The following is a 144,179-nucleotide window of genomic DNA, read 5'->3' as shown; positions in this document are numbered from 1 at the left end:
AGGGCAAGCGAGTACGTGTAGTTGAAAAGACCACTGAGACAACCACTCAAGACTCGGACTTGGCGTACCCAAATTCCGATCTTCATGTCTCGTACATCTTCGGAGGTTCCACAGCGTACTCTTCAAAGCGAGAATACAAAAAAGTGGAGCGTGAGGTTTGTTCGACATGGCAGGGGGCTGCACCCAAGATGAAGTGGTCTGAACAGAAAATCGAGTTCTCAGATGAGGACCACCCCAAGGCTGCTGTTATCCCAGGATGATATCCGATCGTGGTTGAACCCACTATTCGGAATATCAAGGTAGCCGAGTCCTCGTCGATGGCGGCAGCTCCATCAACCTTTTCTTCGCTAGCACCTTAGACGCAATGGGAATTCCACGAAGCGAGTTGACGCCTATCGATCAACCCTTCCATGGAATCACTTCTCAATCTTCGTCCAAGCCATTGGGCAAGATCATGCTTCCTGTGACTTTCGGCCAAGCGAGCAACTTCCGAACAGAGCAGATAACATTTGATGTTGTTGAGTTTGACATAGCATACAACGCCATCATCGAAAGAACTGCACTCGCGAAATTTATGGCCGCATCTCACCACGCGTATCAGGTACTCAAGATGCATGGGCCGAAGGGAACAATCACTATTCAAGGGAACGCAAAGCTGGCGGTCCAATGCGACAAGCAGAGCCTCGACATGGTCGAGCACACAACCAGCCCACCCGCCACAGCCGAGCCACCCAAGAAAGTGATCAAAACGACTAAGACGCCGAAACTAGACGGCGCAATCAAAATCGTTCCACTCTCCAGTGCCAACCCCGACAAGACAGTCAAGATCGGGGCATCACTGAACGAGAAATAGGAACTCGCGCTCATCACCTTACTCCGCGACAATGCGGATGTATTCGCTTGGCAGCCGTCCGACATGCCGGTGGTCCCCAGGGAGGTGATTGAGCACAAACTCATGGTGCGACCCGATGCCAAGCCAGTAAAGCAAAAACTGCGGAGATTTGCACCAGATCGGAAACAGGCCATACGAGAAGAGCTCGATAAACTTCTCAAAGCTGGTTTTTTCAGAGAGGTACTCCATCCAGAGTGGCTAGCCAACCCAGTCATGGTGCAGAAGGCCAACAGGAAGTGGATGATGTGCGTCGACTTCACCGACCTCAACAAGGCGTGCCCCATGGATCACTTCCCTCTCCCTCGAATAGACCAATTAGTGGACTCAATAGCTGGTTACGAGCTGTTAAGCTTCCTTGACGCTTACTCCGGCTACCACCAAATCAGCATGGCAAAAGTGGACGAGGAGAAGACAACATTCATCACGCTGTTCGGTGTATTCTGCTACGTTAAAATGCCGTTTGGACTGATAACCGCGGGAAATACCTTCTAGCGTACGGTTCAAGGGGCACTTAGTGATCAGCTGGGTAACAATGTTGAGGCCTACGTCGATGACATTGTTGTCAAGACCAAGACAAGCGACTCATTGATTGACGATCTACGGGAAACCTTCGACAACCTCAGACGATATCGCCTCATGCTCAATCCTGAGAAGTGCACGTTTGGGGTACCGTCGGGCAAATTGCTCGGGTTCCTCGTCTCTGGCAGAGGAATAGAAGCAAACCCCGAGAATATCAAGGCAATTGAGAACATGAAGTCGCCCACAAGACTCAAGGAGGTACAGAAGCTAACCGGATGCATGGCGGCACTAAGTAGGTTCGTCGCTAGGATAGGAGAACGAGGACAGCCTTTCTTCACACTGCTAAGAAAGCAAGACAAATTTGTATGGACACAGGAAGCCGAAGAGGCGTTCATCGCACTCAAGTGCTACCTGTCAAATCCCCCTGTACTTGTTGCTCCCCAACCTAATGAAGAGTTATTCCTTTATATTGCCGCAACGCCCTACTCTGTGAGTACTGTCATTATTGTCGAAAGAGAAAAGGTGCAGAGACCAGTCTATTACGTCAGTGAAGCTCTCCACGACGCGAAGACAATGTACCCACAGATCCAAAAACTGCTCTACGCAGTAATCATGACGTCAAGAAAGCTATGCCACTACTTCCAAGCCCACAGGGTCACAGTTGTCTCCGCCTTCCCTCTTGGCGAAGTCATGAGAAACAAAGACGTTGTCGGCCGCATTGCGAAATGGGTAGTCAAGCTAAGCCAGTTTGACGTCCACTTTGTACCACGAATAGCCATCAAATCCTAGGTTCTCGCCGATTTCGTGGCCGATTGGACTATGCCTGAAAACAGGTTAGACAGTCAGACCGACAACGAAACATGGACAATGGCGTTCGATGGCGCGCTCAACAGCCAAGGAGTGGGTGCGGGGTTCATCTTGACATCACCTTCGGGAGATCAGTTCAAGCGTGCAATCCACCTTAACTTCAGGGCGACCAACAACACAGCCGAGTACGAAGGGCTACTCGCTGGGATAAGAGCTGCAACTGCACTTGGAGTCAAGCGACTTATCGTAAAAGGGGATTCCGAACTAGTCGCAAACCAGGTGCACAAAGATTACAAATGCTCTAGCCCTGAGTTGTCCAAGTATCTCACAGAAGTCAGGAAGCTGGAAAAAAGATTTAATGGGATCGAGGTCCGACACGTATATCGCAAGGATAACATCGAGCCGGATGATCTAGCACGGCGTGCGTCTAGACGAGAGCCACTCGAACCTGGCACCTTTCTGGACATCCTGACAAAGCCATCAGTGAAAGAGGCAAACGACGAAGATAGCCCAGTCACCCCCGACACCAGCTCGGGGGCTACAGAGGCAAAGCGCGCCGTTGCCGACATCGAGACCACGGACGACTGGCGGACCCCACTCATTAAATTCATAAGCAGCGACGAGTTGCCCGAGGACGATGCAGAAGCCGAGAGAATAACCCGTCAAGCAAAAATCTACTGTATGATTGGCAACGATCTATACAAGAAGGCGCCAAACGGGGTACTTCTAAAATGCATCTTGTCCGACGACGGCAAATACCTCCTCCTCGACATACACGAAGGGGACTGTGGGTCACATGCCGCCGGTCGTACATTGGTCGAAAAAGCCTTTCGACAAGGATTTTTCTAGCCAACCGCCCTCAAAGACGCTTGCTGTCATGCCCGGAAATTCACTAATAATTTCCGAACTAATTTGTGCATAAAATCCTCATCCAGGAATCAGCCGAGGTACACAAACTGACAATTTAATATACAAATCCATCATAATAATAACGTTACATACTTACAAAAGAAAAGAAAAACAGCAGCGGAATTAACGGTCTAGCGATGGCTTCAGCTCCACTCCCACAGGCAACTCAACTGGGGTATAAGCCAAACGTCTTCTCCTTCCGGATCCTTTTTCTTCAACTGAGGTTGATTGATTATTGCAAGAATGAGCATATGACATACTCAACAAGCCACACAGCAAATATGCAAGTGCACAAGGATACCAAAGGATGGCATAATATAGTCTCATTTGCGAAAACAGCATTTAGCAAAGAGTTAAGAGTAGTAAAACAGTAGAGTAATTAATCAGAAATTTTAATCAACACTGAACAGCACACCCATGCTACACAGGCCCAACCATCCTGAACAACTATACCCGGCTGTACAGATCTAACTCCAAACCAGGAGCTAAACAAATTATTACCAGTTATAGCATCAATAATTATTGTGAGAGGCGTGAGACTAATCACGAAAAACATTGCTCAACTCGCCCATAACCGCGGGCACGGCTATTCGAATAGTTTTACTCTGGCCAGAGGTATACCACTGTACCCACAAGACACAGCCTCAACATCATGTCTACGATGCGTCGCGATACTGGAAAGTACCCGAATAGAGGCTGTGACAATACCCTCTGCACAACACAACTCACCACAGTGCACCATTCCTGGATCATAATCACCCCCTTATAAAACAAGGCATGGACTCCCCAGCGACCCCCGTGGGCTTATCTCCGCCACTTCTCAGTCTGGTGCTCCGCAATGAACCATGCTATACAAAAGGTAAAGCCGTTGCCCACGCTGGCTTGTGGTTGGCACGGTTAATTTTTCACAACAGTAGCTCGCGAACCGGTCCTTAATTGCCATGAGCACTACCTTCAAAACCATGTGCTCACAACCCACCATTAATCATATTTTAATTACCAATTAATTATCATAACACGATTAACCATCGTGAGCTACCATTAAATATAACCATAAATAATAATGTAGTATATATGATTCATCCCATTAGTAAGCTAATGTTTCTAAGCGTGGCTAAGCAATTATATATATAACATTTAGCTGAACGAAACCAATACATAAGGTTCAAGCTAATCAATTTATTACCCAAGGTATCAAGGAATAGGGCATTCAATGCAAATTGGCCATAACAAATGAATAGGTTCACACCACCCGGTGACATTCGAAAATAAATGCACAGTTGAAATAAAAAGAGAATTTAAATATAGGATCAACATGCTCAAAGGATTGTGTTTAGGATCTGTGTGACTTGCCTTGCAATAATCGGTCTTCAATTAATCTTCTGAACACTCCCGACGCACTCACGAACCTTCGCAACGACGGAAACGACAAGCTAACACGCAAAACGAAGAAAAAGACTAATAAAAACTAAATAAACAGTACAAAAACAAGCATAAACAGTACATATAATGTAAACAAACATGTAGATCATGATTTTAGATGAATTTAGCAACTTGAACCACTCAAAACCGAGTTACCATGATTTAGTTATGAATTTCTGAAGATTTAATCTATTAAAAAAACTGAAAAAGAGGAGATGATGACGTCATCGACGGCAGCCACGGCACGGGTGGCGACCTCACCGGAGCTAGGGTGGTCGGTCGGACTTTTGGAGGACACCTACGCGTAGAGGACAACATTGCGAACTCAATGGTGCTCACCGATACGACAAACGACGACGAACGACGGCCGGCGGCGAGGTGGACGGCGGCGGCGGCTTCGGTCGGCGGTGGCGCCGGAGCTGCGATGGTCGGCGGCTTCGGGGGTCAGGCGGCCGGGCTTCTCCACCCTCCCGCGCACCTAACGGTGGTGACGGCGACCGGCGGCGACGACGGAGGCGGCGGCGCGATGCGGATGGAGCTCGGCCGGCGACGATGGCGGGGTGGAGCACGTGGCGGCGGCGCTACGAGGCACGGGAGATCACAGGAGAGGGGGCAAACGAAAGAGGAGGACTAGGGGGTCCTATTTATAGCCTTGGATTGAATAGATCGGACTCCTCCCGCAAGAAATCGCTCCGGGAAATCAAAAACTCGGTTTTGGAGATAAACTCAAAACGAGTTCGATTCGGATAAAATACTCAATGATTTGCTCCGATTTTTGGGGGTAAGGATAGAGGAAGATGAGAGGATAAAAACCCCTCAAAAAAAGGGAAGAAAAGGGGAGAGATTGGGGTGGATTCGGCGTGGCAAGGCGGCTCGGCATGGCAGCCGACTCGGCTCGGCTGGCGGCTGGAGCTTGAAGACGCACTGTAGCGACAGGGAGGTAAAGTAGACTTCTTGCCGGGCTTTTCTTTTCTCAGCCTGATTAGAAGAGGGAGCAAAACCGGAGTTTGGCTGAGAGAAGAAGAGAGGATGCAGGCTCGGGTTGGGCCGGCGGAAGAGAGAGGAAGGAAAGGAATGGGCCGATTCAGCCTAAGACAAGGGAGGAGAATTTTATTACTTTTCCAATTAAAATAATCACTTAAATGATCTTTGAATTGTTAAAAATACTTCTAATGCTCAAATAATTTCAAGAAAAATCCTGAAAATACTTGGACACTCAAAGTACTTAAAAAATTATAATTAGACCATTTAATGATTAATTTAATATGTGGGTAATTACTGAAATGTTCTTTGTATGATTAAAATTAGGAATTGAGCTCCGAAAAATCCGAGAAAATTTCAGAGAGTATAATTAACCATGAAGAATTTAATAAAAATTATATCCATCCATGCTTTATATTTAGGAAATTTTATTTCCCACATTTAACTTCACTTGTAAATTAATGAACATTTAATATAAATTCTAATAATAATTTATTAAATACTTTATAAATCCTGAAACGAAATTCAGGATGTGACACTTGCGACATGGTACAACGGTGTGAAGCTTGTCAATTTCATAGCAAACACACAAAGCTACCAGCGCAAGCACTGCAAACCATCCCTCTCACTTGGCCGTTCTCGTGCTGGGGGCTCGACATACTCGGTCCATTCCCACGAGGACAGGGTGGTTACAAATTCCTGTTCGTGGCGATCGACAAATTCACCAAATGGATTGAGGCAACACCCACAGGGGAAATCAAGGCTGACAACACCATCAAATTCATTAAGGGGATATTTTGCTGATATGGATTGCCTCACCGCATCATAACGGATAACAGCTCCCAATTTATCAGCGCCGATTTCTAGGATTACTGCATCGGACTGGGAGTCAAGATATGCTTCGCCTCGGTTTCTCACCCTCAGAGTAACGGACAGGTCGAGAGGGCAAACGGTATAGTACTAAAAGGGATCAAGACCCGTGTCTACGACAGGCTCATGTCACATGACAAGAAGTGGGTCGAAGAACTCCTGTCGGAACTATGGGCCGTGTGCACCATACCGACAACGTCCAACAAGGAGACACCCTTCTTCCTCGTGTACGGTTCAGAAGCCATGCTCCCTACTGAGTTACGACATCAGAGTACACGAGTACAGAGGTACTCCATCGAGGTTCAGGAGGAACAGCGAAACGACGACGTGAACCTTCTCGAGGAACATCGAGAACAGGTTGCCGTCAGGGCAACAAGCTACCAACAGGCCCTCCGTCGGTATCACGAGAAGCGCATCCGAGCACGCATACTTTCGATCAGCGACTACGTCCTCCGGCGAGTTCAAAGCCAAGCAGGGTGAAACAAACTCTCACCCAAATGGGAAGGACCTTACACGATCACACAAGTCTTACGGCCAAGCGCATTCAAGATTGCAGACGGCGATGGTCGCGAGTTAGCAAATTCTTGGAACATTGACCAATTACTTAAATTCTATGTATAAGTCAATAGTTTCCATACCTGTAAGACATCTTACAACTTCAATAAAGCATGTTTTAAGATGCAGATTTCAATCAAAGTGTCCCTTCCCGTTGATCCCTTACCTAGACGACACCTAGCGTTGAAACCGATCCTCATGTCCCTTTACGTCGTCTTGACAAGGCCTCCGAGGAACCTAAGGGAACTTCGGCTGGGGACGCCCAGAGTTGATAAGGCCTTGTCGGATCCTTCAGAGATGAAAGACCATGTAAGATCTGGTCGTGTAAGAGTTCTCGCCGTGCGTATTAACCAAGCCGTGTAATCGGAAATGGATTTTTCCAACTTCACGGCTAGGGGCTTGGATCAGTGCTTATTCAACTAAGGCAAGTCTAAGGTCTAAGAGCCTTATCTTCCGAGAAGAATTCTCCGACGACAAGGCTGGGGGCTAGGGAGAGTGTATAACTCAAGTGACTGATCGAAGTCGCGAAGTGAGAAGACACTCGTACACACCGCATCCAGAGTAAGGAAGCTTAGTTAGATAGATTTCCTTTCTATTTCACAAGTATTTCTTATAGACTGCAAATAATTCCAAAATATATTACACGTTTCTTAAGATGTTTGTCACAGATATACGAGGACTACCAGGAAGGTCGACGCCAATCCATCGACTGGAAGATTTTCTCCGCTAGCGGCGCCATCAACTTCGCTAGGTTGTCTATCTCCGTGGGAGTCCTCCGAGAACGAGAAAACCCTTCGTGGAGGAACTCGACGTGCAACTGTGGACGATGATCTCGTATACACGCCAGCACGTGCCCTCCGGCGTACCGGCTCGATCGACGACACTCCTGCTTCAGGGCCGCGTCGATACGCTTGCCGATGCCTTCGAGCTGAGCACAAGCCCCATTCAGCCACGAGATATAGCCGGCCGCTGACTCCTCGGGATCCCCGTGAGGTACTCGGAGTTCCCTGCAGACAACGGCCATGGTTGTGCAACAACTCCTAAGGTACGAGTTGAACCACACCTCGCGACCTCGGAGTGCCTCCACGGCCCGGTCCCTCTTCACTTCCAACATAGTCCTCTCAAGTTCGGCGACCTCAAAATTCGTCCTCCAGTATTGGATGTGACGGTCGCAATCAGCAAGCGCACTTTCGAGGACTGCTCAGCAAGCAAATACCTAAGTTAAGCTAGTCAAGATAGAAGAGCAAAGGAAATGGAAACGACAAGATCCAACCTAAAGGAGTCGTCACCATGCCTATCTCCACGGGCAGATCCTGGTCTACGTCGTCTTGCGGCACATACGGCTCAAGCGCAAGTGCCGGAACAACCACAGGCAATTCAGGCTGCCCGCGCTGCTGGACATCCTCGATGTCGACATCTCTACAAACAACAACAAAGTACTCGGAATCAAAATGCTAAAGAAAACTAAGGTGATAACTGCATACACAAAGGCAGTTGGAACCAACGAAAGTTTTACAAAGCGCGATTGGTTAAGGGGTACAGGCAAATGGCGGCCCTACTCTTCAAAAAGTGGGAGAACGGATTCCCCCAGATCGCCGACTTCTTCCATCACATCCTTGCGTGCGTCGCTAGCCGCCCCCTGATCCAAGATCTTCTGGAGATCAAGTTCAAGGTGTGCCAACCTCACACACGCGAGGACGTGGCACGCCCTGGTGTAGATCCCATTGGACGTCTCTTCCCCGATCCTGGTCGCGTGCTTGGAGGGGATCGCCTCCATCACCGTCGCTAGTTCCGTGAGCGAAGACGTCAATGAGAACTCGTCAGGGTTCGTTGGGATGGTAGTCCTGACGCCACATTCCTCGGCGAGCTGGTGTAGGCCGGTGTAGGTGACTCGCAACGAACCTCGGATCTCCGACAGGTTGTTCTCGAGTTCCGACATGCGGTTCTCGAGCCCCTACCGTTGCCACTCGTTGCCGGCCACCAGTTCCCTTATTTTCTAAAGGTCCTCGCGGACCTCCGCCAGGTCACGCGCCAGTTTATCGGCGCGCTCATTTGCCGACACCACCGTCGCCGCCCTCGCCTCTGCGATCTCGCGACTTATGCTGCGAGCACCAGCCTCGAGGAGGCGCCCCATCCCGACTTGAAGCTCCTCCCAGGTGAGGACGGCAGCGGGCGGGCCTCGACCGGGTGCAAGATCGCTGGCAGGGCTGCTGGGCGTCACCTCGCGGCTCCTGGGCGTGACCACGACATCAGTCAATGCCACTGCAGGAGATGTGCTGGAGTTCCCTCCAGACCCATCTCGCGCCGCCTTCGCCCGCGCCGCCCTATGTAAGACGGCCATGTCAGTCATCATAACAAAACGCTAGAACCCGATCAAGTCAAGGGCCCCAAATCTCGTCCGCTTACTTATTGCCGAGTGTCACCAGCCTCTGCCGTCGTGGAGGCGGGGGAGACGCGTCCGAGGCTTAAGAAAACCGAGAACGATATGAGAGCGACATTTTCCGACTATGTAATCGATAACCCAGAAGATGTACCGATGGGGTAGGCGCCTTCCGGCGGTTGCCGAGCACGGAGGAAAACTTCCTCCCTTTCTTTGGGACTTGGCCGCCACTGCTCGTGGCAGCAGCAGCGGCAATGGCCGCGTCGGACGCCTCCCGGGCAACGCCCTCCTTCAACGAAGCCGCCGCCTGGTGGTCCGCGAGCGTCCCGATGATGTCAGTCAAGGGGAGAGCCTGCACAACATGATGTCACGATGCGATCTAAAAGTTAAAATGTAAAGGGTCATCGATTACACTTACGTTGATTGCGGCTTCGCGTTCAGCCGCCTCTTTCTCGCAAAGAGGGGTGGGGGCGTTGCTCGCCGTCGTGGGACCATTGATCATCACCTGGGCAACACGATGCTCCACGGTTGCGCTGTTCAAATCTATAGATCGAGAACCAAATTTCGATAAGTTAGGAGGAATGCGCATCAAGGGAGAGAAACCCAGAATACAAGAAAAATACCCCGAGGAGAAACCTGGGTCGCGTCCTCCGGCCCAGAGTAGTCAAAGGCTGGATGGGCTCGAGCCTGGAGCGGCTGGATCCGTCTACCAATGAAGTCGGCAACGACTTCATACCTCGACAACCCTCGTACTCGGAGTTCATCGATGATGTCGATAGAAGACTGGAGGGATGGGGTCAAGGCGGGTTTGGCGGTCCAAGACGGAATCTTGTCTGGTTGCTCCTCAGGAACAATGAAGACTAGATCCGAATCTTCTATCTGAAGATAGAACCACCTCACCCACCATTTGCTACGAGAAGAGGGGCACTGGAAAGGGATGTATTGCGACTTCAGGCCATCCCGAAGTCGAAAACCAACACACCCGGATACCTTTTTAGGTTCCATCCAGTGCAACTCGTAGTAAAAATGGAAGAGGTCAAGAAACAGCTCTACCCCAATGTAGGCCTCACAGAGATGAGAAAAAATACTAAGGAAGGCTATAGAGTTGGGGTTCAGATGGAGCAGAGAAAGACCGTAGAAGTTCAAGACGAGAAGAAAAAACTCAGAAGGCGGAGGGAGAAAACCACAGAGAATGTAGTCCTCAACCGCAACCATGCGGGCCAGGACGGGTTCAGGTTCAGTACTTCCCGGTTCCCTCTCCATGGTCCCGCGACCGGGGGGAGCGCCCTCCTCCTGCAGTTTCTTCAAGGACGCACTGTTGGAGGTAGACTTGTCGAGGTCCATTGTCGTTGGAGATCGCCGGAGAAGAAGCCGAGGCGAGCGAATTAGGGTTTGCGTGGAAGCGGAGAAGACGAAGAGCGTTTGGAGGCTAGAAAGTTTTCGCAACAGCCGGACTCCAAAATGGATTCCCAAAACTCCCTTAAATAGGTGCACTACCGACGGTACGAATTCCAAGGAAAGGAGAGAGATGGCCGCCGGAAATTTCTAGGTCCGTTGCGCGAGGCGGTTTCTTGGACTTCAATTTAAATTCACTCAAAACCGTTGAACTTCGCATGGTGTTGTCGATCACTCCTTGTCTCTACGGTCCCCACACCGAGATCGACCAGTCGAGAACGACAACAACTCCGACATCAGAAGTCGCGATCGGTTACATGAGTTTATTTAAGCAGAAGTCGGGGGCTAATGTCAGGGTTACGGATAAGGTATACCCTCTACCCTTGGATGTACGCTATACGGCAATACGGTATATCGGCGCGTGTACGGACGTTCTCTGTATACGCTAAGGAAATTCATCTCGAAGTCCACCAATGGAAAGGTTCCTACACGTATAGGACTGGGTCGTCACTATGTCGTGTAGGGTCCGATGTCTCCGAGTCCTGCTTGGAGACCACCTAACCTGCGATATAAAAGGGACCCCCCGGGAAGACCTAAGGCATCGAATCTCATAGCCAACACAACGACCACTGCCTACGAAGCCGGAAACTACAGGAGCCAAGTCGCCGGGTGATCTAGTTGAATCAACTCGACTACGATCTCGTCGGTACCATTGAGTTCTATTATTCCCTTTGTAATCTGTGGTTCTCTCCATATAATCCCATAACAACTGGATTAGGGCTATTAACTATCAAGGGGCCTGAACCAGTATAATCTTTGTCTATCTTCATAAATGTCAATAGCATCATTGTCGTCTTTGTCCAACTATTTCTTCTATATGTCCATAAGCATGTTGTAGGCCTAGCTATTAGTTTGATCTAAAGAGTTGGAGAAATCATTTGCTGCTGGATATTACTCGCCTATTGTTTTTCTCTCTCTTGGGATGGCCATAAATCCACCACTGAAATTAGACACGGGGCAATATTTTGGTCTTTGCTCTTCACAAGAAGATAAGGACGAAAATATTTTTCTTTTATCTTCTTCGCAATTCTAAAGAGTTATATTGAGAAATAGTGGGTGACTGTTAATTTGCTCACATAAGAAAGAACACGTGGTTTCTTGGCGTATGCACATATTTATGTGCTACCCATTTTCTAGAAACACATTAATGCATGCTTGAATTGCAATATATTAAAAATAATGAAAAGCAATAGTGAGTGAACAAAATGAATATCATTTTGAGTATCTTGTTTGTGCAAAATAAAAAAAATTGAACAAATCTGATGAATAAACTACATAGCTTTTTCCACTAATCATGGAATATTTGAATTAGCTGCTCTCAAGTCCAAGCCACATAAATGACATACATGACCCAAGTCTTCATAAACATGAATATCATCCTTGTGGTCATTGTCCAACTCTTTTTTCTCTATGCCTGTAACCATGTTGTAGGTTGGGCTATTAGTTTGATCCAAAGCATTGGAGAAACCACATGTTGCTGCATCTTACTCGCTTATTCTTATTCTCTCTATTGGGATGGCCATAAATCCACCCGCTCAAATTGGTCAAGAGGCAAGATTTCCAATTTTTGCTCACCATAAGAAGAGAAGGATGAATATGTTTGGTAGCTATCTTTTTCGCAGTTCTAAAAATTAAATTGAGGAATTGTGAGTGACTATTTTGTTTGTCCACATAAGTAAGAACATGGGATTTTTGGCGTACGCACATATTTACGTGTTTCCCATTTTTTTTCAAAACACATTAATGAATGCTAGAATGACAATACATTAAAAAGGAAAAAAAAAGGAAAAAATAGTAAACAAAATGAATATGTTTTTGAGCATCTTGTTTCCACGCAATTAAATTTTATTTATCACAACTCTTAAATAATCTACGAGTCTCTTTCCATAAATCGTGTAAGATTGTATTAGCCGTACACACGACCATACCACATAAAAGGCATATATGGCCCCAAGTCTTCATAAACATGAATATCATCTTTGTGGTCATTGTCTAACTATTTCTTCTCTATGTCCGTAAGTATGTTGTAGGCCCAAGTCTTCTTGATCCAAAGCATTGGAGTAATCACTTGCTACCGGATCTTACTCACCTATTCTTTTTTTCTCCCTAGGGTTGGCCATAAATCAACCCACTCAAATTAGTCATGGGGCAAGATTTTCATTTTTTCGTCTCCATAAGAAGAGAATGACGAATATGTTTTTTTCTATCTTCTTCACAATTCTAAAAACTTCCATTGAGGAGTAGTTAGTGACTATTTTATTTGCCCACATAACCAAGAACATACAATTTTTGTTCTATGCACATATGTATGTGTTTCCCATTTTCTTCAAACACATTAATGCATGTTCGAATTGAATTACATTAAAATGATGAAAAAAATTAGTGAACAAAATGAACAAGTTTTTCAGCATCTTGTTTCTACACAATGCAATATTTTTGATAATATCTCTTAAATATGGTACTTTTTTCACTGATCGTGTAAGATTGAATTAACTGTGCTCATGAACATGCCACATAAACGGCATACATGGCCCAGGTCTTTATAAACATGAATATCATCCTGGCGGCCATTGTCCAACTGTTTCTTCTCTATGTCTGCAACCATATTGTAGTCAGGGCTATTAGTTTGATCCAAAGCGGTGGAGAAATCACTTGCTGTTGGATCTTACTCGCCTATCCTTTTTCTGTCTCTTAGGATGGCCATAAATCAGGCCGTTCAAATTAGTCCTGCAGCAAGATTTGTACTTTTTGCTCTCCTAAAGAAGAGAATGATGAATATGTTTTTCTGCTATCTACTTTACAATCCTAAAGAATTACATTGATAAATATCGAGTGATTGTTTTATTTGCCCACATAAGTAAGAATATGTGATTTTTGGCGTACGCACATATTTACGTGTTTCCCATTTTCTCGAAACACGTTAATGCATGCTCGGATGGAATTACATTAAAATGAAGAAACAGAAAAGTTAGTGAACAAAATAAACATGTTTTTGAGCATCTTGTTTCTGCACAATGAATTTTTTATTAGCTCTCTTAAATAAGATAAGAACCTTTTTCCGCTGATCATGTAAGATTGAATCAGGTATACTCTTGAACATGTCACATAAACGGCATACATGGCCCAAGTCTTCATAAACATGAGTATCATCATGGTGGTAATTTTTCAACTGTTTCATCTCTATGTCTGCAACCATGTTGTAGGCCGAGCGATTAGTTTGAAGCAAAGCGTTGGAGAAATTACTTGCTGCTGATGGATAAACTACAAAGCTTTTTCCACTAATCATGGAATATTTGAATTTGCTGCTCTCAAGGGCAATCCACATAAACGACATACATGACCCAAGTCTTCATAAACATGAATATCATCATTGTAGTCATTGCCCAACTAAATATTTATGTGTTTCCCATTTTCTCAAAAAACATTAATGCATGCTTGGATGGAATTACATTAAAATGAAGAAAAGGAAAAATAGTGAAGAAAATAAACATGTTTTTTAGCATCTTGTTTCTGCACAATGAATTTTTGATCACCTCTCTTAAGTAAGATACGAAGCTTTTTCCACTGATGATGTAAGATTGAATCAGGTATACTCACGAACATGCCTCATAAACGGCATACATGGCCCAAGTCTACATAAACCTGAATATCATCATGGTGGTCCTTATCGAACTGTTTTTTCTCTATTTCTAGAACCATGTTGTAGGACGAGATATTAGTTTGATCCAAAGCGTTGGAGAGCTGCTAGATTTTACTCGTCTATTTCTTTTTCTCTCCCTTGGGATGGTTATAAATCCACCTACTCAAATTAGTCATGGCCAATATTTTCACTTTTTGCTCTCCATAAGAAGAGAAGGACGAATATATCTTCTTCACAATTCTAAAATCTCCCGTTGAGGAGTTAGTGACTATTTTATTTGTCCACATAAGTAAGAACTTAATTTTTGGCGTATGCATATATTTACGTGTTTCCCATTTTCTTGAAACACATTAATGCATGCTCGAATGGAATTACATTAAAATGAAGAAACAAAATTAGTGAACAAAACAAACATGTTTTTTAGCTTCTTGTTTCTCCACAATGAATTTTTTTATAATATCTCTTAAGTAAGTTGCATAGCTTTTTCCACTGATCATGTAAGATTAAATGAACTATACTCACGAACATGCCACATAAACGACATATATGGCCCAAGTCTTCATAAACATGAATATCATCATGGTGGTCATTGTCCAACTGTTTCTTATCTATATCTGTAACCATGTTGTAGGCTGGGCAATTAGTGTTATTCAAAGCGGTGGAGAAATCACTTGCTACTGGATCTTACTCACCTATTCTTTTTCTCTCGCTTGGGATGGCCATAATCCACCTGCTCAAATTAGTTATGGAGAAATATTTCTATTTTTTTACTCTCCATGAGAAGATAATGATGAATATGTTTTTATGCTATCTTCTTTACAATTCTAAAGACTTACATTGATAAATAGCGAGTGATTGTTTTTGTATGCCCACATAAGTAAGAACACGGGATTTTTAGCGTATGCATATATTTACGTGTTTCCCATTGTCTCGAAACACATTAATGCATGCTTAGATGGAATTACATTAAAGTGAAGAAAAAGAAAGACTATTGAACAAAACAAATGTGGTTTTGAGCAACTGTTTCTGCACAATGAATTTTTTGATCACATCTCTTAAATAACGTACAAAGCTTTTTCCACTGATCATGTAAGATTGAATCAGGTATACTCACGAGCATGCCACATAAACGGCATAGACGACCCAAGTCTTCATAAACATGAATATCATCATGGTGGTCATTGTCCAACTGTTTCTTATCTATGCCCGCAACCATATTCTAGGCCGGGCTATTAGTACGATTCAAAGTAGTGGAGAAATCACTTACTGCTGGATCTTACTCGCCTGTTTTTTTTCTCTCTTGTGATGGCCATAAATCCATTTGTTCAAATTAGTCATGTAGCAAGATTTTCACTTTTTACTCTTCATAAGAAGTGAAGGACGGACATATTTTTTCTGCTATCTTCTTTACAATTCGAAAGACTTACATTGATAAACAGAGAGTGATTGTTTTATTTGACCGCATAAGTAGGAATATGGGATTTTTGGCGTACGCATATATTTACGTGTTTCCCATTTTCTCGAAACACATTACTGCATTCTCGTATGGAATTACATTAAAATGATGAAAAGGAAAAATTAGTGAACAAAATAAACATGTTTTTTAGCATCTTGTTTCTACACAATGGATTTTTTTATAATCTCTCTTAAATAAGTTACAAAGCTTTTTCCACTGATCATGAAAGATTAAATAAAGTATACTCTCGAACATGCCACATAAACGGCATAGACGGCCCAAGTCTTCGTAAACATGAATATCATCATGGTGGTCACTGTCCAACTGTTTCTTATCTATGTCCGTAACTATGTTCTAGGCCGGGCTATTAGTTTAATTCAAAGTTGTGGAGAAATCACTTGCTGCTGAATCTTACCCGCCTTTTTTTCCCTCTTGTGATTGCTATAAATCCATTCATTCAAATTAGTCATGGAGCAAAATTTTCAACTTTTACTCCCCATAAGAAGTGAAGGATGAATATATTTTTTTTCTATGTTCTTTACAATTTGAAAGACTTATATTGATAAACGGTGAGTGATTTTTGGCGTACGCACACATTAATGCATGCTCAGATAAAATTACATTAAAATGAAGAAAAGGAAAAAACTAGTGAACAAAATAAACATGTTTTTGAGCATCTTGTGTCTGCAGAATGAATTTTATATCACCACTCTTAAATAAGATACAATGATTTTTCCACTGATCTTGTAGGATTGAATAAGGTATACTCACGAACATGCCACATAAAACATACATGGCCCAAGTCTTCATAAACATGAATGTCATCATGGTTGTCATTGTCTAACTGTTTCTTCTCACTATCTGTAACAATATTGTAGGACGAGCTATTACTTTGATCAAAGAGTTGGAGAAATCACTTGTTGCTGGATTTTACTCGCCTATTCTTTTTCTCGTCCTTGAGATAGTCATAAAACCACCCGCTCACATTAGTCATGGGGCAAGATTTTCACTTTTTGCTCTCCATAAGAAGAGAAGGACGAATATGTTTTTTCCCATCTTCTTCACAATGCTAAAAACTATACTCACGAACATAACACATAAACGGCATAGACGGCACAAGTCTTCATAAACATGAATATCATCATGGTGGTCATTATCCAACTGTTTCTTATCCATGTCCGTAACCATATTCTAGGGCGGGTATTAGTTTGATTCAAAGTGGTGGCGAAATCACTTGTTGCTGGATCTAACTCGCCTGTTTTTTTCTCTCTTGTGATGGCCATAAATCCATTCGTTCAAATTAGTAATGGAGCAAGATTTTCACTTTTTACTCTCCATAAGAAGTGAAGGACGGATATATTTTTTCTGCTATCTTCTTTACAATTCAAAAGACTTACATTGATAAATAGTGAGTGATTGTTTTATTTGACCACATAATTAAGTAGGAATATGTGATTTTTGTCGTACACACATATTTACGTGTTTCCCATTTTCTCGAAACACATTAATGCATTCTCGTATGGAATTACATTAAAATGATGAAAAGGAAAAATTAGTGAACAAAATAAACATGTTTTTTTAATGGAACACAGCAAGGGAGGCCCCCGCTGTTATAAAACTTTATTAAAAAGGAAGAAAAGCAAAATACAATTACAAGGAATTAATCCAAGATATAACTACTGATTTGTCTCTCTCGTTAAGTCTAAACAGCAAAAGAAGGAGATCACCCTTTAAGAGTTGCCTCCAGGAAGTCAAAGAAGGAACTTTTCCATCAAAAATGAGACCATTCCTTTACTTCCAAATATTCCAAGAAACAAGAAGGAACTTTTCCATAAAGCAAAGATCATGATGTCTTCTTTTAGCATCTATCAACATTGGTCCCAGACTGAAAGATGTATTCCAGTTAATGCCAACTGTATGCCAACAACTCTGAGCAAAAGGGCAAACAAAGAACATGCCACGTAAACGACATCTATCAAATAAACATGTTTTTTAGCATCTTGTTTCTGCACAATGAATTTTAGATCACCTCTCTTAAATAAGATACGAAGCAAGGTATACTCACGAACATGCCACGTAAACGGCATACGTGGCCCAAATCTTCATAAACATGAATATCATCATGGTTATCATTGTCTAACTGTTTCTTCTCACTATCTATAGCAATATTGTAGGACGAGCTATTAGTTTGATCAAAGAGTTGGAGAAATCACTTGCTGCTAGATTTTACTCGCCTATTCTTTTTCTCTGCCTTGAGATGGTCATAAATCCACCCGCTCAAATTAGTCATGGGGCAAGATTTTCACTTTTTGCTCTCCATAAGAAGAGAAGGACGAATATGTTTTTTTTGCCATCTTCTTCACAATTCTAAAAACTTCCATTGTGGAATAGTTGGTGACTATGTTATTTGCCCACATATGTAAGAACATACGATTTTTGGCATTTGCACATATTTACGTGTTTCCTATTTTTTTGAAACACATTAATACATGCTCTAATGAAATTACATTAAAATGAAGAAAAGAAAAAATAGTGAACAAAATGCACATGGTTTTTAGCATATTGTTTCTGCAAAATGAAAATTTCTTGATAATCTCTCTAAAATAAGTTACAAAGCCTTTTGCATTGATCATGTAAGTTTGAATCAACTATGCTCACGACAATTCCACTTAAACGGCATACATGACCCAAGTCTTCATCAACATGAATATCATCAATGTGGCCATTCTCCAATTGTTTCTTATCTTTGTCCGTAACCATGTTGTAGGCCGACGACTATTAGTTTGATCCAAAGCATTGGAGAAATCACTTGCTGCTAGATGTTACCCGCCTATTCTTTTTCTCTCTCTTGGGTTGGCCATAAATTCACCCACTCAAATTAGTCATGGAGCAAGATTTTCACCTTTTGCTCTCCATAAGAAGAGTATGATGAATATATTTTTCTACTATCTTCTTTACAATTCTAATGCCTTGCATTGAAAAATAGTGAGTAATTGTTTTATTTGCCCACATAAGTATGAACTTGGGATTTTTGGCATACACACATGTTTACATGTTTCCCATTTTTTCGAAACACATTAATGCATGCTCGCATGGAATTACATAAAAATGAAGAAAAGAAAAAAATTAGTGAACAAAATAAACATGTATTGCATCTTGTTTCTGCACAATGAATTTTTTATCACCTCTCTTAAATAAGATACGAAGCTTTTTCCACTGATCATGTAAGATTGAATCAGCTATACTCACGAACATGGCTACATAAATGACATCTTGTAGGTTGGACTATCAGTATGATCCAAAGCGTTAGAGATATGGCTTGCTGGTAGATCTTACTCGCCTATTATTTTTCGATCTCTTTGGGTTGGCTGTAAATCCTCCTCTCAAATTAGACATGGGGCAAGATTTACATTATTTGCTCTTCATAAGAAGATAAGATCGAACATGTGTTTCTATTATCTTCCTAGCAATTCTAAAGAGTTGCTTTGAGGAATAGTGAGTGAATGTTTTGTTTGCCCACATAACTAGGAACATGAGATTTCTTGGCATATGCATGAATTTATGTGGCTTTTATATTCTCGAAACACATTAGCGCATGCTCAAATGGCAATAGATTTAAAATGAAGAAAGCGAACTATGAGTAAACAAAATGAACATGTTTTTGATCATCTTGGTTTTGAAAAGTGAAATAAAAACATCTATCAAATAAAATACAAAGCTTTTTCCACTTATTGTTGAATATTGAATTAGCCACTCTCACGACCATAACACATAAATGGTATACGTGGCCCAAGTCTTCATAAATATGAATATCATCGTTGAAGTCATTGTCCAACTCTTCAATGTGTTTTTGTTATCATCTTGTTTTTGCAAAATAAAAAGAGAATAACCTTTTATCATAAATAAACTACAAACCTTTCTCCATTGACCGTGCAATATTGAATTACTGTTCTCACGATCATACCACATGCATGGATAAATGGCCCAAATCTCTGTAAACAAGAATGACATGATTGTGTCATTGGCCAAATGTTTTTCTCTTTTCTCGTAGATATGTTTTTGGCGTGTCTATTGGTTTGATTTAAATCGTTGGAGGTCATAGCTCACCTTTTCTTTTTCTTTCTCTAAGGATAGCCATAGTGCCATCATTGAAATGGTAGTTTTTTTTTTGCCGGGGGGGGGGGGGGGGTTGTCAGATTTCCACTATTCTCCGTAAAAAGAGAAGAGAAGGGAGAAGATATTTTTATACTATCTTCTACATATTGCTATTGACCAAAGTTAAGCAATAGTGTGTGACTATTTTACTTTTCCACCAAAGTAACAACATGGGTTGATTAATGCCCATACACTCATCTTTAAGTGCCTCCCATTTTCTCGAAATACGTTAATTCACATTTGACTTGCAACATCGATAAATAGGAAATACTAACAGTGTAGTAGCTCAAAATTTGTAACACATGCAGCTAATAGAAATGAGAAAGTATTTCGAGACAAGTAATTATTTTTAGTCAAATATGTATTGCAAAAGTTTGGGCTGCACATACACGGTTACTAATTTTTACTAATCAGTAAAATCTAATAATATTGATATGAATTCCATATTTAATATCCATCCTAATGCAGCAAATCATTTAAAGTATAATTTTCAAGGCAATCAGACAAATATCCTAGTCTAGGTTTGAATTGTTTGATCACGTCAAGGTTTTTCTACTATCATACTATATACATGGGATACATGGCCCAAAACTTCATAAACATGAATACTATGATTGCGGTCATTATCCAACTGTTTTTTATTGACTATCCTTTCTGATGTGTCAAGCTGCCCAAAATATATAATTAGAATACTAAATAGAATACAAATTTAACCATAACTGAATTCAAAAGCACATATTTAACCCATGATGTTTGTGCTACAAATAAACCTTCTTCGTACCTCCCACGGACAACAGGTGTTTCCAACCAATTATTCACATCTTATAATCATGGCCATATCACACTTATCTCAATACACAAGAACCCACAACCAGTTTACTGGAGTAAATAGCCACAACCCTGCAAGTTACTCGGTCTAGTACGATCCATAATAGGGAGGCATGGTTGTACGGTATTACTTGAGCGAACATCCCAACCAACCGTTCTTAATCAACTCAGATGGGGCTACGTGCATCCGAAATAAATTCCATAATTAGCCAGATCATGTATGATAATTTATGTTTATTACCATTCCCAATCCAAGCATGATTCATTCCCATTCACCTATCTCAATCAACCAGCTATTTCCGTTAACTGCATACCATTGTCTTCTCTATGCATGGCTAAGCATTTATTCAAGTAGTAGTCCCATAGATATTACCCATCTATTGTTTGACAAGGTATACAAGATCAATAATTGAAGGCAAGATGCAAATAGCAACAGGATAATAAACTCTACCCGACATATTTGCAAATGGCGATGCATATATAGTTTTAAATCAAAACATGCTTTTGCAAATTGGGTTCAACATAACCAAAATTTAGCCTTGTTCCTGTGCTATTTATTGAGGCTCTTCTGGTTACTCCTTGAGCTCATCCTGCACATCAGAATTTAGCAAGAAACCAAGAGACAAATAAGAACCAATAGATAAATAGGTTACAAAACTAGGAAAACTTCTACCATGGTAAAGAAAATGTTGTGAGATGAAGTGGTACACTGCACATTGACAACGTTCCTGACTATAGGTTACATTTATGCTTAACTTCAAATTTTACTTGTTTGCTCACTGAAACTGTCCTCATTTTTCATTCAATAGTAGAGAAAGAATATTGGACTAATTGCATTAATCATCTAGGACAGTGTATATATAGATAGAGTACAAAGATAGAAGATAAGGAAGGACTCTAAACAAATCAATCCTATCTATGATATCATAGTTTTTTTAATATATACCAATCGATTGTTTATCTTTACAAGATTTTGGTCTTAACCTCATGAAACTAAACCATCAGAAACTAACAATAGAGTTTTGTTGATTTCACAAATGCGCTTCTTCAAAAATACCATTTATGCCCAAAAGAAATATTCCGCAAGCATACAAAAAACCATTGTACCTTTCACTTGGGAGTATTGTATCGAATCCACAAGGATCCTTTGGTCTAGGCTTCATGTTACTACTTCTAATTAAACAAGCTAACTAAAGTCATAATACTATGTTTCTTGCTTCAAGTACAGTAGCACCACCAAAGAAAGGGAAGAGAAAGGGGTGCTAATATGCCAATACACACCAACGTAAGTAGAGCTAACGTTGCCGACTTTTTTTTTTTTGAGAAACACAGTATAAACGCAGGCGCTCACAACGTGCGCACACTCACCCCTATGAATGCACACACGCACACCCTACCCCTATGAGCACCTTCGGAAGACTGGGCCGGTATATCTTGAAATTGATGAAGTCACCATAGGCGCCTCGCTATCGACAGGTACGTTGCCTACCACTGAAAGAATAATTAGCCGTAAATACGAGCACCCGTATCAAATCTAGGATTTGAATCCGGGTGGGCTGGTTCCACCACAAAGAACCTAACCAGTTGAGCTATACTCACTTCACTAACGCTGCCGACTTTAAACAATGGCCGGTCCAGTCACCACCCAACTGACTACTTCGTCCAATTCTCTAACATGTCTTCCTACATAAAAACGATGCCCAAGCACACATACTTGTAGAAATACCACTAGAATTAGTTGCAACGGTGAACAGAGGAAGCAAGATAAATAAAGTATAAAGATTTTATCTAAAATAGATTAGGAGCCAACAGGCTCTTATAGTGGTAAATAAAATAATGAAATAAATAAAAAAGTAGAGTTGACATATTAACCGAACAAGAAGATTGAAATGACTCTTCCGGGTCACTTCATTTTATTTTACGATAAGAGTGGTCACTTCTTATATAGTGGAAATTGGAACACACTTAAATTCTTCCTCTCATGTTTTCTTCGATTGTCGCATTTCCTACTTGCCATCCAAAAGACTCTTCACAAAATTCATGCGACTCTAACACCTATAGAAATTTACAATATGTAAAAAAAATTGCATTCTTCTTATTCATGTTTTCAAAATCCCGCATTTCCAAGGAGGTCTAATGTGACTGATATTGATCCCTAGCTACATTGCACTCACTTTGTCCAAAATAAATCAACTCATAGGTTCACATGTTTTCATTGCATAGAGAAAAGATCAAAGTATCCTTCATTAAAACAAAAAAGCACTATTGATGGTTGGTGGTAAGTGGTTTTCAAAAGATTTAACTTCTTTAGTCCTAACGCTTATAAGAAAAGAGAAATCAACTTATTTTAGGACAAAATTTAAATTCTACAAATCAACTTAGTCACTGTTTGGCATATTCCACGTTAGATTTAAAACTTGTTAGTTAAACTGTAGTAGTGAATTTTAGATTTCAATTAAAATATGAACAAAACAATTCATCTAAATTTTATAACATAATCATAGATCCAATCCAAATCCATGGGTTCATGGAGATAGAAATACCCCACTAAAGAAATCTTATATCTAAAGCTGCTTACAAATATTACGCACATACATGTGAGCTTTCAACAGAATATTAGTGAAATCAAATATATGCCCTAGTTTTCGTCTATTAAAGTATGTGTTAGATGATACATTTACAGGGTATGACTGTGCTGGGTATGACTGCGCTGTTACATGTGCAGGAATATGTTCGCGTCTATCATGCAATGTAAAAAAAAAAACATAGCCATATTTGGGGATAGTGAAAAGTGTGCCTACAACTATCTTCAAAACAACGATGGTTACATTCACTCGATTCGCATGTGTGCTCATCTCTGATGTACGTCCAGCTGTCCTGCTCCAAATTTCGTTGTTACTCCTCTCGTTGCGCTGCGTGTCGATGAGGAGCGCTTCGTCCTCCTCCCTCCCGCGTCAAAAAGAGAAAAAAAAAAAAAAACCTTACAAAACTCCTCCACCACCACCACCACCTCCTCCTCCTCCCCTCCTCCCTCCTCCGCCCCACCCGGCGATCCCCCCCACCTCCCAAGACGTCTTCCCCGGCGTCCTACCTCCGATCGCGATCGCGGGCGCGGTCGCGGTCGTGCTCGGACGCGGCGTCCATGTCGTCGTCGGCGTCGGAGCAGCCGCGCGGGGACCAGGTGTGGTCGTCGTCGTCGCCGCCGCGGTCGTCGACGCCTCCCCCGCAGCCGCTCGTGGGGGGCCTGATCGAGTCGCTCTCGTTCCGGAGCTGCGGGTTCGGCCGCGCCGCCGTCTCCGCGTTCGAGAAGGAGGACCTCCGCGCCCGCGCCGCGCTGCCGCAGCGGCTCCGGGCCGCGGTCCACGCGGCGCTGCGTGCCAAGGACCCCTCCGCGGGGGCGTTCGCCTACTTTGCCGGCAACGCGGCTGCCCGGGGTGGGCGAGGAGGCGGCGGCAGCGGCGGCGGCCGCGAGGTGTCGGCGGCCAACCCGTGGTTCGAGGTCGCCCACGACGACGCCCCCGAGTCCCCCCTCGTCGCGTTCGTCAACCCCCGCAGCGGCGGCCGCCTCGGCCCCGTCCTCAAAACCCGCCTCCAGGAGCTCATCGGCGAAGACCAGGTCAACACCTCCTCTCTCTCTCTCTCTCTCTCTCTCTCTCTCTCTCTCTCATATATTTTGTTGCGTGGCATGATGTGCGGGTGAGGCATTTTGTCGAGCGGTTGGAGAGCACGACGTGAGGTGATGAGATGGTCGGCGTCGGGCGTTACGTCGATCTGCTGTCGCGGTGCGGCGGCGACGCGCGCGCGGTCGCGCGGATCCAGGCGGCGCTGGTCACGTCGGGGTGGCTGCGGCGGAGTGCCGACCTCCACAACGCGCTCATCCGGGCGCTCGCGGGGTCCGCGCGCCCGCACCTCGCGCTCCCGCTCTACGCGCACCTCCTCCGCGCGGGCCACCACCCCACCCCGCACACCCTCCCCTCCCTCCTCAAGTCGCTCGCCCTCTCCCCCGCCGTCCCCGGCGCGCGGGGCCTCGCGCTCGCCGTCCACGCCCACGCCGTCAAGCTCGGCCTCGCGGGGTTCCTCCTCGTGAGCAACGCGCTCATCCGCGTCCACGCGGGCATCCTCGGCCGGCTCTCCGACGCCCTCGTGCTGCTTCGCACCGCGGCTTCCGTCGACGCCTCCACGTTCAACACGCTGATCACGGCCTACGCGAGGGCCGGCCGGGTCACCAACGCCCGCGCGCTGTTCGACGAAATGCCTGCGAGGAATGCTGTGTCGTGGAGCGCCATGGTGAATGGCTACGTGCAGGCTGGGGACGGGAGGGAGGCGCTGGGGTTGTTCGCACGGATGCAGGCCGATGGTGTCCGCCCGGATGACACGGTCCTTGTCGGTGTGCTCGCGGCATGCGCGCAGCTTGGGGTGCTGGAGCAGGGCAAATGGGTACATGGTTACCTCAAGGCAAATAACATTAGGATCACCGTGTTTTTGGGCACTGCATTAGTTGACATGTATGCCAAATGTGGTGAGATGCAGCTCGCCATGGAGGTGTTCAAGGTGATGAAGGAAAAGAATGTGCTGGCTTGGACCACTATGATAAAAGGCCTGGCAATGCATGGTCGAGGATCGGAGGCATTGGAGTTATTCTCCCAGATGGAGAGATTAGGTGTGAAGCCAGATGACATTGCCTTCATTGGTGCATTGTGCGCATGCACACACACTGGGTTGGTTGACAAGGGGCGGGAGCTTTTTGATTCTATGGTGAGGAAGTATGGTATCAAACCGAAGATCGAGCATTATGGATGCATGGTGGACCTTCTGGCACGAAATGGCTTGCTCAACGAAGCCAGAGAGATGGTTGAGAAAATGCCCATGAAACCTGATGCCTTGATCTGGGGTGCTTTGATGGCTGGCTGTAGGTTTCATAAGGATGTTGAGTTGGCTGAGTATGTTGTCAAGCATTGGATTGAACTGGAGCCTGATAAAAGTGGCGCTTATGTGCTTCTGGGTAACATATATGCTGCCTCTGGTAGGCATGCTTCTGCAAGGGAAATTAGGCACCTAATGCGTGAGAAGGGAGTTGATAAGACACCAGGATGCAGCACTGTGGAGATTAAAGGAGTTATTCACCAATTCATTGTTGGAGATCTGTCCCATCCTTTTATAGAAGAGATTTTGTCTAAATGGGATGAGATTGATAGTAGGATAAGGTTGGAGGAAGGTTATGTGCCTGATAAGAAGGAAGTTCTGCTTGATATTGAAGAAGAAGAGAAGGAAAATGCACTCAGCCGTCATAGTGAGAAGATGGCAATTGCATTTGCTTTGATTAACACAAGTGATGATATGCCCATTCGGATAGTCAAGAACCTCAGAGTTTGCCATGATTGCCATCATGTCACCAAACTTATATCTAAAGTATATGGTAGAGAAATTATTGTTAGAGATCGAACACGATTCCATTTGTTCAAAGATGGCAGTTGTTCGTGCAAGGACTATTGGTAGTAATTAACAGATCTGTAGAATAACATCAGTACTTGATTCATGAAGTAGTTCAGTCACCAAATGAAAAAAAAAAAATCTCTTTCATCTTGAAGTATACATCAGGGGTCATGAATGAAGAATGTCAAGGTGATTAAGGAATAAAACTCCCTGCTAGTTCTAATCTGCATATGTAGTCAGGCTGCCACTAAGCTAATTTCCATGGATATTATTGTTCATCTTTGGTATTGAGGTGATTGTTCCAGAACAATAATATAATTCTGCACTGGTAGCATGCCAAATCCAATTGTGAACCAAGCATACTGCATTTTTTAAATCTATCATGATGTATGAATCTGGTACATTAGTCTAGATATGCTATTGTTCCATTGTTATCACGCTTATACAAAATAGCACTACAAACAAAATATGGGTTGATATCGAATACAAAATGCTAGGGAAACACATGGTTGAACCCTATGGAATAGAGTAGAACAGTTAATTTACTTGTGTTGGCATGAGAAATTTGGATACGATGCAGGGCACATAAGCATAATGAGTGCATGGAATACTTTCATGTCCAACAGTTTTCCAACCAAGGAAAAGTGTAATAGTTAGTCGTAGTCCTCAACTTACGCAAATACTGGAAAGATTCTGATGATCCATAGTCCCATGCAAAACAAATGCATTGCTTTAGCCTTTTCTGATATGCTCTGAACTTTCACTAAATTGGTTTATCTCATACTAGTCTGAATTGGCTTTACTTCATACACTTTTATTAACTGTCATTTAACATCCATTCTTGTAAGCAAATATAATTATTTTTAGTTAACTACACTAAAAACATATATGAAAATGCAGAATGGTAGGATATCGCTTAAACTACAAATTCATCACTGGCCATAAATAAATATTGAAGTAGGTAACTGTACCGGCTAATTGACCAAATCCCACTTTATTGATGGTTCAGTTCCAACTAAATTGTTGCTCTGCTTCGGTTAAATGCCCTTGAATTATTTCTGCAAAAGAACTAAAATGGGTCAATTGGACACCTCGACCCAAATCACTTGATTTCCTATAGATACTTGCTCTGTTAAAGAAAGTTTGAGCACGCCAAATCACTTGCTTTCCTATTCTTGTTCTGTTAAATAAAGTTTGAGCATCATACAATATCTTCAATTATTGGGACTGCTGTTCTTGAAAAATTAAAATGATTAAGGAATAACTGCTTTGTTATTAACAACCTTTTGTCAGCAGGTTTTTGATCTTACTGTTGTGAAGCCTTCTGACTTTGTGCAATATGTTTTGGGTTGCTTGGAACAACTTGCTGACGCTGGTGATCACAGTGCAAAGTCCATTCGCCATAATCTAAGAGTCATGGTATGTATGCATTTTCGTAGCTTCCATAGCTGTAAAGAACACATCATTATTATTCTGTGTTTTTCCTGAGTTGCTGAATACTAATCACATCATCTCTTATTTTTGTCATTGTTGTAGTTTCACAAAGGTACTAAATTGTAAAAATGTTTTTATTTTTGTTCTTTCGTATGATGGAAAACCTGTACTAGTCAGCAGAACCGTTCTCATATTCCAAAAGTTTCAGAATTCTAAATACTTACAGTTTGTAACCTACCTAGGTTGCAGGAGGTGATGGTACAGTAGGTTGGGTGTTGGGATGTTTAGGAGACCTTTATGTTCAGAACAGGGAACCAATTCCTCCAGTTGCTGTTATACCACTTGGGACAGGAAATGATCTTTCCAGGAGTTTTGGCTGGGTAAAACGATCTCTTTCTTGCACTCTTTCCGTCTTCCTATGAAGCTACTTACTGCAAGTTTTCATGACCTCACAGTTATTTTCAGGGTGCTTCATTTCCTTTCGGATGGAAAGCAGCTGCTAAACGATCTCTGTACAAAGCTATTTTTGGTTCAGTTTCTTGTTTAGACAGGTGACTTCTTTACTTTGTTGGCCAGTTATTTTAATCTTCTGTGCATTCTGGTTGCAGTTTGATGATGATACATCAGTATTTTTGTTATGTTAAGAAACCTTATTTGAGCTGGTTAAGTCCGCATAGGTATCACTTTTTCGCAATACCATGGTCCCAGCAATGTACTCCTCTATTTCCAAATATATGTAATTTTAGACACTAACATGATCCCAAACATACATCGGACCATTACCTTTTTTTCTAATTACGCGTTAGTACTTGTTTATTCAGCGTATTGTCCCAATATTTCTGCATTTATGACCAGGTTCCTCCTTCAACATGTAATACTCACGTCCCCAGTATAACCACTTCCAGTTGCTGATTAATTAGTTATTTCTGCAGTTGGCATATTGTTGTTTCTATGCCAGAACGAGGAGATGAAGAGGAAGAACTGGATTTTCCTCACTCCCTTAGGAATCTTGGAGAGTGTACCTTTTATGATGTAATTATTTTCTACTATCTTATATATTGAAATGTTGTACAAATGCATTGGAAGTCTACCCCGTGTACATTTTATATCGTACTCCCTCTGGTCATAAATATGACATGCACGATAAGATTTGGTAAAACTTGTGAAACTTTGACCATTAATTTTATGAGAATAAGTTTATGATATTATGATAGTATTTTTCAAGGCAAATCTATGATATCATATTTTGGTTTTAAACTAAGCATTATATATATTATAGATGGTCAAATTTTAAAACTTTTAACCATATATTTTCCTAAATGCCAAATATTTATGACTAGAGGAGCAATTATTTTTATACTATCTTCTTCAAGTGTTGTACAAATGCATTCTGCTTGATTAATAGAAGTCTACCCTGCAGGACGGCACTGCTGAAGGGGAGTTGCCTGAAACAGTTTCTTGCTTTGATGGCGTATTCTATAATTACTTCAGCATAGGTACAATTTTTACATGATAACTTATAGTTGTGTTCATTATTCAATAGTGTGTTTATAGTGTATTCCAAAGTCCTAGATATACTCTTGGCCACACATAAATAATTTGTATTGTCATATTCTACATTTCTAAGCATCTATTATGGTTTCATATGATGCATCTCATCAAGGGAAAGTATCTTCAAGGCCATTGTGCTTTGTCACTTATGCTAATAACCTTGTAACTAGGTGTTCGAAAAATTCTCCATTGGTTATTACATTCTCATAAAGTTTTTAATCTACGATGTATGTTTGTATTGTTTGTTGTGATGTTCTTTATGCTTATTTTGGTTCTATAATAAACAAAATTAATGCACATTGTAGCACTACAATTGGAATAATGAGATGAATTATATCTCAGTTATTTGTCACCCCTTACATTCATTATCAGTGTCAGAGAAAGCTACCATAGAAGTTATCTACGGTGTGGCTTTCTTTGTTGTTACTATATGTTGTCATTTTCAATATGCATATTACATATGTTCTGAAGGGACCTTGAGGATGCAAATTCTGTTGTAATGCAGGTATGGATGCTCAAGTGGCGTATGGATTTCACCATCTACGGGATGAAAAGCCATTCCTTGCTAGTGGTCCTTTATCTAATAAGGTATGCACTCAGGGATGAGATTTCCATCATTTATGGCAATTCAAAAGCTTCTCAGCCCAAACTCCTGATATTGAATTAGCATGTGCTCATTATCTGTCTCCTGTTCTTTGTATAATCATAAAGTTGACCCTTGAATGGGATCAAGATTGCCGTCTATAGACGCAATGTTAAATGGTACAAATTATTTAAAAGAAAAGATAAGGGGAGGACAGCTGAAGAACAGTGGGCCCATTATATTAATGAATTGTTTTCTTTTGGGTATCCAGTGTATTTTCTGCTAGCTAAAAGCAATTCCTGACAAGACCAGCTTGTACTGTGAGTCTGTGACTGATTAACAAGAAGAATGTCCGTGCAGGAGGGGCGTATAGGAGACTGGCAAGGGACACAGGGGAATAGGAGATTGGATAACTTTTTCCTTTTCTTTAAACTATTGAATAGGAGCATCGCCCTAAATGAGAGGCCCTAATAAATAAAATTTTAAGTACAAAGACAATGAACCATAATAAATATAAATATATCATGGATGATACATTAAATGGCTTCAATCCTAAGCAAAGGGTTTCAATTGGGATGTAATTGGAACGTGGTGTGCTGCTTCTGACTTCCACATGCCGGCCGTAGGTCTGGCCGCACATGACATTACCTTTTTCAACACTTATCGCAACTCGCAAGCTATTAATTTTGAACTGATGTAAGTAACATAGGCTTCCACATATTCTCACTGTAAACATATATACATCAAATAGGGTTTGATACATGGGTTGAAGCACGTTATTTATTGAATGATGGTTCTTATAAGTTCTAATTGTCAGTTGATCGGGTACATAATTGACGTTTGAACTTTGTCATGATAAGCCTTCTGTTCTGTTGATGAATATGATAAATAATATTTCAACAGTGAATTTTTTGCTAACTAAATTACTGATTGGCTGATTTTATGACAGTTAATTTACGCAGGGTATACCTGCAAGCAGGGATGGTTTTTTACACAATGTATCAGCGACCCTGAACTGAGGTGCTGTATCCCCCCTCGATTTAGTTTAAGGCATACTGATGTTTGACTGATATCTAGAAATCTGGAAAGTCCATCCATCATTTGATTATTTTAGTGTTTTCTGCTCTATACCTTTTTTGGGGAAGAAATGATCCGATGACAATGTGTTTTCCTTACAAAGAGCAAATATACTCAAGTTTTTCTTTTGACCAAGTGCCAATCATGGTTAATTGATTATGTTGTATCAATTTGTAATGTTCTAATGATATTTATAATGATATTTATGAAAACTTATAACTTTCTCTAATTGTATTTACTTTTTTTTCATTCTGTCCAAACTCATCAAGGTTGTATTTATACATAGATATGAAATGTTTCTTTTCTGTTATCGTCTTCCAGATACTGATTTACAAAACTGAGATTAGAATGGCAGAGACAGGAAAAAGGCTCTTATTTTGATTCTCATTTCATATATCAGGGGATTGACGAACATTATCCGTTTATCAATAAAGAAGTTGGACAGCTCTGAGTGGGAGAACATCCCTGTACCATCAAGGCAAGTTGAAGTTTTTCTTTCCTATTTGTTATTGTTATATGATTTTAGTTCCAGATCTGAAATTCAGAAACAATAATGATCCTTGCATAAGTCACTGTTCTCCAGTTTGAACTCTGCAGAATACTATTATAAACAGATTACTTTAGTAGTTCTGATACTATTATATATGGGCACACTAAGTAATGAAGTCTCACGGCTGAACTAGAAATTATTCTTGGCACAAGTATAGAGGATACAGTTTATATTGAGCAGCCATGTTGTACTTCAGTGTCAGGGCTATTGTTGCATTAAACCTTCACAATTATGCAAGTGGAAGGAATCCATGGGGAAACTTGAAGCCTGAATACTTGGAAAAGGTGTGCTGAGTAAATTGCTTGTCATTTTTATGATTGCTTTATTGGAAAAGCACAATAGCCTGAACTTCCTCGCAAATACTAAAAAGCATGCTATTTTTCTTAACTGGAATATCATCAAGAGAACTTCTATCTTTTTTATGTAAACAGAGAGGATTTGTCGAAGCTCAATCAGACGATGGTCTTCTTGAAATATTTGGATTGAAGCAAGGGTGGCATGCATCCCTTGTGATGGTTGAACTAATATCTGCAAAGCACATAGCTCAGGTACTTTTGCTCCCTGCACAAGATCTGAATAGCAGAAGGTATTTTAATGCATTACTGTTCAATTTGGAGCTCAAAGGTTAAAAATGTAGTAGTAAATTTTTCGCTATATCACCTGTGAACAAACATCACATTACGTAAAAAATAAAAAAAGTATTACAACTTAGTTCAACAGGAAAAGGCATCATCAGTTTAGATAAACAGCTACTTTGCAAATTACAACTCCAGATGGCATTCGACACTGATATCCTCAAAATTATTTAAGCGACGCTACCTACTGTTTTCAGGCAGCAGCAATACGATTGGAGATCAAAGGTGGGCAATGGAGGGATGCATACATGCAAATGGATGGGGAGCCATGGAAGCAACCATTGGACCACGAGTACTCGACGTTCGTCGATATCAAGAAGGTCCCTTACCCATCTCTAATCATCAATGGTGGGGATCGTTAGTAACAACAGGAGAGCCAGCCCCAGATTTCTTTGCCCTGACCTTTGCTAGAGCTGCCAAGGAAAAATTTTCCAAGCTGGATTCCAACTTGGAAGCCAGACTTAACCCTGACTATTCTTAACTATCTCACTGTATATGAAGTTTTGAGGATATGATATTTTTGCAGGGGACGCAGCCATATACCCCTGTGCTTTGATCCAAGTTCTCAATTAACACTGCATGAAGTAATTGCTACATGCATTTTTTTTTACTAAATGTACAGGGAAAAAAAAAGAACATCCGGACTTTATGCCACGTTTTTGTTTTCCAAGAAAATGAGCACTGTTTTGGGGTCACATTGTGTAGATATAGCTCAAGGATTGCATCACATCAACTATAGGCGTTGTTCGAGCTTTCAACCATCCCTTCTATATCGCGAGAAGGATAGGGGCACAGGGAAGTTGTCAGTTCAAGTATAAGTGACTCAATCCATCAAACTTAAATTCTAATTTAGTGCAAATTTAATGCAAATTTTGTGAAGTCCACAGATTTATCCATAGCCAAAGCTATGTTTAATTCCACGCCAAAATTAGAAGTTTGACTAAAATTGAAAGTTTGTTGAAAGAAGTTGAAAATTTATGTGTAGGAAAGTTTTGATGTGATGAAAAAGTTTGAAGTTTGAAGAAAAAGTTAGAAACTAAACTTGGCCCAAGTAGGATTTGGCAGTTCTTAAGTCTTACGAGAATAATGGAAAGCAAATAAGACATGTTCGAAACTCCATGTTTCCAACCATGCTTTCTCATTTTCCGCGCGCACGCTTTTCAAACTGCTAAATGGTACGTTTTTTTGAAAAAAAAATTTTATACAAAAGTTGCTTAAAAAATTCAAATTAATCCATTTTTTTTAAAAAAAAGTTAATATTTAATTAATCACACGCTAATGGACAGCTCCATTTTCCGTGCGGGAAGATGGATTCCCAACTCCCGTATCCGAACACACCATAAAGGTTAGACCGTCCTCTTTATATACCGAGAAATTTGGCACTCGAGCACCAACCCATACAACAATGCCATACAGTAATGCTTCCCCGCACTATGTGGTTCCTACAAAATTTGTCCAAACCCAATGAAATTTCTGAAGATTTTAATCAGGCCTGCGTATTAAACTCAATCCAATTTATCAACCAAGCAACCGTATTCATATCCCCAGAAACAAAGAATTGATCATCACTTTCCCATTCCATTGGGAACACGTTCTCAGCACTAACATTGTTTTCATTGGTTTGTCTGAGCTTTGAATGAACTGTTACAAGTTGAAGTTGAAGTGACGTAGTACCTCCAGCAGCCGCCTCATGGCAATGTAAACCTGACTATCTTTTACTTCATACCTCTGAAGAGCAGCTTACCTTTCCTCTGCATCCACGAGCTTCTCTTATACCAAACGAATGCCACTCAAGATCATTCATCATCTGCTACAGAAAAACAAAAGGGCTTTGCAGCTATTTCTATTTTATTGTCAATATGTTAGCTACTCTCTGCTTGGATACTGAGTACTGAAAGAATTAAGTTAAAACAGCAATTGATAGTTGCATGCTTCGTGCTGTGAACACAATGCTCCAGGTTTCCTTAAATGAGTATGCCATGCCATGATGTCTATCAACTGTCCTTCCCTGATGAACATGCCATGACATGATTGTATGAATCACCCCCATTATGCCACAGTATCAAACTTCTAGTCCCATTATGCCACAGTATCAAACTTCTAGTAAGAAAACTCAGTTATACTATTACAGAATGTCCTGTTTGCAAAGTGACAATGACATGGACACATGAGATGTAGCAACTAAACACAAGAAAACTACAGAATACTGCAGAATATCCATGACAAGCGGCAAATGCACATCTACAAGATGCTGAAATGTGCTTCTCAAACTACATATAGAAAATAAAGGATTCCACACCACCAGCGATGATAATGGTGACAATGCAAAGTCTATCAGATGATGATCATGTCCCAGAAACTCCACCTAATAAAGATGATGATCATGTCCAAGAAACTCCATGTAAAGAAGATGATCATGGCCAGAAATTCAACCTAATGGAGATGGTGATGCCACATGACAGAAACAAGCATTTAGAAGAAAATATGCAGATGATAATTTAGTAGGATGGGCTAGCATGAAATCCATGATGGCATGCTAAAGTTCAAGTTACATCCCCTCTCAGTTTGAAGGAGCTCCATTTAGAGAGCCCCCAATTCCACCAACAGAATCCTTCCTTCGGCCATAGGGATTTTTCGAAAATGTTCAAGACGTTAAGGACTTACAAACCATATAAAATCAGCAAAGGAAACATAAATATCTAATGTTAATGTAAGTGATTATTTTATTTCATTGAGCAAATAAAGGATATTGAATTCGCATTCCACCACGACCAGAGCTAGGAATAACAGCACCCTGTAGATTATGGTGTACAGCTGATGCAGCATTCACATCCTAAAATTTAACAAACAGTGAGATGCATAAGAATGTAGGATAAGGTTAAGATAAAATTACAATATTGTAAGTACCTACCTCAAACTCAATGAAACAAACAGTGTTCCTGTCTTGGCGCAACACCTTCATTTGTTTATAACCAGGTTGCCTGAAAGGAAAATGAATAATAATCAGTTAGAACTGTTGTATCTACTTTCTAGAACCATACAATGCAACACCACTGCACACAATGGACAACGATATTGGCGTCGATTCTTACACGCTGAAGAGGCTCCGCAATTCCTCTTCAATAACAGTTTCTCCAAGATTACCAATGAAAAGGGTATTACAGGGAGGGTTATCCTTTGTATTCTGAAAAAGAGAAATCAAAATATACCATTAATACTAGATTTCAGAAAACTGAACAGTATAAAGCAGTCAAAATATTGACCCCAAACAATGTATTCTGCATCAGCAATGCAGCAACCACCTCTTATTTTTAATAGCATTACAATTTATTAACCAAAATCATGACGAGCATTATGTTCAATGAAAAACACCACAAGCATCTTTGCAAACAAGACTTTATGTACTCACACATTTGTGCACATATTACCTGGTTATTTTTTAGGGAGGAACTTGAGAAGTTATAGAGGATAGGTAAAGGCAACAGAGTCTAGTTTATTTTTATCAATGTTCATAGTTCAATTATATTCAAGTGGATGAAAAAAAGGAAGAGGTTGTCTTTGAATGATGTTATTCGAGTGGTTTCGTCACAGGTTGTAAAGTGCAGGGGCCATAGATTTAGACTTCTCTATATAAGCAAATATGAATTCATCATATTATATCTTACATAACAGTTAATACAAAGAAATAGAGATGATGTGCACACAACGGAGCTATCCAATGACCTGTGTCAAATTTAATCAGGAAATAATATTTAACTTTCCTAAGATTAAGCTCGAAACCAAGGTGAGATATATAACATAACTCCGAAGTACCTGAACAGGAGCATAGGCAGTTGGACCTGGTACGGGAGAAGGTGAAGTCATTGCCACAGGAGGCACTGAATAGGCAGCATAATGATTGTAAGGTGGAGGTGCCGCGATATAACTGAATGATACACAAAAGAAAAAAAAGGATTATAGAGCTCCATAGCTGTGCATAATTAGTTGAAAGAAAGAGCAACAAATTAAGAAATTTACCCTGGAGTTCCCCACATGGAAACAGCTGGTGGGGGTGGATGATATGGGGGAGCAGCATAAGGAGAATGAGTATAATCTCCACCAGTCCGCAAGCGTTTACTTTGGTCCATAGCATTTGCATCGTTTCCCACACCTAACATAAGCCTTAATTAATTCAGCGCATAATGGATATGCATAACAGTGTAGTAACCATTTCATGGAGTAAATGGAAATAAACAACAGCCCAATATAAGGAGTACGTGGAACATTATTGTCACCAGGTTTCTTCATCAAGTTATAGTAATTTTATCACAATCACTAATTCTATAATCATTAGTTCATCTTTATTTCATTTGCATATTTCCTAAAGCTTATATGAAATGCTACAATAACATTTTCAAAGATTAAAATTTGGCAACAGAAAGCTTTGGTAAAACAATAATAGCCTTGAATGTGCTTATCTCACAACACAGAACTAAATCCTGTAAAAGTTTTATGAAGCCATATGAAAACCACCAATTCACCTACACATTGGTTAAATGTCCTGACCTGCATAGGTTTACCAAACAGTTTAAAGGAAGACATCAAAGCTCCAATAGCAGGCCACCTTTCCCATATCGAATTATTCTAATATTACACATAAGCTTCAGAAAATATGCAACAAGAAATGAACTGCATATTCATTGCCATTCTCTGCCAAGCTTCATAATAAATGATAAAAGGTGAAAGCTTCCATGATACAAAGCAGTATGCGCAAACATGGCTACATTTATATGGACCAATTCCATCCAACCAAAAATTTATCAGGTTGATCTGCACAACATGACAGCGAAAGCGAGCGCACATCGACAAAGGGGAACGCACCTCTCTTGACGAAGAGGTTCTTCTTGGCCATCTCGGTGTGCAGCGCCGTCTTGGTCTCCGCATCGAAGACGAGATCCTGCAGAGAGAAACTCGTGTCACACCACCATCCACCCAAACCCTATAACCAACCCCGCCATGGAGACCCCAAAGAGAGAGAGAAAAAACCCTAGCACCTGCAGCGCGGCCTTGGCGGCGATGGCGTGGTGCGCGGAGGAGAAGAGCGCGAACCCCATGGGCTGGTCGCCCTTGAAGTTGATCTGGGAGGCCTCGAACCCGGGGAGCCAGCGGAGCAGGTTGTGGAGCTCCCGCTCCTTGACGTCGGTGGGGAGCCCCGTGATGAAGATGGTGCGGACCTCGTCGGGGCGGGCGGCAGCCGCCGCCGCCGCGGCCGCGGCGGCGGCGGCTGCGGCGGCGGCGTCGGGCGCGCCTGGGACGCCCGGCACGGGGGGTGGCGGCGGGACGGCGGCGGCCGGCGCGGGCGCGCCCGCCGCCGGCGGCCACTGCTGGTGGAACGGGTGGATCGTTCCGGCCATCGGGGCGGCGGCGGCGGAGGGGAGGGGAGGAGGTGGCGCGCGGGCACAAACCCTAACCCTAGAGAGAGATTGGGTTTTGGGGGTTTCGGGGGGAGAGAGAGAGAGAGAGAGAGAGAGAGAGAGAGAGGCAGCAGCGCACGCAGATGAGATGACGAGGTGAGGTGAGGTGAGGTGCGTCCTCCGGCCCCAGCCTAGCAAAGCAGCTTGCAGCTGATTTCAGGCCCTTTTGGATCGAATAAAGAACATGCAAAATTTTCTAACTTGTGAAGTAACCATCATAATATTTTTTTCACTTTGTTTGTATTTTTTAGACATTCAGTGCGAGTATGTGGAGTGTTGTCCCAAAATGACACGTTAAGAAAATTCGAGTCCATGCCGAGAGTCGGGCTCAAAGTCACGTGATCCTTCATGCAAGTAGGGCAGCAAGCCGTGGGACACCACTCAGCGCCCGTGTTGCCGGGGTCGTTCTCTCGTCACGTTGTGTGAGCCGTATGGTCGCACAGTGTTTTCTTAGTAAAGTTGGGTCCATTTGAGTTTGCTTTATTGAGTTATATGTGATGCTTGGGCCTATATAGCAGCTAGAAAAAGTCGTTGGTGTGTCAAGCAGTCTCCAAACATCACCTAAGATAAAACCATCTCTAAAGATACTATGTGTCCACAATGCAAGCTACACTTGTTAGGATCCATAAATAATTTGCATATCGGCCCCTAGAATTCGAATATGTTCAATTTTAATTTGCAAACGTATTTAAAGTTATCTATTCCAATCCATAAAAAAAAAATTACATATTACCCCTCACCCTCATCCCTTTGTACCCACACATCATTTTCCCCATTTGTCTCTCCCTCCATGCTAGTGCGCCATTGACAGAATCGTCGTTCCTTCCTCCGCTCTCCACACCGCCGACTGGATCGGCACTTCTTCGTCCAGTCCTTGAGATCGAGTGACAACTTTGTAGCTCTTATTCCCACCATCGCTCCTATCCCCCTACCCGGGTCCTCTCCCTCCTATCCTCTTTCCCTGCCTAGCGCCCCTCCTCTCCTTCATGGCTGCACTTCAAGCCAGGGGGCAGCGATGGTCTCGAGCATGGCTGAGGACCGCCCGGCGATGGAGATGGTGTGGGCGCAGGGGAGAGTAAGGACAATGGGGACACACCGGCATCGTTGTCCATGGTTACATATCTGGCCGGTGGGCATGGTAGTGACACGTTGAGGGACAAGGGGCTCCTCACCAGTGGTCTTGAGCTCCCCTAGTCGCCATCGGTCTCAAGCTCTCCTCCTCGCTAGTGGTCTTGAACACCCTCGTTCTAAGCATTGGCAATTGACCTGCTTGGAATGACAGCATCAGCGCTGGATCTTCTTAGGCGGGTGGACTCGGCAACCTATCTTCTCATGGCGCTAGCATGGTTGGTCCTCAGCGACGGCTACCCCGATGGCCCACGAAGCCGACAACCTCGACGATGAATGGTTTGGGAGGGGGCCGGCAGCAATGCAGGGTGGAGCGACAGCTTCTCCCAACTCGTCTCCTTACTCAAGTGGTCCCTACGCCAGACGTTTTGCAAGGCAACGCGGTTGTGCTTCCTGCATGACACAAGGAACCTCATGAAGCCATGGCCCTCACCTACTGTCTCCTCCATGCCTGCTAGTGTGCTAAATGGCTAGGTGAGACCACATGTCATGTAGGAACATTGTGAATGGTCTTGGCTTTAAGATTTTTTACTTTGGACTTCTTTTTCTCTCTTTGACCCTTTTTCCTCAACATTGGTTTCAATCCACATGGTGATGAGCTAAGAGGAGCGAGGTCATGGAGTAAATCATGTCGGACTACTAAGCCGGACATTGAGGAAAAGGGTAAAATGGTTGCAACATGAAACTCTAGTATACAAGAGAGAGTACACTGTAAGAAAAATAGGTCCAAAGTGAAAGTGCGTCTACCCCCTCCCCACCAAATTTGTTGATTAACGATAACACAATTAGAAATTCCTAATGCAACTATCTAAATGCTTGCAAGGTCAAAGGTGTCCCCATTATTTGATTGAGAAAAGATGGCAATAAACTATGGTAATTCTTGAATCATCTCATTTTCTTGACTCTAGGAGACCATACTAATAAGAGGGATGCTACACAACAATAATTCAGATGTACTGTTGTGTTGAGAATCAAGTTTTTGACGCATAGAAAACTTCCAAAATCTCACTGAACGCGAGTCTCTAATTGTACTTCATTGAAAACAATCGCAATATCCAATCGATTGGATTGTCTGAAATGTCAAAGAACTTTGTTCTATATTTGATTGTATGTTTTTGATCGAAAACTTGTAATGTTTAATCAAAATGCTCGACATTCTGGAAACTCCAATGTTGCAAGGAACTCAACTCTCTGGTTGGTTCAACTTTTACCATCAGAATATCCGATGTACCAGAATGCCCAATATTTCATTGAACTCAAGTCTCTCTCTTAATTAAAATCTTGCATTGGAAAGTCCAATAGTGACATCGGAATATTCGATCCGATATTCTTTATAGACATCTAGGATTTGGACTTAGCTTGCAGACCTATAATACATATCAGAATATTAGACCTTGAAGTCGGGATATCCAAGATGGGAAGAAAATACATCCCCCCTCCCCTCCCCTCCCCAACAACCAGATTTTGGGATCACCTATTTAAACACTGGCCCTATCCTTTTCTTGGATTAGTTATTCAATTCACTCAAACCTGCTTTTGGTTAGAGCTTGGTTCTAATGTTCTTTGGATCTTGAGCATGGGCGTGCTCTCACTCACTCTCTCAAATCCCTCTTGGCTTTCGTGCTTCGATTATTTGTGTGTGGATTTGGGATTGAAGACCTAGTTTTGTGCTATTCTCTTAGATCTTCAGCACTAGGTTTGATTCCAAGGATTTGTTACTCTTGAAGGTTGAGGACTCTTAAATGGTTAGGCATCACTCCCTAGCCACCGATTCATGTCTGGCTACAAGGAGAAGTCTGTGAAGGCAAAATCTCACCCTCGCAAGAAAACAGATACCCCGAGTAGAGATGGAGTGCATTTGTGCAACCTTGCAATGGAAGGGTTGGAAAAGACCCGGCTCATTGTGAGCTCCTCAATGGAGAGTAGAATCCCCTCAAGGATTTGAACTTTGGGAAATAATCATTGTGGAGAAATATTATATGTCTCCCATAAAACTTTGTTAAATGGAATATTGTCTTGAATTTAATGGGCAACAAAAATCATCTCTTGAAATGCTATTGTTAGAAATAGTTTTGGATGGATGTTGAGATGGATTAGGCATGGTAATCATGTTTGATCTACTCCCAAACCATCTCAACTAGCTCCGCCACGATGAGTTTATTTGAAATAATGCAATATCAAAAAACCACCTATTAACAAACAACCATTATTCCCTCTTTTATTCTCTCCTTGGTTTCACACCTTAAATCATGCATATCTAGATTACTAGTTTATTCCATCCATTTGCTTAGTGAGTACCACACATTCGATGTATGTGTTAAGTTCAATTTCTACTATTATTAATATGACATCTAAAGTTTTAATGTTTTGACTTCAAATTCTATTTGTTATGTTGTTAGTGCTATGCAACCATCTCGTTAGTTATCATCCTATTAGAACTGAAATTATCCAAGAAGTGGGCCTTTTGAGTCTTTTTTTTGCACTTTTTTCGATTCAATTGTGCATGTCATAATTTGGAAACAAATCCCTAAAGTTAATTGCATATAATAATTTTGGTACAATATTAATGATAATCAATATGTTCCCTGATTGTTACTGCCACACTTCTTGCATGAATGTTCCTTTGTTATTCTATCCCTCTGCTTCGCATGCACCACACATAGGGAGAGCATCATCTACATCCAACACCATCATCTCTTGGTGTCTTATACAAAGAGATGAAAATCAGGTCTTTTGGCAGTACGTATTTGCTGACGACAACTTCACTGTCTTCATTTCAAACTTAAACTCTACTTCAAATATCGTTAGAGCACTCATAGGTATGCGATTATAGTGGTTCTATTTCTAGAATTATTAAAATGACATTTATGGTTTTAGTGAGACTCTGTTTGTTGTGTTGATTATGTCATTAATGCTATGCAACCATCTCGTTAGTTATCACCTCATTATAATTGAATTAATCCAAGAAGTATGCGTTTTTAAGGTGTATTTTACACTTTTTTGGTTCAATTGTGTATGTGATAATTTGGAAACAAATCTCTAGGGCTAATTGCATATGGTAATTTTGGTATTGTATTAATGATAATCAACATGTTCCTCAAATGTTACTAGCGACTTTCTCCCCTCACTATATTACCCCACTTCTTGAGTCTAGGTTTCTAGATTATTCCATCCCTCTGCTTCATGCGCACCACACATAGAAAGATCATCATCTCCATCCAATGCCATCATCTTTGTGCGTCCGACACAAAAAGAGGCAAATCAAGTCTTTTAGCCATACATGTTTGCTCATCACATCTTCATTGTCTTTGTCTGCGACGTACAAGCTAAGACCGTGTATCCTCGTCGACGTAAAGCTCTACTTCAAACATCGTTAGAGCACTCCTTGGTATGTGATTTTAGTGGTTCGATTTCTAGCATTATTACTATGGCATTTACAGTTTCAGCGATTTAACTTCAAATTATGTTTGTTGTGTTGATCAACTTGATGCTTCTATGCAACAATCTTATTCATTATCACCTTACTAGAATTGAAATTATCCAACAAGTAGGCCTTTTATGTTTTTTACACTTTTCCCAGTTCTACTGAGTATTTGGTAATTTGGAAACAAATGTCTAGAGCTAAGTGCATATTGAAATTTTAGTACTATATTAGTTATAATCAATATGTTTCCTAAATGTAACTATCGTCTTTCTCCTCTCGCTATATTATCCACTTCTTGAGTTTAGGTTTTTTTGGTTATTCCATCCATTTCCTTAGTGTGCACCACACATAGGAAGAACATCATTTGCATCCAACACCATCATCTCTTTGCGTCCCATACAAAGAGAGGCAAATCAGGGTTTTTAGAAGTAGATGTTTGCTCGCAACATATTCATTGTTCTTCTTCGCGACCTACGCGTTGTGATCGTTTTCTCCTCGAACTCGACTCTACTTCACGTATCGTCAGAGCACTCCTAGGTAAGTGATTTTAGTGGTTCGACTTCTAGCATTATTACTATGCCATTTGTGGTTTCAGCGATTTGACTTCAAACTTTGTTTGTTGTGTTGATCATGTTGTTAGTACTATGCATCTGTCTTGGTTAGTTATCACCTTACTAGAATAGAAATTATTCAAGGAGCAGGCCTTTTTAGTTTTGTTTTCAATTTTTGGTTCAATTTTATGTATGTGATGATTTGAAAACAAATCTCTAAAGCTAACTGCATATGATAATTTTGATATTGTATTAATTGTAATCAATCTGTTCCCCGAACATTACTAGTGTATTTCTCCCCTCGCTATATTAACCCACTTCTTAAGTCTGTGTTTCTAGGTTATTCCTCCTTAGTGCGTGCCACACATAGGGAGATTATTATCTCCATCCAATGCTATCATCTTTGTGCGTTATACACAGAAAGAAGTAAATCGGGTCTTTTAGCCATACATATTTGCTCATGACATCTTCATTGTCTTCATCCGCAACCTACGAGCCAAAACCATGTACCCTCGTTGATTTAAGCTCTACTTCAAACATCGTTAGAGCACTCCTTGGTATGTGATTTTAGTTATTCGACTTCTAGCATTATTAATATGCCATTTACAGTTTTAGGATTTGATTTCAAACTCTATTGGTTGTGTTGATCATGTTGTTAGTACTATGCAGCCATATCATTATTTATCACTTTATTAGAATCGAAATTATCCTAGAAGAAGGCTTTTTTTACACATTTTTTCGATTCAATTGTGTATGTGATAATTTGGAAACAAATCTCTAGAGTTTATTTTATATGGTAATTTTGGTACTATATTAAAGATAGTCAATGTGTTCCCCAAATATTACGAATAAAATTCGAATATATACTTTTATTTTTAACGTTTTGCTTTTATATACATGCATGGAAAAGAATTGCGAAAATATACCTCTACCGCAGAATGGAGATGCGGGACCGAGGCAGTGCCGCTCGCTCCCGCGTAGCGTCTGCGCGGCACCGTCGCTCCCGCGGAACGTCTGCGTGGCACCGTCGCTCCCGCGGAATGTCCGCGCGGAACCGTCGCTCCCGCACGCAATGCCTAGCTCCCGCGCGCCACATACGCGTGACCGGCGCGGTCCGGCGCAGCGGGGACGCGTGACAAGCGCGGTCCCACACGCTAACGACGCACGACCGGCGCGGCAAAGCAAGCAGCCCATGCAGCGCATGCATTCACGTTGCATGCATTCAACGGCGCGGCGGTTCCGCGTTTCCAGGCTTCGGGATCGATCGGTCCCGCACTGCTGTTTTGCGCGACTGCCGGTTCCGCGGAATGGTGGTGCAGGACCGAGACAGTTCTGCATGACCCCTATGCGGTAGAGCTATATTTTTGCAAAATTTCATCGCATTGGTATATAAACGCAAAATAACGAAGAAAAAATATATTTTCAAAATTTTTTTTTCGTTTGTCCTCTCTAGATTAGACCACTTCTTATTACATCCTTCTTCTTAGCGTGCACCTCACGTAGGGAGAGCATCATCTCCATCCAATGTCATCGTCTCTTTGCATGTTTTATAAAGAGAGGTAAATCGGGTATTTTAGCAATACATGTTTGCAAGCGACATCTCCATCAATTGTCTTCGTCCACGACCTATGCGCTATGGTTGTTTTCTCGTCGAACTCAAACTCTTGTTTAAACATCGTCAGGGCACTCCTAGTTAAGTGCTTTTAGTGATTCGACTTCTAGCCTTATTAAAATGCCATTTGTGATTTTAGTGATTTGACTTCAAACTCGGTTTGTTGTGTTGATTATGTTGTTAATGCTACGCAACCATGTCATTAGTTATAATCTTTTGAATTCAAATTATCTAAGAAGTAGGCCCTTTTAGTCTTTTAACACTTTTTGGGTTCAATTGGGTATCTGATAATCTAGAAACGAATCTCTAGAGCTTTTGGCATATGGTAATTTTGGTATTGTATTTATTATAATCAATATGTTCTCAAATGCTACTAGTGTCTTTCTCTCCTCGTTAGATTAACTCACTTCTTGTGTCTAGGTTTTTTTGGTACTCTGTCCCTCTGCTTAGCGTGCACCACACTTAGGATGAGCAGCATATCCATCCAACACCATTGCCTCTTTGCGTCTTTTACAAATAGAGGCAAATAGAGTCTTTTAAAAACATGTGTTTGCTCATGACATCTTCATTGTTTTTGTCCACGACCTATGCACTATGACAATTTTCTCCTCGAACTCAAATTCTACTTCAAACATCGTCAGAGCACTCCTTGGTAAGTGATTTTAGTGGTTCGACTTCTATTATTATTACCGTGGCATTTACGGTTTTAGCGATTTGGCTTCAAACTATGTTTACTACGTTGATCACCTTGATACTTCTATGTAATAGTCTCATCCTTTATCACCTTACCGGAATTGATATTATCCAAGAAGTAGGCCTTTAAAGGTTTTTTTTTACACCTTTTCTAGTTCTTAGTGAGTATTTGGTAATTTGGAAACAAATCTCTAGAGCTAAGTGCATATGGAAATTTTAGTGCTATTAGTTATAATTAATATGTTTCCTAAAATGTAACTATTGTCTTTCCATCTCTTTTCTTAGCGTGCACCACACATAGAGAGAACATCATATGCATCCAACATCATCTTCTCCTTACGTCCCATAGAGAGGCAAATCGAGGTTTTTTAGAAGTACATGTTTACTCGCAACATCTTCATTGTTCTTGTTCGTGACCTGCGCGCTACATCCATTTTTTCCTCGAACTCAAACTCTACTTCAAATATCGGCAAACCACTCCTAAGTGAGTGATTTTAGTGGTTCAACTTCTAGCACTATTACTATGCCATTTGCAATTTTAGCGATTTGACTTCAATTTAGTGAATTGACTTCAAACTTTGTTTGTAGTTTTGATCATGTTGTTAGTATTATGTAACCATCTTGTTAGTTATCACCTTATCAGAATTGAAATTATCCAAGAAATAGGCAATTTTAGTGTTTTTTACACTTTTTTCGGTTCAATTGTGTATGTGCTACTTTGGGACAAATATCCGGAGCTAATTGCATATGGTAATTTTGGTAATATATTCATTATGATCAATATGTTCCCCAAATGTTAATGCATTTTTCTCTCCTCGCTAACCTACTACTTCTTGAGTCTACGTTTCTATGTTATTCCATCCCTCCAATTAGCGTGCACCAAACATAGAGAGATGATCATCTCATCCAATGCTAGTGTCTTTGCATCCCATAAAAAGAGAGGCAAATTGTTTTTTTTAGAAATACATGTTTACTTGTGACATTTTCATTGGTTTCATCTGTGACCTACGCGCTAAGATTGTTAACTCGTCGAACTCAAACTTTACTTCAAACATCGTTAGGGCACTCCTAGGTAAGTGATTTTAGTGGTTCGGCTTCTAGCATTTTTAATATGCCATATGCAGTTTTAGTGATTTGACTTCAAATTTTGTTTGTTATGTGTATCATGTTGTTAGTGCTAGGCAACTATCTTGTTAGTTATCACCTTATTAGAGTTGAAATTATTCGGAAAGTAATAATTTTTCTAGCAATAGCAGTTAAGTGGCGATGGGATGAGAAATGGAGAGATGAGAGAGATATGATAAGGAAGAAGGAAGGATGGGTTGATGACATGTGTGCCTGTTGCTTTTCTTTTTGCTAGGTTTGTTTGGTCGCCATATGGTCCGCACACTTTGTCATCAAGATGAAAATGGGCCTGTGCGGCTGCCCGGGCTGCACCCGGCACGAATAGTGCCGCACTCACTGTGCGCAGCCGCAGCTGTCGGCCTACCAAACGTGCCCAATATAAGTCTGCCCCTACTTTAATTGGGTAAAGCTAATGATTTTGAAGTTGAAGGGTAAGTCTGGTAGGGGTCAAGCTCGAGCACGACCAAGCCTGACTAGTATGCTTTTTCCTAGGCCTAAGCCTGGCCCAAGTAAAACATCGACACTGCCTAATTTCAAATAGGAAAAAAAATCTTTGATGTGAAAAGAGATGAATGTGAAATAAGGGTTAGGTAGAACTCACCCACCGGTGACAACATGGTTGGACTCCTAGTCAGAGACTTCGTGATGGGCGACGGTGAGAGGTGATTGGCATTGAAGGAATATGCTGCGCGTGTCGCCGTCGCATGCAGACTACACTAAGCCAAAGCGGAGTCGAGGGCGAGGCATCTAATTTCTGATCAGCTAATGTACGTGCAAGAAGTTGAGGCATCAATCAACGGCCTTGTATGATTCCATTGTCTCTGATGGGTTGAGTAGGCTTCTATCATTATGGGGGTTTCCCTAGGATTGAAGGAATGACAATTTTTTTTAAATTCCCCTTCCCAATCATTTCTAAAACTCCTATGTCTACCAACCAAACAAAATACGTCATCATCATTCCTCAAACTCTCATTCCTTCTTAATAATTCTCTCCAATCAAACGCGCCGTGAGAGTCAAAGGCAGGGCAGATCACGGACTATTTGACCCTCGTTCATTTTTTTCTTAAAACAAACTCCTTCCGTGATTACATGTAGTTGTTTCAACTGGATTTTTTTGGGGGCCGGGTTTTGACGTCTTCTGAAATTGAAAGGAGCTGTGTTCGTGATTGCAATCACGGGAGATCGAGTTGGACATTTAATTACATATCGTTGTTGTTTGCAGCTAACCATCAACCTCTTCGATCTGCCTGTGCTGCAAGCCACATCACCGTCGAGTTGACTAAAAACCAAAGATATTTTTGCCATCTGGTATTCCCACAAGTACATACACAAAGCCTCTGATTATTTTCATTGTAACACAAGTTCTCTTGCATTAATGAAATGTATCTGCTACATTTTGCTCTCTTTTTAATTTTTTTATGGTTTTCTACTTAAAGATGCATATTATGGACAAAATATGCACACTGCATTTATAGAAACACACTCAAACTCCCCCCCCCCAACTCCCAAATAAAAAAAAAAACCTTATATCCACCTAATAATAAAACTAGGAACTAGACACATACTGATGAATATTGCAAATCTTGAAGCCAAACATCTCAACCATTTTCCTTCACAAAATAAGTAAATGTGTGCACCACGCAAATTAAAATATCATGTATATATCCTTCCTCTAACTTCAAATACAAGTCATGTTATGTAAAACAGTACAATTAAGGAAACGACTCAAATAATTTTATCGCCCTAATACATTAAAAAGTGACTTATTTATTTATTTATTTATTTGTAAGAGTGATACCATTTATTTGGTAAGAACAAACCAAAGCAAAATGATGAAAGATTGAAGGTTCTATTTTTTTATGAGAGGTTGTAAAACTAATTAACTTAAATTTTGGAAAATAAGACGTAAAGTAGGATTAAAAATTACATTTATAAGCAAAGAAAATACTACACAATTACACATTACCACAAAACAGAGGACAGTACTAAATCCTCTATTTCTATTTAAAGAGAAAATGATAAATAACTGGTCGATCCGCTCTAAAGAATTTCTCTCTACAATACAAAAATCATGGCTCTTATTACAACTAATAGTAATGCTACACATACTTAAAATTTCCTTAAAACTTATAACAAAAATCTCATAATAGAAGATTCAACCATAATGTGACAAATCCGTATTTGTAAAAAGTTTATAAAAAAAATAGTACACGTATATCGTTTCCCTACTGCTAATTAACCCTCTATAAATGCATGCCTCTCACCACTCTCCCTCCATTGCCATTTCCCCTACTCTCTCTCTCTCTCTCAACTCTCAAGCCAAGAATTGTCAGGGACACGTAGCCATGAGGACGATGGTTGCGGCGCCGCCGCCGTCGCCGGCGATGGCCGTCTCGCCGTGGCACTCGCCGGTGCCGTACCTGTTCGGCGGGCTGGCCGCCATGCTGGGGCTCATCACGCTCGCGCTCCTCATCCTCGCCTGCTCCTACTGGAAGCTCAACAACTACCTCGGCACCGGCCACTCTTCCTCCGCCGCCGCCGCCGCCGGAGATGGAGGCGACGGCGATGGCGGCTCGAAGTTGCCGGCGACCGCGGTGGCCGCGTTTCCGGTGGTGTACGGGGACCTCGTCGCCGTCGTCATGGCAGGGGAGAGGATGCCCACGTTCTTGGCCGCGCCGATCGTCCGTCGACCGCCGTCCACTGACACCTCCTCCTCCGCCGTTGCCGAGGTGGCCTCGCCGGAGAACGGATGCGACGCGGCGGAGGGAGGCGCGGCCAGCCGGCCACCTCCGCAGCCGGTGGCGGCGAGGCAAGCCGTACAGCTAGCTCAGCTCTGAACTTCCAACTGTAAAAAGGAGAATTTGTGGGGGCCTTTTCTGATAATTTTTTTGTCTCCTTTTTTCCAAATCGTACTCTTTTTTTCCTATTTTCATCTCTACTAGGATTGTAAATAATATATTGGTGAGAATTCAGATGAAGAATAATTTAGTTGGAGATGAAAATATGATAGGAATGTTGTAGATTCTCGTCGAGCAAATATAATTAATCTTCAAACAACCAGCATACAAAAGAGCACGACAGCATGACACTCCCACACAAACCATACATATTCTACTATTCTAGGATATGTTATGCCAAGTGCTAATTGAGCATTCTAATTATGCAACCTCTAATTCTATCTATAAAACCTTCACGTACCTTTGAAATTATTTTCCTCACTATCGAAATATGAGTCGCGTCTAGGTTTTTTAAAAGGACGGTTTTACATGACTTCTATATAAAAAATTAAACGTATTCAAAAGTTGCAGGCAAAATAAATCATGCAACTCTCATATATATACACTTATATGTTTGCTTAATTACCTTTTTCCCCCTTTTATGTGAACTTTAGACTGGATTTCATGGAAAAGATGTCCTAGCTTCATGTCCAAAGGAAAAACCGGGCGGGAAAGCTGGAGTCGGTTGCTTCCGGTGATAAAGTTGCTTATTTGGTTGGCAAAAGGACACCCTTTTGCTTTGTCACGTAGACAACTTTGTCTCATCAAATTGAAGAGGAAGCCCTCATACTATAGATGTTGGGGATGTTCATATAAATGTTGGATTTTGATCAAATTTTGTTAGAAAGTTGTTTTTCTTTTTTTTTTCTTTTGGCAAATGGACACCTTTTGCTTTGTCACGAAGCTAACTCTTTCTCATCAAATTAAATAAGATGGCTCTAACTCATATCAATTCTGAAGCTTGGAGATGTTCATCTAAATATCGGATTTTGATCAAATTTTGTTAGTAATTTGTATTTCCTTTTCTTTTCAGATCTGATTAAGTTTGCAGTAACTAGCACAGGTTCGGTTGCTGACAATTGAGCTGTTTGTGGCTGATTAACATTGGGCCCTGTAGGCCCAGTACTAGTTCTTCTCTTGAATCACCAGAACCACAGAATTCAGATCGAATCCTGCCAAAGTGATGGTCGTTGTAAGCTGTGATGCATGAATAATAAATTAATAATCAAGTCATTTTTTTTAGGTATACATTGACCACAAGTAGCTCTCTACAGGTTATTAATGAAAACTATGTATATATGTTTGACTACACATTGAGAGAAAATGACTGCTACATGGCAAATGCAGAAGAAAGTTTTAGAGAAGATAAAAAGAAAATTAAAGGGAATATGTGTGTGTGAGAGAGAATTCAAGGAGGAAATTAAAGGGGACCGACCTAGCTACACGAGTGGACAAATCCGATGGTACATGGGACTAACTGTACCTACACGTCGTCACATACATATGCGACACTGAGACGACATTGCAAAATGAGCTGTCTGTTTAACACCTGGTTTAAGTTCACAACCTACTCTTCTATTGGATTACATTACTCTCCATGGAGTGATTTTGGGACTGCTCGCTTGTGGCTGCCGCAGCCGCGTGCTACCGATCAACGTCTTTAATTACCTTCTCTTTCAACGTATGGGGAAATATATAGATACCCTATTTTCATTGTAAGCTAGCTAGTGTATTAAGTAGCTCATTCGTGCGACTATAGTCATCAATCATGTTATAAATGGTGTGTAAGAAAATATATTAATGATAATATGAAATTAAATGATTAGTTATTCAAAACGTATAAAACATCTGAATTTGTTCGAAACTTAATTAGTTGATATAAATTAAATTAATTACATGTATATACACTTGTATAGATACACAACTTTGAGTATTCTTAAGATTAGGAATACTCATGTTTAATTGTAGAGTTTAGAGTACCATGTTTACACAGTTTTTACTTTGTAATTAATTATCTGAATTTAAAGATGTATTTGTAATATAAATATAGGCAAATGAATGATTTGTACATTATACAATTTACTATATTACTAAGTGCGAAAATAGAATCACATATCCTCTCTACATCAAGCTCCATGCGTTCACCTGTAATCACTTTGTCTCCTTATATACATTATGTTTTGATTAAGTAAGCGGTTATATCTCTATTTGTAAATAATAATACCTTTTTACCATCTCAAGCAAGTAGCTCTTCTATTGCCAGAGAAGGGTCACACCCTATGTTTGTTACTACTACTTTGAGTTTCATCCTATGGTCAAAATTGATTCTTGCTTTTAATCTGATGGCTAATATTCATTCGATGATGTGGCACACTCTAGTTGTATGTTCGGTTTTACTTTCATTAGATAACATTTGACGTACACCTTCTATTGTCGTAAGTATCACCAAATTTTACATTACCCTTTGATACTTTTAAGAACCACAATTCTTTTTTTTCCCGCCTAACCCAATAGCGCACCGCCACTATTGAAGAAACATCGATAGTTGTGAAGATAAATTATTGGCTCTTTCAACATCAAAGATGGCTCTCGAGTACGGTTTTGGGAAGATAAATGGTTGGGGAATGCCTGTTTAAGAGAATAATATCCTTCTCTCTATAATGTTGTTAGGCATAAACATGTAACTATTTCAGAAATTTTACAGACCAGACCTCTAAGCTTTTCTTGGCGCAAGGACCTTACTAGCTCTAAGTTAGTGGCGTGGAATCACCTTGTCTCACGCATCGCTATATTATATTATCTCACGACCAAGATGAGTTTAAATGGAATCTAACCACTGATGGCAGATTCTCAGTTAAATCTCTTTATCTTGCGTTGGTGCAGACCGATGTTCCCAATATAAACAAAAGAATCTAGAAGATCAAAGCTCCCCCTAAAGATTAATATCTTCTTATGGTACTTACGCCGTGGAGTAGTCTTAACAAAAGATAATCTGATTAAAAGGAATTGGAGAGGAAACAAGTCTTGTTCTTTCTACCTCAAAGATGAAACTATTAATCATTTGTTCTTTGATTGTCGTTTTGCCAGCGTGGTTTGGTCTTTAATCCAGATTGCTTCGAATATTAGTTTACCTAATAGTACAACTCATATGTTTGGGCAATGGATAAGAAGACAACCACGCATTTTGAGAACTTTGGTCTTATTAGGGGCAACTACCACTATTTGATCAATTTGGCTTTGCAGAAATAATGTGGTTTTTGAAAGGAAAAGCATATCTTCTCCTTTGCAGGTTATCTTTTTGACTACACATTGGCTCCGCTCATGGGCTATCCTTCAGAAGATCAATTTGCGGGGTACTATCATTGCGGCTTGTCAACAATTGGAGCTAGTGACCATGGAGTTTTCTACCCCGGCACATGGGTGGCGCTCTAGGCTACGGTTAGAGAGCTCCTGAAGTTCTTTTTGTTCATGCTATTTTGGATGATGAGTTTATCTTTTGTTTCTTTCTTGTTGGCTATGTGCACTCTTTGGGTGTAGAAGCCAGAGGTGCTCTCAGAATAATTATATCACTTGATGAAATTTACTGAGATTAATAAAGCTTCCATTATCTAAAAACTATTGAAGAAACAATTGGCCTCCTCTCAAACACTATATTTGACCATTTAAATATGTGATGTTGTTAACTTTTTAATATGATATTTGATCTTTCATGTTATTTTAAAATTTTGTGCAAGTACAGAAAAATATAAGTATGCTTAAACAAAAGTACTTATTGTGAACCTTATTGAGAAGGTTAAAATATTTATGACCGGGAAGAATACATTATACTGATCTTATCCACATTGCATATGAGTACGTGATCCCTTCCCTAATCAAGGCGTCACACACTCCCAACAAACACCCCAACAGTAAGTGTGTGGAACATATATAGGCCCCCCACAAGATCGTTGTGCAAGTGCAGCTAATGATCATCTCCTTCTAAGTGAGAGAGAAGCTAAGAAACCTCTCTAAAAAGAGATGGATGATGGATCACACACAATCACCCCCAATAATCACCTGATCTGCTGATCCTACTATGTGGGAGCCAAGTGTCCCACTGCAACAGCAGAGTGTGATTAGATCAAACCAGATGCACTAGCTACATGGATGCATATGTGTTTGTGTGTTTGTGGATCTTGGCCATGATGGTAGGCTAAGCTAGACCTGTACCCTGCACTCATGTTTCCCCTGACTTCACTGCCAAGAGAGACTAGCAACACACAGGGGATCCCTACACTGCCTTTCTTTCTTTGCTTCCACCCTAAACAAGCCTCTGCTATGTATGCTACCTTCTCTAGCTTGGTCTCTACCAACCAGCATTACTATCTCCACCAATGGCAGTTCCTTCAGTCACTAACTAATTGTCATCCTGGTTACAAGATTAGTGTGAATCTGAAACCTAATAATTGAACTTGTATGTTTTGTTGTAAATGGATATTGGATGGCATGCCTTGGGTTTAGTGGCAGCATGTGTGTACTTGCATGAAATGAGTTGGTTTTGGTCCTTAGAAAAAATCATCGATGATAGAAGATAAATGTCTTATTGGAGTAATTATTATTAGTTCACCAAGCTACAAATGGGAATTGATTCTTAATGTTGAACTGAAAATTGAAGAGACCAATAAACCCCAATGGAGGGAAGTGGACACTGAAAAATATGCTATGGTGATTTATAGTCAGTGAAAATCTTATTCAATATAATTGATTCTTACGAATGATTGAGGAATTCAACAGGAAACTCCGGATGAGTTCAGTAGGAAACAATTTTATTACCATGGGAATCATCCAATTCCTGCATTGGCATTTGGCAATGCATGACCTGTGTGGAGATTATGGATACCCCATACCCACACGGCATGTATATCCGACTGGGTATGGGGGTACTGTATGTAGATAGAATATCTTTAAGGGACTCGGGTTAAATTACAAACTTGTGTATTAAGGAAATGTCCGGAGTCTTAGTCGGTTACGATTGTATTTATCTTTACTCTCCTATTCCATTAGGAATATGGGCTATACCTTGTAGTACGGACTCCTCCCCCTATATAAGAAGGGGTCCGGGTGTCTCTTGGGGCATAACTTTTCTCCCAGATCACACGATTAATAATACACTCGGCGGATCAATCCCTGGATAGGAGTAGGGCATTACTTCTCATTAAGAATGCCTGAACCTGTATAAAATTCTGTGTCTCTAAACACATCCACTTTTCCAGCTTGATAGCCACCCCTTTTTTATTGCCGAAATCTTGTTTCGACAGTGATTCACTGTAAGGTTAATTAAAAGCTGTTGATGTAACTCGTCTAACAACTGCATTTAACGGTTCATAACCGAAAAACGGTTGCTTTTCTAGAACATGTTGATTGCATCAAACCAGTCAAGATTCTTTTCAGTGGACAGCATCATGCTTTACTACCAAACTACCAACTCAAAATTGGCATAATAGAATGTACATGTTTCTGTACTAATCACTCGAGATAAAATTAAGGACCATGAATTAAAAGCAACTCTAATTTTGTGTGTACTACATCACAGGTTGCACTACTTCTAATGGTCCATGATTTGGCTAAAGCATCAATTCTACGTACCTGTTTTTTCCCATTGTCATGTAGGTAGGTGCAGCACTGGAAACACGAACATGTATTGAAAACTAAGACCAGAGGGCAGCAAAATTCAGCATTTAGGCCAAATTTCTTTGTAACATTCCAGATTTAGAAGTTGAAAAGATATTGTGAAAATCCATATGATCAATCTTTTGCCACAACACTAACAATTTTACGGTGCCAAAATCGAAGAAATTTCACTGAATTTGCCAACATTGTAAGATCCCTCAAAAGGAAAAAAAATAAAAAATAACTCTGCAAGATCAAACCGGGTACCAATCAAGTACACCTGAAGGGTAACAATACTCTGCAAGATCCAATCAGAAGCAGCCACATTTCCTAGGTTGGCACTACTCTACAACTCCCATGCAAGCTCTACCTATCTCTGTACCTTCACGCATCTTCAGTCCCAAGCAACCCCAATTTTTCCTCTCTTTTTTTTTCTTCTTTTTGGTAATGCATGCCATGGCCATTGCCATTCTGCTGCTACTGCTGCTGTTCCTTCCATGGTGGTCGCCCACATGGCATAGAGCTCGGTCACAAGCTCGATCAGCTAATGGCCATCACTACCTCCAACTAACTAACCACCTTTTCTCTCCACTGCACAGCAACTTCATCAGTCCCATATATATCAAGGCTATCACCATGAGTGTGCAAATATTCATCCGCCCAGGCCTCCCCTACAAATACAATCTCTGTCCTTGTCGTGGCCGTCGACATCGCCGGAGTCGGAGTCGGAGCGAAAGAAAGAACAGTGCTGGCACTAGGCCACTAGCTAAGTAGCTAGCTAGCTAGTAGCAGTAGTAGCTGAAGAGGAGGAGCTAGCTAGCTGATCAGCTGAGCTGAGCTAGAGGTAGAAGAAGAAGATGGACACCATTGAGGAGAGCAGTGTGGACGATGGACGGCGGCTGATGTTGCTGGGGTCGAGGATACTGGTCGGCGTGCCCAACAACTCCCGGGGATGCTCCGAGCTGCTCTCGTGGGCGATCCGCGTCGTCGCGAGGCCCAACGATTCGGTTGTCGCCGTCCATGTTCTTGGTACGCACTTGAATTAATCTTTTTTCCTGTGTTTGACTGTGTGTTTGTGATTTGAGTTGTTCTTCTCCTTGCTTTTTGTTTGCATTGATTGATTGTTTGATTGTTAATTGCTTGATTGGTTTGTTGTTTATGGTTGTGGTGATTGATGTTGTGGGTTGTGGCAGGAGGGAGGGGGAGGAAGAACAGGCTGCAGAAGGCGAACGCGTTTGTGATCTACATGCTCGGGGAGTTTGTGGAGACTTGTGAGGCTAAACAGGTGAGATTTGATCGAAATCAAAGCGAATGCAGTTTGGTTTGGATTTATTGAGTTGTATGCACTGACCAGTTCAACCCAAAAGCCTACGCTGATAAGGAAAGGCAGACAATTCACTTTATATTCTAACAGGATTGTGTTCTCTTTTTTATTTGTTCATGCATAGGCGGTCAGTTTCTGGTGAATTATTTTTTGGTGCATTGGCTATGCAAAGATGGTACTAGTGTTCTGTTCTTTCTTTTCTCGGTTTATATTAATCTTGAATACTTTTCTTTCTGTTGGCATTTCAAAAAGAAAATCTTTTCTTCTTCTTTTATGTTGATCTTGGATTCCTTTTCTTTTTGGCGAACACATTGCAGTGGGAACTTGAAAGCAAAGTCTGTGATCATTAGTGTTAGTTTGGTGCCCCTCTCTGTCAGGTTTGTCATGTCTCTTGTCAGCTGTTAGTGTTAGGTGAAGTTGTGACTACAGTCTAGTACAGGTCATGATTAGCACTGTGCTCTGAGTCTATCTCCTCTCTCTCTCTGATTTTGTTTTTTGAAAAACAATCTAGTTTCAATTTTCTCTGTCTCTGATTTTTCTTCATGTAATTGTCAAGTCTTATCAGTTGGAATTTTGGGAAGATGTACTATCATTTGAACTTGTAGGATTACTTTTGAGTGAAGCTGAAACTAAGGGTTACAGTTATACTGAATACTGAATTTTTGGTCGTACTAATTATCTGAATCCCTATCATTTTGGTTTACCTTTTATTTATGCTGTCAGGTAAATTTGGAGGCCAAGGTGGTTTGCAGCCCAAGCATTTGGAGAGCACTTACCCAGGAAGCTACATTGACTGATGCAAACTTCCTCATTGTTGGGAGATCAGGAAATGCATATCGTAGGTAATCTCAGGAAGCTGCTTCTTTGTTCAGAAAATGAACTTGGATTTTCTTTTAGTTGATACTCTCATTAACGTAATCATGTATTATCTAGTTAGTATTCATCTCAAACGTAATTATGGATATTCTTTATCTTGATAGAAGTACTGTACAAAATATTTATCCCCACTGTTAATTAGGCCTAAAGCACTAAATGCTACAATTGTCATCATAACAGGAATCATTTTGAGGTTGCAAACTACTGCTACATGAATGCTCCAAGAAACTGTTCAGTGATTGCAGTTGGAAGGGATGGTCTACCACAGAGCACCGCTCGATTCAAGTCTCGATCATTTGATGGTAAAAATGATCATTTTTTTCTAACTTTCATCACTAGCAAGTTTCATTTACAATGTACTAATTCTGAACCTGAAATTACAGACAGTAGTATCTTCTCAAGCTCAACATGGAGCAGGAGATTTCCACCACTTCAGAAGCTACTCAGATCAAACTCAGCGCGAAAACCGGCACAATCAACGGGTGAAGCCACAGAGGACAAGAGCTCACCAAGGGCAGTTCTTGATGGTCCAGAGGCAGGGGAGCAACATGTCACTGAAGAATGCTACAGCACAACATCTAGCAATGAGGTGAGCCGGCGTGGTCAAAATGGCATCTGGAGGAGGCTATCTGACATGAAGCTCTGGCTTCCATTCCTGCGGTCCATCGATGATGAAAACGTGAATGGAGGTGATAATTCTTCGAATTATACTGAAGATCAGAAGCCTGCCTGGAGGTGTTTCAGCTACCAGGAGATTTCAGTTGCTACCAATGACTTCCATCCAGGTAAATATTTCCATCACTTAACTATGCATTTTTAATTTTATTCACCTCGAAAATTTCTATTTCAGACATGAATTCTGTTAAAAAAAAAAGGTTGTGTTTGGTTTTATAAAAGTTAGTCTGAATTTGAGAAAAATACAAATGCAGAAGCAAGTTTAGTACTAAGATTTGCAATTCATTTGATGTTTTTTCATAGATAACATGGCTGGGAGAGGAGGCTATGCAGAAGTATACAAGGGTATCCTATCTGATGGACAATGTGTAGCTGTGAAGAGATTGGCACAAGGTAAGCCAACTGAACAGAAGGAAAAAGAGTTCCTGACAGAATTGGGAATCCAGGGACATGTCTGCCACCCAAACACAGCATACCTTCTTGGCTGCTGTGTTGAGAATGGACTCTATTTAGTATTCGAGTTCTGCGAAAACGGGACACTTGCATCGGCACTGCACGGTACTGAATTTGATACAGTAGTAATTTTCAAGTATGCGTTGAAATTTTTGTTGGTAAACATGTAACAGTAGAAGATGAACTTTTGCAGGGAAGAGTGCCAAAATCCTTGAGTGGCCTTTGAGGTACAAGATTGCGGTAGGTGTCGCGAGGGGCTTGCAGTATCTGCACATGTTCTGTAGGCACCGGATCATCCATCGCGACATCAAAGCCTCCAATGTGCTACTTGGTGATGATTTTGAGCCTCAGGTAGCCCCCCATTTTCATGCTGAAAAAATGGTTTTGGCCATGCGCTTTGCACAACAATGGAATCAAATTGGATCAAACATGTTAAGATTTAATAAGAACTGTGGCATCTGTAACAGATATCAGACTTCGGACTGGCAAAGTGGCTTCCCAAGCAGTGGACTCATCACTCTGTCATACCTATAGAGGGCACATTTGGGTGAGAACAGTGCTAATGTCTGAAGACGTACTATAAAAAATACAAAAACATGTGTCAATTAAGTACTATGAAGATAAAATTGCATTATGTCAACTGAATCTTTCCCTTAAATGAATTCAATGATTTGAGCAGGTATTTAGCACCAGAGTACTTCATGCATGGCATTGTCGATGAGAAGACCGACATTTTCGCATTCGGAGTTTTGCTGCTAGAGATTGTCACTGGAAGGAGGCCTATTGACTGCTCCAAGCTGAGCCTTCTTCAGTGGGTGAGTACTGAGTACCACTGCAACAATGCAAGTAGTGTAACAATTACTAGCACCTAACAACAGTTAGCATATATAGAACTCATTTTCTTCTACTGCTCCAGGCAAAGCCACTTCTTGAAGCTGGACAAGTGACTGAACTTGCAGACCCGAATCTCGGCGGCGATTATGACAAGGATCAGCTGAAGAGGATGGTCGCAGTCGCGTCACGCTGCATTATGCGACCGGCGATGTGGCGGCCCTCCATGGCTGAGGTAGAACAGTTCATCAATCCAGTGGTTGAGCAGATCAAACTATTACAACTTCTGAAACAAAAATGTTACCTATGAGCATATGACAAAATGTTCCTCCTACTGTGCATTGTCAAATTTCAGGTGCTGCATTTCCTGTCAACTGATGAGTGCCTGAAGGAGCCGGAGAAGTGGAACATTCCGGAAGACGAGGTCGACGACATGGATGATTGCACTATGTTTTCTGAATCTTTGTCTCCATGAAGACAGGCTCTGATATTATTTGGTCTTTGGCATGGCTGTTCTTCATGGTGATGTCAAGTGCTACCTTTTATGTTTCTTCTCTTGGTTTTGGAATGTTAGGTGCTTGGTATGTAATCATGCAATTTAGGGAGAAGATTTTGAAGATATGGTTCGAATTTATCTTTTTATGGATGAACATAAAAAGATCACATTTTCCTGTAAATTATTCATGAGAAAATTTGGTGCTGTTGAGCCAAGCATATATCATGTGCACTAATAAACAGCTCATTTGTAAGTATGTCTCCAAACAGGCGCTGACAAGTAGATCCACTTTTCGCCAAAATATTCATGCACATTTTAGGAGGAATGAATAATTTTGTATGTAGTAAAATCGTACAGCAAAAAATAAATAAATGGTGACAATCTTCAGAACCATACACACGTAGGACTGAAATAGTTTCATCGTAAAGGATGTAATGTGAGACCATTATAACCAGGTCAGAAACAACATGAATGTGTACAAATTATGGAATAAATGGTAAATGTGTCACATTATGCCCAGGGTTGTCTCTGGGCATAGCTAAAAACAGAATGAACATTCTGTAAATTGGAGAATGGGATTTATGCAGGCAAAGTTGTGCAAGAACTGCAAATACACAGGTTTGAAGTTGCATCCGAAAAGAGTGCTGCTCCACATCAGAGATATACATATTTCACTTCAGCAATACCGACTTATCTATAAATCCTCCAAAAAACATTTTTGAATTGGAAAATATAAATAAATCAGGAAAAATCCTATAAATGTTATAACCATGGTTCTACGTCCTCTACTATGTGGCATCAAACCATAAATAAACAAGGGTCAAATTTATATGAATTCTGGCACTTCAAAACAATCAGATAACTAAAAAGAGAGAGAAAATTATTCTTTTATATTTTATTGCAATTGGAACGAAGTGGAGCATTCCACCAGAGAACCGAATAACTGAATATTCCCAACAAGGATTCCTGATAAGGAAAACATTCCACCGGCCCAAAACAGATAACTCCTGCATGCGTCATGCCATCACCACCCAAAAACCTAAACAAACCACCATGATCAGGCACCACCCTCAATGCTCAAAATCCATTGATTAAAAGAAAGCTGCAGTCATCATGCTATTATTAATAAGAAATGACATAGGATTTGTTATCTTAGCAATGATAATTGCACCATGAAAACTACAGGTGAACAACTATATACAAGCTACCTTTGCAATACATTAATCCGCTATAATTCGATGAAGGAGATGAGGATCTACCATTGGAAAGTAGAACGGGATCGCCGAATTCTGCCATGAATGTTGACTGCAACTATGACACTTTTTTTTTTAGATAATGGGAATTTATAAAACCACAATAACTATGACGCATAACATAATTCTGCAACTACGACTTGTAAGATAGCATCAATAATTCATCATTTCATTAGCAAACAGTATAAAATGACCGCAGAAACTAAATTGACCTCTAATTCATTCATGGAAATGGAATTTTACCCAATGAAAACCTACATCATCAGTTAAAAACGACTACGGATCATCACCGTCGAATTTGGATTGCGAGTTATGTGATGACACACAATTGTTTGTGCTAGTACAACTCATAAGAGAAAAATCACATTGGATTTTTTTATTATTTCAGCACTGAACCATAGAAATTAACTACATGAGCTGTCTTACAAAAGTCACAATGCATTAATAATAATCCCCCTAATTTTAACCGATGGAATTTGGAATTCCACCCACCGAAAACCCACATCAGCAGTTAAAAATAGTGATGCGGGTTTCCACCACGGAATCAGAAAGCGACGACGAAGAAGACGACGACATGAACACCATGCGCCACCATTAGCATGACGGCGAGATTATGACATGTTGCCCTTTTCTTAATGTTTGTCTTAAGACGGGCAAACGCCATTGCCGTTGCCGCGTTGGCGCCCATTGGGAGAGGGGTTTCTGGAACTTTCTAGAAGGTTGGCACGACGCCGTAGGCCGCGGTGGCAGCGGTGGTGCTGTCCATGTAGAACCCTACGCCGTCGGCGCGGCCGTCGTCGGAGAAGGAGAGCCAGAACTTGGCCTCCTCCGTGGCGGCGGCCGTGCTGTCGTCGTCCGATGACGAGGAGGCGGCGGCGGTGGTGGCGCGCTTGACGAAGCGGCCCTTGATCCTCGGCCGCGCCTCGGCGTAGGCCTTGCGTGAGGCGTAGCGGATGGTCTTCTGGAACTTGCGGTTCTTGCGCTTCTCCCGGTAGCGCCTCACCCTCTCCTCCCTCGCCGCCGCTGCCGCGGCGACCGCGCCGGCCGCCGAGGTCGGGACGACGACGGAGTCGGCCGGTGACCACGGCGTCAACGCGGCGAGCTGGCCTGGGTGCAGCCACAGCGGCGGCGCGGCGGCGCCGTCGAACGACGACGCGAGGCCGCCGCTGCCGCAGGACATGATGTCGACGTCGGAGAGCAGGTCAAAGAGGATCCTCTCGGCGCCGCCGCCGCCGCCGCCGCCGCCGGCGCTGTCGTTGGTGAAGCTCGACGAGCTGTCGTTGGGGCTCCCCTGCCCCTGCCCCTGCACCGCCGCCCCCGCCGCCGCGGCGGCAGCCCATGACGAGGCGGCGTCGTCGTCGGGCGCGAACAGGTGGTCGTACACCCCGGAGCTCGCCGCCGCCATGGCGACCGCGAGCGGCACGCGGTCGTGGCGCGACGCCAGCGGGTTGGCCGCGTGCACCGCGGCGTCGCACGGCACGCAGAGCGCCGCCGCGTCCGCCGCGCAGTACACCGTCGCCGCGCTGCCGCACACCCCGCACGCCGCGCCGCCGCAGCTGGCCGGGCTCGCGCTGCCGTCGCTCGCCATCATGTCCTCAACAAGATCTTGCTTGCTTAGTTAGCTTGGCTAATTAATGGCTTAATCTTAAGCTAATTTTGAGCTTGAGCTTGAGATCAAGTGGCTTAAGCTAAGCTAAATTGTGTGTGTTTGTGAGTGGGAGTGAGGGTGCTGAGCTGTATAAATAGGGGGAAGAAGAGACGCCAAGAGAGGTTAAGGGGAAGGTGGAGTTGGTGAAGTGCCTAAGAGGACACGTGGAGCGCTAATGGCCAAGAGAAACTTGGCATGAGAGAGAGGAGGCCAAGTGTGATTTCAGGAGAAAATGGTAGGTGTACTATGGTAGGTACCCTTGTTTCTCGGCCTAACCAAACTGTGCATATGTCTCATTGTCTCGATATTACGCGATACAAGTAGATTCTGTAACAGGACGATTAAGATCATTTCGGTCCTGTACCATATCACATGGATTTTTCTCTAATCGGGACGCTTTTGACTTTTTAGTTTCAAATAAAATTGTTCATGTAAATATTGTAACTAATCTTGCAAAATGTGTAAATATATGTTGTCTTTATGGTTCGATTAAGATACTTTAAATATAATTGGCATGTATAAAAACTAACAAAATCATAGGTGAGGTAAATAGGATACTTACTAAGATTGATGAAAATTAATATGAACTCAAGAGGATTGTTCACCATTTTTTTTCTAGAAATAACCATTGTAGGAGTATCTTGTATCTTGGTTGCTAAGTAGGTTGGAAGGAAGCATAGAACAACATGTGATTTTTTTTTTTTTAAAAAAAGGGATTTATGCAGCAACCAATTACAAAGGAAAATAATGTTTTAACCAGACTTGGCATTCAGGACTGTTTGTATAAGGAGTTTGCCTGATGGACCCATAACTACAAATCTACCAATTAGTAACTTACTATTATTTTCAGCTCTATAGTTTACTTTTACAATTATCCATAATATAAGTTTATATGAAGAAAATCAAAATAGAACATCATTAAGTAATTTTCAACCAGGCTACGTAGAGAATAGCCCGCACATCAACCTCTTACCTATCACTCAGTCATCGCTACATCTACGAGAAAATCACTTGGCTACGCCGAGAACAGCGCATCCACCGCTGTCCTACGTCACAATCACCCCGTTAACTGTGTGCAATTCCTAGTGGACCTACGATTTTTCCACTAATCAAAACCGGGTGATTAAGCTTAAGTGATCAAAGGTGGAGAGATGAGGGTAGAGAGAGCTGTCACACTTTGGTCTGTGCCGACGTAGGGCCCACACCACACCAGAGAGCGCAGGAAATGATCTCTGGCAGATGACGTGGCGTGTGCAATCATCCAGGATGTTATATTGTGGTGGGGCCCACCGAAATTTCAACGCGCATATATAATACTGCGCTCCGATTGGTTGCAGCATGCTTGGCTTGGCTTGGTCGTCTTGATCAATCAGCTGTTGACAGTGGGGAAAACTCGGTTTTTAATTTTCAATTTTGTTTAATTTGGCTATCTCTTTGCGAAAGGGCCTATAGCCTGGTGATCACAAGAGTCTCAGTAGCACCTGAGGTCCTGGGTTCGACTCCCCTTGGGAGCGAATTTTTCAGGATTTAACGGCGTTGTGCTTTTAGTGGTAGGCGACGTACCCGTCGACAGCGAGGCGCCTGTGGTGACTTCATCAATCTCTCCAGGATTTGCCGGCCCAGCCTTCGAAGATGCTCTCATAGGGGTAGGGTTTGCGTGCATGTGTTCACAGGGGTGAGTGCGCGTGCGTTGTGAGTGTCTGCGTGCGTACGAGGCGCCTGTGGTGACTTCATCAATCTCTCCAGGATTTGCCGGCCCAGCCTTCGAAGATGCTTTCATAGGGGTAGGGTTTACGTGCATGTGTTCACAGGGGTGAGTGCGCGTGCGTTGTGAGTGTCTGCGTCGTAATTCTCAAAAAAATTTGGCTATCTCTTTCTATCTGCACTGTTTAATCCTGCCGTACAAGCTAGAAAAACTTGAAATCTGGTGGTCGCGGTGATGGTGTAGTAATAACTCTTTTCCTTCCCAAGGGAAAAAGAAATTGGTTTTGTGGTTAGGGGAAAATGGATTTTCTTCTAAGAATAATTTAGATAAGTACTACTGCAAATTAAAGACGTATTGAAGCTCATGAACCCTCTAGAACGTATGAATTTGGCATAATTAATTTGTACATGAAGTAGATGACACCCGCGCGGAAAATTGTATATATGGATAAAAATCAACTATATTTGATTAAGGGCATGTTCACTTTGATGAAAAAAAAATCTTACTAAAATTTTGGCAACTTACCAAAAATTTGGCAGGATTTCTTATATAGTTACCAAAACTTGGCAGCAAACTAAATGTAGCCATTTTTTTAGCAACTTTACCAAAATTTGGTAAGGTTGAAAAAGACATTAAAGTGAACAGGGCCTAAATAGCTAGAGTATGATAGACAAGAATAAACAGAAACTGTACCGGTTATTACTATTGGTGTTGAGTTTTTTTTTTTTGTGGCGTGGCCTTATACATGGGTTAATAATTTATTTATAGGAGTAAATTCTTAATGTGTTGTAACTAGGATTAGTTCAATTCCTATTGGAAATTGGAAGATTGCTTTTGAGTGTTGTATAAGAGGCACGGATCTTTATTTTGAGATATACTCAAGCTTACTGACTCCTTTGGACCTACCGAATTTTTGCAGGGTTTCAGTATAAATAATAGTTCAATTCCAGCATTTAGATGAATCCACATGTTCTAAATGAGGCTCAAGGCTCCATTTGGAATGCATAAATGAGATTTGTAAGAAATAATTTAGTTTTGTAGGAATATATACAAATAAGGACAGCTTGAATGGAGCCTAATTATTATAATTTAATCGCCAATCTCTTGCAACGGATTCTCTCTTAAAGTGAAATCGAAAATAGTGGTGGAGCCAACGGTGCCATCGAGTCTAAGCAACTAATAGTGTTTTCTAGTGGCCAATCAATTTTTTCATATGTTGATGGCTATCTACAATGGAGATGCCAGCGTAGGGCTCAGAATGGCACCCGACCAACCCGCTGTGTCCGATTGAAAAAGATATAACAAAACAATATGGCATAAGACCACTTGTTATTGTCCACGATACATGAAAGAATCTCTTTTTAACGTGCCAAAAATACTTTATGGGCATGATAAACAATTCCATAAAATCCAAATTACTCATTTTGTCACAAAATATAACTGCAGCGAGTAATATATATTATAGCCTAAATATGTACAGTCAAAATTCTATAATATTGCCACTATATAGTGCAAGTCGTTCATAGATTCTATACAGAACTGGAGACAAGATCACAAGATTTGCCATGCATGATAAAGGCATTGATGTCAAAACGGATTAACATTGTAATATTTGGTAATTTTCCTTATAAGCATAACGTTAGAGAATACCAAACCTGTACATTACAAACTATGTCGATCGCTTACAATGACTACTAAGAAAACATAGATACTACTAAGTATCTTTCAGTGAAAATAAAATAATTAAGGATATACTTCCACGAGCGAGCACATGTTAATTTTTTACTCTCCCTATTGTAGTATAAATTAATTCCCCATTAACCACGTACGTTAACACTGGAGGTAACTAAAGGTACCACTTAACTTTTGCCATTATCATACATACAAACAAATCAGCTGCATTACCATCCGGATAAACTTTTTTTTTACACCAAAACAAACCGAGAGCAATTGTTCTTGGTTTGGTCCAGCTAGCTAGCTAGCTAGTGGACGACGACTACTACAAAAGGTAGTATGAAACTTTTTCTTCTTGCCAAAAAATAAAACGAAAGAGAGCAAAAAAAAAAAATTACTGCTCTACTTTAGCTAAGCCTGTAGCTTAATCATGGCTTAGCTAGATCGCACTGATCTCTGATCTGATGTTGCTCCACACTGCACTCCATCATTGCGTATATTTTTGCGGCCATCGTTATCTCCTCTCTCCTCCATCGTGCTGCGAAAAGGCGGCCACTCGAAAGTCAACGGGGTCGCACGCGTTGACATTTTCGTCGAGCGCGGAAACAAAAGCCGGCTCGAGCGCACGCACGCACGCCCGCCCCGCCCGCCTCCTTTCCCGCTTCGCGAGGGCGCGACACGTGTCCTTCTGGAACATTCGGCCAGAGATCATTCATAGTACAGCAACTGATAGCGGTAAAAATTGATAGAAGTATTATTTGTAGTTAATCTAATAATCTAAATTTATAATAGTTTTATATAAATATATACAATACAATATGCAACTGATACACATACATTATTTTAAAGCTCGTGCTATAGGTCTACAGGTGACTATATATGTATATCATTTTTCTTATCTTTTACTTCCTCCGTTTTTAAATATTTGACGCCGTTAAATTTTTTAAATATGTTTGACCATTCGTCTTAGTAAAAAATTATTAATTCTTTTTCTATCATTTAATTCATTGTTAAATATACTTATATGTATACATATGGTTTTATATATTTCACAAAAGTTTTTTAATAAAACGAACGGTCAAACATGTGCTAAAAAGTCAACGGTGTAAAATATTTAGAAACTGAGGGAGTACTATCTTTTTTCTTTGCTTGTAGATGGCTTATAGCCTTCTACCCCCTATGTTTCATAATATAAGTTATTTGAATTTTTTTCTTAGTCAAACTTTTTTAAGTTTTACCAAGTTTATAGAAAAAATATAATAATATTTTCAACATAAAACAAACATATTATCAAATATATTCAATGTTAGATTTAATGAAACGAATTTAATATTTAGGTGTTGCTAAATTTTTCTATGAATTTGATCAAACTTAACATAATTTGACTAGAAAAAAAGTCAAATGACTTATAATATGAAACAAAGCGAATAGCATTATACTCTCTCTATCCTTCACTAAGTTAATCTAGTACTGCATATGATATATCTTAGTAATACGAATTTAAATAAGAGTCTATTCAGATTCATAATATTAGGATGTGTCATAATACTAGAGTAATTTATTTTGAGAAGAAGTGAATACTTGGTTAGAGCAAGGATAATAGTAAGTTATAAACCAACTACAAACTTATGTGGAGGAGAGAGGTAATAAAAAAATGAATGGTGTGGATTGACTCATGGATAAACTAGCCAATTTAGTGAAAAATTTAGCAACATCTATTATTATATATGTTAGCTTTAAAATAGACTAATACTTCCTCTATTTTATATTATAGTTGTTTGATTTTTTTCTAGTAAAACTTCTTTAAGTTAACCAAATTTATAGAAAAACATACTATTATTTTCAACACAAAACAAATATATTATCAACTATATTCAATATTGTTAGGTTTAATGAAACTAATTTTATATTTTAGATGTTGTTAATTTTTTCTATAAACTTAATCAAACTTAACAAAGTTTAACTTAAAAAAATATCGAACAACTTATAATATGAAACGGAAGGAATAGCTCACAGTGAACTCTATACTACTCCCTCCATTTCACAATGTAAGACTTTCAAGCATTACCCATATTCATATAGATGTTAATAAATTTAGATAGATATATAATATATCTATATTCATATTCATATTCATTAATATATATATATATATATATATATATATATATGTGGGTAATGCTAGAAAGTCTTATATTATAAAACGTAAGAAGTACTAAACTTGAGCAAGTTTAATAGTATAGCCCACTACTAGCTCCAATTCACCTATAGCCAAACTAATAGCCAATTCATACAATAGTTAATTACTATACTATTAATATATGGTCCCACATGTCATACACACATTGCGTTTTGGAGTCCGCGCTGCAGCTGGCTATAGATCTGTAGCCCGCTGCTCTTCTCTTTCATTTTTTATCTCATTAAAATATGTTTATAGCTGACTAATAGTCTGTTATTGTACCTGCTGTTAGTGGGCTAGTGGGAATACGAGGGACTAAAGCTAATTAATCAATAAGCTGCGGGCGTCGCTGCCTCGCCGGTAGCTATAGTTGGCGCCGGCCTAGGGACCTAGCTAGTGCCACGTCGGACTGCTTGATGCTGACGTGGGCGGCGGTTGCTTGCGTGTACATACAATTCTTTTTATTTACTAAGCATATAAAAAACCGGAGGAGTATTATTTTTGGTTTTCTGTTTTCTCTGCGTACGCTGCATCTGGTCGTGTTTGTATCTGCTGTTGTTGTTGTTTGGTTAACAGAACAAACCGTCCACGAGTGGATTTATTTATTTATTTTTGCTCTGTGTATTTGGTTGACTGAAAATGACCGGTGTTCTTTGCAAACCAATATATAAATCCATCCGTGTTAGTTAAGGTGTAAGTGCTGGATTGGTCCAGAGATGCATTTTAATAATCATGGTGCTATAAACGAGAAAATGTCTCACGAAGCATCTTACGCATATTGTCGATCTATGTGGTTTTCTGATGTACTAGTATAATAGAATTTAAATTAGTTTAGATCGTAGCATAATCCAGAGCTAACTAAGCGGTTTGCAACTGTTAATGGATTCACATTGTTTGATTCGACGGCTCAAGGCTACCCATTGCCGTCATCTTCGTACGGATTCAAATCATCGACTTTACCCTTTAAATGCAGTGGAAACCAATAATAAAAATGAATTTTAAGAGGGTGGCTTGTAGTGATTATTATAACCGTTGGAAATATAAGCACAATCTATTATATGTAATTTATATTATGTAAAGACATTAAACATATGGACATATCAAATATGCGAAACATCTTGGCTACATGTATTGGCAGTCAGTGACGGACCCAGCGTTAAAATTTAGCTATGGCGGACTAACGTGCTATATCGAACAGCATTGTAATTTCAACAAATAAACTAAAATTTGTTTATACATAAATCACACTATATTTACACTCATTAGCTAGAAAATATAGCACTACACACAATTAACAAAGGCTATAATCCTGAATTTTTTTATGTAAGTTTGACGAGTGAAATAATTTTCACAATGTGTTCCCCATTTTACAGATGTGTGCTTACTCTTGTTTTAATTTTTTTTTCGTTGTTGCTTCCTGTTGTGCCTTTTGGTTAGAGCATTGGACGGTCCGTCCAATCAACAGTTAGGCTTAAGAAAAAGAATGCAGTAATCTAGTGGGTATTTTACTAGAGGTTGCACTTATACGGGTTAATATTTTGTTATTAGACAATTCATTCATTTTTAGAGACACAAGGCAATTATACTATAGCCCTTACATCTAAGTAATCAAACAAATAGAGTTTCAACCAAACCAAATAGTCAATTAATCATCTAAATGGCCAAATGTTCAGATGTGTTACTTAGTTTGGCTATGGCATAGCTACGGCAACTGCCATATCATGCCACAAGAGAGGGTCCGCCACCGTCGACAGTCCTGACGAACTGGATAAGTTGTGTGTAGGTCGTTCACATGTCGACAATCCTGAAGAACGGGATACGTCGCACGTAGACCGTTCACACATATGTCGCGCACGTGCGCCATTCTAGGGGAGTCAAGCGAGGCGCGAGGCGAGTGCATGTTTTTCTCTAGTTCTCTCTACCACACATGTCTAAATTAGCTAAAAGAGATCTCTCTCTTCTCTTTTGAGAATGTATCTCTTCTCTTTTGAGAATGTATCTCTTTTAGAATAAGTAAGGTAATAATAAAGGTGGGTTTCTGTGATTTTTTATAAAGTTAATTCTTAACACATTTATTAATTTCAACAATAACCCAAGTTAGGTATTTTATGGTATTATAGATCTCTTATTTTTCACGAATAAGCGATCCGATGGGGCCAATAGACTTGTAGAGTGACAATCAAATCCTCTCCATATGCACATGCGCACGTGAGATTCTCACGATTAGAGTTTACATATAGTGATTTTCTTTTCAATGAGATTTTTTCCTTTTCCATAATTGTAAGGCGTTGTGCCTATGCCAAGGCTAAAATATCACACACGTTTTTTGGTTGCCCAACAAGATTTTCTTCCGGAACCGTGTGCGTTGACCTTGCAATTAGCTGCTCGATCAGTCACATCATCATCGATCGATCTAGTCCTAAATTTCACTGTGCGGCTCACAAAAAAGACGAACAAAAAGATCTCACTAGCTATAGCTAGCGTGTAATTTAGGCATGTGTGGCAGCAGTAAGTGGAATGGGTGACAGTGTCAAGTGGGGTGGGGGGGGGGGGGGGGGGGGGGCGGTGGTCATTAGTAAAGAGATCACACACAGGAAAGTAGGTGATTGATACTTCGACAGCGATAAATCTTGCCAGTCAGCAATATGACATTACTTAGGACTCTCTTTAGGTCTGCTCAAAATTATACAGGAGACCGTTGATATAAACAATTTATTATAACAGTCTATATTTCGATCATCGATATTGTGGTAACCGAGTGGGTACCAACTTGAACAATTCTTGTTATTTTTTATTTTTACAATAAATAGCCGTTTTATCAAGTAGTTCCTAAATGTGGAGTGTCTCGGTAAAGATGATAATGAACTGAGAGACTATCCACGCATATATAAACCTTACTTATACATACATTCTCTACAATATTTTCTTAAATTTTCGTTGAGGGAGAGATTAATTACTTTGGGATGAAACTGTCACTTAACTTAAAAAGGTCTAACAACGTAAACAGAGAAAATGTAAAGCAAATGATGTATTCAGTCAAAGCTAAAACCTGTTTTAAAAGTTGGATGGTTTTCAAGCTTTCCTTAAAACTTAAGGTTCTGAAATAATTTTTTTCCCCTTGCAGATAAGTGCGTGCAAATCAAGCTCAACTCATCATCAACGGGTTACCTTTTCCGGCACGGTCGGCTGCTCATCCAAGCACTAGAAGGTTTCTTCAATTAGGAGTCGCCCAGGTTTTCTGTTCATTTGGACTTATCATCTTATCCTCTTTTTTTTTTCTTCTCATGGTTCCAGAACCTTCCAGCCACGTAGCCTCCAAACAAACAGGACGACTGCTATCTTTCGGCTTGATGCACAATCACATTCTGAGACATTTTCCATTGTCTTCTAGTAGCACTTGGTAGAAGCTGCTCTCTTGTGGGCCATCACACCAATAGATATTTTTTCTTGAGCTAGTGATTCTTGTCAAGCTGGTGTTCCATCCAATTCAATTGATTATTAATTAGCTCATGACTAGTGTGCATTTGGGAAAAGTTGACAGCCAGTTGATAACCAATCAGTTCAATTCCTGGCATGCTAATCCTTCCCAAGAAAATTGACTAATGCCCGACTAGTGCAGTTGCAATTATAAGCATCTTAAAACACAAAAGGCGATCGGCAGTGAAATGTAAGATAACAAAATACGTGGAGTACTTATGGGCGGATCCAACATGGGCGCTGGGACTCGAGTCCTCCCTATCGTGTTGGATCCCCATAAAGAAGGTGAGGAGAAACGGAAAAGATGAGGAAGATGGGGACTGAAAAAAGGATGAAGAGGATGAGTACCCCTTCATATAGGATCGATCCTGGATCCACCCCCCTATACTTGTGAACATCACTTGCAGATTATTTATCGGATTAGTTACTTCATGCTATGAAAAATGTATTTTCTTCTTGAAAAAGCATTCTTCTACTGCACTGCAAAAACTGTTGTCTTAAGCTATTTATTAAACTTATTTATGAAAATATTAATTTATCTCTATAATCAAGTAGATAATCAATAGCAACAATCTAATTAATAATCCAAATCAAACATGTCTTAGTATGCATCTGCCAAGTAGTCTAGTGCTAAGTTGCTTGAGTGAAGGCTTCTTGTTATTCTTGACATCTCGGCATGTCTTAGCCGGTCTCGGAAATGTTCATGGTGATCTCTCGAGAAAATTGTGAGATGCAATTTTGTGAAGGTTTTGGTTTATCTTCTGGAGTAGAGAAGAACTACCGCTAAAGGGCGCTCACAGATTTCATGGCCATGAGAGGAAGTAAAACTCTCACTTATAGTGCTCCAAATTAGAGTACTAGTGGAGATTGCCCAATTTTCGATATCTTGGGAAAAAGTCTCAGCATCTTGTTTGCTTTTCCTATCTCAATCTCTTTACCTCTCGCATTTTACTTTCATAGATTGAATTAGAATTGAGTAAAACTTCAACTCAGTTGCAAATTTTGGGTCACAATGGTTGTCAAACATAGGAACTTAGGGTAGATATAATCTTCTGTTATTGAGTTCTAATTTGGCCTTGTACTTAGAAAATCCTATTCACCCCGATCCTATACACAGATAGATTTTTTTCCTACAGATATTTTTTCCGCAACTAGTGATTCTTGTCAAGCCAGTGTTCCATCCAATTCAATTGGTTATTAACTCATGACTAGTGCGTTTGCAAAAGTTGACAGTCAGTTGATAACCAATCAATCCAATTCCCTGCATGCTAATCCTTCCAAAAAAAATTGACTAGTGTAGTTGCAAGTTGCAACTACAAGTATCTTAAAACACAAAAGGTGATCAATGGTGAAATGTAGTGAAATAAGTGGAATACTTGTGAAGAAACTTGTGCAGATTATACAGAAACACTTCTGATGTAGTGGAGTTATGGCTGTCCTGGTACCTATAATTACATAAACGCAGAAACATTTTTCATAGGAATTCAGCCTGATTTACTTAACGACTTTAATCTCTTTTAAAGTTGTTAAAATCGTGATCCTAAATCGAAAGGTATAAGTAAGATCACAATCATAAAATCGTGTACGTAAAAATCATAAATTCTACCTACATGGTAAAATCATAGAATCAAACACCTTAATTAGAATCGTAAAATTATATAACAGAATCGATATATTTTAACAACCTTAATCTCCTTCGTGCAATTGAAAAAACAAATCTCCTTCTTTGGGCAAATGTGATTACTGACTCAAGTATTATATGGACACTTGGCCTTGCCTATATCTAACGGAATCGGAACTGTTCGCCGCAAACGCGATGAATTGTCGGCACAACACGTGTCTGATGTTTAAGGGGATATTGTAGCAACCGTGACATTTCTATGGAACAGGATGTCGCCGTAAACAAATTAATTAATTAATCCTCCTAAATCCATGTCCAAGTTGTTAAGGCTGTATTTAGTTCACACCAAAATTGAAAGTTTAGTTGAAATTAGAATGATGTGATGAAAAAGTTAGAAATTTACGTGTGTAGAAAAATTTTGATATGATAAAAAAGTTAGAAGTTTAAAGAAAAAGTCTGTAACTAAACACGGACTAAGTAGGCGACAGTGACTATTCGCGACGACGGTTGAACAGTCGTTGCAAGAAAAACAAACGGCCTGCCCTGGTGTTCAGCACAAGTTATCAGATGACGTCCCTGCTGACGTCAATTCGCAGCTGGCTTTGTGCTGGGCCAGGTCTATCTAGCTCCTTTTGTTTACCAGCAGCAAAGTCGCTATATCAATTATTACTAGACGCTATATTAATTAGTGGTATGACTAATAAGCCGTCGAAAAATAAACAAAACGATAAAAGTAATTCGTAGATAAATATTAATCTGTATATTATTGTTGTTTTAAGAGTCGATGCTAGAAAATAAGCCACGGTGAGAAAAAGAATCCCAAAATCAAATGCAAATATCATGATGTTTTGGACTTATGGTAGTGTTTTCTTAAGAGAAATATACATATAATATCAGAGGAAGATTTTAAAAACATATAACTCAAAAGTAAGGTTTTAAGATGTGCTTATCCAAGAGTAGAGACGTATCATACTTTACTACTTTACCATCCGTACCCTTGTGCTTATGATGTTATTGAGTTATTGTAGTAACTTTCTGCGAATTATGATTTCATAGTTGTATTACATGTCATCAGAATTGCTACCAATTGAACAGTGATCATAAAGATGTATAGATGAGGTCAAGAGTAGATTTAATTTAGTTACAGAGGGTCAAGAATCAAGATCACTTCTTTCATTCATTTCAATATAACATTATTAAGAAATGACTAGTGGATAATGTTCCCAAGTATTCGTATCACCCGAGTAAAAGACTATGTAGAAAACGACATGAAACTCGGCGACAAGGTGGAAATTAGGCGTGTTCAATCATCGGAAAAAAATGTCACAATAGAAGGGATTTACGGGTAAAGCCACCAGTGACCAAGAGTCCTGACAGTTTGCTCGTCATTTTCTACAAATCTATTCTTGATCTCAATATGGAGGTACATCTAAAGTCGTATCCGAAAACTTTAACAAGCACTTTACAGATAATCGATGGTATAAAACTTCTGGAGTTAAAACAAAGAGAATGGGGGTTCTCACGCAGACTTGTGAGGAAAAGGGAGCAGTGTCCCTGTTCTTTACCATCAAGCAATGATCCATGGAACAGAGGCTCCTAAATTAGCTGCTTTTGGATTTCAGTGCATTACTGAGCCTGCAGCAAGAATCAAACCAGGCTTTTGTAAGTTAATTCCATCAGATATTCCCATATGCATTCATCAGGGAGGAATTGCAGAATAATGTGTTGTAAAACAGAACTGGAAAAAATGTAACATGGGAGTTCAGTCTAATCATATTCACAGGAAAACAAACCGTCCAGTACTCACGTCACTACAAGAAACAGGATAGTACAGGATTTTACCAGCATAAACATTTTAGCCATTATTTCATTTGTTCCGTAGAGAAAAGAAAATTTCATGTGACTTACCAGTCCAAACCTTCAAAAAGGCCCTCTCCTTTTATGGCAGATGTTTTGAAAATCGCCCATTGACGGCTCTTAATCTTGTGGAGTTCTAATGATTCCGTTATGGCAGCATCATCAAGTGCACCTGGAAGATCCTGCATTCATTGTAGGCATGACAGCACATGAGACATCATATTGGGCGTCTACATTGTTGCCATAGAATAAAGCATCTCCAACTTATTTGTATAGAAAATGCAAGCAACAAAGAATGACAATTGACAAAAAGACATTCACATTTGAAACCTAATGTCCAAGTAACATAATGGAAAATCATAATAAATAGGCTACGTTTGTTTGGTACAGAGAGCGATATATTTTATTAACCAAAAAAAATGCTTAAATAGTGCAAGTTCAGAACAGCTAGAAGTAACTTTTGTTTAAGGACTTAAGATGCCATGGGCTGTCAAAATCCAAGTGAACCACATGCAGAAAAATGTAGCACCGGAGTACGTTTGAAACCAATTTAAGCACACAAAATTAACAACAGTGTATGAGACCCAGAATGGTTTGGTTTTACCTGTTTATTCGCATATACAAGGACAACTGCACCTTTTAGCTCATCCTCCTGCCAGTTGAAGGCAAGCAGCCAATAAGCAAATGCACCTAAATGAAATAAATTCATGTGTACTGCTATAGCCTTAAAATCATTAGGATATTGGATTTATGTCTACACAAGCGTAACACCATGCTAACGAAATGCTGCTAATATTTCTAACCATAAAAAGAATGAAAATAGCAAACTAGATAGGGATCCTGGCCTCCTGTGGTGCATAAACACTGTTAGTGTTCATGAACAAACGAGCATGAGATATTGATTTATCAAATTTATAACAGACCAGTTGTTGGGATCAAAATTAAACTGCAAAAGGAAGCATAGCCTGTGAATCACAAAGCGCCTGAAATCCCCTGACAAGTAAGCAATCCGTTAAATCCTGACAAAAATACATGGATTTTTTATACCAATTAATGATTTTAAAGAATGAGCAAGCAGCATGCTTCACTAAACTTGCAGTCATAATCACCCTTTGAGAAATATGTGCAAAATCCCATTTGTTTCTTCCATGTAATGGTTACATATGACACAGTAAATATATATACCGAGTCCCTCAAGCACAGGTGGCCCATACCTCAAGGATAGCATGAAACTCTTCTTTTGCTGTTACAAGCCTATCTGTATCACTTGAATCGACAACATAAATGATAGCCTGGGTATTTGGAAAGTAGCATCTCCAGTATGGCCTAAAAAGGTGAATATGTTAATGGCGTAGAGAAACGTGTCATGCCTAGTCTTTAAAAGGAAGAAAGTCAAATAATCTAAGAGAATCCATGCCTAACAAAGGAAACATACTTGAATACAAAAGAGTAACAGAAAGGAATCAGAAGTAGCAAGACATAAGTGAAGGTTGACTCTATAAAGTTTAAATATTCTTGTGAATCCTGAACTAAACACGTAAGTATAAGGTAAACAATTACAATTTCATTTCAATGAATGGTCGCATTACGCTCATTTGGACACCTATGTACTCCACTGTGCAGATCTATATATGTTTGTTATGGGAAAGGTCAAGTACTGTAGTATATGGAATATCATTAGCGATAGTATTTAGAAAGCTGTCTTAGCCCCAGGGTAAATGTGTAGCCCCCATTTCTTGTGGTAAGCATCTATGTCCCTTCTCTATACATATCCGGCTGAAGAACAGGATGACCAAGTAAATTTTATATATATCCAGTTGCCTGCCTCTCAAACGCAAAAACTCCATGGAGAATAATTAGATATTTGAAGCCCAAGGAAAAAAACAAACTAGCCATATTTACACCCAATAAAAGTACTCTTACAAAAGCTTGGATTATTTTTTACAACTATGAAATTCCCCAAGATCAAACCATATCAAATTAGGGGTTTGCAGTAAAAGCCTATGTCTATAAAAAACCTTATTGCAGTAAAAATCCTAGCTAGCTAGCAGTGCAAAAAACTAGAGAGGAAATATATTTCCAACTTAACCCTTTGAACCCTAAGAAATTTCTAGCTTTAGGATTTTATCAGAACATTTCAAGTAGTATACATGAGTACTATTATTAGCTTGTAGAAACTTAAGTAAGAAGGTTCAACCAGGTCATTGTATTGCACGCGCAATACTTCCATGATTGAAAAGAAAAGGTAGTCTAAATGTAAGAAGGCAGAATGGGTGATCCTTTTCGAGGATGATAAAAATTAAATGGTTACTATATAAAGGCATGAATGACTTGACAGAAAAAACTTTGATTGTGATGACATAGAGATGGTACCTGATGCTTGTTTGACCACCTGTTGAGAAGAAAGTGGTGTTAAAAAAAAATTGGATATTTTAAAGTGAAGGAACATAAAAATATTAGGCAAACAAAGTTTCACTAGCATAGAGAAGCAGAAACTCATCGCAATTTCAGATGTTTGTTTTAAACTATATAAGCATTAAATCACTACAGCTGTATAATGCATTAAATGTGAGTAAATATGCTTGATATGTGAATAACTGCCCAATTAAGCATGCGTTTCCAAGCATAATATTCTTGCAGATTTCAATTAAATGACATGGAAAATGGAATGCAATGTGTAGCTCCCCAGTGTTCCGGTGATTACAAGGTATTGCTACAGTAAATCATACATATAATGTTACACGATGGTGGCAATTAAAAAAATATGTTTCTTTACTAACCACAGGAGACAACTAGCTTTGAAATGGTGCAATCAAACGCTAAGCAAATGAATCCATATTTCGAAAACCAGGCCACACTTTTCCGAGATTGGAATATTAGTCAAAGCTATATGAGTTTCGGAGATCGAAATACTAGTCAAAGCTATGTGAGTTCCATAGTTATCAATGTGCTATAAGCTCTAAGCTCTAACGGTTTGGGGGTACAGTAGAATGGCTATTGTTTTTAATACAAACTTTATTTAGCAGTGATAAAAAAATACTCATGGTTTTACTTGCCCACCATACAAGACTCTTGTTATTTCGCAAATGAACATGCTGACTAAAGTCTGATTTGAGCACGTTCTCCTCATTGTTTTCCACTATTTTTTTTATTTCTTCATTTCTACTTCCGCAGGAATTCTACATCATTATTGTTGCTGTGCAAGAATCCAAGTGTTAGTGTATTACTGCATATGAACTTCCCCTTAGGATTGTGAAATGCTAGTGAACCAAATACTTCTTATACTAAGGCTTGGCGATCAGTGCCAAAGCAGATGAGAGGATAGTATTTTAAGAATAACCACATCAGCCTTCAAACATAGGAAAAAACAGGTCACTGAATTGCTTAAGATGCTCAGAATGGTCATTTTTGAACTCTTTGCAGACAAGCCATGAAAGCCATTAGGCAACAACTCATTTACTTCAACACCACATAGAATAAACAGAACCCCATTTTGATTCAATTCAGGAACTCAGCATACAAGTAAAAAAGGTCACGTTATACTAAAATTCCCTCAAAACCTAGGACAGAATCAGAATTGTAATGGTCAAACCCTAGTCAGCTAGGTCTCAACCATTGGTCCACTCAATCATAAATTGTAGTACCCACAATCGGCCTCATGGATATTGTCGTAAATTGTACTTATAAATTGGCTCGCGGAAAAATCTAAACCAGTCCTCGTGAATCAGAGACTTGGGGGCACACTCACCGAGATCCCAGACTTGGAACTTGATGTTGTTGTACTGCACCGTCTCCACGTTGAACCCAATCGCTGCAGCAACGCAACAACAACAAGCACACACGTCACCAAACCCGCGGAGCAAACCGAATGGAAGAAAAAAAATGAGGGAATCGGGAGCGGGGAACCCACTTGGGATCGTGGAGACGACCTCCCCCATCTGCAGCCGATCTGCGAGGAAAAAAAAACACAAGCACCCAGATCAGATCCGAGGTGGAGACGGCGAGATTACATTCGATGGAGTCGGGGGGCGAGGTGGGCTTACATAGGATGGTGGTCTTGCCGGCATTGTCGAGGCCGAGGACGAGGATGCGGGCCTCGCGGTTGCCGAAGACCGACGAGAAGAGCCGCGTGAAGACGATGCCCATGGCGGCGGCGGCGGCGGCGGCGGCGGCGCGGAGGTCACCCCCGCGCGCGCGGCGGAAGGCGGGGGGCTGGGCTAGGGTTTCGGCGGCGGCGGCGGTGGAGATCTGAGACGGGAAGGAGAGGAGGGGGGGAGATCTGGGAGTGAGCTGGCGCGCGCGAGTACCCAAGACGACGAAGACGACTCACCGAATGGGGAAGGTGGATGGATGGATGTTTTGTTTGGAGGGGAAAAGGGGAGAAGCGGTTTGGTTTGGTTTGGTGGATTTAGGAGAGATTCCAATTGCATAGGTTTTTAGGTGGGTTTGTATGGTTTTTCTATTTCCTAAGAAAAAGATTGCAGCTACAAAAGGTTTTTATGTGGGGTTTGTATGGTTTTTTTATTGGGATTATCTAAAAACTACTGTAAGATTTTTTATGAAAAACTTTCAAATCTAACTATAATATAATTGTAATGTAATTCCACTACAACTATGTATATAAATATTAAACTAATATATATAACTTTATATATAACTTATATAGAGATTACAGTACAGTACATTGTAACTATATTGTAGTTACACTATAACTATACTATAACTACATTTGAAAGTTTTTTGCAAAAATAACTTGTGACGGTTTTTTAACAATTCCATCCTCTATTTTCCATAAGAAAAAGACATGGTTTCTCTAGGTTGGTTTTGAGTTCGGGTTAGTTGAAGATCAAAATGTAAATGGAAAATTTTAGGATATGGAATAAATACTCCATCCATTGTAGAATATTAGTAATCATGCATATACTAGGCACATTTTCTTTCATGCTCACTGAATTGAGAAACGTTGCAAGGACACGTTTATACTCGCTTAATTCAGGTAGTATATGCCAAGCAAGTTAAAACAGAAATCTGGATTTTACAATTATATGTCTTTCAAATCCAAATTCAAATAGTTTCTATTCATCATTGTATAATATTCAGGTTCCGTTTGGCACAGCTCTAGCTCCTAACTCCAACTTCCCTAGAGCTGGAGTTGTGCCACATGGTACAAATTCTTCATTTTTTTTAGCGGAGTTTGCAGAGTTACTCCCCAAAATTGTACTACGGGGTAGAACTGGGTTTTTCTACTTCACAGCTCCATTTCGTCCCTAATGACCCACTACCCTTTAATTTTTTCATGTATTTATGCGATATGCCACTGAACTACCCCTTCACACCCCCTCTCCTCCATTTCTCTCTCATCCACATCTTCCTCCCTTGACGGCGGCGGCAGGCGTCGGTGGGGGCGGGTGGCGTGGCGCATGAGAGCAGCAAGGCCACAAGCGATGGCAACGGCGGCAGGAGGCGCGTGGGTGGCAGCGCAGGGTCAGCATCGACAAGGCGACACACGTGCGGTGGCACGTGGGTGGAGCGGCGACTACGGCAGGACAATGCCAACAAGGGACGTGGTGGCACAATCTAGCCAAACACTTTCATACCCACCTCAGCTCATATAGGAACCAGTTCTCACTGAAGTTGAAGGTTAGAGTTGAGAGTTGGAGTTTGGAGCCCTACCAAACGAGGCAAGAGGAATTTTGTTACAATAATTGATTCACCAAAAAAACCATGTTTTTTTTGTTGGCCAACAACATGGTGGGGTACCCAGCAGGTATAAGTAAAATGGCATGTAATTATGTTGAGATTGAGCAGAGGAACAATCAGTGTACATAGATAAAATACAACTTTAGATGATTTACAAATAGTCAATAAAAGGAAAATGATAGGGAAATGTGCTTCAACAACACGGCATCCTCCATTTGAGTCATTTGCCTTGACTAATGTCATCCTTCAAACCTGTGGTCGGTCGTATCGCCATGCTAATTAGGTTTGCCTCCTATTGAAAAGAAGGAAAACTATAGTACATGCCTAACAACTCAAAGGGGCAAATACGTCTTTTTTACTTTATAGTTAACGGTCAACACACAATCAATAGGCGGAGTCAATAGACGGGAGTGGCATGAGAGGGTGCGCAAATTTGGACCGATGGCATATAGGGGAAGAACCAATTTTCACTGGCATATAAAGTATCAGACAATTCTTAGTGGCATATAAGGGATTATCTCTACATGTTAATATCCAAACATATCCCAAAACCTCCATCTATTTGTTGGTCATGCCTTACCATCAAGGCACTATACTGTTAGCTGAATTTATCAGCTTTGAACTTTTTGTGTTTATTAGCCAATGTCAAATTTCTTTTTTTCTTTTTCTAATGACATTCCGTATATTTGTCAGTCTGATATTCAATGCTGCTTGATTTGCGATGCATGTATGCAGTAATTAGTAATGTCCTGATGAAGCTCGGCGCCTATTCAAGAAATCTAATGTTAATTTCCATGTTCCTGTGCGGCAACTGCAATAGACTAAACATGATAAAGCGGTACACCTACAGATCGGACCTTGCTTACTTGCCATTAAACCACATCCATCCATCGTGAATATATCCAATTGATTCTGGCCGTTTTCCAGAGACTTATTTTGCTCCTGCTAAAAGAAAATGGTTTAAGTGAACATCGGGTGACCAATGTATGAGTATTTTTTTGGTTGTAATGTTCAGTTCAGCCATTATTTTCTAGTTTTTTTCTCAAACATACTGGAGGAGAGCTGTGTATTTTCTTTATAGTAAAAAGAGAAGAGAATAAAACTCTTCTCATGTTTTGATTTTTGTTGTGTAGGCCATACAGATGATCAAATCTAGCATGTGCATCTTTAATGGAGTACTTGCGCAGATATTTTACTTGTCAAAATTGATCCTATTGTACTAACTTTTGACCTCATTGTCGAAATTGATCCTATTTACTAACTTTTGACCTCATGTGACCAGAATGACCGTTGACAAAATGTCATCTCACCCACCATGCTTATATAGTTAGATTTATGGTTTAGCCTTATCTGTAGTCATCAAATATTCAAATATATAGTCAGTATATAAATAGATGCATGCCAAGTAACATTTGGTCTAGTGCTGTAATATGTGTTACTGAAATAACAATTTTATGACCTTCTACGGCATGTTTTCCCCGTCAAGACTGACAATGTATTTCATGTTAAATCATATATGTTGAACTGCACTATAGTTTAATACTTTGTTTTCCATATCAGTGCTTAAGCTCACGATTTCTATTGTCATACAAATGCAGAAAGCCTCGGAGAAAGATACAGAAGCAGCTTCGAAAAAGGAAACTAAGAAATAAGTCAAATAAGTCTAAAGGTGTCATGTGCATTTTAACGGTTTGCTAACAGTAATTCCATTAGCATTAGAACATTGTATTCCTTCTCTTTTCCTAATCTTCTACCCAACAAATTAAAATCAAACATACTTATATTTCAATAAAAAAGAGGCACTAAATTAGTTTCATTACGTCTAACATTGAATATATTTTGATAGTTTTTTGTGTTAAAAATATTATTATATTTTTCTATGAATCTAGTCAAACGTAAAGAAGTTTGACTTAAAATCAAAATGACTTATAATATAAAATGTACCCTCTTTGTCCCCACAAATAAATTAAACCTTATGTTGCCAATTGGAATTAAGGAAGAAGATAATGAGCCAAAATGTCTCTAATTAATAGAAAAGTTACATTGGTGGTGAATAGGTAGTTGAGGGGTATTGATGGAATAAAATTTTTTGATTTGCGGACCGATGGTAGATAAGAAGGTAACTGTTGATTTATTTTAGGACAAATTCAAACTAAGTTGATTTATTTTTGGACGGATGGAGTAGTAGTAATTTTGTAGTTATTGATTATGTTGGTTTTTTAACGTAGTTTATCTTACAACATTTGCTTTTGAATCACTAAGGATATGTCTATAAAAGTTTTAGTTATAAATTAATTTTAATCAGTAATAAACGGTTCGGAAAATGAAGGTAATTTTTGGTGATCATTAGTATTTTGACACATTTGTAACCAAAATTAATAAGATCTTAAACATTTTCACTATCAAACTAATAAGTTATTTTTTTGTTTATTTACCATTCAATATCTTATTATATATTTAGAAGTTAAATTATTTAATGGATATCACAAAAAGCTCAATACTTAACTATCATACTTAACTATCTAATGAATAAATGAATTTTTTTAATTGTGTGCTAGTTATTGTCTCTCATTGTAGCTCATCGTGGTACTTAGTATGGCTTGCCCTAAGTGACGCACCACAATCCATTTATAAGACTATTTTTAGAGTTGTTCTTTTTGCCAAATGGCATATAATCTAACCGATGCAACCAAATATCTTCTTGTGTGCATAAAAAAGATATAACAAATAACATAATTAGGTATATGGAATTCCTGAGTCCACATAGATTGTTTGAAAGTGCATCTAGACCCCCTAGCTAATTTTTGGCTAATTAATGACAAATGAATAATGTAATAATGTCTTTAATGAGTGATACGGAGGCATTAAGTCCTTTGAAGTGGAAAAGTGAGCCAAAACAACACTCAAAGCAAATGAGTTGAAGCGAAAGTTAATTGGGCAAAGTTTGAAAGATAGAAGATCAATTTGCCCCAAAGTTATAATGGATTGGACAATCATGTGCGGTATAGGAAAATTCGGGTCTAACATGGACCGGACAATCTAGGTGGAGTCGGAAAAATCTAGTGAAGATGATCACGAGAAACTAAGTGAACTAGATTGTTTGGAAACTTTCGGATAATCATGGTCGAACAGTCCGATGCGGTACCGGACTATCTAACACGCTCTGGACGTGGCTAGATGATTGTTCATCAGATGTTGAAGAAGCAGTGGAGTAGACAATATGGTACTATACCGGAGTGTTTGGGAGAAGCAATGTTGAACAATCCTACAGCTATCGGATCGTCCACCTCTTTATGGCCCAATGGCTTGTAGTTCAGTGAATGTTGGAAAAGCATAAAGTGTTGGACAATCTGGATCCTATACAAATTTTGGCAGACTCTATCAACGGTAATAAACAACTAGTTGAAGGAGTTGGGGCTATAAATGGGTGGTGCTATGGACTCATTTAGAGACTTTTGGACCCCTCTTCACCCTTAGAAAGCCAAACAAGTGTCCAAACGGCTAGGAGTCAACCTCGAGACACCGATTTGTTCGTGGTGTGCTGATGGAGTATGTGAAGGTCAGATCTCACCTCTAAAAGGGAAGAGATACCCTTAGTGGAAGGAGTGTATTTGTGCAATCTCACAAGGATAGGGTTGGAAAAGACCCGACGGAGAGTAGAATCCCCTCAAGGATTTGAACTTTAGGAGCACATCATCTCATAAGAATCCCGATGATATCTCTCTCACTCATCTAGTTTTGCTATTTGGTGTTGCTAATAGTTTAGTTGCTATTTGTGCAATTCTTTCCCTAATTATGCCGAACCCCTTTTTGCTTGACTTGCTAGTTTGCTTGTAAATATGAGTTTTTCTAAAATATCCAAAAATATTTTAGAAATATCTGAAAATACTAGGAAGTATCCAAATCGTTCAGCTTCCGCATTTTCTTAAAAGTTTTAGATGCCGATTCACCCCCTCTGTAACATCAAGGTCGTTTCCTCAGGACACAAAACTAGAGTTCTCTTCGAGCCAGCATCAATTTCAGGACCACGACAATTTTCTTGCTAACCATTTGCAATATTCCCTACTAAGAAAAATATTCCCCATCACCTTCACTGGTCACTGTTTCTATCACAAGAAAAAGAACAAGAAAAGAAAAAAAACACAAGAATATACTACTAAAACAAGTCTAGGGAGGTCCAACAACCAAGTCCAAACCGATCAAACATCCGACGAAAAAACACACGAAAATCCAAAATTAACAATAGAAAAAATCCTCCTCCTTAAACCCCCTTAAACCCTAGCTCCCGCCGCTCCGCACAGTAAGCTCACTTCTCCTCCTCCTCCCCCATCCATGGCGGCCGCCCGCGCCACCCTCCCGCTCCCGCGTGTCCCCGCCCCCTCGCCGAGGCCCCAGCTCAGGCCCTTCCCCTCCCTCCCCGCTCGCCGCGGCGCGGTGGCATGCGGCGCCGGCTCGGCGGCGGCGGGGGTCGCGGCGTCGCTGCGGCTCGGGGACGTGATCGAGGCGCAGCAGTTCGACCGGGACGCGCTGACGGAGATCTTCGAGGTGGCGCGGGAGATGGAGGCCCTGGAGCGCGGGTCCTCCTCCCGCGGCGCCGGGAGGAGCCGCGTCCTCGAGGGGTACCTCATGGCCACGCTCTTCTATGAGCCGTCCACGCGCACGCGCCTCTCCTTCGAGGCCGCCATGCGGCGGCTCGGCGGGGAGGTGCTCACCACCGAGAACGCCCGCGAGTTCTCCTCCGCCGCCAAGGGCGAGACCCTGGAAGGTGAGTTCCTGGGTTCAGTGCGTTGAGTGATGTAGTGACTGAACCTTTGGTTGGAGCGGCAAATTTCGAAGTATTGGGATGAAATTGGAGTGGTTTTGTGAGTTGTCGATAGTGAACAGGTGAGGAAATGCTCATTCTGTGCCTTCTGGGTACATGTTGGTTTTGCATTGTCGGAATTGGTAGATCTTGATTTGTCTCTCGTTGTGCAAATGGCCGCGAAACGGAGTTGAAAATTATGGGAGAGTTTGAAATTGTTTTGGATCAACTGTGGTATGGAGTGATGTGGATTAGTCAAGTTTATTTGGAGCGGAGTGGGATGACATGGAGTGTCAACTAGAAATTTGGTATTGTTTGGAACAGTTTTAGTCTTGTCGTATTATAGGATGTCATGGAAACAAATGCTAGGAATAACTAGTTGTACAGTGAACTCTTTGGATAGTTTCGGCGTGCTCGATGACATTTCAGTTGGATATTTTTGCTTGAATCTGCGAGATAGAAAATTTCAAGGGTAGTTCTTGACTTTCATTGTGGAGCGAACATGAGTTTTCTGTCATTTGCGCTAAGGGCATCAAAGAATGGTGAGATATCTAGGATAGGTTGATTCATGGGATGTTGGTGTTCATCACATTTTTTTTTTGTTTTAGAATCACGGTGGTATCTTCAATGCCTTGGAGTTGTGATGTCGAATGCCAAAAGAAATTATCTTGAAATGTGTTGTTGGGATTAATGATACTAGTTCAAGTACCAGGGCGCTGGTATTGCTGCCAGTTGGCTACTATGTTTGTATAGTTGCATCAGTAGTTATTCCTTCGAGGAAGATAGGGAGGATCTAAGGACATCAGTTTGCATCATTTGTGGTAAACCACGAATAGTACAAATATAAAAGGTTTACCCATAAATTATTTTTGTTGTCCTAAATGTTTTGATTGTGATGTTGGGTGGCATACTTGCATTTAGGACCTATATATTCAATTAATATGTTATATTAGTATTGTGTGGGAATATAAATTCCCGGAATAATCTCACTGTTTAATCTGGATCTGACAGTTGACTGGTGCTTACCTCACAAAACAGATCTAAAACTAACATTTTTCAAGTAAAAATAAATCCCTCTGAATCAAAATATATAAGTTTCTTTTAGCCTTCTCAACATTTTTAAAATGTTACTGTAGAATTACAAGGAACTTTTGTTTCTTTTTCTTTGTATGTTTCCCTTGCTAAATGAATGTACTCGTGAACAAATATTCATTCTCTCCTATGTGGGTATAAATGAAGGACCGCAAATCATTTGTCTATTTTGTTTATTTTTATGCATGTCTGATATGACTTATTTTTTGGACCAGAGGATGTAGGTTGTTAACCATGTGTATCCATGCTGCAGATACCATAAGGACTGTTGAGGGTTATTCTGATATTATTGTTCTGAGACATTTTGAAAGTGGAGCTGCAAGGAGAGCAGCCGCCACTGCAGACATTCCAGTTATTAATGCAGGCGATGGGCCAGGGCAACATCCAACTCAGGTAATTGTTCTGCCCCTGACTCCTTTTGAACTCTCTTGTTTTACCAATAAACAGTGTCATCATGCTTGGATTCCTGGAAAAGGACAGTTTTAGGCAGGTGATTGCTGTTTTCTTAAGGAGCTAAAAATGCATTTTAACGAATGATGTTCTGACCAGACTCTGGATGGATCATTCAATAGAAATTCCAGTTTTGTTGCCAATGTACGGTGTTGATCAGAATCACATATTACCGGCTGATAAAATAGACTGTATAGTGATGTGGATGCAGATTTCATTTTATTATTAAGCTTTCTCTGGAGCATTTATAGTTAATTCATGACACTGAATACTCCATAGTAACAACACCTGTAAAATTATCAGTGCTCCTCTTGGGGATATACAACATTTTTGTTGTATTGCTAGTGAATAGGATGAAATGAATGGGTGTCAGTGAATCAGTGTTTCTAGCTAGTCTGGTATTCCTTTAGGCAAGTAAGAATGTTGCAGCTTTATAAACACATTTTCAGCTTAATACTTGTGGCAGCTTTATAGGTTTGTCCACTGTATCTCTTTATCTCTGCCATCATGTTGATAACTAAAATCAGTTTGGAATCTAGTTTCTGTTCTTACATCCTGAATTCTGATGCAGTATGATTTATGTACTATTTTATTTGTAATTGATAATTTTGTTCTTTTGTTCAGGCTTTATTGGATGTCTATACAATAGAGAGAGAAATTGGCACACTAGATGGAATAAAACTTGGTTTGGTTGGAGACCTTGCTAATGGAAGAACTGTTCGTTCTCTAGCCTATTTGATTGCCAAATACCAAAACATTAAGATATACTTTGTATCTCCAGATGTTGTAAAAATGAAGGTATTACTCGTCCTATCAAATGTTAACTGCATTCCGCTCTTTTGATGTCTGTTATGGCCCAGATAGAACAGATTGGATGATGATTTTTTTCTTCTGTCCCATAGGATGACATCAAGGAATACTTAACTTCTCAAGGTGTTGAGTGGGAAGAAAGTTCAGATTTGTTGGAGGTGGCATCAAAATGCGATGTTATTTATCAAACACGCATTCAAAAAGAAAGATTCGGTGAGAGGATAGATCTTTATGAAGCAGCTCGTGGTAAGTACATTGTGGACAAGAAGGTCTTAGATGTGCTGCCAAAACATGCTGTTATCATGCATCCCCTTCCAAGGCTTGATGAGGTTAGCAATTATCCTTTTAAATAAAATCATCTAACAGTATTCATTTATCAGTGTTTTACATTCAATAGTGTCCCAGATGAGATATTATTGGTTATATTTAGCATTAGTAAAATTGTTTTATATTGCCAAAAAAAGGCAGGATATAGTTTCTGTTACATTTGCATATCATAATATCCAATATGAGCTTTCAAGTTTCAAAGCCTTAATAGTAAATATGTCTGTGAATGGATGCACCAAAGTGATATGTTTTTACTAGTTACTTAGTAGTTGCTGTGTCCCAAATGATATGGCTTGGTGCAGGCAGATGCTGAGCACCGCTTTTCATTTAGTATGTAAGCGTGCTGTTTCAGTCAGCTATGTGAAAAGTCAATTGTGAACTTGGGAAATGGGAACTCCTTACCAAAAGTGTGTCTAGAATAGGTGAGAGTTAACCCAAGTCAACTGTCAGCTATGAGAAAAGTCATCAATGAAATAACAGAGGATGTATTTATCTAGAATAGATGAGAATTGCCCAGGGCATAGCTTGATGCCTTGATGAAACAATTGTTGTCATTTACACATCTGGGAACTAGCACTAGCAGTCAGCATGCTTTCCTAGGCCTTATGGCGGCCCAAGATCTAATCACATTCAAAATTTTCTGTTTTGCAGATCACAATAGATGTTGACAGTGATCCGAGAGCTGCATATTTTAGACAGGCCAAAAACGGCCTCTACATCAGAATGGCGTTGCTCAAACTTCTGCTTGTTGGTCGCTGACAGCTTTCTTAGTGCGTGGCGCTGTGGTGTTGATGGGGGTCAAAAAATGTTTGTCTTAATCAATGGCTCCAAATCAACTGATTAGTATTGTACTAGGCACCATAAGTTAGATCCTTGCAAGGATTTAACCATGTCTAGAACTCTAGATGCATAATTTTCGATGTAACAAAATATTCTGAAACAGAGATTTGTTGCTCTCATATGTTCTTGTGAATCATTATCACCGAGGACTGCACTAATTTTCCTACAGTGTTGTTGCAAGGACTGCAGTGATTTACCGAGTAGCTCTTTCTGCCCTCTTTTGTTGACCAAGGACAAAGAACTCAATGTAACTGGCTGGCTATCCGTACCAGACGAGCTCTGGTATTTTCCCCATATCCTGTTTTAACCCTAGGCGCTGACACGTTGATTGTTTTTCTCTTGTCATGTGTAGGTATATGATCTATTGATCTATATGATTGGCACTTGCCAAGGAATAGCATGGTTGTCACCTTTCAGAGTATGACAGATTCCTGACTGAAGCATAATCCCATTGGCATCGCTTTCTGCAATTCCAAGTTTCCATATCATGACTGCAGGTGAAAATGACTATCATGACTTCCAGGGGTGAAACATTCAGGGTTTGTGATGTATACTGGTAAATTGTCATGAGAGAGAGGTGATGGTGAGCCCACACCAGCAATCTCAAATGGTTGGCCAGACAGAAGAAGGTTTCAAAGCCCTTCAGGTCAGCAATATGACACAATGCATAACCGGCCGGCTCACACATTTCATGCCTTGGGACCCCAGTACGGCTTCAAGATGTTGACCTAGAATCTGCTGCATTCTAAAGCCTCTGAGAAGTGAATTAGTTAGCTTGATTAATTGGCTTGAATTCAGCATCACTCTCACTCTCATGATGTGTAGTGTTGGCATCTCCGAATCAAAACCATGGTAATTTGCAGTCAATTAGGGTCCACAGACAGTGACTGGTCCGATACATGACAGTGGAAATATACATGGCTGATTGGCAACATTCCCTGACCATCTTGTTCTAATTAGATTAACATTGTGTTTAGGCTCAAGAGAAGCTTCTTTCTCAGTCATGAGTTGCGTCAGAGTTTCATGATTGTAACACCAGGGAATATTGTCGCAGAGGCCATGCATGAAAGTGACTATTGTGAGGATATAAAGTCCTTTTTCTTCTTCCAGTGAAAGCCACCTTGCATTTTTATCTGAGCTCATCAGTCCTATCTGATCTTTGACAGAATGGTGCCAAGATTACATCATCTCTTGGACCTGGTATATATATTTTTTACCATACCTTTTTATTTATCCCTTGCTACAAATTTCTTACAACAAACTCCTTACAGTTTGGTTTTAGGTGTCACTGATCAAAGAACACATAGGCTAGACAATCCCTACTTATATTATTATTATTATTACCTCCCTAATTAACATCCTTATCAAACCTCTTCACAATTTTCAGATGTCATAAACTGTTGCATAATCCTGGAAGATGGAGCTGGTTTCAGGGGTGAAATCCCAGCAAGTCACAGGTGACTGCTTTCCCTGATCATAGCTCCACCAGTCCACATCCCCCTGCGGCGGCGCGCCGCCGTCGACGATCGCGCCGCCGCCGGCGTAGAGAAGCTCCTGGAGCTCGGCCTCGATGGCGACGACGACGTTGGAGTTCTCGCCGCCGCTCGACGGCGACGCCTGCTGCATGGCGGCGGCGCCGGCGCCGCTCTCCAGCTGCTGCCCATCGAGGCGGTGGTGGTCGCTCACAGAGCTTGACATTCCATGTTCAGCCACAGTGACATTGTTGTGATTCTGATCATCAATGGTGGCCTTGCTTGGCCACTGATGAGAGAGCAAGGGGTTGTGGTGGATGGACAGTGGGTTCTGCAGCTCCTGCAGCTGCATGCAGAGCTGGATCCTCTCCATCGCCGACGCGCTCAGCGACCGCTCTCCGCCGCCGCCGCCGCCGTCGTTCATGCCGCCGTCACCACCGGCCGGAAGATCGTCGGCGGTGCTCTGGCTGCGGTGGTGGTGGCCGCCGCCGCGGTCCTTGCGCCGGCCAAGGAGCCTCTTCTTCAGCTTTGTGTTCCAGTAGTTCTTGACATCGTTGTCCGTCCTCCCTGGCAGCTGTGCTGCTATGATTGACCACCTGTGGTTAATTATGTCAAGTTTAGTGTGATTATGATGATTGATTGATAGTTAGTGAGAAGGGAGAGTGGTTAGTGGTGTAATTATGTACCTGCTTCCTATGCTAATGTAGAGGCTGCAGATGATGCTGTCCTCCTCTGGGGTGAAGTCCCCATGCTTTATGTTTGGCCTCAGGTAATTCAGCCACCTTAGCCTGCAGCTCTTGCCACACCTCTTCAGCCCTGCAACATTACACACATAAACTAAATTAACTACACATGAACACACAAAACCAGAAGATACATTTGAAAACATTTCTAGAAAGAAAAACAGTCACATGAAAAGCTTGATGATGAGCACAATTTGCACAGATGACAATCTTAGCATGTCTGAAAATTTATAATCTCTTCTGAAACTATCAGTGATAAGTAAAAAAGGTACTAATTGCTTACCAATCTTGTGAGGCAGTGCAATCCAGTTGCCACCGGTGCCATGCTCCTCAATGTAGCTCTTGAGCATTGCATCCTCCTCAGGTGACCATGGCCCCTTCTTCACTGTTGCCTTGTCACAGCAAGGTGCCCTCCCCATCTCTCTCAGTCTCTCTCTGAACCTCTTATCTCTTTCTGCTTCTTCTCTCTGAATGTAGTAGTATCACCTTAGCTTGAAGCTGCTATGGATGTGTGTATGGAATGTGATGAGATGAGTTGTGATGGGTTTGGTCATGGTGCTGGGATTTATAGGAGCAGATGAAGAGTGCATTAAAATAGTACGGATATGGTTTGACCTTTGATTGCTGATGCTGCTGAAAGAGCATGACACACATACCGGCTCTTGTTCTGGTCTATTGGTACTTTGGAGATGCATGCATGGCCTTTTTGTTTCTGCATTGCATGAATGCATGCAGAAAGGTGCATGGAATGATTTGTTGTGCTTTTTGCTAAACTTCTGTGTCATCCATGCATATATATGTCCTCTTTTTTGTTCTCTGGGACATGGATTTCTGTCTCCTAACTGTTCTCTGCAAAATAATCATTGTTTTGGGTTATCTTTGTTATAGATAATCTACATTAACTATTTAGTTTGATTTAAAGATTATAATTTTTGGTGCTATTACACAGCTTAATTTCGGGAAATTGTGAATTTTATGGCAAAGTGGTTGATTATAGCAAAATTAGTTATTTCGACGGTAAGTACGGTGTAATTTGCCTCAAATTCAATGGATGTGGTCTTGGTCCTTTCCTGTACAAACAAGTCTATGAGTACATGAAACAATAGTGTCCCAGTCTGTTAGGGGTAAAATCACCAACCTTACTCCTGTAGCGTTGTCGAAGTACAATTGAATCGTCTTGTTTTCTTAAGTTTTTAAGTTGAACTGGTTGATGCATGCGACTCAATAAATCTAAACGGTGGATGCGAGAAAATGCATTCAAAATGGCACTATATATTTAGAGCTACATGTGGGTTTAGGAGAGATTAGGAGTGCACAGATCACGAAGAACAGTAAGTACTCTGAACTCTGCGTAGGTTTATGGGTATCGCAGAAAGATGAACTTATGCTCTCAAGTCAAGAACTCTAGCTTCAGGCAGGTCATGTGGCAGATGAAGCTAGTGTTACCACCTGTACATTGCAAACCAACTGCCATGAACATAGTTAAATTCAGTTAGGATTTAGAGCCTAGATGGTTAGAAGAAATGAAGCCTTTACTGAATCATTGAAACGTGCCAAAGGATAAGCATGGAATGCAGTCTTCTTGTTTCCTTCTTGTCTCCATGCATCCCTTAGGATCACACCGCATTGAGATAAGCAACATTGATTGATCTTGATATTCTATTAATTTTTTAATTATAATAATGTACTAGTAATAATAGTATGGAATATACTGTGAAGCTGCTGGAAGCCTGAAATTAGTGTAACTCCAACTCTGAATTTTGGCATCATAAACAGGGCAATAGTGGAACTAGAAGAATTACTATCAGACTTTCAGTTAGGGTTTCTCGTAATAAGCAGTAAACAGGCCATCACATCCAAATGGATTCCCATTTCTGAAATCAAATAGTTTGTGCTATTTTAAAGTATGATAGTTATTCAAAAACTGTTTTTTGTGATATTAGCAAGAACCTCTTGCAGCTTTCACAATGAACTGTGCACATGAAGTATCATACCAAGTACTGCAATAAAGCTGAATACGCCAAAAAAAAAAAAATCGGCATACGAAAAAATTCCTCCTTTTCTCAAAGAAATAGAGAGAACAAACGTCACCAATAATGTAGGTACCAGTACTTTGACAACAAGTGTACTCTACAATGCAGCGTACATATAGATCAAGATTCACAGCATGGGTATGCATGACCAGTCCAAGTCCTGCATTTTCAGTTATTGCTGTACCCTTCTCTCAAGTCAAGAACTCTAACTCAAGGCTGGGCCATGATTGAAAAAAAAAATGTTCATAGCTAGATGGAATACCAAACCATGCTGTTTGTAAGTAACTCTCTTTGTAGGGACCCCTATTGCTGGCTAGGCTGACCTGCCAAAAGTCCATGGGCAGTTACAACTGACAATGCAGCAGCATCCTCCAATGGTGTCATCATTTTTGACCCTCAAGACTGGTTCCTACAAGTTCAGTTATTCTATACTTAAGAGCAAATGTTAAGTTCCTTCTTTTGTCTTGTCATTTCTTTTGTGTGCAATCATGGTTAATATGATATTGGAGGTAATATGATACTGCCTCTGTTCGTAAATACGTTTCGCCACTCCTATTAAATCAAAATTATAAACACCTTTTTTATTTTTTTAGATAAGGGTATTTTTTACCCAGCCTCTACATCCTACCGGATATATGCAATCATTTAAATTGGGAACTTAGCCCCACAAACAACCCAATCTGAAATTCGCTCATATGAAGATTTGAACTTAGGATATTGGAGTGCTATTTTGGTCACTGCAACCACTAGGCTACGTGCCCTTTCGCTACTAGCCATTTAAAAAATTGAAACGAGACCATATTATTGAACTTGCCACATCTTAATATAAACACTAAGATATTGTTTATCGTAGGCTAACCATTTAAAAATTATTAGCAGTCAAAGTTCAAACAGTCCTAGTCAACGGTGGCATGTATTTGAGAACGGAGAAATATTGGGTGTACTCTTTTTATCAGCATATCCAGATATCATACAATGCACGCCGTGTTGAACAGTGCTGCATGCGCATTGTGCAATGAGGATCAAGTAGGTCTTTTGTTTGGAGCATGGACCTTTGTGTTTTCATATTACTAGATCATTGACTCTTTTCTTGTTTATGTTCTCCCTTTTTGTTAGAGAGTAAAGTGACACTGCATTTTGGGGTGGTTGGTTTTAGATTGATTGCTATTGAATTGTGATCAGCCGCAATTTAGATAAAAATATGGTACTAATGAGACCCATCTTGTGTAGTTTTGTGATAATATAAGATGAACATTATGGTAAAAAGAGGTAATTTGATATGCATTGAAGAACAACACCAGAAATTGCGATTCTTTTCTTGATTTTTTTTGTTGGAACTCACAAAAGCCTTGCGTGTCATTCCATTGGACATAGGAAAAAGAAGTATTTATATTCTAGAAAAGAAAGAGATTTTTTTCCTAGAATAAATTTCACGTTTGAAAGTTACTGTCTTGTTAATTTGTTCCTTCATCAGAAAACAAAGAGATGCTCTGTTTCTCGGATTCGACTTACTGGAGCCATTTTTTTTTGAAGTTACATTTCACATATTAATTTTCCATGAAAGCTTGGATTCTAGAAGAGTTAAAAAATGTCTGTTTGGAAAGATCAGTTAATTAACAAACTGTTTATCCATGCAGAATTTCAGTCAAAATTCAGTACTAGCCAACTATTTTAAATGTTCAGTCCTGGACATGAGCCACATGTTATTTTCTTCTCATGATTATTCATTTCATTTTCGTCCCTTTTGGTATCCTAAGGGGAATAGTACCGTATGTGTACCATTTTTGTGGTACCGGTACTCCAGCACTGGCCGCCTTGTTAATATGGAGTATGTACATTTGTTCAGTATACAGTCCTGTCAGAATCCTCATTTGGTCAGAGAGAAGCAGGTCTGGGCATTACAGAGGGAAGAGGTACACTTTTGACTAACTGTATGAAGTTGTTGCAGCTTCAATATCCATGGTGATGTATAGTAGAGTAGTGTGTATCATGCTCACACTACCAGAAGCTACCAATGAAGATATCTGAAGATCACAATGCCATTAGGTGTCTAGCTTAGTATTCTACTATCATTATCACACGAGAAGTAATCTTAATCGTTGATTTATGAGTTCTACTATAAGTTGAAAAAAATATTCTACTCTGTAGTGGTGGTATAAATAGATATGATCTGTTGGATTAGAAAAAAAAAACAGTCTAGATTGGTTCTACTACTAATAGAGAGCAATGTAGAACACCTTGTCTAGTTATGTACTACATTGTTTACTTTGATCAGGAATGAATGCATGCATCCATCTTGGTGGTGTTAGTTGTTGTTTCAGAAGAGATATGGTTTTATCCAAGATGCTGCCCTAAAAGAAGTAGCATTAGCAAGGAAGACAAGCCTAAAAAGGAGAAAAGCTAAGACAGAAAAGGGGTCACTTTGAATGATATATGCAATTAGAAATCCATGTCTTGGGCAAAAGAGATTGCATGGCCAACTTGCCACTTTGTCAAGCACAAAAGAACACTTAAGTAAGTAGCAGGGCATGAAGCATCCCAACTCTATCAGTATGATCCAAGCAGAAGCAGGTTAAACCATCTGACACCATGGAGTAGACTCACCTAAACAACTTACAAAAATAAGGTCATTAGACCTTCACAAGTCTAATGATTAATCAAATTAAGTAATGTGAGGCTGCCTGTTGCTTAATATTTTCCAGGGATAAGGTTGAGTTGACCACATTATTCAAGGATCCCAGGAGAAGTAAGATAAGCTTATAGTGGTGTTGTTGGCAGATCAAGTAAGTAAACTTGAAAAGCCGATTAGTATCTCAGTGCAATTAACTTCTTTTTTGTCCTAGGAAGAATATTTTGCATATGTTATTATTTTTGTACCTTTTGACTAGTGTTTGCTACTTCTTTTCTTTAATGATCGATGACAAAAAAAGGCTGAAAGAAAAATGTTTATTATGCACTTGCACCCGTGGATAGACCATGACATAATCCTGGATTTCTTGTGTCTGAGTTTCTTAACTAATTAGGTGCTACTGCTGGGAGAAAAGTTTAGTACCATTGTACATAGCTTTGACAGCTGTTCTACACATCTCGTGCCATTTGGTAAGAATAAAGAATTTGCATGATAGAATTTGAGTATTATATACACAAAATGTTTGGAACTTTGATTTTGTCTTCAAAGTTGAACTCAACATTAATTAATAAATGATAAAAGAAAGAGTAAATTTCACAAAACTACATATACTAAGGTCAAATTATTACAAAACTATAGATTTAAGAATGTGTATCATAAAACTACATATTTAGCGTCAAACTTTTCACGGAAGTACAAATTTAATGCACCATATACAAAACTACAGATTTAGTGATGAAGTTATTAAAGAACTACATATTATAGAGTTTAGATCATAGCACTATTAATTATTTAAAGTTATAAAGTCTGTAGTTTTGTGATAAAATAGTTTTTAAATGTGTAGTTTTGTGATAAAATAGTTGTTAAATCTATATTTCTGTGATATAAAACCTTAAATATGTAGTTCCGTGATAAATTTTACACTTAATCTGTATTTTTGTGAAACAAATTCTTAAATCTGTAGTTTTGTGATAATTTGATTAAAGTATCCGTAGTTTTATAAAATTTACTCGAAAAGAAATGATAGAGACGCTTTGAATGTTACCATTCCTTTTATATAAGCCCGTCTACTCTTTATTGTAAGCAGTGAACCGAATATACATAATTATAATTGCATAACGCGAAAAACGACATTTATTATTACTAGCAAAAATTTGATAAGAACATGTAGTACACAAGCAAACTTTATACTGATTACTCAACAGAACTTTATAGGAACATTTCCAACTCAACTTGCTCGTTTTTCGTGCACACGTTTTTCAAACCGCTAAACGATACTTTTTTTTGAAAAAAAATCTATATAAAAGTTGCTTTAAAAAATCATATTAATCCATTTTTCAAAAATAATTTTACTAATACTTAATTAATCATATGCTAATGAACCGCTCCCTTCTACGTTGCGCGAGATAAGTGCGCAAGAGATGAGATCCCAAACTCATCTAAGGAACATAGCACTACAAGCAAACTTTATATTTAATACTATGGTCTACACTAACATTTTTTTTTTACAAAGAAGAGTATGAAATACCATGCTCACAAACAACGCTAATACATTCTCTTCATATGTAAGATGGAAATATTTAGTTCATTAGTTTTACCCCAGTATCAATATATTCTCTTCACATGATATATGGAAATTTTTTTTTGAAACCTAAGGCGGAATTTTGTTCCACTGTTATATTTAGAAGAAGAGAATTGACCCAGTTTATAAGGAAAACCGGGCCCGAAAACCATACAGCTGCACGGTTAATTATAGGAAAACTGGCTAAAACCCACCACTACACAACTAACAACGACAGCGGAGCCCAATCGCAGGACGTCGCCGCCAAACTAAACACAAAAGCGACATGATAGCTCCCACATCGCAGAAGAGGTGTTATCGTTGCCGAGCTAGCCGCCCAAGCGACCCAGCAGCGCCGACTCCACAACCGCAGAGATACTGAAGCCACGAAGTCGCCAAAGCGAAAAGCAGCTTCAACATCCAACAATGGACATCAGCCAAGCCACCGAGGAGCAACTTCCCTCACACGGCTAGCACCAGAAACTCCTTGGAAGAGACTACAGCATGTCATCGTTGCCGAGCGTCGCCGCACCCCATCAGCGAGCAGCTTCGACTTCATTAGCAGAAACAACCGAAGAGCACGTCGCCCACCACAAGAAGGAAGCGGACCCAAGAAGGCGAAGGCCTCGCCGAACACAAGGTATGAAAGCTTTTGAAACGAAAAAGACCATCGACAGTCGTCGATGCGTTGGAACTTCTCCGAAGCGACGCCCTCAAGGAGGACACGACATGTAACGTCGCCGCCGCTCGTCCGAAAGTCGGAACAAGGCTTTCACCTGGAGATTTGTAGGGGATATGAAAGAACGCCATGACAACGCCTCCAAGAAGGGAAACGGCGCCCACGGGCGCCGTCGTCGTCGAACCGGCTCAAGGCACGGAAAGGCTTTCGCCAGCATCTTCACATCACCCACACAAGCACCCCCACATCAATGGCCACAGAATAGTTCAAGACGTCCCACAAGCAGTCATACCTTGACCGTAACCAACGGCAAAGACGGGCCCTTGGCCACCCTCGAAACGCCATCAATCCACCGTAAACTTCTACAGCAAGCCGGAGCCTCCGCCCTCCCCCTAGAGTTCTCCACGACCAAAATAGGGTCCGGCCAAAGAAGGGGGGGGAAACCGAAAGGAGGGAGAAACACTCGGCCGACAACGAGGAAGTCACCACCGCGGACGTCAAGCCCCATTCCTGCTTCGCGCCAACACAAGCCATCGTCCCGCCAACTCCATATCCGCACGTCACCGCCACACGCAGCCGCCCCGCCGACCGGCTGCCCTGGCTATCCGGCGTGGAGGCGACGGATCCGGCCACGGAACAGCCAGCCAGGGCTGTGCAAGCCGGCGACCAGCCGGGCGGCGGCCACAAGCCAGGACGGCGCAAGCCAGCGGTCCACGCCACCGCAGCCACCCATCGTCACCGCTACCACTGCGCCACCGCGACGGACGCTGACGCCGACGCCGACGCCGCGAAGTGCGAGCGAGCCGCTGTTGCCCGCCAAACCGCGCCGTTGCCCCTCCGGCGGCATCCGCACCGCCGCAGCATCCGCCGTCGGCCCGACCACCACGCCGCCGCGGACGGACGCTGACGCCGACGCCGCGACCACGGCGCGAGCGAGCCGCCGCTGCCGTCGCTCGCCCACCGCGATGCCGCCCCTGCTTGCCGCCGGTCTCCGCGCCGTCCAGTGCCGGCGTCGATCTCCCCCGCCGCCAGCCGCCACCTCCGGGCGCCCCGCCAGATCTGGCCGGAGCCGGCCCGGATCTAGACGGAGAAGCTGCCGCCGCCGCCTTATTGGAGGTTCCCCCGGCTTGCGAGAAGCCCCGCCGCCACCGTCCTTGCGGCCGCGCGGCTTTGCCGGCGGCCGCTCGGGCGGCGGCGAGGCAGAGTTGTAGGTGAGGGAGGGCTGGTTGCCGCCGCGTTCGTCGCCCCCGAGCCGCCCTGGGTAGGCGACGTGAGGGTCACGGGCCCTCCATGATGACCCCAGTATCAACATGATATATGGAAATAACCCCAGTGTCAATATGTTCTCTTCGCATGTTATATGAAAATATTTAGTTAATTTGTTTCACCCCAGTATCCCATGAAGCAAACATGCATTATACTATAATAAGGCATATATTAGGACGACACATGTTAAATATATATAGTGATAGCTGATCACTAGCTTCTCTTCTCGTCATTCCATTTTTACCTATCAGTCACGCATTCTTCTTCTCTTCTCGTTCTGATTAACTAGACGCTGTTTTGTGTGAAGGAAATACTACAAGAAAATTACGTGAGAACATCATGCAAAAGGAAGGAAAGGAGTGATCTAATCTCCGTTTATACTGTTATTAGTCCGTTGCGACGGTTGATTGGCAACTGCGGTAATTGCATTTTTTAAAATATAAAAAGTAAATTGTGCCGAAGGCATAACGCCTTGGCCGGTGAGTGTACTGAGCACAACAACCTAAATTTCAGCATACAGGTACAGAAACTTAGAAACTTAGGGCCCCTTTGAATCAAAAGATTTATGTAGGAATTTCATAGGATTCAAATCCTATAGAAAAATTTACTATTTGGCCCTCTTTGAATCAAAAGATTTATGTAGGAATTTCATAGGATTCAAATCCTATAGAAAAATTTACTATTTGGCCCTTTGATCCAAAGGATTGAAACTTTCCAAATCCTATGAAATTCATATGAAATGACACATTGCATGTGGGTTTTGGAGGAAACTTGGCAAGAGGTCTAACCTCTTGGAAAATTTCCTTTGAGTCTATCTCTCTCATCCGATTCCTATGTTTTTTCTGCGATCCAATCAAACGATCATTCCTGTGTTTTTCCTGTGTATTACAGTCCTCTGTTCTACACTTCAATTCATGTCAGAATCCTGTGTTTTTCTTATTTCTATATTTTTTCAATCCTACGATTCAAAGTGGCCCTTAGTTCCGGGAATATTGACTTTCTGGCCACATTGGCAGGCCAAGGTCTCCACCTAAAGCATCCCCTTGGGCCTCCAACCAGTTTAGGAAAAAAAAACCTTAATAATCCTTTAGTTACTTCCTTTTTGTGCCAATTACTCATCTTTTCTATAACATATATATAATCCAGTCTTTGTTTCAACATGGCGTATATAGATCATTTATTACAAAATTAAGTCCTTAGCTTAAAACCAAACATGGAAAATATCTAAGCAAAAATGTTTGGAACTTTCATTTTATCTTCAAACTTTAGTGAAATCAATATTAGCTTAAAACCAAGAATGGAAAATATCTAAGCAAAATTGTTTGGAACTCTGATTTTGTCTTCAAACTTTAGTGAAATCAATATTAACAAATGACTAAAGAAACAATAAAGGCATTCCAGTGGGAGAGGATTTTCGTTAGAGGCACTCCTGTGGGAGAGGATTACCTATTCGTTCGTTGAAGCGCCATCATGTTGCTGTTTCTTTCTTCAATCATTCTAGAAGAGATAGCTCAGTGACTCCTGCTTGTTTCCAAGTTTGCATTGTTTTTCTTGAATGCATCATAAGCTTACACATCCCACGTTGCTGTTTCTTTCTTCAATTATTTTAGAAGAGCTAGCTCAGTGACTCCTGTTTGTTTCCAAATTTGCGTTGTTTTTCTTTGAATGCATCATAAGCTTACACAGCCCAAAATTTTAGGTCCTGATCGAGCCTATAGAACCCAAAAGGCTAATTTGATAGGTGAGAACCGTCCCCACCCTATTAAGTCGTGCTTCCCTATCATCAATGATCGATGTGAGACTAATCCAACAGCTAATCACGAAAAATTTTACTTCAATGGAACAATTTTACTTTTGGATAATAATAGATTACTAGTATTTCTCAGCGACCAGTTAACCAAATAAGCAGACTCAGAAATTTTACAGTCTAGTACTAATGCACTAGATTGTAGTATTTGTTTCTTCATGAGTCCTTCCAAATTGCAGGCCTGTAATTTTCTGAAGGAAATTAAGGGTATCTACACGCATTCTTGGTCAAAGCTGCCACACGTGATTTTTTTTGGTCACATTCGTGGTCCACGTCAACAACAGCCGGGTGAAACAGCCAGTTGTTGTCTCTGAAAATTTCTTAAAGACCCTAATCATTTTTCGCAGAACTGCAAATGGGTAAATATTTTTTTCCTTTTATTTTGCAAAACTACTTGATTGGCACAGGTGGCTGTTCCACACGACAAATTTGATGATGTGGCCGCTAATGTGGAAAAAAGAAATCACGCATGACACCTGTTTGACCAACAACACATCCATTGGCCAACGCACCATCACGCTTAATTTAGTAAGCCCTCCGTTTCATAATATAAAACTTTCTACCATTGCCCACACTTATATAGATGTTAATGAAGATTCATTAAAATCTATATGAATGTGGGCAATACTAGAAAGTTTTATATTGTGAAACAGAGGAAGTACGAACTTATTGTCCTCAGGTTTTTGTTGGTTTTGTAAACCCTGGTAAGAACTCATCAAACAACCAGGTCAACCGTGGTCAAAGCTCCCAGTTTGTGAACCATGGCTCATAGTCCCCACCAAATTCAAGAACTTAAGTACCTGAGTTCCTTTTTCTTGGAGTGTGGAAGGACAATTTTCAGAGCATCAACGTGCATCTGCAGAGAGTTAAACTCCAGAGCCAAGATAGACTTTAGATAACAAAACCAGAACAGTCTATTTTTGCGCATCCGGTTCAGCTAGTACTTCAGAGTTTTTGCTGCTGATCTGGTCATCAGGCACTACTGTGGTTCAGCAGTTCTTAATATCTAAATCTTAGCAGCCATTACTGGGTGCACTCTGCACAAGAGAAGACTCTGTTTAGGAAGGCGAATGAAAGGTAAAGATTAGAAGTTTAGAATAATAATAACCTATTTGCTTGGACAATGTGGCAATTGTCAAAAACTGTCACTCCTGGGACATGGATTGATCACGGTGATACAAAATGTGTGTTTCAAGATATCCAGAGAGGTTGAGTAAGTCATCACCTGCATTCCACTTGGCAAGAGTACTTGAGAAGATCATGATGGTCCTCTATCTGTCCGAAATTCAAAGCGCATATCATGTTCAGTTCGAACTATTCGATAAAAGGTCTATATTTTCAGAAACCTTTTTTTTTGTTTTCTGAAAAAGAACACCGCATATGGCTGCTTCAGAGAGTGGAGGATTTGGCAGTTCTCTTTTGGGAAATCATGGATACCCTCCACTTGCTTTTTTGCCAAACCTGAAGCTTGGAAGTGACATTCTGATTGCTGGACCCATCCACTTGTGTTTATGTGACCCTGTTGACACTTTTGCATGATTAGAAAGTGAAGTAGAGCATTGAATCAACAAAGTGAAGATTTAGAAGTTCCATTTTTTAGACAGATAAGTCAGGAAGTTGCTATCCAGAAGACATTTTGGAAGTCCGCATGATATCCACCAGGCATTTAGACCCCAGCAATGAAGTCATTTGATGAATTGTACAATGAAACAGGCTTACTAATATAGTACTTCCTCCATCCCATATTAAGTTCATTTCTAACTCCTTCCATTTGTCCCAATATAAGTTAATTTTTGGAGTAATCATTGCATAAGAGATTGTGGAAGTAAGGAATAATTGTATTGGAAGAAGATAAAGTGAGAAATAGTTGCATTGGGATTTAATAAAGTAGGGGTATTATAGTTTTTTTTAGTTTTGTATTGGTATATTTAGGATAGGTGAAAAAAAATAAACTTATTTTGGGACGGAGGTAGTATTTGGTTTTAGCTCCAAAGGAGCAGCCATTGAAACCCATGCAGTTTTAGCGAAAAGAGCCTTCTATACTAATAGATATTGAATGAATTATTTAAAATGGATATTGAAGTGAAAAACATCATGCATCGTTGATGCATTAAGCAGATAAGTTCCAGCTCACCGGTAAGTGGGGCACTTGCACAAATGCCTTGTAATCTTGATCTCACGGTCATTCCCTTGCTTGGAAACGGTCGAGCGCAACCCAAGCAAGCTCAGGAAGCCATTTGATTTCACCAATGGCTTATTTGTAAGCAGATCAGTTTCAGTCTATCATATTTGAACAATGTTCATGCGATAGAAAGGTTATAGGCACAGTAAACATTTGTCAAGCCTAATCATGAAAGTACACTGAATACTATTGTACCCCTACAACATGCCATGCATGCCTTCTTTCCCAAGTACCTGTGAGAATGTAGCAACATGGCTTGGGAGTACAACTTCCTACAGGAATGAGAATGGCCCTGATCAGGGTAATCGTAACAATGCAGATGGACAGAGCATAAAAACAAATGAAAGAGGGGATTGTGTTGTCACCTTGCGACAGTGCCAACAGGCTTCGGTGCTGTTCACCAGCACTCTAGCAGCCCATCTGTAAATGAGTTCAGAGACTTCAGAACAAACCAACAGAACACACACTGCAAGACCTTTCCATCATAGAATTAGACAGCGTCACATCACACTTGTGTCAAACACTAAGCCTGTTATCAAGCAAAATCAACACTAATCTAGTACGCATTTTTTTTATTGATTTTGCAGGGATTCGAACCTGGCACAAGGCACAGCTCGAATACCATTTTATTCAATCAGATCTTGTTTAGCAACTGAATTTATTTATTTTTATAATCAAATACTGCATTCGGTGAATAACAATACTTCTATCTTTTCTTCAGTACGGAAAAAGACAAACTAGTACTGACCCAACAATACCCATAATTGAAATCAATGAAATGCTCTTGATTGAGATACATACCTTGGTCAAGAATTTGTTCTTCGTACAACTAATTTAGAGAAGGCCAATGATGTCTGCATAACTGTAGGCATTTTCAAACATCCCTGGATTTCACTAAGGAGTGGTACTTCTCAGGGAGACCCTTCATATGTTGATTGTACTTCCCACTTGAAACCAGCAAAATCAGTAACTCAGCCGTGGAAGCTTCAAGGGAGAAGTCATTTTTATCAATTTTGGTTAGATAAATACCAGCCCTGCCTATCTCCCCTTTGTGAAGTAACTTTCTGACGATGCAATTAAGCATACGGGAGTTAGGAACACAGCCATTCTTCTCCATTGAAAGAAATAGATTATCAGACTCTTCGAGCAAGCCATCTTCTATGAGATTTTCAATCATTAAGGTATAGGTCACAATATCCGGTGCTAAACCATTTGCCGAGAGAGCAGCAAACAAATCCTTTGATTCATCCTTTCTGCCACTTCTAAGCAAGGAACCAATCATTATATTGAAAGTCCTAGTCTCAAGCTTTACATCCATCAAACATAGATTCTGGAACATCTGAAGTGCCTCATCAGTGAGATTATTTTTGCAAAGTCCTTGAAGGACTATGTTGCATGTGCTAATTTCAAGCTGTATTCCCCTTTTGATAATCCTGACATAGATTTCTTTAGCAGCACGAGTTCGTCCGGTCTGAAATAAACCTTGCAGAATTATGTTATACGTGATAATACTAGGACTAACACCATTGCACACCATCTGCCTGAAAAGAGATAATGCATCCTCCATCCTACTAATTTTACAGTAGCCATTAATCAAAGTGCTATAAGTAACAGTATCAGGTTTCAACCCAACTGAGACCATGCCAGAAAGTAACTTCATTGCTTCATCCATCTTACCTGCCAAGCAATATCCATCGATGAGTGTACTGTATGTAATGACATCAACCTTCACATCAATACGTCCCATCAGGCCAAAGAGTTTTTCAGATTCTATAAACCTCCCTTCTTTGCAAAGATTATCAATTATTGAATTAAAGGAAATTGTGTCTGGACAGATTCCTCTGTTAATCATTTCAAAGATCAACTCCTCAGCCTTCTCCCATTTGTCACTGGTACAGAGACCATGAATTAGTGTGTTGAAAATAACGATGTTAGGGGTTACACCTTCACTAATCATCTGTTCCAAATTAAGCATTGCATCATCCACTTTGCCTGACTTACAAAGTCCATCTATCAATGTTCCGTAGGTCACTACATCCGGAGTTAATCCTTGCTGCCTCATTTTGCTGAATACAAACATGGCCACATCTACATTTTGATGCTTAGTGCATGCACATATTAGTATGCTAAAGACATGACGATCAGGTTGGATACCATTTCGTACCATCAAATCCAAGAGATCACGCATCTCAACAAGAGCTCCTTTCGTAGCATAACCATGAAGCAAGGTACTGTATGTAATAACATTAGGCTTTAGGCCCCTCTTGATCATAGAATCAAGAATCTTTCTAGCTTCTATGCATCTTCCGTTCTTGCAGAGATAGTCCATTAGAGATGTATAAGTAACAGCATCTGGTTCAACACCATCGCCGCACATCTTTTCCAAAATTCCAATAGCTTCTTTCGACTGTCCAGAAGAGCAATATCCATGCACAATACTATTATATGTGATGCAATCGGGCATGGCTCCATTCTTAACCATCCTATTAAGTACATCCATGGCCTTGTCCATAGCTTGAGCCTTGCACAAGGCAGCGACAATAGTGTTGTAAGTCACAACATCTGGAAAAATCCCCCGGTCCAGCATTTCATGGTATGTACTGTAAGCTTTGTCCGAATTCCCCTCTTTGAACAAGCCATCGATGATGGTGCTGTACGACACCACATCAGGTGGGCAGTCTCCTCCATCATCCGCCATCATGTGCATCAGCTCGAGAGCTTCTTGGCTTCTGCTCTCATGACAGAGTCCCTTGAGAAGAATGTTGTAGGAGAAGACATGCGGCGCGCAGCCAAGCTCTGTCATTCTGCGGAGCACTATGTTCATTGCGTTGCTCGTCCTCTTCTCGGCACAGAGGCTCTTGAGCAGAGGAGTAAAGATGATGGGTTCCACTCTATATCCCTTCTTAATAACATTGCCCAAGCCCGCGAAGCCGAGGTCCAAACGACCCACACGGCAGCAGCAGCCAATGAGGATGCCATAGGTGTGCAAGGTGGGAGTCACCGCATCGTCGCTGGATCGTGCCATGCGGTTGAAGCCGGACACGGCAGCCGCGGGGCTGTCACGCGCGACGGCGGCGAGGGCGCGGTTCAAGCCGCGGATGATCGAGGCGCCCCCGCCCCCGCCCCTGCCTTGCCGGAGCAATTCGTCGAACACGTGGAGTGCGTCTTCGGCGCCACCCCTGCCTGCTGCTGCTCCGGTCTTGGGTCCGGGTCGCGCGCCCTCGGAGCGAGGGCCGCCGCCGACGGAGCGTGCTCGGGCGGGGACGCGGCGTGCCATGCGTGCGCCGACGGAGCTCGCAGCAACCTCCGGGTAGCGCCCGCGCCGCGCCGCGCCGTGCCTGAGCAACTGACTGACCCGAGGGAAGGAAACCGGAGGCAAGGAAAGGGAGGAGCTAAGCTAAGCAGCGCGCGAAGAATGGCGTCCGGATCTTGTGCTGGCGGTGGCGGCGGCGGCGACGGCGTCGACCGCACCGGGATAATTGGTTGAGAGACTGATGATGCGCGGAGAGACCGTCAGAGTAGAGTATAAAAGATGCGAAGAGATCAGCAGTTTATTAAATTTGTTATTTTATCTTTTTTCCCCGAAATTTCCCCCTGCAAATCTACTTTTTTTTTTGGTCTGTTGTTAGTGGTGCATTGTATTTCACTTGCAACTTTTTTTTAAAAAAAAAAACTAGTTAAATAAAATGCAGATAATGAAAACCCCAAGTATCAACTATCAAGAAGTAATAAATCAGCTTAGATGGATATGGGGAGATGGATATGGTGGCTCCGGCGGTGGGTATGGAAGCGAGGAGGTGGCATTAGGGATGTGGATGAGGAGGTAAGGCTATCGAAAAAGCTCGAGGCTAAGAGCTACTCAAGCTCGACTCGTCCTACCTTGATTTGAGCTCGGCTCGAGCTCCAAACGAGCTGAGCCCGAGCTTGTCCTAAAGCTCGCGAGCTTTGTCGGGCCGAGCTCAAGCTTCTAACGAGCCTAGATATACATATTTTTTTTGTTGTTATTTCATAAATTAGGAGATTAAATATATTATTTGTGTGTCTTGTATTGGCATCATATATTTATTTTATTCTTTTTCCTCTTCTATTAATATGATGAACCATAAATTAATTACTTTTTAAAGATTATCCTTGAAATATATATTGTTCTAATTAAAAATCAAGCTCGGTAGTCGAGCTCGAGCTTGATCGAGCTCAAACCTAGACAGACGAGCGAGCTCATTGACAGCCCTATGAGGAGGAGAGCATCTCGTCACTGAAGCTCCATGAGGCGATCTTCGGACCTTGGGAGGAGGAGATTGCAGCGGTGCTTGGCATGAGAGCAAGATGGTCCATTGGCGGGGCTCGGTATGGGGAGGTCGGGAGGAGGACGACCTAGCAGTGGCAGCCAGGCGGAGGGAGGAGGCGGTGGGGCTCGGCACTCGGCATGATGGTTCATTGTTAAATTTAATGAAACTTAGTGTCGTAGATGTTAATAATTTTATCTATAAACTTAATCAAAACTAAATAATTTTGAGTAAAAAAAAAGTCAAACAACTTATAATATAAAATAGAGGGTGTACCGTACAGTAGCGGCAGTGCGTAGAGGCATTTGACAGTGTAATTCAGGCATAGCAGGGACGTTTTGGTGATTTGTCTGGCTGGACCATGCCTGTTAGTGTGCTATGTTTACAATGTTGATGCTTTCTCTGTGTTTCTACAACTTTACATGTTTTCCATTTTATTTTTCTATTGGGAGTGCCTAGCGAACCTGAATGTTTTTTCACCCATCTCACTCAGATTTTTCAGAGTCTGGATGGACGTCATGATGCCAAGTGAAAACGGACTTAATGGTTAATTGTTGTTATGTATATGCATCTCAGTCCATGGGCCGATTGTTAGTGCAGATAAAGAGAAGCACAGCCGGCTCTTCATTATTATTGTCCGTAAAAGCCCAAGATGCCTAACAAAAAGAAAAATATTACTAAGACATCTACTAAAAAGTTATTACATCTAGTTACATTAATTATAACTAGCATGGTGGCCCACGTAGATTGCGCGGCTAACATCATTATATTTTCTCTTATATAATAGCATACATTATTTCTCAATATATTATTCAAATATATTAAAATGACAACATAATTTTAAATTTTGTACTAACTTTACGAAACTACTACTCCCTCTGTTCCAAAATATAAGGCACAACCACTCTTAACCCAAAGACCAAGAAACAATTATTATCATCTCCTAGTTTGGATCACCCTAATAAATATAATGCATGCATCCAATAGAATTAAAGATATTGAGGATGGATGATTTAAAAAAGTAATAATTTAATGGGGAAGTGGTCCTAATTAATTGTATGCATGCATGCATGCCTTATATTATGGAACATCCAAAAAAAAGTAGTTGTGCCTTATATTATGGAACAAAGGGAGTAATGTGTAATATTCATATTGTATTTTATATATGTTTTAGTTATTAATTATTTTTAATATCAAATTTTAGTTATTTGTAAATTATATTCTTATATGGACTCTAGACTCATCTTTCAATATTACTTTTTTTATTCTGAATTTTCGTTATCTGTAAATTGTATTTCTATATAGACTCTAAGCTCTTCTTCAAATAATATTTATTTTTAATTCTGAAACTTTATTATTTCTAATTGTATTTCTATGTGTACTCTAAACTCATCTTTCAATATTCTTTAATTTTTAATTTTAAATATCAGTTACTTCAAAATTGTATTCCTATATTGATTTTAGACTCTTCTTCCTATGTTTTTTTAATTTTGAATTTTATTTATTTGTAAATTTTATTTTTATACGGACTCTAAACTCTACTTTTAATTTTATTATGTTTATTCCGAATTTTAGTTAGTTTTAAATTCCTATATGGACTCTATACTCTACTTCTAATATTCGTTATTTTTAATTCTAAATTTCTATTATTTCTTAATTGTATTTCTATATGGCTCTATAAACTACTTCTAATATTCCTTATTTTTAATTCCGTCTTTCTATTATTTCCTAATTATATTTCTATATGGACTCTATACTCTTCTTTTAATATTCTTTATCATATCTAGCAAATCCCTTTTTGGATAATTCTGAATTTCAGCTATTTCTAAATTATATTTCTATATGGACTCTGTTTTTCTTTTTCTCCTTTTAATATGAGAATTTCTAGGCCGTGAGAGCGAACGTGGAGGCTCATTTTTCTATTCCTTTAATAAGTTAATAGATTGTAATTAGATAGTAGTAACAATATAATTATAGTGCAATTATATTATGATACTGTAATTTTGCACTTTATCTCTGTAAACACTAACCAGTATTTATTTTTTTTAGGAACCACTATCCAGCATTAGCTGCTTGCTCGGTGGTAATGACTTTCTAGCGGGAAGCGTAGGTCGTGTGATAGACTGATCATCACTTGTTTTTTACTCCCTCCATGATAAAATGTTTGACGCCATTGACTTTTTAAAAAATATTTGATCATTTGTCTTATTAAAAAAATTAAGTAATTATTATTTCTTTTCCTATCATTTGATTTATTGTTAAATATATTTTTATGTATACATATAGTTTTACACATTTCACAAAATTTTTTTAATAAGACGAATGGTCAAACATGTTTAAAAACGTCAACGGCGTCAAACATTTAGGGAAGGAGGGAGTATTTTCTTGCCCGTACAAACACTAATCTTGACACAATTATACGGCTAGAAAATTGAAAATCTGTAACCAAAAATATTTTCCTGCCCATACAAACACGAATCTTGACATAATCCTACAGCCAAAAAATCGACAAATAGGTAACAAAAAAATTGTCAAAAGATTAATACAAGTCCTGACGCTCAATTAACCATGAGCACGGCTATTTCAATAGGTTGGTTTTAGTCACACTGCAGTGGATGCACGCTTTTCCGGTAGTCTGTGATATGCCCAACACATGAGCCTAGTCCCAATACACGAGACAAATCACGACCTAGTTTTTCCGGATCTTGTGGCATTGCGGCACTCGCTTCAAAGACTATAAATCCCCATGCACTCCCTAGCTCCTTCATCCCGCCGCGCCAGTCGTGAGGGGAGTCTTGGACTCCGATATATCAAAGGAAATGAAAGCAAACAATGGTTCATTTTACTCGATATGTCATTAACACACTCGCTATCCTTTTTCTCCATTCACCTTTTTCTCCATTCACAACACATGAAGTTCAGAACCGGCCATGACTAGGGTGTCGTCCCATCAGAATCACCAGTCCACTAGGTCTAGGCCTATATGAGAAAAGCGGTCGTAGTTGTTCGTTTCCTACATATTTTCTTAACTCGGTTCTTACTTAGCCAGGGTCGGCGCTAACCTTTTCCAGGAATCACTCAATTTAATTCTTGCCACCCTAGCCAAAAAATAGTTTTGTTCATTAAATTTGGTTTTTCACAAACAATTTAGGTGTGCATCGCAAGTGGCATTTCATGTCTCTACTTGCAGCAATGTAACCACTCACTACCCGAAGTGATCACTCCCATCCCATCCAATAATCATATAGGATATGAATCATCTATCAAGCATGACTAAGAATTTATCGGTAATTGATTAGGGACATAAAGTAGTGTATAGCATATTAGCATCAAGGTATATGGCAACAATATCAAAGGATATACACACGCAACAATGTGGGAATACAATTTAACATAGCATGCAATTTTAGTTGCAAACAGAACATTTGACGATAGGATCAACATGTTCGAAGGAGCGGAATATGATGACTTGCCTTGCCTAGCTACATGAACCTTCTCCTCAGCGTCAAATTGTTTTTCGCACAAATGTAACCTAGACGGCGAACAGCTAACTCAAAATACGGTCCAGTGGCTAATTAATAAGGAATTAAATACCAATAAAAATGAGAAAAATAACAAGCCAACGCCAATAGATAAAGGGAGTATCTATGCATCTTTCGAAAGATTTTTATTATCATATCACACAGATTTTTAATCTTTAGATTAAAATCTAATAGATACAGTAAAAGACAAAAAGCAACTAAGAAACACCATAATGGACACTAATTGCCATATCTTCAAGAAAAAGACCAAATCCAATATAAATTTCAAAACTTACGTGCGAAGGTTCAAAAATTATACTGTAACTTACAAAAGTTACAATATAAGTTTATAAATTACACTGTAACTTACAAGAAAATACACTGTAAATTTGAGTGAGAAAATCAAGTGAAAGATAAGAAAAATATATTTCGAGTGAGATATAGCAAAATCGATTGATAAATCTTGATTTAGATGAATTTAGGTAAAAGCTTCACTAGTGGTGATGGGGTTAAGGTGGACTAGGTCAATTTGACTAGTCAATGGCCCAGAACCATATATCGGTGACATATATCATTAAACATCTTTTGATTAGAGTTTCTAAATAACCGGGAACCATATGTTATACTAAGGATTAAGGGAGTCATTAACTTAATATTTCATTAGTGAATAAGGAAGGATTAAAGAAAGGTGGGCCCTGCATGCTAGTTAGAGTAAGGTGGTGCAGAAGGGTGGTGGCGGCGTAAGAGGGCTAGCGGGGTTGCCAGAGCTTTAACACCCGACGGACGAGCAGCGGTGGGCCTTGGGGCAGCTTTACACAGGCAGGGTTAAACCTATTGGTTTAGTCAATTTAATCGGTGCCCACTGAAATAGCGAAATTTCCGAAATTGCAAAGGTGAATATTGAAGCTAACCAAAATTTTTGAATTATGGGATTAGCTCAATCATCTCCATGGTCGAACTTGCCCTTATCCTGATATGCTAAAAATCATATATACAAGATATATACACATAAACAAAAAATGGTCACGCACCATTTACTTCCTTTTATTCTCCTCGGTTGCCCCTCTCGTGTTGCTCTAGGAAAGTTCCTGCATATTCCTATTCAATTTTGTTGTCACCATATTTTACTCCAATATCCCAAAATTCATCAACCTTAGGAAGCAAAAACAGTCACCATATATAGACAGATACACAATGAGAGATGTGATGTCCTCATGTGTATAGAAACTCCACCGCTTATTATGGTTTGCTGCAGTTGATTTGTTCGATCTGTCTTATAGCATCTATATATACTACTGTACTCTTGTTCGGTTCGTTTCACAACTTCATTTTTGGAAGACAGAACATAAGTACAACTTGTGTGTTGACGAAGGATGAAAAAAGTGCCTCTAGTCATGCGATTGTTGGAGGGCAAGCATCTGGACCAGCACCATGTTTTCATGACATTGTAAAGAGAAGAAATGCTTGTGTATGGAAACTGAAAGGATCCGGTTTACATGACAAGAATCGAGGAAGTCTGACTTGTAATGGCTCCATTCCACAATCCACATCCTGTCTTGCTGTACCATCAACTTGTGCAGCCTCACTTTCTCGCTTATGCTTATACTTATCAGCCAAAATTTAAATTTTTAACCTTAAATTTGAAATTGATTTGAGGTTTTTTTTATCAAAGTTTATTTTTAACCTTTAAGAACATGTATAGGGAAAAAATATTTTTCGTTTACAAATAAGCCAAACAGTGGTGTCCGGAAGTATGGTGAAAATCCGTATTAGGGTATTCTGACTGCAACGTGGATTCAATTTGCCACCATGAAACAATGCACCCATGTGTATGAATGTAACAAGAAAATAATACGGCCTGCTTAGAAGACCTGTATAGGCCCGAAAACGGAAGCAAATTACAGGCCCGTAAACTTACTCGCATCAGACTGAGAAAGGCCGTTTGGGTTCGCCGGTTTTCCACCGCCGCCACCGCCTCCCCATCTCGATCCGATTCGCCGGCCTCCTCCCGCCGGCGATCTGCCTAGCCGGCATTCTCGCCTGCCGTCTATCTGCTCGGTCTGTGTGCCGCCGGAGTCGATCCGCGCGGCCGACCTCCTCGAGTCGCCGATCCAAGCGGTTGCCCGCTGGCATCGGTTCACGGCGGCGGCCATCCGCGCGCATCGTTGTCTTCAGGCCTCGGCGAAGCCAGGTTCATCAGCCATCCTTGTCATCTCATCTTCTACCCCTTTCGGTTGGCCTCATTCGCTTTATTGCACAGTGCACCCGAACAACATTTTTTTTTTCCTTCTGGGATAATAAAATAACAAGGCTGTATTTTTTTTTTGGTTTCCAGTAATTACATCGGTAAAAGATTTACTGGTGAAAGATAGTACAAATCATCCAACCTGGCTCTAAATATATATATTTTTAAAAAGGATTAAATGGTAAGATTTGTGCTGTTCTTTAATGTCATATTATTATTCTGATGTGATTTTTTCATTACTAAACAACAACAACTGGATAGTGCAAAGGTGCAAACGGGAGCTGGTTCAGGGGTCTGAGAAACCAAATTGCAAGTCCAGGGGGATAGGTTAAATATTGGCGCAAAACCAATATTTACTCTTTTAAACCATAGGTAGCACCTCCAAAATACAAAAATGAAATGGATAAAAATTACAAAATGAAAAGGAAATAAACTGTACTGACAATATACTGGACTTAAGAAACAAACAAAGTATGCTTCTGTAAGTAACTTCTCAAGCAGACAACCAAATCTAGTTACATTCATTGCTTACCCAGATTACTTCGTTGCTCGAAATTCATTATCAGGCATATGTATGAGCTGAGAATGCCTTCTTTATAGCATTCAATTCCATGACTACATTATCCATCTTCATTCTTTCCCTTGGTGATTCCTTGCAGCATGCTAGACCAAGTCGAAATATAGGATAAACAGCTAGTTGTGTCATGTCTTGGGTGTTTCCATTGTAGGTTGCATTAGTGTCCAATATTTCCAATAGATTGTTAGGATAGGCCATCTTGACATAATCGATAAGACTTGCCATACCATTGACAAAATTGTCAGTTGGTCTTCTTCCAGTAAACATTTCCAACAACAACACCCCGTAGCTATATATGTCCCCATCCATGGAGACCGGAGATCCTGCGCCATATTCTGCAAACATGTATAAATCATAAAAAAGTTTTAGGGGATACATAGCGAGTATGGGATAAAAGGTGGATCTCTCACTACAATTTTCAGTCAAATATAACATCAATATTACATTTTGTTTTTGCATCTCTAGGTCACATTGAAATACCGTCGTATCATTTTGTTAAACTAGTAAAATATAGAACAGAAATAATTATTGAGATGCTGACATAGTTGACTTAAATAATGTCCACTTACCTGGTGCAACATATCCAATTGTTCCTTTAATTACAAATGAGCTGCTTTCTTTGCACGGTTCAGCAATATTCATTATCTTTGCTAGACCAAAGTCTGTAACATGCGCCACCATGTCATCGTCTAGAAGAATGTTGCTTGGTTTAATATCACAGTGAACTATAGGCGGCACAATATGATGGTGAAGATATTCCAATGCCTCTGCCACATCAAGAGCAATATGCAGCCTTTTCATCAAATTTATCCTTCTGTAGCTTGTGCTAATTGCAGTCGTGCTTGCATGCAGCCACTCATCTAAACTTCCATTGCAAATTAATTCTAGGACAAGTGCCTTGAATTCATCACCATTTTGATCCGATCCACTGCAGATGGTGATCACCTTGACAAGTTTACGATGTCGAATTCTCCTAAGAGCATCACACTCAGTCAAGAAACTTCTACTGGCTCCTCGTTGGCTAAGGTTAAGAACCTTGATTGCAATAGGCACTAGATTCTGATCAATAATTAAATTTCCAATGTATACATTGCCAAAGCTTCCAGAACCAATCAAATTTGCCGGCGAGAATGACTCGGTTGCTGCTTGTAGTTCGGCATAAGATATCCTCTCATTCATCTCATAAGGAAATAGGTTTTCGTTATCAACAATATTCGGTTTCATCCTTGTCTTAATGAAGCAGTATGCAGTCATACAAAACAAAGAGAAAAACAAAGTTCCAACAATGCAAAAGATTAAGACATGTAGTCGATGCACTGAAGCCCGGTCAAAACCTTTAGATGAGCATGAAGGGAATTGCAAGTCTGGAGGGCCGCCACATAGCATTATATTACCTGAGAGTGACACTACAGTGGCATTACAAAAAATCCCTGTATTTGGAACATGACCTGATAGTTCATTGAAGGAGAGGTTTAGATTAGTTAGAATTGTGAAATTCGCTAGAAATTCAGGTATGGGACCTGCCAAGTTATTTTTAGAGAGATCAAGGATTTCAAGGCTCCTCAAATTGTTCAGGTTTTCTGGGATTCGTCCTTGGAGTAGATTTCCTTGGAAATTTAGGAAACTCAATTGGACACAGCTGCCAATAGCATTTGGGATTTCACCAGATAGCTTATTCATTGAGAGATCCATTTTGACAAGGCTGTTCAAGAGCCCAATCTGTCTTGGAATAGAGCCACTTAGAGCATTGTTGGAGAGGCTGAGAAGTTTGGTAAGGGAAGGTATTGCAAGTATTTCTTGTGGGATTTGGCCCATCAAGGCGTTACCGGAAAGATCCAAGTATTGAAGTTTTGTGAGATTGCCAAGGCTTGTTGGAATGCTGCCATCCAGAAAATTATGTGACAAAGTGAGAGAGCTCAACTGTGAGACATTGCCTAATGATTGTGGTATCTGCCCAGTGATTCTATTATATGATATATAGATAGAATTGATTCTTGGAAGCCGGCCAATATCAAAAGGTAAGGTTCCGGTGAAGAGATTATATGACAAGTTGAGAGATGTAAGTTTAAACTTCCACAAATCTGAAGGTATGGTCCCATTTATTTGGTTGCCACTTAGGTCAATCCATGACAGCTCATTGCTCAGGTTTGCAATGTTAACTGGCATTGCACCAACAAGGTTGTTCTGGCCAACATCTAGCATTTGCAAGCTGCTACAATTGGTCAATGATGTCAAAAATTCCCAATCACTAGGCCGTGTGGCTTGGAGCACATTGTGTCCTAACGCGAAGAACTTGAGGTTACCATGGATGCCAATTTCCCTAGGAATCGTGCCATGATATTTGTTTCCACGAAGAAGCAAGGATTCAAGAGCAGATGCATTTGAGAAGGTGGGTGGTATTATGCCCTCGAAATGGTTGACAAGTGTGTTAAAACGTTTTATCCTAGGAAGCTTAACACCGATATCAAGTGGAAGTGATCCTGACAGTCTGTTGAAGCCAAGATCCAAGAATCTAATGGAAGAAAAATTGAAGATCGGTAGAGGAACATGGCCTTCCAACTGATTATCTAGGACGCTAAAGTAAATAAGGTTAGCCATCTTACCAAAAGCTTCAGGGATGTTACCAGTGAAGTGGTTCCCTTTAAGAACAAAGTGTGTCAATGATGTCAGGTTACCCATCCAGCTCAAATCTTGGCCATGGATGAAGTTCCTCTCGATGATAAACTTCAAGAGTGATGTGAGGTTGGAGAATGACTTGGGAATATCACCAGCAAGATTGTTGTGGCCGACGTCGAAAATGGCAAGCTTCGATAACTGACCAAGGTCATCAGGTATGGTACCTGACAGGTGGTTTATGCTCAAGTTCATGGCACGGAGCTTTGGGCAACCACCAAGGCTAGATGGGATTTGACCATCTAGACTGTTGGCTGATAGATCCACGACACGGAGGAGGGTCAGGTTGCCAAGCTGTGGGGAGATGGTGCCAACTAGGCTGATGTCACTAAGACAGAGTGCGGTAACACGACCTGGATGCCGGCGATCGTTGCAGGAAACACCAGTCCATTGGCAGAAGACAAATGATGCCATGTTGGTACCATTGTTGGCAGTGTCCCAAGAGGATAGCACCTGCCTTGGGTCGCTTGTTATGAGGGATTTGAATGACAGAAGTGCCGAGAGGTCATCTCCACTGATAGACTGGGAGGTGGCTGTGAGCAAGAGGGTACGCATGAGAAGAGGGAATACCCAAAGCTGTCATTTCATCTTGATTTCCATTGCAGATGAAGGAGGTTGAGAGGTCGTGGTATGGTGATAACACTTGTAAGCAAGAGTAAGTCATAATATAAGGTAGAAATCGACACCAGTAGAATAGAGTTGTACTGGGGATAGCAAATAGTGGTTATTCTGGGGCTTCTTGAAAACGCAGATGACTGCACTTCATTGCATTAAGAAGACATAAAAAATTGCCATGAAGGGACCAAAAGGCGACCCCTTTCACACCAAAACCCACTCACACACCTCACCTTGATGGTGCACAACCATAATATCCCTTGCATATGAAACGACTTTTGTGGTGATAGTTTTTAATTTCACATGTTTTGTAACTTTAGTATTGTTCGTTCATTCAATGATTGTCAATGGAGATAAATAAACTAGGTGATTCCCTCTTGTTGCAGTGGCAAGCCAGAAAGACTTGTTAGTACAGTATATTTGAAAGGACCTGTGTTTTTCGGGGCATTTAACTATTTGTCACTTTTAGATTTGGCATTTAACTGTTTGCCATTCCTATCTCAATGGCATGTGGGTCCACATGTGTTTATGGCATATGGGTTTAGTGGCAAATAGTTAATTGCCACATCTAAAAGTGGCAAATAGTTAAATATCTCATATTTTTCTGCAAAACTAGCTAGTGATGCAACGTACATGTTTGCTTATATGTTATTTATGACACTAACATGAGCTCCAACTGGCTGTGGAATGGAGCCTGAATATCTCTCCTTCATTCTTATGCAAAGGAAACATATTCGGCTGAGAAATACAGACTTAATATCTCTACTTTAGGTTAATTCAACAACAAATACATAAAAAACAGAAAATGTTTGTATTTTTCAAACCGTAAAATATTTGAAGTTAACCATTCAAAATGAACTTACTGTATGAGTCATACATTTTCATGATGCTTAGAGGTTGTTTTTTAATCTTTTCAATCCATACATATTTCAAATCTTTAACATGGCTAATTAAGCAAAATTGACCCTTCAAATGTTGTTTTGAAATAAGTAGATACTCCCTGATCCGTCCCAAAATATAACAACTTTAAGCTATTAGGATTTATCCCAAAATATAACAATTTCTCCACCAACATTCTCTTCCCAACTAATCACAACCTTCTACCATTCACTTATATTTTCTTTTTTAATAACCGTGTACCACTCTAAAACTTCTTATATTCTGCGATGGAGGGAGTAACATTTAACTTTGAGAAGTATGGTCTCTATCAGGAATTAATATTTCAGACAAAGACTATAGCATGCAAGACCAAACCTCGAACTATTCGAGTGATGCTGAAATCTCATACATGAAAATTGACAGTGTAAAAAATTCAGTCGTAAAGAGATAAGTTTTGTAGAATGCATTGTTCACCTGGCACAATTCAACTCAATCAGAAAGTGAAACATTTTGATTATGTAAAATAGTTTATCCACATGCTTTGCAAAACAATAACTATTAAAATTGAGATAGTCAATTTTGAAGTTCACAATCTTGTCTGATTGAATTCAAAATATATATTGATACTTTGATCATTCACAGTTTCGGTCTCCTGTTTGAGAAGACCGAACTTTCTTTAGACCAAATGGACCGGACCAAACTTTCCGTCTGGACCGATTGCCTACCCCTAATTAACAAGTTTAGTTTCAGTAACCCCTGAACAAGAATCATCCCTTCTATTCTCCGATTTCAAAAGACTGAAAAAGGGAAAATCCAATTCAGTTGTTTGGATTTGTGTAGGATCGAATCACAATAACTAAGCCAACCAGAGGGGGGAGGGGTGAATGGTTGATATGCCCGAAAACCAAAACTTTTAGCGGAAATAAAAGTTACCCTCAAATTCGATGGATTGCGGTCTGACCGAAGTAGATGCGCCGGTCTGACCGCCTGATTAGCGTCGGTCTGACTGATGTAGATCGATTGGTCGAACCGCCGAAATCGATTGCCGCTCCCTGTTGCCGTCGCCGGTCTGATCGCCCTTATGCCGCCGGTCTGACCACCGTGATGCCGCCGGTCTGACAGCCGGTGTGTCGCTAGTTAGACCGCCGAAACCCGGTGAAACACAAAACGAAGAATTCTTAAAGCGGATGACGACTTTATTGATTCTCTCTGTGTTTACAAAGTGCACCAACAACACTCCTTACAAAAATTTTGACTAAACTCGAAACCCTAACTCAACTCTCAACAGAATTGCTCTCGAAAGCGATACTGGGAAGCCTCACGCTCCCCCTCTATTTATACCCGAGGTAGGCAGCCTAAAGCCACGAACCAAACTCATACTAGAAGTCCTAAACACCTTAGGAAACCCTCTAGTACAAGAAACAAACTTTACATAACCAATCATACCAAATTTGGACTCCTTCCAAATTCGACTCCACATCCTAGGCGCACACAATACCTCCAACATATGCCATATGGAATCTTCACCAACCACGTGCATTGAACTCTAGTCTTAGTATCCCGTATGATCTCTGACCACCACGAACATCGTCTTATCCCCAAGCCGACTCTCGGTCCATCACCGCAAATACTCTCCCGAGACATCGAGTCACCTACACATGAAATAAACAAAGAAACCATACTCCGAGACCAAGCTATCTCCAACTTGACTCATTAGTAGCAAACAACAGTATTACATACGTATAGTATCCATCTAGAAGCCATAATCATGAAACAATCACGGATATCCAAACAAACAACCCGAAAACGAAACCGACACAGAGTCGGCCGGTCAGACCACGGGCTGCGCCGATCTGACCGTGCGATACACGCCGGTCTGACCGGCAGCACATGCCCGGTCTGACCGGACCACATCCAGCATTACCTGTAAATTCACCTGTGAAATCCAATCATCTCGAAAACCACTTCGTGAATAAATTCCAAATATCAAAACCATTAATCTCTGATGCCAATTGTTCATCACAGAATAACAATAAAAAATACCTTTGATTTTACAATCTCCCCCTTGATGAACACATTGGCAAACCCATCAAAAATGTTTTGGTGTTTGGAAAAATAAAAACAAAAGTGGTAAAAAGCACACTTCGTACAAAAAGTACACATCGTGCTCGAAAATCCAAAAGAAAACTTCTCTCACTTTTGAAAAGAAAGAAATTCCCAATCGAATCAAAAACAACATGCTCTTCTCAACTCATTTGCTTCTCCAAAAACTTTCACTTTGCTTCTCCCCCTTTTGACAATGATTTCATCAAGGATAGGAATTATGTCAAGCTTAGCATACATATAGCATATCAAGTCATGTGTTGTAATAAAAAGAAGATGAACCCATCTATAATATAGCAAGCATGCATTAAAGTATAAACATGAACCAAAGATTTTACAATTAAGCTTGAATCAATAATCAAAATTCATGATTTCATACGATTTATAATGCAACATCTTAACAAGCACATAGGTTGAAAAATAAACACTAAACACATATACCTATTGCATTTATCACTCTTTCTCAAATAACCTTTAGCATAAAACAACCAAAGAGAATTTTTAACCTTTTCTTTTTCTTGAGCCCTTTTGCTTATTTTTTTTTCTTTTATTCCGGGTACGTCCCTGTCGTCAAGACTGTTTCCAGGGATTCGGCACCCATTATTTTGCTCACATCGAATACATCCTTGTCGTCAAGACTGTTTCTATGGATTCGGTATTCATTTTTTTCATATTTTTATTCTCTTTTCCCATTGAGCAATTAAAGCTATTTGAGGAATAACAATTCAATAAAGCATATATATAGAGCATTTACAAATCAAACCATATGCTAGCATCAATATTGCATATTTGCTTAATTCAAGTATAGAATTTAAATGTCATGAATCATCTCCTTTAAAAGCAAAATCTAAATCTCATGAAAAGACTAGAATACATACAAGCTATGCTAGAGACAAATAAATCTTCAAAGTATTGCTAGCATGCACAAGAAAATACCATATGTATAAACAAAGCTCTCTTTTCGCAATTTTTCTCAATGTCATATTTTTGCTTGACAAAACCATGAGGTTCAAACTCCCCCTCAAAACATGCCAAAAGGATGAATTATTCCCAACTCACCTCATGAAGAAAAGCAAAACGATTAGAATCCAAAGGTTTAGTGAAAATATCAGCAAGTTACAACTTTGTGTCCAAAAACTGCAATTCAACATCTCCCTTCTCAACATGATCCCTCAAAAAAGTGAAAACGAATATCAATGTGCTTTGTGCATGAGTGTTGAATAGGATTCTTAGCAATGTTAATAGCACTAGTATTATCACAAAAGAGAGGTACTTTCTCAAAAGTAAGACCATAATCTTTCAAAGTAGATAAAAAGCCAAAGAATCTGTGAACAACAACTAGCAGCAGCAACATACTCAGATTCAACAGTTGATTGAGCAACACTAAATTGTTTCCTAGAAGACCATGCAATTAATGATGTACAAAGAAAATGACATGTTCCACTAGTACTTTTCCTATCAATTCTACAACCCCAAAATCAGCATCGGAATATCCACTTAAGCATATAGAAGATGAAGTAGAATACCAAATTCCAAACTCAAGTGTATGATTCAAATACCTCATTATTCGCTTGACCGCTTGACGATGTGAAGCACGAGGAGAAGCTTGAAAGCGTGCACACAAACACACAGCAAATTGTATGTCTGGCCTAGAAGCAGTTAGATACAACAAAGATCCAATCATACTTTTATACTCCTTTTGATCAACAGCTTCACCATCTTCATTAGGATCCAATACAACTGTAAAACCAATCGGTGTTGAAATTGGCTTGCAACTCTCTATCTTGAACCGTCTCAAAAGATCCTTCGTATACTTCGTTTGATGCACAAATGTACCTTATGGTGTTTGCTTAATTTGCAACCCCAAAAAGTACAATAACTCACCCATCATGCTCATCTCAAATTCCCTGCGCATAGTCTCAGCAAACTCCACAACCAAAGAGTGAGTCGAACAACCAAAGATGATATCATCCACATAAATTTGAACGAAAAGTTGATTATCACCATGCTTAAGAACAAAAAGTGTTTTGTCAACCTTTCCCATAGTAAAACCTTTCGCAAGCAAAAAGTTCTTAAGCCTATCATACCATGCTCTAGGTGCTTGTTTCAAAACATACAAAGCTTTACAATTTAAAAACATGGTTGGGAAAATCAAGATTCTCAAAACCTGGTGGTTGTTTGACATAAACTTCCTCCTGTAAAAAACCATTTAGAAAAGCACTTTTTACATCTATTTCATACAATTTAAAATCTTTTGAAGCAGCAAAAGACAACAAAAGTCTAATTGCCTCAATTCTAGCAACAGGAGCAAAAGTTTCATCAAAATCCAAACCCTCCACTTGAGTAAAACCTTGAGCAACAAGTCTAGCTTTATTTCAAACAATCAAACCATCCTCATTTTGTTTATTTTTGAAAGCACACTTGGTTCCAATAATATTATGTCCAGAAGGTGGTTCAACTAAAGTCCAAACTTTGTTTCTCTCAAAATTTTCAAGTTCTTTATACATGGCGTTAATCCACGATTCATCAGTTAATGCATGTGACACATCTTTGGGTTCAAAAGAAGCAACAAATGCAGAATTTGCGCAAACATCATGAGTCGCTACCTTAGACCTTGTAGTCCGCTCACCTATATTACCAATGATTTGTTCCGGCGGATGTCGTCGTTGAATGTGCGAAGGAGCAGCGACTTCTGAAGTTGATTCACGTCCTGTATCTGCACTGGTCGAAATAGTAATCTCTGGAGGACCATCTCGATCAGTATCAACAGTACCCGAACCCGACGAGCCTGGCCGGTCTGACCGCACCTCCTGTGTCGGTCTGACCGGCAGCGTGCCGGCGGTCTGACCGGCCTAGCGCCCAGTCTGACCGGCCGAGCTAACCTCGTCGTTGTCGTCGTCGCTCTCGTCTTAAAAAATACGACCATCCTCCCCCTTAACCTGTGACAGAGTACCTGCAATATCGGGTCTAGTACCTGGACTAGCCTCATGAAAAAAAACTTCGCAAGTCTCAACAATTTTGTTAGACTCCAAAATAAGTACACGATAGCCACGAGTATGTGCGGGGTAACCAAGAAACAATCCATCGGTAGAACGTGGCTCAAATTTATCCAAATTTCCAGATTTCAAGACAAAGCACTTGCAACCAAAAACACGCAAATGTGAAACTTTGGGTTGACGTCCAAATTGAAGTTCATAAGAAGTTTTTCCAAGTTTTGATCTCAAGAAAACCCGATTTGAAATATAACATGCAGTGTTTATCGTCTCAGCCCAAATTTTTCTAGGAGTTTTATACTCATCCAACATCGTTCTATCCATCTCAACCAAAACACGATTTTTCCTTTCAACAACACCGTTTTGTTGCGGAACACGAGAAGAAAATTCATGTTCGAGACCTCTTTCATTGCAAAATTGTTCAAATGAAGCATTTTTAAATTCACCACCATTATCACTTCGAATTCTTTTCAAAGAACCAGGAAATTCAAGATCCAATCAAAGAAACAAGCCACGAAAGTGTTGAAAAGCTTCGTCCTTAGTTGCCATAAAGAAAACCCAAGAATATCGAGAAAAATCGTCAACAATAACCAAACACATACCACTTTCCTCCAACAAATTGCACTCTAGCTGGACCAACAGTGTCCATATGTAATAGCTGTCCTGATGCATCCGTCATCACAGAAACAATAGGAGCATGTGAAGAAGCAACCATCTTATTATGACGACACGGTGTACAAACCAAATCTTTCTTAAGTTTAGGCAAACCACGAACAAGATCCAAACCACTTAACCTAGTGAGATGATCAAAATGAACATGTCCAAGTCTACGATGCCAAAACATCACATCTTTATCAAACTTAGCAACCAAACATGTTATCACAGGTGAAACAGGATTATCAAAATCAGCTTTAAACACTCTTCCATAGCGAGAAATATTCAACACAGAATCACCATGTTGACGGTCGTTATCGATTAGTTTCGACCGTCAATATTACTAAAACAGGAGAGAACTAGTGATGCTTGCAATGCATAAATATGTTAGAATAATAATATTCCACTAGTATTAGGTCTAATAACCTTTTGCAGAGAATGACAATAAAGTGAAGGAGAATCGACATCAACTCAGACGGTAAATCAATCGGACGATGTCGAGAACCAGACTTGTGTATGAATGGGCCAAGAACGCAGACTTGACACGATGAATCAGGCCAAAATTCACAAGTCTACGAAGTGAAGCAACAGAGGAGGCCGCCAGCCGAAATTGGGCTGGATTGGGCCAGCCCCAGGTTCGGCCGAACCTCCCTCGCCTCCGTTGGATTCAGGTTTTGGCTGGACGGTTGAGATGAAGCCCCAATGACGGTTGGAGGGTATTACCGACCATTCCAACCGTCACAACCGTCATAGTTCAGCTATAAAAGGACTTCACCTTCTCACTTCACTCACACACCACAAGCAAGAGCTCTCTCATTCCTCTCAAGTTTAGTTTAGTAGTATCTAGCTGGTGGAATAGAATTAGAATAGGAATCAGGAGTCCGGAAGTCTTCGGAAGAGTGCGGGTATGGCTCTAGTAGCTTTCCTTTCCTCTTTTGTAAGATTTGTACTTTTATTAGAATACTCTTCTATATACATTTATGGTATCGGAATATTTTCTGAGTATACGAGTACCTACTTTACATTATGTTCATGTTATACTGAATATACGGCTAGCTTATCTGGGAGATGCTTTGGTGCGGGTATAGTGTTTGCATATGCAATTACTCTATGTCATAACGATAATATTAGAGTAGTATCTGGTAGTTTAGACGTGGTGTCTAGAATACGGGATATCATTATTTGGAGTTATATATTGCGGATGAGAGGTGGGCCGCTGATGGTGATAGCTTAGTATGGGTATTCCTCCGCGCCTATATATAATCCTAAGTTAATTTCCTAGGGAGGGTACTCCTCCGTATTTAGCCCCGGTTGGATGGTTATGACGAGCTGTCGTAAGGAACTCGGCAGTCAGGGGTGGCTTCTCGAAGTACCAGGAGGGCATCGGATAGAGGGTATTAGCTAGTATATCAGTTAAGTAGAATGTATGTATACTATGTATATTAGAAGTATAGGAATAGATTTACTTTCTCTTTTCTTTCCACCTAGCTTAGATTATTTATTATGAGGATGAGTAGTTAAATGCTTGTGTGTCACTCTACCCTTGGATTATCATAACCCCTCCTTAGAATATGATTATCACAAGTAATATATAAATTATTAGTTGAGTTCTCTCTATGTGATCTTCTGCAGGATAAAAAAAATACGATACTCTTGGAATACTCTCAGGTGAAATGCTACAATGGTATATCCGTGCGCTTGTGGATGAACTCTGTAACCATAATATACCAGATGTATTTCTGCGCCATTGCTGAGAATTATATTTCTAGTAATGTCATTAAGAAATACGAACACACCACAAGAATCAAAAACTTTACTTTCAGTTTTCTTAAAGTGAACCTCAAAATCTTCATCAACAATTTGTGAAACTGAAAGCAAATTGTACTTTAAGTCCTCAACCAAAGCTGCATTCTTCAATTCAAAATTTTTATTTACCTTAACCAAACCTGTAGCGAGAACGGCACTTGTAGAAGCATCACCAAAGATAATCGATTCAGTTTTGGATGCCTTTATGAGGGAGGAGAAGCAATTTTTATCACCGGTCATGTGCCGCGAACAACCGGAATCCACGATCCACACGTTCTCCTTCCTTGCCACCAAAGCCTACACACAAGCAGAAGTCGAAGCCTTAGTACTGGGGTTTGATGATAATAAAAATTTAGGAATCCAGTACTGAGACACACGACCAAAAGATCCAATAGGTATATATCTACGTGCAAAAATAGTTTGAGAATTTTCAGAAAAATTCCTCCGAGGCCGGTCTGACCGAGGGTTTGCAGCCGGTCTGACCGGGGGGCTAGTCTGACCGCTGCTTCACCGCCGGTCTGACCGAGGCTCTGCAGCCGGTTTGACCGGTCGCCAGTCCGACCGTGGGACCCACTGCGGTCTGACCGGTTTCCTCGAGGGAAAACCAGATTTTTGCCACTTTGATTTTGCAAAAGCAATCTCTCTCTCCTTTTTCTGTTTATGAGCTAATCTGAAACAAAAACCAACAATATGTTCATCTTTGCCACAAAAAGAACAAGTATATTTTTCACGATGATTACACACATTGGTAGAATCAGAAGACTTAGGAACACAAGCAACAACAGGAGGTTTTGCATGCACAACATTGGATTTTGAAGAAAAATGCACTCAAGGTAGACATGATACCAGTAGATTTAAACACAGTTTTATTAGTATCAGGTTTAACCAAAATGTCACCACCTCTACCACCAACACCTAACACAACAGGAGGATGTCTAGTATGATGAGCATAAGGATTAAAACCTAAACCACAGTTATGTGTGCTAACCTTAGATTGATCTAAAATCATGTTGAGGTTCTTTTTACCATCAGAAAATCTTTGCAAAGAATTTTTCAAATAAGAAACCACTTTTTCCAAATTAGCACAATTTTCACAATCTACCATGACACCTTTGCTTTTACGACACTTGGGGCAAGAAAGCACTTCATTGTTTTTCACAACATCTTCTATGTACTCAACACGACCTAAGGCATCTTTTAGTTTATCTTATTCAAAGTACATGTTGAGCAATCCAAAACATCATGTGGTTGTTTTAACTTTTTAGCACAAATCATGTTAAACATCAAACTAGCATGAAAAGCAATTTGATATTTTTGCAATAACTTTTTAGTCAAAAACAACTCATCCAAAGTGCGTGTGTGCAAAGCAAAACTAAGAGCAAGAGAAGATTTATTTTTCAAATCATGTGCAGCATTGACATCTCTAATTTTTGAAATCTCATTCATTAAAACCTCACAACTTTTGCAATCATCATCATTAGGAATAAGAGATTTTAATCTAGCAATTTCAGAACTAAGAGATTCAATGATAAACTCTTGTTTTCTATACATCTTCTCACACTTCTTATTTTTTGCACTCAAAATATTAATAGCTTCCTCAAACGCATTTACCTCATTGTCTTCACACTCTGAATCCGATTCACCACGCGCTATGAAGCAAACACCGAAGATGTCCTTTCCATTATCTTCATCTCCACTATCACCATCTACGTCGCTTAGCGGCTCAAACGCGGCGTAGACTTGATGAAAAACCTTCTTGAGATTCTCCTTGATCTTCCTTCCTTTGAATGTACCCTTCGGCTTGTTGTCATTGTTCTTCTCTCTATCATTGTCTTCTCTTTTGCCTCTCCCAAGCTTAGGACAATGCAAACGAAGATGATCAATCGAACCACATTCAAAGCAACGATTTGGACCACCTCTCTTCCTGAACCTGACATTGTTCATAGCTCGAGCAATTCTGTTAGCAACCAAAGCCAAATCCTCCTCCTCGAACTGTTCGAGTTGATCATCGGATGTGGCATTAAATAAAGCAAGAATAGAAGGCTTTGATGAAGAAGCGTCAACATCCAAAGAAGAAGAGGAAGAATCCAAAGCACTCGACTTAGAATCAATTTTACGAGAAAGAACGTTCATCTCATGTGTTTTCAGTTTTGTGTAAAGCGAATCCAAAGTCAAAGTAGACATATTAACAGACTCCTGAATTGATGTAACTTTCATCTCCCAAATAGACATGTCAAGACCATTCAAAAAGTGGCGAGAAATCTCAGATTGTGGATAATTAGCATCATAAGAAGAATCAACAGATCTAAGATCACTCAAAATTTTGTTAAACCTAGAAAGATAGTCATCTAAAGCTTCTCCAGGTTTCATCTCAAATTTAATGTACTCCTTTTTGAAAAGATCTCGACGAAGTTCTTTAATGTTATTTGTTCCTTGATGAAAATTACTCAAAGCAATCCAAATCTCATGGGCAGTTTGAAGATGAGTAACACGATCATAATTCGAATGAGAAATCCCACTCAAAAGAATATTGCGAGCTTTACAATTTTGTACAAATTCAGTTTTTAAAGCAACAGTATTAATTACTTCAGGAATTACATAAGGATGAGAAACTTTTTTCCAAATATCTTAATCTTAAGCCATAATGTAAGATTGCATCCTACTACATCAATGAGAAAAATCCGTTCCATCGAAAACATGAGGCTTAGTTGAAAACCTAACAGCCATGGCAAAAACTCTAGATCGGTTAAAATACAAAGAAGAAAACAAGGCTCTGATACCACTTGTAAGATCGAATCACAACAACTAAGCCAACCAGAGGGGGGTGAATGGTTGATATGCCCAAAAACCAAAACTTTTAGCAGAAATAAAAGTTACCCTCAAATTCGATGGATTGCGATCTGACCGAAGTAGATGCACCGGTCTGATCGCTTGATGAGCATCAGTCTGACCGATGTAGATCGATGGGTCGAACCGCCGAAATCGACTGCTGCTCCCTGTCGCCGTCGCCGATCTGACCGCCCTTACGCCGCCGGTCTGACCGCTGGTGTGTCGCCGGTTAGACCGCCGAAACCCGGTGAAACACAAAACGAAGAATTCTTAAAGCGGATGACGACTTTATTGATTCTCTCTGTGTTTACAAAGTGCACCAAGAGCACTCCTTACAAAAATTTCAACTAAACTCGAAACCCTAACTCAACTCTCAACACAATTGCTCTCGAAAGCGATACTGGGAAGCCTCACGCTCCCCCTCTATTTATACCCGAGGTAGGCAGCCTAAAGCCACGAACCGAACTCATACTAGAAGTCCTAAACACCTTAGGAAACCCTCTAGTACAAGAAACAAACTTTACATAACCAATCATACCAAATTTGGACTCCTTCCAAATTCGACTCCGCATCCCATACGCACACAATACCTCCATCGTATGCCATATGGAATCTTCACCAACCACGTGCATTGAACTCTAGCCTTAGTATCCCGCATGATCTCTGACCACCACGGACGTCGTCTTATCCCCAAGCCGACTCCCGGTCCATCACCGCAAATACTCTCCCGAGACATCGAGTCACCTACACATGAAATAAACAAATAAACCATATTTCGAGATCAAGCTATCTCCAACTTGACTCATTAGTAGCAAACAACAGTATTACATACATATAGTATCCATCTAGAAGCCATAATCATGAAACAATCACGGATATCCAAACAAACAACCCGAAACCGAAACCGACACAGAGTCGGCCGGTCAGACCGCGGGCTGCACCGGTCTGACCACGCGATATACGCCGGTCTGACCGGCAGCACATGCCCGGTCTGACCAGACCACATCCAACAGTACCTGTAGATTCACCTGTGAAATCCAATCATCTCTAAAACCACTTCGTGAATAAATTCCAAATATCAAAACCAATAATCTCTGATGCCAATTGTTCATCACAGAATAACAATCAAAAACACATTTGATTTTACAATTTGAAGGCAATTTTCCAACGTACAACATGAGACCAACATGTGAACTTTGTGATTGCACCATGGTAGTATTATCTTTGTCTTTCAAAACCTCTTTTCTAACTGTCCAAAGTATGGTCCAATCTCAGATATGATATTTGACCTAACACCTTAATCACCTAGGCAGCACAGGGCTGTCTCCGTAGCAGCTTGCATCATTTCAAATTAGTATATCCGCCATGTCATGTTCATGGGTGGAAAAACATCTATAAAACCAGTCAAAGATGTTATGTCCCTGTTTTTTTTTTTTGTAAAATCCAGTATTGTAATTAACAGGAATATTACAATTTTATGAAACTTTAGGGGAAGTAACTTCATTTATTCCTTTTTTGGAAAAAAAAAATTAAACTATTGACCTTGTATGTATGGGCTATTTGGAACAGGAACAAAAACATACTGTTGTCTGAGAGCAACAGAACGTCATATGTTATTGTCTAGTGAGATGAAGTCCCAATGTATTCATGCTCTTCAAAATTTGTCTTGAACATTTGTCGTTTGTCATTTCCCCTGGAAATTCAAAGGCTAGACCGCTCAACTTTCAGGTCACATTAGGGCCCTACAAGTTAGTATGGGCATTATATTGAAACCTGATGCTTGATGTGACAGAATGAACAATTATTGAGACCTAACAGTGTTGTTTATCTTGATCCATGAGGATTGTGGAAGAGACAATGACAACCAGCTTCACCAAGTTGAGAAAGATGCTGAATTGCTGACCAGAGATCAATTAAACCTACTCGCCAAGCAGCCACACTGTAGGTGATTGTTCTGTAAACCCCAAAAGACTTCTTTTTTAGGAATTTTATTTTCCCTTTGATTTCAGCACTTTTAGCCATCTGCTCAGCTCAGCGTGTATTTAGCAGTTCGTGTGCAACTTCTGTTTGCTACTCTAAATAAGAGATTAAAAAACAAGAAAGTGTGCCATTTTGGCTACAAAACCGTGTTCAATTTGTCCAATTTTGAGTTCAGGGCCTCCTTGCTATATGCTATGTTTCGCCTGTTTTTCCCTTTTATGTTCATTGTCAGATTCTTTGTGCTCCTACTGCAAAGGTGTTTATCGCAAGGGCCAACTTCATCGACCGTAAGATCGCTCACATTCTCTCCAATGCTGTAGACAGTACTTAGGTTACTGTAACAGCATTATTGTGCTATTGTGGCTATGGCCGAGTTTAGTTCCAAACTTTTTCTTCAAACTTTCAACTTTTCCATCACATCAAAATTTTCCTACACACACAAACTTTCAACTTTTCCATCACATCATTTCAATTTCAACCAAACTTCCAATTTTAGTGTGAACTAAACACACCCTATGTAATATATCTGATCCGTTCATAAGAAAAACTGAAAAACGATGGACAAAACAACATGTAGTCCTTCCCAAATCGCCTCTCAAGCATGAGTTGTCGAGCCGGCATGACTACTAGCATTTCTTACAATCAACCAATTTTTATGAACATCAATGGAAAATTAGAAATCCACAGTGGCAACATCAACGGCGGAGCCCGGGCGGCTGCCCAACAACTAGCCCGGGAGCTAGCTCCGCTGCTGCATATTCATCAACTGCAATCAATGTTTATCTTTTGGTTCAAACTAGAGATGTTGCTGAGTTGAGGCATTGAACACTGACTTGCTTTTTACTAATAATTTGGTAGACTTGTTGACTCCTTAATCATCTTTAGATATCCATGTAAAATTATCAACAGCATGCATGCCGTCTGTACTGTAGCTAGGAGGAGGGGAGGGGGCGTCGAGAATGCTAAAACATGACATATACTCCATTGTACATTTGTACTACGTGTATATATATAGCAGCCAAAGAATTTTTATGATTGCATCCGCTCTTGTCCTACAATTTAATGAACTTTTTGGGGGCTAAACATATGATTAAAAAATGTATAGACATGCAAGATAACCGTAGATCACTCTGACCAGCAGAAAATTAGCAGAAGGTCATGTCAGAAGACCTGTATTGGACAAAAACGGATGTAAACTTACTCGCATCAGACCGAGAAAGGCCGTTTCGGTTCGCCGGATTTCCACCGTCGCCAGTCGATCCGATTCGCCGGCCTCCTTCTACCATCGATCTGCTTGGCAGGCATTCTCGCCTGTCGTCTATCTGCTCGGCCGGTGTGCTGCCCTCCGTCGATCCAGATCAGCCTATCATCTTCTCCCCCTTTGTTATCTTTAATTTCTTCATTGCACTGTCCACCCAAACAACCTTCTGGGCTAGTAAACTAGTATAGCTGTATTTTTTTCTCCCAAATAATAATTACTACATCGGTCAAACATTTTTATTTACACGTTAAAAATTATTACTAATCTTCCAACCAAGCTCTAAATAACATTTATGGTTTTAAAAAAAATGTATTAAACGGTAAGATTTCTGCTGTTCTTTAATGTCATATTGTTTATTGTTCTGGTGAGATTTTTTGTTAGCAAAGAAAAAAAACAATTGAATACTGCAAAGGTGCAAATGGGAGCAGGTTCAGATGTCTGAGAAACCAAATTACAAGTCCTGGGGGCTACGTTAAATTTGACGCAAATTCATCAAGTTTACTCTTTTAAACCATGGATAGCAGCTAAATGGTTTAAAAATTACAAGATGAAAAAGGAAATAAACTGTACTGACAATATCAAATTTTAAATATATTTTGATAATATGTTTATTTTGTGTTAAAAATACTATTATATGTTTCCTATAAACTTAGTCAGACTCGAAAAAGTTTGACTAGGAAAAAACTCAAACGAATTATAATATAAAACGGAGGGAGTACTGAACTTCAGGGGAAAAAAAAAAGCATGCTTCTGTAGGTAATAACTTCTCAAGCAGACAATCAAATCTAGTAGCATATCATTGCTTAGCCAGATTACTTCGTTGCTCGAAATTCATCATCAGGAATATGTATGTGCTGAGTATGTCTTCATTATAGCATTCAATTCCTTGACTACATCATTCATCTTCATCCTTTCCCTAGGTGATTCCTTGCAGCATGCTAGACCAAGTCGAAATATAGGATAAACAACTAGTTCTATGATATCTTGGGTGTTTCCATTGTATGTTGCGCTAGCATCCATTATTTCCAGAATATTGTTAGGATAGGCTGCCTTGACATAGTCGACAAGACTTGTTATACCATTGTCAAAATTGTCAGTTGGTCTTCTTCCAGTAAACATTTCCAATAACAACACCCCATAGCTATATATGTCACCATCCATGGAGACCTGAGATCCGGAGCCATATTCTGAAAACATATATATATAATAAAGTTTGATTAGGGGGGGTAAAAAGTGGATACCACACTAACAATTCTTCAGTCAAATATAATATCAATATTACATTTTGTTTTTGCATCTTTAGTCACAGTAAAATACTATCTTATCATTTTGTTAAACTAGTAAAATACAGAACGGAGATAATTAATGAGATGCTGACATAGTTGAATTAAATAATAGCCACTTACCTGGAGCAACATATCCAATTGTTCCTTTAATTACAAATGAGCTGCTTTCTTTGCACGGTTCAGCAATACTCATTATCCTCGCTAGACCAAAGTCCGTAACATGCGCCACCAGGTCATCGTCTAGAAGAATGTTGCTTGGTTTAATATCACAGTGAACTATAGGCGGCACAATATGATGGTGAAGATATTCCAATGCCTCTGCCACATCAAGAGCAATATGCAGCCTTCTCCTCAAATTTAGCCTTCTGTAGCTTGTGCTAATTGTTGTTGTGTTTGCATGAAGCCACTCATCTAAACTTCCATTGCAAATGAATTCTAGGACAAGTGCCTTGAATTCATTGCCATTTTGGTCCGATCCACTACAGACGGTGATCACCTTGACAAGTTTCCTGTGTCGAGTTCTTCTAAGAGCATCACACTCAGTCAAGAAACTTCCACTGGCTCCTCGTTGGCTAAGATTAAGAACCTTGATTGCAACAGGCACTAGAATCTGATCAATAATTAGATTTCCAACGTATACATTGCCGAAGCTTCCAGAACCAATCAAATTTGCTGGTGAGAATGACTCGGTTGCTGCTTGCAGTTCGACATAGGATATCCTCTCATTCATCTCACTGAGAAATATGTTCTCATTATCAATTCCATTTGGTTTCATCCTTGTCTTAATGAAGCAGTATGCAGTCATGCAACACACAGAGAAAATCAAAGTTCCAGCAATGCAAAAAAGTAAGACGTGTAGTCGATGCACTGAAGCCTGGTCAGAATCTTTAGATAAGCATGAAGGGAATTTCAAGTATGGAGGGCCACCACATAGCATTCTATTACCTGAGAGTGACACTACAGTGGTATTACGAAAAATCCCTGAGCTTGGAACTGGACCAGATAGTTTGTTGAAGGAGAGGTTTAGATTAGTTAGGAGCGTGAAGTTCGCTAGAAAAAAAGGTATAGGGCCTGCCAAGTTGTTGTTAGAGAGATCAAGGATTTCAAGGCTCCTCAAACTATTCATGCTCTCTGGGATTTGTCCCTGGAGAAGATTCCCATGCAAATTTAGGGAACTCATTTGGACACAGCTGCCAATAGTTTTTGGAATTTCACCAGATAGCTTATTCATTGAAAGGTCCATTTTGATGAGGCTGTTCAAGTGCCCAATCTGTGATGGAATGGAGCCAGTTAGTACATTGTTGGAGAGGTTGAGAAGTCTAGTAAGGGAAGGTATTACAAGTATATCTTGTGGGATCTGGCCCATCAACGCATTACCAGAAAGATCCATGTATTGAAGTTTTGTGAGGTTGCCAAGGCTAATGGGAATGCTGCCATCCAAAAGATTATTAGACACAGAGAGAAAGATCAATTGTGTGATATTACCTAACGATTGTGGAATCTGCCCCTCAATTCTATTATAGGACAAGTAGATAGAATTGATTCTTGAAAGTCTGCCAATATCAAGAGGTAAGGTTCCTGTGAAGAGGTTATGGTTCAGGTTGAGAGATACAAGTTTATTAAGCTTCGACAAATCCGTAGGTATGGTCCCAATCATTTGGTTGGCACTTAGGTCAATCCCTGAGATCTCTTTGCTCAGGTTGGCAATGCTAATCGGCATTGCACCAACAAGGTTGTTGTGTCCAACATCTAGCAGTTCCAAGTTGCTACAGTTGGTCAATGATGTAAAAAATTCCCAATCACTAGACTTTGTGGCTTGGAGTGCATTGTCTCCTAACATCAATACCTTTAGGTTGCCATGTATGCCAATTTCCCTAGGAATCAAACCATGGTATTTGTTTCCATGAAGAAGCAATAGCTCAAGTGCAGATGCATTTGAAAAGGTGGGTGGTAGGATACCCTCAAAACTGTTAAAAAGTGTGTTAAAACGATTTATCCTAGGAAGCTTAATGCCAACATCGAGTGGAAGTGATCCTGACAATCTATTGAAGCCAAGATCAAAGAATCTAATGGAAGAAATATTGAAGATTGATAGAGGAACATGGCCTTCCAACAGATTATCTTGGACACTGAAGTAAATAAGCTTAACCATCTTACCAAAAGTTTCGGGGATGTTACCAGTGAAACTGTTCCCTTCAAGAACAAAGTGTGTCAATGTTGTCAAGTTACCCATCCAGCTCAAATCTTGGCCATGGATGAAGTTCCTCTCGACGATAAACTTCGTAAGTGTTGTGAGGTTGGAGAGTGACTTGGGAATATCACCGGTAAGATTGTTGTGGCCAACGTCGAAAATCGCAAGCTTTGATAACTGTCCAAGATCAGCAGGGATGGTACCTGACAGATGGTTCCTGCTCAAGTTCATGGCATGAAGCTTTGGGCAGCCGCCAAGGCTGGTTGGGATATCACCATCAAGACTGTTGGCTGACAGATCAAGGACGCGGAGGTGGGTCAGGTTGCCAAGCTGCTGGGACATGGTGCCGACTAGGCCGGTGTTGCTCAGATTGAGAGTGGTAACACGACCGGGATACTGGGGATCATTGCAGAACACACCAGTCCATTGGCAGAAGACAGGTGTAGTCATGTTGATACCATTGCCGACGGCGTCCCAAGAGGACAGCACCCTTCTTGGGTCGTTTCTTATGAGGGATTTGAATGACATGAGTGCCGAGAGGTCATCTCCATTGATGATCTGTGAGGAGGCTGTGAGCAAGAGGAGGGCATGTGTGAGAAGAGAGAGCATCGAAAGCTGCCACTTGATTGCCATGGTAGTGGAAGGAGGTTGAGAGGTTGTAGTATAGTGATAACACTTGTAAGCAAGAATATGTCACTATATAAGGTGTAGAAATTGCCACCAGTAGAATAGAGTTGTAGCAAGTGGTGGTAATTGTGGGGCTTCTTGAAAACGTATGATGACTGCACATCATTGCATTAAGAAGAAACAAAGAATTGCTCGTACAAAGGAGGGACCAAACCCACTCAAACAGGTCACCTGGCCGACGTACAACACAATATCCCTTATAAAACGACTTTTGTGGTGATATTTTTTAATTTCACATGTTTTGCAACATCTCAATTGTTAATTCATTCAATGGTTTTCAATGGAGATATACAAACTAAGCGATTTCTTCTTGTTGCAGTGGCAAGCTAGAAAGACTTCTTAGTACAATATATTTGAAAGAGGTTGTTTTTTTTTCTTGCAAACTTTGATGAAACTTAGATGTTTTCATATATGTTATTTATGACACTGACATGAGCTCCAACACACTAACACCATTTTACTATTCATAAGTTCGTGAAAACTCGTAAGACTATAATGATATGAAAGAATTTTTCATGCCAAATCCACTTATCCCATTTTTACATGAAAATTTTATTATTTTAATCTATTCCCAAGAGAATTTTAAACTTTGACGCAAGAATTTGAAAATGAAATTTGTTTCCGAATGAAGGCTGTATAGCTTGTAACTATCATAAAAAATTAAGAAACAACATAGTAAGAGTTATTGATCTGCGTAACTCACATCACATCCTAATGTATAATGGACATTTTCACCATTGACATATCTTTTTTGCTTTTTTACCTGCAAACATTTCACAAGCTCTTGATAATGCAATTTCAAAATTATTATGCAAAGGAAACATATAGTGGCTGTGATGGAGCCTTAATATCTCTCCTTTAGATTAATTGAACAACAAATACAGAAAAAAAATGTTTGTATTTTTCAAATTGTAAAATATTTGAGTTTACCAATTCAAAATTAACTTACCGTATGAGGGCTTACATTTTCATGATGTTTAGAGGTTGTTTTTTTAAAACTTATCAATCCCTATATATTTCAAATCTTCAATATGGCTAATTAAGCGAAATCGACCCTGCCATTGATATTTGAAATAACTAGATAACATTTTACTTTGAGAAGTATGGTCTCTATGACTCTATCAGGAATTAATATGTGTGACAAAGACTATGGCATGCAAGACCAAACCTCTAACTATTGGAGTGATGCTGAAATCTCGTACAGGTAAGCGACAGTGGCAAAATTTTAGTCGTATAGAGATAAGATGTGTAGAATTCATTGTTCACAACTTTACATAGCACAATCAACCCGGCACATACGGCGAGTTCTATGTAAAATAGTTTGTCTTCATGCTTTTGCAAGATAATGCGAATTTTAAATTGAGGTAGTCAATTTTGAAATTTACGGTTTCGCCTGATTAGTTCAAAATATATATTGATCCTTTGATCATTAACAAGTTTAGTTTGACTAACCTCAGGTCTATTGACCCTCATAAATTTTCATAGTAGTAAACTTGACCTCTGAACAAAAGAATAATCAGCTCTTCTATTCACCGATTTCGAAATAATAAAAAACTGAATATCCAATTCACTTGTCTAGATTTCAAGGCAATTTTCCAATGCCGGCACAACATGACCAACATGTCAACTTGGTGATTGCACCATGCTATTATCTTTATCTTTCAAACCTCATTTCTAAATGTCCAAAATATGGTCCAATATCAGATATGACATTTGACCTAACACCTATGCGAGGCACATGACTTTCTCCATTGCAGCTTGCAACTCTTAATTTGAACTGGTATATCCACCTAGTCATGGTCTTGGGTCATCTATAAAACTAATCAAAGTTGTTATGTCTCAGGTTTTTTGAAAAATCCAGTATTGTAATTAACGAGAAACATTACAATTTATGAAAGTTTAGGAAAGTAACTCCATTTAAGCTGAGTTGGTTTGTTGAGGTTCCTAACTCACCTCACTCGTTTTCCGCGTGCACATTTCCAAAACGGTTAAATAGTGTGTGTTTTGCAAAAAAAAAACTATATGAAAGTTGCTTTAAAAATCATATTAATATGTTTTTTAAAAAAATAATACTTAATTAATTATGTGCTAATGAGTTGCTCCGTTTTACGTGCGCAAGGGATTATTTGTCCAATCACCGTATACCTCTTTTTTTTTATTTGTTAAACAAACTTATATATGGTTGTGTGTCTTACGGTAGAAGTCAGAGATATAAATCATTTCTATTATCTAAAAATATAACTACATTTGTTCCTTTCGTAAAAAAAAAAAACTCACAATTGACCTTTTACGTAGGGCCTATTGGAACAGGAGCGCAAACAAATAGCAGTTCGTGCGAGAACAATATTGGCTAGTTGCGATGAACCCACAATATATTCATGGTCCTCAAAATTTGTCTTGAACATTTGTCATTTGTCATTTCCCATGGAAATTCAAAGGCTAGACCGCTTAACTATCAGGTGACACTACAAGTTAGTGATAGCCATTGAAATCTGAGGCTTGATGTGACGGAATGAGCAATTATTGACCACCTAGGAGTAACAGTGTTCCTTATCTTGATCCATGAGGAGTGTCGAAGAGAAAATGACAACCAGCTTCACCAAGGCCGAGTTTAGTTCCAATTCAAATTTCTAACTTTTTCATTACATTAAAACTTTCCTACACACACAAACTTTAACTTTTCCGTCACATCGTTCCAATTTCAACCAAACTTCTAATTTTGGCACGAACTAAACCCACCCCAAGTTGAGATAGATGCTGAATTTCTGACCAGAAATCAACCAAACCCCACTCGCCATCCTTTCAACTGAACTTGGTTTTCCTGCAGTTCTATAGTGTATCTACAACCTAAGCAGCCAGACTGTTGTTGTTTTATAAAACCCAAAACACTTCATTTTAATTCCATTTTCTCTTTGATTTCAACACTTTTCGCCATCAGCTCAGCATGGTTTTAGCAGTTCGTGTGCAACTTCTGCTTAAATAAGAGCAACAAAAACAAGATTGTGGTTTTGGCTACATAATTGTGCTCAATTTGTCCAATTTCGAGTTAAGTTTCTCCTTCTTCATATGTCATCTGTTTCTGTAAAATCAAAGTGGGTTTAATTGTTATTTTGTGATGAAAAATTGGCATGTGAATTGGTTTTGATATTTGGAGATTATTGGCGAGGTGGTTTTGGCACCGGTTAGACCGGGGTATGTGAACCGGTCAGACCGGGTTATGATGAATAGTGTTTTCAGATGTTGAACAGGTGTTGCGGTTGAGGTAAGCCGGTCAGACCTGAGTATGGCGATTGGTCAGACCAGCCAGCCCGCGGTCTGATTGGCCGACATTGTGTTAGTTTCAGTTTCGGGTTGTTTCTTTGAATATCAGTGGATAATTCATATTTATATCTTCTAGATGGATACTATGTGTATGTAATACTGTTGTTTGGTAACAACGAGTCAAGTTGGTTAGAACTTGTGCTCGGATATTGGCGCAAATTCATCAAGCTTACTCTTTTAAACCTCCAAAATACAAAAATGAAAGTGATAAAAATTACTAGATGAAAAAGGAAATAAACTGTACTAACAATATAGAGGACTTCAGAACAAAAAAAAAAAAAGCTTATGTAAGTAACAACTTCTCAAGCAGACAACCAAATCTAGTTACATATCATTGCTTACCCAGATTACTTTGTTGCTCCAAATTTATTATCAGGCATATGTAATTGCTGAGAATGCCTTCTTTGTATCAATCAATTCCTTGACTTCATTATTCTCTTCATTCTTTCCCTTGGTGATTCCTTGCAGCATGCTAGACCAAGTCGAAATACAGGATAAATAACTAGTTGTGTCATATCTTGGGTATATCCGTTGTAGGTTGCATTAGCATCCAATATTTCCAGTAGATTGTCAGGATAGGCCGTTTTGACAAAGTCGACAAGACTTGTCATACCATTCATAAAACTGGCAGTTGGTCTTCTTTCAGTAAACATTTCCAACAACAACACCCCGTAGCTATATATGACCCCATCCATGGAGATCGGAGACCCTGAGCCATATTCTGCAAACATATATAAATCATAAAAATGTTTTAGTGGATACATAGTGAATATAGGATAAAAGGTGGATCCCACACTATAATCTTCAGTCAAATATAAGATCAATTTTACATTTTGTTTCTGCATCTCTAGGTCACATTAAAATACTATCATATCGTTTTGTTAAACTAGTAAAATATAGAACGGAAATAATTATTGAGATGCTGACATAGTTGAATTAAATAAAAGCCACTTACCTGGTGCGACATATCCAATTGTTCCTTTAGTTACAAATGAGCTGCTTTCTTTGTACGGTTCAGCAATATTCATTATCTTTGCTAGACCAAAGTCTGTAACACGCGCCACCATGTCATTGTCTAGAAGAATGTTGCTTGGTTTAATATCACAGTGCAACTATAGGCGGCACAATATGATGGTGAAGATATTCCAATGCCTCTGCCACATCAAGACTGAACTTTCTACCAAACTAGGAAGGTAGCCCGCACATATGCGCGGGCATCTTATTTAACTATGTTAGAAATTTGATTAGGAATGTTTATGATTACTCTATTGTAAATATATTTAATTTTTCAATAATTTGTGTCATGTTTCACTAAATGCTTGTAACCATCGCTGGCGTATAAATTCTAAACTAAAATTACACTGGTGGAGAAAACATCTTTGGCCGGTCGGTTGAAATCCACAATAGTCCTGGATCCATTTAAAACTGGTACTAAAGATGATCTTTAGTCCTGATTGGTGGCTACAATGGGCATATGTGATCTTTAGTCCTGATTGGTAACACCAACCGGGACTAAAGATCAGCTTTAGTCCCAGTTGTAGAGATGTTAGACGTTGTCAGGGCCCCCGGGATCTTTAGTCCCGGTTGGTGTTACCAACCGGGGCTAAAGATCGCCGGGATCTTTAGCCCCGGTTGGTAGCACCAACCGGGACTAAAGATCCCCCCTCTTTATATATGCCTTCTTCCTCCTCCAGCCCGAGAGTAAGCTTCAAAATTTCTCAAAGAAAGAGGGGAGGTCATGCCAAAATTTCTTGTGAAAATTTTTTAGTGATTATATACAAATCGGAGGTGTCTAAAAAGTTAGTAACTTCATCCTCCAATGTTTTTTGTTGTTAAATTACTTTTGGAGCTATGTTTCACACATTTTTTTCTCCAAAACTTTGTTGTAAGTTGATGAGAGAGAAAATTTGTGTGGGGAAGAAGAATATATAGAAATTTTATTCTCATAGTTTAAAATATGATGAACATTAATCTTAAAAAATAGAAAACAAACTAAATTGAAAATTAAGAGAAGTACAACATTAATATTAGTTTAGAACTTCAAAAATTGTTAATAAGAATTGCTTGTCGAAAGAGTTTTTAATTATTTTATCATTACTGTTTGACTGTCATTATTGTACAAAAATTTATTTATGTACAATTTTTTTTCATTTGATGTAGATGGATCGGCAATGGATGTACGCTGACCGGCTGTCCAAAGAGTTTATCGAGGGCGTGCATTATTTTTTGAGAGTGGCCGAAGCTAACAAGCGTAACGGTTTTATTTGTTGTCCATGCAATAAGTGTAAGAACTAGAAGGAATATTCTGCATCCAGAACTATTCATTTCCACTTGTTTGAGTCGGGGTTTATGCCAAGCTATAATTGTTGGACATCCCACGGTGAGCAAGGGGTTAAAATGGAAGAAGGTGAAGCGGAGGACGAGAACATTCCCGACTGGGCTCAGTACGCTGGATTTGAAGGAAATCAAATGGGCGAGGTGGACAGGGATGCTGGCGATAACGACGCTGCGGATGATCTTGGTCAGATGTTACAGGACACAAAGGAGGACTGTGAAAGTGAAAAGGGGTGTCATAAATTGGAGCGGATGTTAGAGGACCACAGAACGTCGTTATACCCAGGTTGCGAGCAGGGGCACAAAAAGTTGGATACCACTCTGGAGTTTTTGCAATGGAAGGCAAAAAAAAATGGTGTTCATGGGTATGTCCACCATGTCATGTTCATGGGTGGAAAACCATCTATAAAACTAGTCAAAGGTGTTATGTCCCTGGTTTTTTTTTTGGAAAATCCTGTATTGTAATTAACGGAATATGACAATTTTATGAAACTTTAGGGGAAGTAACTTCATTTGTACCTTTTGTAGAAAAAAATAAACTATTGACCCTGTATGTAGGGCCTATTTGGAACAGGAACAAAAACAAACTGTTTGTTTCCCACATTGGTTGTGGAAGGGTAAAAGACCTAAGATATAAGTGGGGGAACCCCTCACCTCAATAGCTAGCTTTTGGGGTGAAAAAGACCCTTTACGATCTTACAATTGGTATCAGAGCCTGGCTAGGTTAACATCTCTGTCCCGATGAACACAGTGTGTGGAGCAGTGAAGGGCTGAGGGACACCAATGTATGAAGGGGGAGATTGTTAAATAGTCTCACATTGGTTGTGGAAAGGCAAAAGATATAAGTATAAGTGGGGGAGTCCCTCACCTCAATAGCTAGCTTTTGGGGTGAGAAAGACCCTTTACGATCCTACAGTGTTGTCTGGGAAGAGTGTCATATGCTATTGTCTAGTGAGATGAAGTCACAATGTATTCATGCTCTTCAAAATTCGTCTTGAACATTTGTTGGTTGTCATTTCCCCTGGAAATTCAAAGGCTAGACCGCTCAACTTTCAGGTCACATTAGGGCCCTACAAGTTAGTGCCGGGCATTCTATAGAAACCTGATGCTTGATGTGACATAATGAACAATTATTGAGACCTAACAGTGTTCTTTATCTTGATCCATGAGGATTGTGGAAGAGACAATGACAACCAGCTTCACCAAGTTGAGAAAGATGCTGAATTGCTGGCCAGAGATCAATAAAACCCACTCGCCAAGCAGCACACTGTAGGTGATTGATCAGTAAACCTCAAATTTTGGGGCCCAAAACACTTCATTTTTAGGAATTTTATTTTTCCCTTTGTTTTAGGAATTTTATTTTCCCTTTGATTTCAGCACTTTTCGCCATCTGCTCAGCGTGTTTTTAGCATTTCGTGTGCACCTTCTGTTTGCTACTCTAAATAAGAGGTAAAAAAAAGGAGAAAGTGTGCCGTTTTGGCTACACAACCGTGTTGAATTTGTCCAATTTTGAGTTCAGTGCCTCCTTGCTATATACTCCCTCCTGCCAAAAGCCTAATACCTATTTAATTCTTTGGTTTTTCCAAAAGTTTAAGTCCTATTTGTAATCGTTATATGCTAAATTAAATTGTTAATGAGAACCAAGAAGCCATTTTAGTATTTATTGGTTGCATATTTATTAGTTTTGTCACATGCTGAATGGGTTAATTACTTATTTGGTTTTGATGAAAAAGAAATAAGGCTTAGAATTTTGGATGGAGGGAGTATATGCTATGTTTCGCCTGTTTTTCCCTTTGCTGTTCATTGTTAGATTCTTTGTGCTCCTAGTACAAAGGTGTTCATCGCAAGGGCCAACTCCATCGGCTGTAAGATCGCTCACATTCTCTCCAGTGCTGTAGACGGCATTTAGGTTACTGTAAGAGCAGTATTTTGGCTATGTAATGTATCTAATCCGTTCGTCAGAAAAAACTGAAAAACGGTGGATAAAATAGCATGCAGTCCATCCCAATCGCCTGTCAAGCATGAGTTGTCGAGCCGGGATGACTACTAGCATTTCTGATAATGAACCAATTTTTACAAACGTCAACTGGGAAATTGGAAATCCATAGTGGCAACATCAACGGCGGAGGCTGGGCAGCCACTCGACTGCAATCAATGTTTATCTATTGGTTCAAACTAGAGATGTTGCTGAGTTGAGGCATTGAACACTGACTTGCTTTTTTGTTGGAAATTTGATCATAAATTGGCATATTTTAACCCAGAAATTTAAGATACTAAACATGACATATATATAGTTGAATCATCTAGTGATGATGTTAAACATGAACAAAGGATAGTGATCCTAACATGGTGATAAACATGGATATGCTAACAGGTATTAAAGCATCTAACAAACATGTTTAATACTAAGATAATAAGAGTAGTATAGTACCCGAAGAACGCTTCAGTACTAGATGAGGCATTGCTGGTGTGGTTGCCTCCGTTGGTGTTGCCGTTCTCACCTTCTCCAATGCCGGTGTTGACGTTGGTATTGGTGTTGTCAGCCAACGTGGCGCGTTTTATAGGAGGAAGACGTTGGCGAAGAGGATGCAGTGTTGATATTGCAGATCAGGAGCAGTCGCGCCCAAAAGCGTTCCCTAAAAATTTGATCACCAGCCTACCCGTGCATATACACAAGTGGACAGAGTTCCGTGTGCGCTGATGATCACAACCACCGAGGAGGAAGGGCATACCCGTGTGCAGCGAGGACGAAGAGCACACCCGTGTGCGCAGATAATCACAACCACCGAGGAGGAAGGGCATACCCGTGTGCAGTGCAGGAATAGAGAAGAATGTGTGTGCAGATAATCACAACCACCAAGGAGGAAGGGCATATACCCGTGCGCAGTGCAGGAATAGCGCAGTGCAGGAATAGAGAAGAACCAGGCATGCAC

The 144,179-nt window shown here is 40.2% G+C and overlaps 11 protein-coding genes across 15 annotated transcripts; 4 read left to right on the top strand and 7 right to left on the bottom strand.

The window, feature by feature from the left end:
• The first annotated feature begins 23,756 nt into the window (after window positions 1-23,756).
• LOC127781772 (diacylglycerol kinase 4-like) lies at window positions 23,757-32,726 on the top strand. Of its 2 annotated transcripts, XM_052308799.1 has the most exons (12): window positions 23,757-24,485; window positions 27,599-27,721; window positions 27,979-28,116; window positions 28,202-28,287; window positions 28,669-28,768; window positions 29,157-29,232; window positions 29,793-29,875; window positions 30,820-30,890; window positions 31,348-31,425; window positions 31,694-31,781; window positions 31,929-32,045; window positions 32,330-32,726. In XM_052308799.1, exons 1-12 carry the CDS (start codon window positions 24,012-24,014, stop codon window positions 32,492-32,494), a joined length of 1,599 nt encoding a protein of 532 aa, XP_052164759.1. In that variant the 5' UTR covers window positions 23,757-24,011; the 3' UTR covers window positions 32,495-32,726. The 2 variants fall into 2 exon arrangements, 1 of the variants encoding a protein (XP_052164759.1); XR_008019060.1 differs by lacking the exons at window positions 23,757-24,485; window positions 27,979-28,116; window positions 28,202-28,287; ... (6 more) ...; window positions 31,929-32,045; window positions 32,330-32,726 and adding an exon at window positions 24,494-26,491.
• A 947-nt stretch (window positions 32,727-33,673) lies between these two features.
• LOC127781773 (cell wall integrity protein scw1) lies at window positions 33,674-37,661 on the bottom strand. Its single transcript, XM_052308800.1, has 8 exons — window positions 37,166-37,661; window positions 36,993-37,068; window positions 36,150-36,282; window positions 35,946-36,057; window positions 35,225-35,316; window positions 35,044-35,113; window positions 34,883-34,965; window positions 33,674-34,774 (listed from the first exon to the last, which is right to left on the bottom strand). The coding sequence occupies exons 1-8, from the start codon at window positions 37,523-37,525 to the stop codon at window positions 34,693-34,695; spliced, it is 1,008 nt and encodes a 335-aa protein (XP_052164760.1). The 5' UTR covers window positions 37,526-37,661; the 3' UTR covers window positions 33,674-34,692.
• Window positions 37,662-48,367: 10,706 nt separating this feature from the next.
• On the top strand, window positions 48,368-49,247 carry LOC127782842 (uncharacterized). Its single transcript, XM_052310116.1, has one exon. It carries the CDS (start codon window positions 48,368-48,370, stop codon window positions 48,953-48,955), a length of 588 nt encoding a protein of 195 aa, XP_052166076.1. The 3' UTR covers window positions 48,956-49,247.
• A 5,775-nt stretch (window positions 49,248-55,022) lies between these two features.
• LOC127781263 (probable receptor-like serine/threonine-protein kinase At5g57670) lies at window positions 55,023-59,414 on the top strand. Its single transcript, XM_052308198.1, has 11 exons — window positions 55,023-55,573; window positions 55,738-55,829; window positions 56,592-56,710; window positions 56,925-57,046; window positions 57,128-57,529; window positions 57,723-57,977; window positions 58,066-58,223; window positions 58,340-58,419; window positions 58,552-58,687; window positions 58,789-58,938; window positions 59,059-59,414. Exons 1-11 carry the CDS (start codon window positions 55,402-55,404, stop codon window positions 59,176-59,178), a joined length of 1,806 nt encoding a protein of 601 aa, XP_052164158.1. The 5' UTR covers window positions 55,023-55,401; the 3' UTR covers window positions 59,179-59,414.
• Window positions 59,415-60,799: 1,385 nt separating this feature from the next.
• Window positions 60,800-62,179, bottom strand: LOC127781313 (zinc finger protein CONSTANS-LIKE 4-like). Its single transcript, XM_052308250.1, has one exon. The coding sequence runs from the start codon at window positions 62,041-62,043 to the stop codon at window positions 61,165-61,167; it is 879 nt and encodes a 292-aa protein (XP_052164210.1). The 5' UTR covers window positions 62,044-62,179; the 3' UTR covers window positions 60,800-61,164.
• Window positions 62,180-74,043: 11,864 nt separating this feature from the next.
• Window positions 74,044-78,969, bottom strand: LOC127782181 (ADP-ribosylation factor 3). Its single transcript, XM_052309256.1, has 8 exons — window positions 78,657-78,969; window positions 78,524-78,562; window positions 78,362-78,424; window positions 76,987-77,005; window positions 75,828-75,939; window positions 75,218-75,265; window positions 74,665-74,795; window positions 74,044-74,391 (listed from the first exon to the last, which is right to left on the bottom strand). The coding sequence occupies exons 1-8, from the start codon at window positions 78,757-78,759 to the stop codon at window positions 74,358-74,360; spliced, it is 549 nt and encodes a 182-aa protein (XP_052165216.1). The 5' UTR covers window positions 78,760-78,969; the 3' UTR covers window positions 74,044-74,357.
• Window positions 78,970-84,502: 5,533 nt separating this feature from the next.
• Window positions 84,503-88,791, top strand: LOC127781247 (aspartate carbamoyltransferase, chloroplastic). Its single transcript, XM_052308177.1, has 5 exons — window positions 84,503-85,078; window positions 86,460-86,599; window positions 87,281-87,454; window positions 87,559-87,795; window positions 88,445-88,791. Exons 1-5 carry the CDS (start codon window positions 84,646-84,648, stop codon window positions 88,550-88,552), a joined length of 1,092 nt encoding a protein of 363 aa, XP_052164137.1. The 5' UTR covers window positions 84,503-84,645; the 3' UTR covers window positions 88,553-88,791.
• Window positions 88,792-89,768: 977 nt separating this feature from the next.
• Window positions 89,769-91,369, bottom strand: LOC127782562 (transcription factor MYB36). Its single transcript, XM_052309820.1, has 3 exons — window positions 91,132-91,369; window positions 90,792-90,921; window positions 89,769-90,701 (listed from the first exon to the last, which is right to left on the bottom strand). The coding sequence occupies exons 1-3, from the start codon at window positions 91,265-91,267 to the stop codon at window positions 90,017-90,019; spliced, it is 951 nt and encodes a 316-aa protein (XP_052165780.1). The 5' UTR covers window positions 91,268-91,369; the 3' UTR covers window positions 89,769-90,016.
• An 8,959-nt stretch (window positions 91,370-100,328) lies between these two features.
• Window positions 100,329-106,523, bottom strand: LOC127783202 (protein Rf1, mitochondrial-like). 4 transcript variants are annotated; one of them, XM_052310435.1, is made up of 6 exons: window positions 103,807-106,523; window positions 103,371-103,425; window positions 103,239-103,277; window positions 102,958-103,103; window positions 101,932-102,342; window positions 100,329-101,860 (listed from the first exon to the last, which is right to left on the bottom strand). In XM_052310435.1, exon 1 carries the CDS (start codon window positions 106,280-106,282, stop codon window positions 103,880-103,882), a length of 2,403 nt encoding a protein of 800 aa, XP_052166395.1. In that variant the 5' UTR covers window positions 106,283-106,523; the 3' UTR covers window positions 100,329-101,860; window positions 101,932-102,342; window positions 102,958-103,103; window positions 103,239-103,277; window positions 103,371-103,425; window positions 103,807-103,879. The 4 variants fall into 4 exon arrangements, with proteins under 4 accessions (XP_052166395.1, XP_052166397.1, XP_052166394.1 ...); XM_052310437.1 differs by having other exon boundaries at window positions 102,958-103,076; XM_052310434.1 differs by having other exon boundaries at window positions 102,958-103,277.
• Window positions 106,524-113,100: 6,577 nt separating this feature from the next.
• LOC127782109 (receptor kinase-like protein Xa21) lies at window positions 113,101-116,862 on the bottom strand. The gene is made up of 2 exons (XM_052309185.1): window positions 114,204-116,862; window positions 113,101-113,969 (listed from the first exon to the last, which is right to left on the bottom strand). The coding sequence occupies exons 1-2, from the start codon at window positions 116,860-116,862 to the stop codon at window positions 113,620-113,622; spliced, it is 3,009 nt and encodes a 1,002-aa protein (XP_052165145.1). The 3' UTR covers window positions 113,101-113,619.
• Window positions 116,863-131,994: 15,132 nt separating this feature from the next.
• LOC127782178 (probable LRR receptor-like serine/threonine-protein kinase At3g47570) lies at window positions 131,995-135,552 on the bottom strand. Its single transcript, XM_052309254.1, has 2 exons — window positions 132,834-135,552; window positions 131,995-132,614 (listed from the first exon to the last, which is right to left on the bottom strand). The coding sequence occupies exons 1-2, from the start codon at window positions 135,535-135,537 to the stop codon at window positions 132,265-132,267; spliced, it is 3,054 nt and encodes a 1,017-aa protein (XP_052165214.1). The 5' UTR covers window positions 135,538-135,552; the 3' UTR covers window positions 131,995-132,264.
• Window positions 135,553-144,179: the final 8,627 nt, after the last annotated feature.

The sequence above is a fragment of the Oryza glaberrima genome, chromosome 8 (genome assembly GCF_000147395.1).
Source record: "Oryza glaberrima chromosome 8, OglaRS2, whole genome shotgun sequence".
In the NCBI taxonomy this organism is placed as follows: Eukaryota; Viridiplantae; Streptophyta; class Magnoliopsida; order Poales; family Poaceae; genus Oryza; species Oryza glaberrima.
This window is presented reverse-complemented; position numbering and strand designations above follow the sequence as displayed.

Coding starts and splice junctions, on each gene's coding strand:
- LOC127781772 (XM_052308799.1), top strand. CDS start 24,012: ATGTCGTCGTCGGCGTCGGAGCAGCCGCGCGGGGACCAGGTGTGGTCG. Junction 29,876..30,819: donor GTGGTCCTTTATCTAATAAG/GTATGCACTCAG, acceptor ATTTTATGACAG/TTAATTTACGCAGGGTATAC. Junction 30,891..31,347: donor ATCAGCGACCCTGAACTGAG/GTGCTGTATCCC, acceptor TTCATATATCAG/GGGATTGACGAACATTATCC.
- LOC127781773 (XM_052308800.1), bottom strand. CDS start 37,525: ATGGCCGGAACGATCCACCCGTTCCACCAGCAGTGGCCGCCGGCGGCG. Junction 37,069..37,165: donor CCGCCAAGGCCGCGCTGCAG/GTGCTAGGGTTT, acceptor TTCTCTCTGCAG/GATCTCGTCTTCGATGCGGA. Junction 35,317..35,945: donor CTGCCTATGCTCCTGTTCAG/GTACTTCGGAGT, acceptor TCTCTTTTTCAG/AATACAAAGGATAACCCTCC.
- LOC127782842 (XM_052310116.1), top strand. CDS start 48,368: ATGCATGCCTCTCACCACTCTCCCTCCATTGCCATTTCCCCTACTCTC.
- LOC127781263 (XM_052308198.1), top strand. CDS start 55,402: ATGGACACCATTGAGGAGAGCAGTGTGGACGATGGACGGCGGCTGATG. Junction 58,224..58,339: donor GTGATGATTTTGAGCCTCAG/GTAGCCCCCCAT, acceptor CATCTGTAACAG/ATATCAGACTTCGGACTGGC. Junction 58,420..58,551: donor CCTATAGAGGGCACATTTGG/GTGAGAACAGTG, acceptor TGATTTGAGCAG/GTATTTAGCACCAGAGTACT.
- LOC127781313 (XM_052308250.1), bottom strand. CDS start 62,043: ATGATGGCGAGCGACGGCAGCGCGAGCCCGGCCAGCTGCGGCGGCGCG.
- LOC127782181 (XM_052309256.1), bottom strand. CDS start 78,759: ATGGGCATCGTCTTCACGCGGCTCTTCTCGTCGGTCTTCGGCAACCGC. Junction 75,266..75,827: donor AGTTTCATGCTATCCTTGAG/GTATGGGCCACC, acceptor TTCAACTGGCAG/GAGGATGAGCTAAAAGGTGC. Junction 74,392..74,664: donor CTTTTTGAAGGTTTGGACTG/GTAAGTCACATG, acceptor TTCTTGCTGCAG/GCTCAGTAATGCACTGAAAT.
- LOC127781247 (XM_052308177.1), top strand. CDS start 84,646: ATGGCGGCCGCCCGCGCCACCCTCCCGCTCCCGCGTGTCCCCGCCCCC. Junction 86,600..87,280: donor CAGGGCAACATCCAACTCAG/GTAATTGTTCTG, acceptor TCTTTTGTTCAG/GCTTTATTGGATGTCTATAC. Junction 87,455..87,558: donor CAGATGTTGTAAAAATGAAG/GTATTACTCGTC, acceptor TCTGTCCCATAG/GATGACATCAAGGAATACTT.
- LOC127782562 (XM_052309820.1), bottom strand. CDS start 91,267: ATGGGGAGGGCACCTTGCTGTGACAAGGCAACAGTGAAGAAGGGGCCA. Junction 90,922..91,131: donor TGCACTGCCTCACAAGATTG/GTAAGCAATTAG, acceptor GTAATGTTGCAG/GGCTGAAGAGGTGTGGCAAG. Junction 90,702..90,791: donor TACATTAGCATAGGAAGCAG/GTACATAATTAC, acceptor AATTAACCACAG/GTGGTCAATCATAGCAGCAC.
- LOC127783202 (XM_052310434.1), bottom strand. CDS start 106,282: ATGGCACGCCGCGTCCCCGCCCGAGCACGCTCCGTCGGCGGCGGCCCT.
- LOC127782109 (XM_052309185.1), bottom strand. CDS start 116,862: ATGCGTACCCTCTTGCTCACAGCCACCTCCCAGTCTATCAGTGGAGAT. Junction 113,970..114,203: donor AATTGGATATGTTGCACCAG/GTAAGTGGACAT, acceptor ACATGTTTGCAG/AATATGGCGCAGGATCTCCG.
- LOC127782178 (XM_052309254.1), bottom strand. CDS start 135,537: ATGGCAATCAAGTGGCAGCTTTCGATGCTCTCTCTTCTCACACATGCC. Junction 132,615..132,833: donor AATTGGATATGTTGCTCCAG/GTAAGTGGCTAT, acceptor ATATGTTTTCAG/AATATGGCTCCGGATCTCAG.